This window comes from Nematostella vectensis, chromosome 15, assembly GCF_932526225.1.
Source record: "Nematostella vectensis chromosome 15, jaNemVect1.1, whole genome shotgun sequence".
NCBI lineage: Eukaryota > Metazoa > Cnidaria > Anthozoa > Actiniaria > Edwardsiidae > Nematostella > Nematostella vectensis.
In genome coordinates this window covers 10,980,474-11,106,813 of record NC_064048.1, presented here as the reverse complement: position 1 = coordinate 11,106,813, position 126,340 = coordinate 10,980,474, and the positions used below count along the sequence as shown (strand labels likewise).

Below are 126,340 nucleotides of genomic sequence, written 5' to 3'. Positions count from 1 at the left end.
AAAGGTGCAGCGTCATGGCACTGCGCATGTCTGGAGTCAGTGTTTCTTGTAGGCTTTCAATTGTCTACACACAGTTGAACTTTAATAGTTGTCAATGCTTTGTTAAAATAATATTCGATATTTTACTGAATGTTTATTGACAGTTTGTGGGCATTTCCTTTGAATTTAAGTCTTCCACATGGACCAAAGGCTCTTAGGTCAACATTAGAATTTGACTGAAATTCATTGTGTCCTGGCCGGAGAGCTATTGCAAAGCTCTTCATCACACTGCACTTTTAAGCATATTCTATGTATGCTTCTTTGTACAAAATGTACCCCTCCTAATAAAACATTAAAGATCACATAACTTGTTTACTTCCTCGACTCTTTGCTTTTTATTTTTGTTCTCTTACTAGGAAAATATCGAATACAAATAATCAGTAAAGCTAGCAAGCTCATTTTGCTAGCTGTATATAATGCATATCAAGCCTGTATCTTTAGTATCCTGGATCAGGTAGACGAACCTATGTCACACCACTTTTTTGATGAGTATTATAAAAAAATACTAAAAAACGTTATCTTGAACTGTGTAAAAAAAAAAAAAAAAAAAAAAAAAAAAAAAAAAAAAAACATAGAGAAAAAAAAAGGCCATTGGCCTGGGATCGAACCCGGCCTAAAGAACAAAACGGAAACCATACATACGGATTACCCAATCGGTATGGCAGCACAAGGCTTTTACGGAAGGCTGTAAAGAACCCGAAGGCCCCAAGCACCGATATTTCCGGCGAATATGCTGTACAACACTCTTGCAAGGTATTCCAACCCGCGCATTAATGGGGAGGACAATAACCAGGATCCCAGGCCTGTAATACGGTTACGCCACGCACAGCTCGCTGAGATATAGGATGAAAAAAAATACAGGTCTATGTGGGCGTTTTGGGTCCCTTGGGGGCTCGCTATGTCGGCGTGGCATCGTAACGCACGCGGGCGCATTGTCTTTTATTGTGTACAGAATGTCTCTGTCGTTTTTTGCTTTACTTTTAGTTTTGCTTTATTTTTATTATTATTTTTTTTAGTCTTTTTATTTGCAGTTCTATGTACAGTATTTGACCATAGCTATGATAACAATTTTTCAAAATTATTGTAACCAACTATTGTAACCAATTATCGTAAACCAACTTGACTGCAAAACACTATTAGACATTTCTTTCATGTGACTGCGAAGTTGACATGTCAACATCTAGAGGGGCTTCACCCAACAAGGAATCATGGGGGACCATGAAAGCACGGTGTCGCGGAAAATTTTCCTGCCCCATTTATCAGGAACATCTGTGCAGCCGATGCCCTTAGTTGGATGGGGTGCACAGGTGCTTTGGGTATGGCCCTGTAGATGGCACAGTGACCACAAGATGTATCTGAATGAAACTGTATACTTATTTAAAATTTTAAAAACATGTGAGTGTTACTTACTTAGTTACAGTAGTTCTTTTGAATATTATTATTTACGTGTATAATTTAGATGAGTAATAAATACTTCTCATTTGTCTCGTAGAGCTCGTATCGTTCCTCCTAAATAACAAACAAAATAATGTGTGTTATTATCTTGGTGCAAAGGAATCTACAGTAGTTTTGTAATCAAATAATTGTTTTACTATTAACACGCTTGTTCTTTCAACCAGTTTGTTGGTCTCACAAATAGACTTTTAATAAACTTGTATCCCTCCCCTCTCCACTCATTAAAGGTGCAGCGTCATGGCACTGCGCATGTCTGGAGTCAGTGTTTCTTGTAGGCTTTCAATTGTCTACACACAGTTGAACTTTAATAGTTGTCAATGCTTTGTTAAAATAATATTCGATATTTTACTGAATGTTTATTGACAGTTTGTGGGCATTTCCTTTGAATTTAAGTCTTCCACATGGACCAAAGGCTCTTAGGTCAACATTAGAATTTGACTGAAATTCATTGTGTCCTGGCCGGAGAGCTATTGCAAAGCTCTTCATCACACTGCACTTTTAAGCATATTCTATGTATGCTTCTTTGTACAAAATGTACCCCTCCTAATAAAACATTAAAGATCACATAACTTGTTTACTTCCTCGACTCTTTGCTTTTTATTTTTGTTCTCTTACTAGGAAAATATCGAATACAAATAATCAGTAAAGCTAGCAAGCTCATTTTGCTAGCTGTATATAATGCATATCAAGCCTGTATCTTTAGTATCCTGGATCAGGTAGACGAACCTATGTCACACCACTTTTTTGATGAGTATTATAAAAAAATACTAAAAAACGTTATCTTGAACTGTGTAAAAAAAAAAAAAAAAAAAAAAAAAAAAAAAAAAAAAAACATAGAGAAAAAAAAAGGCCATTGGCCTGGGATCGAACCCGGCCTAAAGAACAAAACGGAAACCATACATACGGATTACCCAATCGGTATGGCAGCACAAGGCTTTTACGGAAGGCTGTAAAGAACCCGAAGGCCCCAAGCACCGATATTTCCGGCGAATATGCTGTACAACACTCTTGCAAGGTATTCCAACCCGCGCATTAATGGGGAGGACAATAACCAGGATCCCAGGCCTGTAATACGGTTACGCCACGCACAGCTCGCTGAGATATAGGATGAAAAAAAATACAGGTCTATGTGGGCGTTTTGGGTCCCTTGGGGGCTCGCTATGTCGGCGTGGCATCGTAACGCACGCGGGCGCATTGTCTTTTATTGTGTACAGAATGTCTCTGTCGTTTTTTGCTTTACTTTTAGTTTTGCTTTATTTTTATTATTATTTTTTTTAGTCTTTTTATTTGCAGTTCTATGTACAGTATTTGACCATAGCTATGATAACAATTTTTCAAAATTATTGTAACCAACTATTGTAACCAATTATCGTAAACCAACTTGACTGCAAAACACTATTAGACATTTCTTTCATGTGACTGCGAAGTTGACATGTCAACATCTAGAGGGGCTTCACCCAACAAGGAATCATGGGGGACCATGAAAGCACGGTGTCGCGGAAAATTTTCCTGCCCCATTTATCAGGAACATCTGTGCAGCCGATGCCCTTAGTTGGATGGGGTGCACAGGTGCTTTGGGTATGGCCCTGTAGATGGCACAGTGACCACAAGATGTATCTGAATGAAACTGTATACTTATTTAAAATTTTAAAAACATGTGAGTGTTACTTACTTAGTTACAGTAGTTCTTTTGAATATTATTATTTACGTGTATAATTTAGATGAGTAATAAATACTTCTCATTTGTCTCGTAGAGCTCGTATCGTTCCTCCTAAATAACAAACAAAATAATGTGTGTTATTATCTTGGTGCAAAGGAATCTACAGTAGTTTTGTAATCAAATAATTGTTTTACTATTAACACGCTTGTTCTTTCAACCAGTTTGTTGGTCTCACAAATAGACTTTTAATAAACTTGTATCCCTCCCCTCTCCACTCATTAAAGGTGCAGCGTCATGGCACTGCGCATGTCTGGAGTCAGTGTTTCTTGTAGGCTTTCAATTGTCTACACACAGTTGAACTTTAATAGTTGTCAATGCTTTGTTAAAATAATATTCGATATTTTACTGAATGTTTATTGACAGTTTGTGGGCATTTCCTTTGAATTTAAGTCTTCCACATGGACCAAAGGCTCTTAGGTCAACATTAGAATTTGACTGAAATTCATTGTGTCCTGGCCGGAGAGCTATTGCAAAGCTCTTCATCACACTGCACTTTTAAGCATATTCTATGTATGCTTCTTTGTACAAAATGTACCCCTCCTAATAAAACATTAAAGATCACATAACTTGTTTACTTCCTCGACTCTTTGCTTTTTATTTTTGTTCTCTTACTAGGAAAATATCGAATACAAATAATCAGTAAAGCTAGCAAGCTCATTTTGCTAGCTGTATATAATGCATATCAAGCCTGTATCTTTAGTATCCTGGATCAGGTAGACGAACCTATGTCACACCACTTTTTTGATGAGTATTATAAAAAAATACTAAAAAACGTTATCTTGAACTGTGTAAAAAAAAAAAAAAAAAAAAAAAAAAAAAAAAAAAAAAACATAGAGAAAAAAAAAGGCCATTGGCCTGGGATCGAACCCGGCCTAAAGAACAAAACGGAAACCATACATACGGATTACCCAATCGGTATGGCAGCACAAGGCTTTTACGGAAGGCTGTAAAGAACCCGAAGGCCCCAAGCACCGATATTTCCGGCGAATATGCTGTACAACACTCTTGCAAGGTATTCCAACCCGCGCATTAATGGGGAGGACAATAACCAGGATCCCAGGCCTGTAATACGGTTACGCCACGCACAGCTCGCTGAGATATAGGATGAAAAAAAATACAGGTCTATGTGGGCGTTTTGGGTCCCTTGGGGGCTCGCTATGTCGGCGTGGCATCGTAACGCACGCGGGCGCATTGTCTTTTATTGTGTACAGAATGTCTCTGTCGTTTTTTGCTTTACTTTTAGTTTTGCTTTATTTTTATTATTATTTTTTTTAGTCTTTTTATTTGCAGTTCTATGTACAGTATTTGACCATAGCTATGATAACAATTTTTCAAAATTATTGTAACCAACTATTGTAACCAATTATCGTAAACCAACTTGACTGCAAAACACTATTAGACATTTCTTTCATGTGACTGCGAAGTTGACATGTCAACATCTAGAGGGGCTTCACCCAACAAGGAATCATGGGGGACCATGAAAGCACGGTGTCGCGGAAAATTTTCCTGCCCCATTTATCAGGAACATCTGTGCAGCCGATGCCCTTAGTTGGATGGGGTGCACAGGTGCTTTGGGTATGGCCCTGTAGATGGCACAGTGACCACAAGATGTATCTGAATGAAACTGTATACTTATTTAAAATTTTAAAAACATGTGAGTGTTACTTACTTAGTTACAGTAGTTCTTTTGAATATTATTATTTACGTGTATAATTTAGATGAGTAATAAATACTTCTCATTTGTCTCGTAGAGCTCGTATCGTTCCTCCTAAATAACAAACAAAATAATGTGTGTTATTATCTTGGTGCAAAGGAATCTACAGTAGTTTTGTAATCAAATAATTGTTTTACTATTAACACGCTTGTTCTTTCAACCAGTTTGTTGGTCTCACAAATAGACTTTTAATAAACTTGTATCCCTCCCCTCTCCACTCATTAAAGGTGCAGCGTCATGGCACTGCGCATGTCTGGAGTCAGTGTTTCTTGTAGGCTTTCAATTGTCTACACACAGTTGAACTTTAATAGTTGTCAATGCTTTGTTAAAATAATATTCGATATTTTACTGAATGTTTATTGACAGTTTGTGGGCATTTCCTTTGAATTTAAGTCTTCCACATGGACCAAAGGCTCTTAGGTCAACATTAGAATTTGACTGAAATTCATTGTGTCCTGGCCGGAGAGCTATTGCAAAGCTCTTCATCACACTGCACTTTTAAGCATATTCTATGTATGCTTCTTTGTACAAAATGTACCCCTCCTAATAAAACATTAAAGATCACATAACTTGTTTACTTCCTCGACTCTTTGCTTTTTATTTTTGTTCTCTTACTAGGAAAATATCGAATACAAATAATCAGTAAAGCTAGCAAGCTCATTTTGCTAGCTGTATATAATGCATATCAAGCCTGTATCTTTAGTATCCTGGATCAGGTAGACGAACCTATGTCACACCACTTTTTTGATGAGTATTATAAAAAAATACTAAAAAACGTTATCTTGAACTGTGTAAAAAAAAAAAAAAAAAAAAAAAAAAAAAAAAAAAAAAACATAGAGAAAAAAAAAGGCCATTGGCCTGGGATCGAACCCGGCCTAAAGAACAAAACGGAAACCATACATACGGATTACCCAATCGGTATGGCAGCACAAGGCTTTTACGGAAGGCTGTAAAGAACCCGAAGGCCCCAAGCACCGATATTTCCGGCGAATATGCTGTACAACACTCTTGCAAGGTATTCCAACCCGCGCATTAATGGGGAGGACAATAACCAGGATCCCAGGCCTGTAATACGGTTACGCCACGCACAGCTCGCTGAGATATAGGATGAAAAAAAATACAGGTCTATGTGGGCGTTTTGGGTCCCTTGGGGGCTCGCTATGTCGGCGTGGCATCGTAACGCACGCGGGCGCATTGTCTTTTATTGTGTACAGAATGTCTCTGTCGTTTTTTGCTTTACTTTTAGTTTTGCTTTATTTTTATTATTATTTTTTTTAGTCTTTTTATTTGCAGTTCTATGTACAGTATTTGACCATAGCTATGATAACAATTTTTCAAAATTATTGTAACCAACTATTGTAACCAATTATCGTAAACCAACTTGACTGCAAAACACTATTAGACATTTCTTTCATGTGACTGCGAAGTTGACATGTCAACATCTAGAGGGGCTTCACCCAACAAGGAATCATGGGGGACCATGAAAGCACGGTGTCGCGGAAAATTTTCCTGCCCCATTTATCAGGAACATCTGTGCAGCCGATGCCCTTAGTTGGATGGGGTGCACAGGTGCTTTGGGTATGGCCCTGTAGATGGCACAGTGACCACAAGATGTATCTGAATGAAACTGTATACTTATTTAAAATTTTAAAAACATGTGAGTGTTACTTACTTAGTTACAGTAGTTCTTTTGAATATTATTATTTACGTGTATAATTTAGATGAGTAATAAATACTTCTCATTTGTCTCGTAGAGCTCGTATCGTTCCTCCTAAATAACAAACAAAATAATGTGTGTTATTATCTTGGTGCAAAGGAATCTACAGTAGTTTTGTAATCAAATAATTGTTTTACTATTAACACGCTTGTTCTTTCAACCAGTTTGTTGGTCTCACAAATAGACTTTTAATAAACTTGTATCCCTCCCCTCTCCACTCATTAAAGGTGCAGCGTCATGGCACTGCGCATGTCTGGAGTCAGTGTTTCTTGTAGGCTTTCAATTGTCTACACACAGTTGAACTTTAATAGTTGTCAATGCTTTGTTAAAATAATATTCGATATTTTACTGAATGTTTATTGACAGTTTGTGGGCATTTCCTTTGAATTTAAGTCTTCCACATGGACCAAAGGCTCTTAGGTCAACATTAGAATTTGACTGAAATTCATTGTGTCCTGGCCGGAGAGCTATTGCAAAGCTCTTCATCACACTGCACTTTTAAGCATATTCTATGTATGCTTCTTTGTACAAAATGTACCCCTCCTAATAAAACATTAAAGATCACATAACTTGTTTACTTCCTCGACTCTTTGCTTTTTATTTTTGTTCTCTTACTAGGAAAATATCGAATACAAATAATCAGTAAAGCTAGCAAGCTCATTTTGCTAGCTGTATATAATGCATATCAAGCCTGTATCTTTAGTATCCTGGATCAGGTAGACGAACCTATGTCACACCACTTTTTTGATGAGTATTATAAAAAAATACTAAAAAACGTTATCTTGAACTGTGTAAAAAAAAAAAAAAAAAAAAAAAAAAAAAAAAAAAAAAACATAGAGAAAAAAAAAGGCCATTGGCCTGGGATCGAACCCGGCCTAAAGAACAAAACGGAAACCATACATACGGATTACCCAATCGGTATGGCAGCACAAGGCTTTTACGGAAGGCTGTAAAGAACCCGAAGGCCCCAAGCACCGATATTTCCGGCGAATATGCTGTACAACACTCTTGCAAGGTATTCCAACCCGCGCATTAATGGGGAGGACAATAACCAGGATCCCAGGCCTGTAATACGGTTACGCCACGCACAGCTCGCTGAGATATAGGATGAAAAAAAATACAGGTCTATGTGGGCGTTTTGGGTCCCTTGGGGGCTCGCTATGTCGGCGTGGCATCGTAACGCACGCGGGCGCATTGTCTTTTATTGTGTACAGAATGTCTCTGTCGTTTTTTGCTTTACTTTTAGTTTTGCTTTATTTTTATTATTATTTTTTTTAGTCTTTTTATTTGCAGTTCTATGTACAGTATTTGACCATAGCTATGATAACAATTTTTCAAAATTATTGTAACCAACTATTGTAACCAATTATCGTAAACCAACTTGACTGCAAAACACTATTAGACATTTCTTTCATGTGACTGCGAAGTTGACATGTCAACATCTAGAGGGGCTTCACCCAACAAGGAATCATGGGGGACCATGAAAGCACGGTGTCGCGGAAAATTTTCCTGCCCCATTTATCAGGAACATCTGTGCAGCCGATGCCCTTAGTTGGATGGGGTGCACAGGTGCTTTGGGTATGGCCCTGTAGATGGCACAGTGACCACAAGATGTATCTGAATGAAACTGTATACTTATTTAAAATTTTAAAAACATGTGAGTGTTACTTACTTAGTTACAGTAGTTCTTTTGAATATTATTATTTACGTGTATAATTTAGATGAGTAATAAATACTTCTCATTTGTCTCGTAGAGCTCGTATCGTTCCTCCTAAATAACAAACAAAATAATGTGTGTTATTATCTTGGTGCAAAGGAATCTACAGTAGTTTTGTAATCAAATAATTGTTTTACTATTAACACGCTTGTTCTTTCAACCAGTTTGTTGGTCTCACAAATAGACTTTTAATAAACTTGTATCCCTCCCCTCTCCACTCATTAAAGGTGCAGCGTCATGGCACTGCGCATGTCTGGAGTCAGTGTTTCTTGTAGGCTTTCAATTGTCTACACACAGTTGAACTTTAATAGTTGTCAATGCTTTGTTAAAATAATATTCGATATTTTACTGAATGTTTATTGACAGTTTGTGGGCATTTCCTTTGAATTTAAGTCTTCCACATGGACCAAAGGCTCTTAGGTCAACATTAGAATTTGACTGAAATTCATTGTGTCCTGGCCGGAGAGCTATTGCAAAGCTCTTCATCACACTGCACTTTTAAGCATATTCTATGTATGCTTCTTTGTACAAAATGTACCCCTCCTAATAAAACATTAAAGATCACATAACTTGTTTACTTCCTCGACTCTTTGCTTTTTATTTTTGTTCTCTTACTAGGAAAATATCGAATACAAATAATCAGTAAAGCTAGCAAGCTCATTTTGCTAGCTGTATATAATGCATATCAAGCCTGTATCTTTAGTATCCTGGATCAGGTAGACGAACCTATGTCACACCACTTTTTTGATGAGTATTATAAAAAAATACTAAAAAACGTTATCTTGAACTGTGTAAAAAAAAAAAAAAAAAAAAAAAAAAAAAAAAAAAAAAAACATAGAGAAAAAAAAAGGCCATTGGCCTGGGATCGAACCCGGCCTAAAGAACAAAACGGAAACCATACATACGGATTACCCAATCGGTATGGCAGCACAAGGCTTTTACGGAAGGCTGTAAAGAACCCGAAGGCCCCAAGCACCGATATTTCCGGCGAATATGCTGTACAACACTCTTGCAAGGTATTCCAACCCGCGCATTAATGGGGAGGACAATAACCAGGATCCCAGGCCTGTAATACGGTTACGCCACGCACAGCTCGCTGAGATATAGGATGAAAAAAAATACAGGTCTATGTGGGCGTTTTGGGTCCCTTGGGGGCTCGCTATGTCGGCGTGGCATCGTAACGCACGCGGGCGCATTGTCTTTTATTGTGTACAGAATGTCTCTGTCGTTTTTTGCTTTACTTTTAGTTTTGCTTTATTTTTATTATTATTTTTTTTAGTCTTTTTATTTGCAGTTCTATGTACAGTATTTGACCATAGCTATGATAACAATTTTTCAAAATTATTGTAACCAACTATTGTAACCAATTATCGTAAACCAACTTGACTGCAAAACACTATTAGACATTTCTTTCATGTGACTGCGAAGTTGACATGTCAACATCTAGAGGGGCTTCACCCAACAAGGAATCATGGGGGACCATGAAAGCACGGTGTCGCGGAAAATTTTCCTGCCCCATTTATCAGGAACATCTGTGCAGCCGATGCCCTTAGTTGGATGGGGTGCACAGGTGCTTTGGGTATGGCCCTGTAGATGGCACAGTGACCACAAGATGTATCTGAATGAAACTGTATACTTATTTAAAATTTTAAAAACATGTGAGTGTTACTTACTTAGTTACAGTAGTTCTTTTGAATATTATTATTTACGTGTATAATTTAGATGAGTAATAAATACTTCTCATTTGTCTCGTAGAGCTCGTATCGTTCCTCCTAAATAACAAACAAAATAATGTGTGTTATTATCTTGGTGCAAAGGAATCTACAGTAGTTTTGTAATCAAATAATTGTTTTACTATTAACACGCTTGTTCTTTCAACCAGTTTGTTGGTCTCACAAATAGACTTTTAATAAACTTGTATCCCTCCCCTCTCCACTCATTAAAGGTGCAGCGTCATGGCACTGCGCATGTCTGGAGTCAGTGTTTCTTGTAGGCTTTCAATTGTCTACACACAGTTGAACTTTAATAGTTGTCAATGCTTTGTTAAAATAATATTCGATATTTTACTGAATGTTTATTGACAGTTTGTGGGCATTTCCTTTGAATTTAAGTCTTCCACATGGACCAAAGGCTCTTAGGTCAACATTAGAATTTGACTGAAATTCATTGTGTCCTGGCCGGAGAGCTATTGCAAAGCTCTTCATCACACTGCACTTTTATGCAAACAGTTGAACTTTAATAGTTGTCGATTTCACATTTCGCGATTCTTAATAAGCAATCGAAGAGAAAAGCGTGTTTGAAGAGGATGTTATTTCCCGAAGTTATAAGGTTTATGTTACTTTTTTTTCATTATAAAAAAATGTACGTCAATCTAAAGACATTATGTCCCCTTTGCATGCCTGCATTGCATCATGGGAGTCTTAGAAACACTTTGACAGAAATACTCCTACCCCATTTTCATAACAGTTTTTTTAAAGTCTTTTTGCCCTGAAGCCAAACGAAACATTTCCAGGTCCAAGGAACCCTGAATAAGCCTCAAAACTTTTGTGAAGAAGGTTGGTGGCAAAAATGGTCCACATTGGAGAGTATGAGATCATTCACTAGTAGAAAATTCCTTTTTCACTCGGTGAATCCCTAACGAGGAATTCTTCCATTGAATGAACCTCAGCGTGCAAACATCCATAAGCACAGCATTAATTATGCCCCAATAAACTTAATGATGTCCTAGGGCACTCTCCTGATGTGAAAAAGCTGTAATTTTAAGCAAATTACAAGCAAAACTGTTGTCAGCAACTGGTCGCCACAGCGCTCGAAAAGACACCGCTTCGCTTGGCATTGTTGGAAACTTTTTGGGTCAGCGGTAGCTGAATAATAATAATAATAATAATAATAATAATAATAATAATAATAATAGTAATAATAATAATAATAATAATAATAATAATAATAATAATAATAATAATAATAATAATAATAATAATAATAATAATAATAATAATAATAATAATAATAATAATAATAATAATAATAATAATAATAATAATAATAATATAGTCTCTATACCTCTGTCAAAAGGCAAAATATTCTAACTTTGTTAGTGTGTATTTTTTTCTTCTTTTCAATTTTCTTTTCGTTTTTTTTTTTCACATTTTGACAGTCCGGTTTTCCACGTTCCGCATTACTGGTTACAAGCGACCTTTGTACCGTCGCGTGTTCCTCTTGCGATCGAAGTCGCAACGCACCACAACAAACAGTGATAACCACGCTACAAAACCATCATGGCTGAAGCCAGGCTCGCGGTGGCCTTACAGTTCCAAGTCACAGATGAAGGAATTGTATTACACTTTGATAGCAGTGCTTTTAAGTTTGTTTTTCGAGCGATCACTAAGACCGTCAAGCGAAAGCTGAAAGAGTTCAAGACGGCCATTTTGAAGCGATCTTACCCGGCGACCCCGGTTTCATGGATGGTTTTGGTCGCTGCTTTGAGCGCTGCGAGGTATTCAGAGCATGAAACAACGTTAGGAGTCCTTGAAAACCTTGGACGTCGGATTCCAGGGTAGGTTATATGTTAGAAGGTGTGGTAAATTGACTAAACTGGTGCTTTGATTATTTGTGTGCAGTCGAATGAAACGTTGTGTTATTGTTTTTGCTGTGGACTCTCGAATGTTTGTGACACTAGTGCCTCGATGAAGATTGAGTTTCAGGATTTCTTATTCCTCAAATAGATAATCGTTCCATCGACTAAAATACAAATCGATACGCTCTTTGTATGAAGCTGTTGTTAGTATAGAGGCATTTGCTTGTTGAATGCAGCGTATGTTGTTGTTAGTATAGAGGCATTTGCTTGTTGAATGCAGCGTATGTTGTGTTGTTTATCCTTCTTTATTTGAATAGATTCAAGGGACGATAAAAGACTTTTTATTTGTGCGGCTTATCTAAAAAAATGGACCGTTAAAATACTTAACAAGTGCGGGAAGGCAGTATTTGTAGTAATACTGTGTATTTTTCAAGACACTCCCCCACGAACACCTACGAAATTCAGAGCACGTGGTTATCGTAAAAAGACGCAAAATGAAGCTTTCATTGCCCCTAGCAGCATCGCCTGTTTCAAGTTCCCGTATTTTCTTCTGCAAATAACAACCCTTCAGAACAGGAAAATAATATCAAAATCTCCACCAGTCAAAATTCAAAGTAGCTTGCTTGTGATTGGCTGGTGGTATTGTGACAAGTCTTAGCAGAAGAACTATTTTTGAATGGGAGATGTAAGACTGTTTTAGACCTTCCAGAGGTTTCATTAAGTTTCAGAGAAGGCGGTGGATATTGATAAGTAGGGGGTGGAAGCTCCTTTATTTTATTAGTTCAAATTGAACTTTAAATCAATTTCTTTAAAATAGTAGCTGGTGACACAAAAAAGTAACCGGTAGCTCCCGCTTTCCCACATGGAACACAAAATCTCCTGCTTTTTAGCAATTTTTATAGAGCTTCAGAAAAATCCTTCTATAGAAAGTCAACATTTTGCCTATTTTCTATTAGTAATGAAAATGATCTATATTGTGCATGGTTGCTTTCTGATTGGTAAAGGTGTGCTGATTGGCTCACTGATAATGATAGCAGGATAGCCACCTAGCCGCTTTAGGTTTCGGACCACCTGTGAGGGTATACCCAACCCTCCCCCCAAAAAATATATATACCCCACCCCTCCCCAAAAGACATCTAGCTTTGAGATTTTCGTGGGTTGACAGGTATGATAATTTTTTTTTTTTTTAAGATGGGCAGGAGAGTGTTTTTCAGAAGCAAATAAGGGTCACCATCCTAGAGACCTTATGCCAAAAAAAATCAGAAAAATACAGTCTTACTCTCACAGGAGCTAGTATCACTGGAAGATGTACAAAACAAAACAAAGTCAATATAAAATATTATATTGTACCAAGGAGATTATATATTTTGTTCACAGAGCACAAAGAATGAGCCCGTCAACAGTAATTGCAGTTGTTGTGTTGGCTGTAGCGACGGTGTTGTGGCTGCTGATGGGGCACATACTGCAATTCACCCTGCGGCAACTGCTGAAATATAGGCGTTTCCTGTATGAGCCAAGGGGGTAAGCCATGCAGAGAAAGTGTTAAGAAAATGATCCTTATGGCAACTGCTGAAATAGGTATTTTATGTATGAGCCATTTTTTACAGCAAATGCAGTAATATAAATAACCAACAATACAATAGCCTAGTTACATTATCACCTAAGCTTCTAACTAATGGCCCCAAAAAATTTACTGCCAAAAGACTATGAAGGCTAACTATCAGAACTTGGCTCTTATAGCAACTTTAAAAAGAAAGCAATACCATAAAAAATGACATATTTAGAGTCAATGTTTTACCATTCTAGTAACAATAGCTTGGCGTTGTAGAGACACTCAAAGGGCTACATAGTAACAGGGTTAGGGGTATACATATTATTTTGCAAGTTGGATTTGAAGGGTACGCTTGAGGTACCCTAATTAACCTAATTCTGCTGGCTCATGAGAGTAAAGCCTTTGCCTAAATCACTGTAGAATACACATTCTGATGCATTTGTCTTGATCTGTTGATAGGAAAATATCCCTCACCACCAAGTGCTGGTGGGTAAGTACAATATAACTTGCCTTTTATTGAGACAAAGCACCAAAAACTGGAATTTGACTCTGCATAATTTTCGTCTTGCCTTTTATTGAGGTATTGTACAATATAACTTGCCTTTTATTGAGGAATAAGTACAATATAACTTGCCTTTTATTGAGGAATAAGTACAATATAACTTGCCTTTTATTGAGGAATAAGTACAATATAACTTGCCTTTTATTGAGGAATAAGTACAATATAACTTGCCTTTTATTGAGGAATAAGTACAATATAACTTGCCTTTTATTGAGGAATAAGTACAATATAACTTGCCTTTTATTGAGGAATAAGTACAATATAACTTGCCTTTTATTGAGGAATAAGTACAATATAACTTGCCTTTTATTGAGGTATAAGTACAATATAACTTGCCTTTTATTGAGGAATAAGTACAATATAACTTGCCTTTTATTGAGGAATAAGTACAATATAACTTGCCTTTTATTGAGGAATAAGTACAATATAACTTGCCTTTTATTGAGGAATAAGTACAATATAACTTGCCTTTTATTGAGGAATAAGTACAATATAACTTGCCTTTTATTGAGGAATAAGTACAATATAACTTGCCTTTTATTGAGGAATAAGTACAATATAACTTGCCTTTTATTGAGGAATAAGTACAATATAACTTGCCTTTTATTGAGGAATAAGTACAATATAACTTGCCTTTTATTGAGGAATAAGTACAATATAACTTGCCTTTTATTGAGGAATAAGTACAATATAACTTGCCTTTTATTGAGGAATAAGTACAATATAACTTGACTTTTATTGAGGAATAAGTAGAATATAACTTGCCTTTTATTGAGGAATAAGTACAATATAACTTGACTTTTATTGAGGAATAAGTACAATATAACTTGCCTTTTATTGAGGAATAAGTACAATATAACTTGCCTTTTATTGAGGAATAAGTACAATATAACTTGCCTTTTATTGAGGAATAAGTACAATATAACTTGCCTTTTATTGAGGAATAAGTACAATATAACTTGCCTTTTATTGAGGAATAAGTACAATATAACTTGCCTTTTACCAGCATTTTTGAGGGCTGATCTAGGAGCAGGTGACGCTGCCCCCTCTCTCCATTTTTTAAAGAAATAAAATAATAATAATTAATAAAATTAATAAATATAGGGGTACAGTAGATGCATCAAGGATCTTTATTGTTCTTCAATGGTTTAGCAACTCGGAAAATAGAGGGGAGGGGACTCCCTTTGCCAGTTCACCTTTTCCTTTTTGCAAAATTGTTTCTCAATTTTCTTTCTCTTCCTACCCCTTCATCTACCCCCTATATTTATTTATTTTATTAATTATTTTAAAAAAACACATCCTGCTTTAGCCTTTTTTATCATTCTCTCAATATTCATTACTTGTATGTAAAATCCAGAAAGACAATGGTATATGTATATGCATTTTATTTCTTTACTATGGTATTTGTAAACTTCAGTTTAAAAATACCTATTGTGTAATCATAGACGATGGTGCGGTTGTTCGGGGGACGCACACCACTGTTGTACAGCTACCAGAACTCCATCCCTTATATGCCGGTTCCTAACCTGGACAGCACAATCGCAAAGGTATTCCACTATCAATCTCATTTGAACCAACAGCGAACAAAAACATAAAAAAAAGAAGAAAAATCAAAGCAAAAACATGTATGCTCATATGATTGATATCTTGTAGTATCTGGAGTCTGTGGAACCAGTCATGGACAAAGATCAGCTTTCAAGAATGAAGACACTTGCTGCTGAGTTCAAGGTATGGCACTGTGCGATTTTAATTAAAAGAATGAAAAAAAGGTATAGGTGTAGGCAGGATTTGGTGAGGGGGTCACAGACCTTGTTAGAAATCTAACAATTCTCTGTATAACTAGACAGGGCTTCTGGAATTACGCGCTTGTGCAGAAGCGTGTAATTTGGCTTTCTCTGCATAATCCGCGTGATCCACAAATTTCTGCGTAATCCCTCGTAATTTGGCAAAATTTTGAAAGAAAAAACATTTAAGTGCACAGCTGATGTGTTCTTTTAGGGTTCTTACCTCTATTTCTCGTAAAAAAAGGAGAGATATTCTTCGTAGGAGTGTGAAATTTCGAACTGAATTTCGGGCTGGTGGCAAAGAGCCAATGAAAACTCACCTAAGATATTTTCGCGCAAAAAATTAACCTTTTCAAGTTATTTCGTGCTTTCCTTCAGTACATAATGTAGTTTGGACGTAACAGTTGATATTCCGTGTAATTTAGTGCATGATTCAGTAAAGAATCACACAAAATTTTGATTTAAAAAAATTGTATTGCAAAATTCTGCGTAATTTAGTGCATAATGATTTATTTTTTTTCTACCCATGTGGAGTGTGCCTCGCCCAGCTCCCATCGGTGGGTGCTGCTGTCTATATACATGCCCATAGCCATGGAGTGAATGGGTGGTGGGTGGGGGGAAAAGGAAGGGAAGGAAAATTGAGAAACAAATGTGTTAAAAAAGATAAAGGCTAGTAGCTGTATTGAATGGCCAAAGGAGCCCCCCCCCAAAAAAAAAAAAAATCCTGCGCCTTTGCATGTCTGTGTTGAGGATTTTTCAAGCTGCTGTCAAACCGTGGACACCTAAAATCTGTGTGGAATGTTTATTGTCTTCTGACGAATCAGACTCGAGAATTCTGACACTGAGACTTGTTGAGACATGTGTCTAGTCGACTATTTATATCTCGCGAGTAAATGGTCAGAAAAAAAAACATTCCATACACATTTCCGGTGTTCACGGTTTTACTGGTCGCGCTGTAAGTGTGTGATGCTTCTATTTACATGTGATGTAATAAACCTGTTTGTTCTTTTCAGGCCACAATTGGAGAGAAGCTTCAGCGTTACCTTGTGCTTAAATCATGGTGGTCTTCAAACTGGGTATGTCTGGGCTGAACATTACTTGACATCAAACTCAAGGTTGAAAAATAAGTAGCTTGACCATGTTGCATGTCCTCTATATTTACGCAAATTCTGGCATGTTTCCTAGAATTTGATAACGTATTACCATTCATTACCATTGATTGTCTAAGCAAAAGGAGATTTGCCCGAAATCCTATAAAAAAAGTCTCAAAATCTTGAGACTACTGCTATTTATCTAATGTTAAGGCCTGCCTTTGAATATACTGATGGTCCCTTATTCCACAGGTGTCAGACTGGTGGGAGCAGTATGTGTACCTCAGTTCCAGGGCTCCTCTGCTTATCAACAGCAACTATTATGGTGTGGTAAGTGAAATGTGAATAATATACAATTTCTGTCTTCAGGATAGTATCAATAACACAAAACATGTTAATAATATACAATTTTTGTCTTCAGGATAGTATTAATCACCCTACTAAGCTCCAGAGTGCTAGAGCAGCCAACATGATCTTCGCCCTGATCTATTACCGTAAGCAGATTATGAAAGAGCGCCTTGAACCGGTAAGTATTAACTTGTCAAGAAGAAGTGGAAGGATTATTTATGACCGCAAGTTAACTTGTCAGGGAGGGGGGGGGGGGGGGTATTTATTACTGCAAGTAGATTATTTAGCAGTGTATTTACTGCAAGTAGATTATTTAGCAGTGTATTTAGCAGATTATGGAATAGCGCCTTGGACCTGTATGTTGATTTGTTGAAAGAGGTGTATGAAAAGATGGGACAGGAAGAAAGTAGTGAGAAAACAGCCCAGATATGAGATGTACCTTTTGCAAGCATTTATTGAATTGATCTAAATTGAATTGAATTGTATCAAATATTGATATTTTATTTATAGCAATTTGCCATGGGCATTGTTCCCTTGTGCTCTGAGCAATTTAGAAGAACATTCAACACGACACGTATCCCTGGCAAAGAACAAGGTATTCAGTTGAATAAGGCTCATTTAATATAGGTAATCATACTACTTCAAGTTCAATTTGGAATTAATTGTATAAGTTAGTTTCAAAAATTATCATAATTGCGCTGTATTTCCTATTTTTTGCACTGTATTTCCTATAAATTGCACTGCTCTTAGCCAATCAGAAAGGATAACTTTTTTCATGTATACTATTTGTGGAGAAATATTGCACCCTATAAAAGGGCCCTGCTAGAGTCACTGTGTGTAACTCTTAATTAAAAGTCATTTTTGCCTTTCTTAGACAAAATTGAGCACCATAGGAGCTCATCCCATGTGGCGATATATCACCGCGGGAGATTCTACAAATTGGAATTGTATTTCAGAGGGACTTTGCTCAAGCCAGCAGATCTTGAATGGTATTTTTATGATGACAAATAAACTATGTCCTGATGGGGGTTCTCCCCTACAGTCACTATATGGGGGCATGCTGCTCGTAGGGGCTTATGTTATTTCAGATAACATGGTTACAGACTTTTGGCGACACCCCCTTAAACAGACCAGTAGCTACCCCCCCCCCCCCTACATGGGCATAAATAACTCAAACATGCTGCATGGGCCATATGTAACTTTTTCTTTGTTTAATGGACGAAGATCAGAGATATTTCTTATAAACAACGTTTTGAAGAGAAATCATAGCAAAGTTCTTTTTTTTTCTATGAGAGCACACATCGCATTGAGTGTTGTAATAGATGGCCCTAGTATTTCTAATATTTTTTGCCATATTTCTTCACTTTGGTCTTATAACCTTTATGTTAGTGTACAGTATAAGAGCCCATCAAAATTCAATACAGATCTTCTTTCATTTCCACCAACGATAAATTGATGATTTTAATCTGTGCATTTATGACCAGGGGCACTTGAAACATTGTCACTACAAAGCTTTGGCATTATATTGTCTTTACATTTGTTCCCCATTGTTTTCCTCAGTCAAATTGAGAAGATTCTTGAGGACAAATCGGAGCCTGTCCAGGGAGAAGAGCTTTTGCCGGCATTAACTACTGCAAACAGGTAAAAACAATCACCAACCATGTTAATGTTAATGCGACCATTCCTTAAGCAAAATTAACTACTTCAGCCAATAGGGGCCAGCTTCCAAGAATACATGTTCATACATGTAGGTGTATGCTTATGATATTATTCCATTTTACACTTGTTTGGCTGATTTACTATGTTTCCAAAGTTTCCCTGACAATAGACATAAAATATAATGTAGTACACCTTTTGCTTTTCATTACCGAGAAATACGCATTCATTTTAGTCAAAATTACAAAGATTTACGCCGATGTACTGTCATTTAAGCAAAAGTAAAATCATTCGAACTAAAAGAAATACATTTAATGAACTTTACATAATTGAGTGCACACAATTGCATTTTCTTCACATTCATTTACACTATTCGACAACCAGGAATAAAAAATCTATTTTCATTTCCGTGTTGATACATAACAATAACACAAACAAAATATCAATAATACAAGACCTCGCAATCAATACAGTAAACGAAATATTCATTAACATTTTTATTACAGCTAGTGCAAACAATAGTATTTTGTGAAAGTCATTTGCATGCTTCTTACAAACGTTAGTGCCTCCGTACAAACAATAAGCCCTTTATGACAAACAATATCCTAAAATAATTATTTAATTAATTATCGTCTATTTGTGCCCTAATAATGCACATACATGCAAAATAAATGATACTAGTTCTCAAAAATCACCCTTCGATCATTTCGCCGTTGAGGCAGCGTGGTAGATAGGTTTGCATGAACCTATACCATTCGGCACATTTTGGCAGTGTGATGGTGTTGATGTTTTGTTGAAGCGCTTCCAGGGTTAAGAAACGGACTGTAGGGCGGCAACATTTTTTTTTCTGTATTTGGGCCCGGGTTAAAACGGCGAAATGATCGAATATTAATTTTTTAGCGTTAGTATCATTTATTTTGACTGTATGTGCATCATAAGGGCACAAAAAAACGAGAAGTAAATTGAATAATTATTTTAGGATATTGTTTGTCATAAAGGGCTTATTCTTTGTATGGAGGCGCTAACGTTTATAAGAAGCATGCAAATGACTTTCACAAAATACTATTGTTTGCACCCGATGTAATAAAAATGTTAATGAATATTTCTTTCACTGTATTGATTGCGAGTTCTCGTATTATTGATATTTTATTTGTGCTATTGTTATGTACCAACGCGCAAATGAAAATGGATTTTTCATTCCTGGTTGTCGAATAGTGTAAATGAATGTTAAGAAAATGCAATTGTGTGCACTCAATTATGTAAAGTTCGTTAATGTATTTCCTTTTAGTTCGAATGATTTTACTTTCGCTTAAATGAAAATTGGCTGGTATATGCCTTTCCTTTGAGGGGTTTATCTCTGGGTTGTCTGGTTTTCCTCCATCCACAAAAAACACTTCTTGATTGAAGTTGTGTTCGGTAATCAGACATTAATCGTATATCAGCTGGCTGAGGCGCCTTGCTACAGTGTGCCCTTGACTCAACCTAATTGTATCTTTGCTCTCGTAATTCAGCATTCCAGCTAAACTGAGAGTCATTGGATTCACAAATTCATTGTAGCTACTTCTTTTGGAACAGTACAATTATACCAGCAGTTAGTACAAACTTCTTTTAGCATCTTTTCATTTCCCGTCACCGGCTACATGGTTAAAGTCATTATAAAATCATTATCTCAACTAAAATCCTACCAACAGATCTCTTTCAAAGTTACACAATGTAGACTTGTGACCCATCTAGCTATCTTATAAAAATAATGCCTGGTTGTGCAGGACAACGTGGGCTGATACCCGCAGCAAATACTTTGGACAAGGTGTCAACAAAGCCTCCCTTGAAGCTATAGAGAGGGTATGTGACTACCCAAATGATGTTGCTACTGTTTATTTAAAGCCTGTTTTTTGGTTATCTCATCCGAATATTTTTTTGCAGGCTGCATTTTTTATGTGTCTGGATGAAAAAGAGATGGATTACCAAGGGGTAAGTTGTTTACTCTCAGTCGGACATTGAAGATACATTGAAAAATATCAATCAATTAAGCATAGCTAACACACAGATATACACAGCAGGACAAGAAGCTATTATTTTTATTTTTGCATGTTCACATATTTTTTCCGACCTTGATGGTTTTTATCTAAAAAAGTCTTTTTTTTTATAGGAATCTTCAAAAAATATTGACATATTTGGCAAGGCGGCTTTGACTGGAAATGGTCATAACGTCTGGTTTGACAAGTCATTCTGTATAACCATCTACAAAAATGGCCGGGTAAGAAAGGAAGACCTTTATTATTCCACTCACAATGCACAGTATAGCTTGCTTTTACACATGTAAACGTTCTTCAAACAGAGATGAGAGATGATGACAGCTTGAACTCCCATTACAGTTTGACTTTGTGCTCTCATCAACTTTGAACATGTTCAAATTCAGTATGAAAATTGATGACAAGAGTTGTCACTGTCTGGTCATGTAATTGTGAGTTGATAAAAAGTGTTCGAAAATTATTTGAAGAAGTTTGAGCAGCCCTTGTTTACTCTGTGAGAGTAATCAACTCTCATCCCTCTTTGATATAAGCTTAGTGTCTCTATTTTTTTGTAGGTTGGTTACAATGCTGAACACACCTGGTGAGTGCCTTTACTCCACGTGCGATTATTCCACAGGCAGATTCAATGGGGGAGGGATATCCAATCCACTTTTAACAGAGATCAACTCTAAACTGGAAAAAAAAAACCATCTTAGGGTCCTGGCCCCGTACGCAGTTCTGCTCAAGGTTAAACCCACAGCTATCGAGCTATGATTTGGGGTTTGCACGGCGCAGATCTGCGCGGTTTGAGCCAATCAGACGTTAAAGATCTCGGTGACATCAAGGAGGTGTTGACATACAATAACCAGACTACTCTGTCTTTCAGAGGTTTTGTTTAACCTTTTGTTTGAGAATTAACAATGGCTTTGACCTCTGTAATAACCAGATATTTATGTCATACAGAGTAGTCTGGTTATTGTATGTCAACACCTCCTTGATGTCACCGAGATCTATAACCTCTGATTGGCTCAAACCGCGCAAATCTGCGCCGTGCAAACCGCAAATCATACAGTAGCTTGATAGCTGATTGGTTTAACCTTGAGCAGAACTGCGTACGGGGCCAAGACCCTAAGATGTTTCCACTTAATATTTTTTTTTCCAGTTTAGAGTTGATCTCTGTTTTTTGTGCATACTCTGAATTCTGCAATACCATCCCCTCTAGTTGTGTGGGTGGGCACCTGGTCAGGCCCATAGCCAGGATTTTGAACGGGGGGGGGGGGGGGGTTACCCATTTAGCAGACCATTTTCTCTTAGGTAGCTCGTCCTAGCTTGTAGTAGTACTCAACTTTCCTTCATCGGGACAGACCATCCAGTCGAGTGGGGTGGTTCATCCGAAAACCCCCCCCCCCCTTGCTACGGGCCTGCTGGTTTTTATTATTTTTATTATTGCCTGTCTTTTTGTTAATTTCTAAACAAACCACACCTGAACTGGACTCTGGCGAGCAATCGGATTTTGTAATTTATTCATCCTAAAATAGGAGCAATTTATTGTTACAATATTTTCGGTTTTGAAATCTCTAAATCTGAGGAATTCCCCAAAACATTGTTAGTATAATCTGTACAACATCTTTTTTTAAACACTTCTTCAAATTACTCTCCCCATCCAATACTCCCTAGGCACACATGAAGGCACCGATTCTAACCATCATTGCTATCCTGACTTTGATTTCCTGATAAGTGATGGTTTGTAGTAAACATTCCTGCTAATTTGACAGGCGTTTCAATATTCATCTTGTCTCGACAGGGCGGATGCACCAATCATGTCGCATCTTGGAGAATGGGTTACAAGCGATGATGCCAAATATCTTGGGTAGGTACAAAAGGTGGTATTTTATTGGAACTAGTGAAATATACCCCCCAATCCCCAATAAAAATATCTGTCTTTTATTGAAGTAAGGGTCACAAAATGACCTATCGTCTGTAGATATTTTACTGTTAGTTATTGATCTGACTGCTTCTCTCTGTAGATATCTCACTGTTATTGATCTCACCGCTTCCCCCTATAGATATCTCTCTGTTATTCATCTGACTGCTATTCTCATAGATATCTCACTGTTATGATCTCACCGCTTCTCCCTATAGATATCTCTCTGTTATTGATCTCACCGCTTCTCCCTATAGATATCTCTCTGTTATTGATCTAACTGCTATTCTCATAAATATCTCTCTGTTATTGACCTCACTGCTTCTCTCTGTAGAGATCTCTCTGTTATTGATCTGACTGCTTCTCTCTGTAGATATCTCTCTGTTATTGATCTCACTGCTTCTCTCTGTAGAGATCTCTCTGTTATTGATCTGACTGCTTCTCTCTGTAGAGATCTCTCTGTTATTGATCTGACTGCTTCACTCTGTAGAGATCTCTCTGTTATTGATCTCACTGCTTCTCTCTGTAGATATCTCTCTGTTATTGATCTCACATCTCCCTATAGATAACTCTCTGTTATTGATCTGACTGCTTCTCTCTGTAGAGATCTCTCTGTTATTGATCTGACTGCTTCTCTCTGTAGAGATCTCTCTGTTATTGATCTGACTGCTTCTCTCTGTAGATATCTCACTGTTATTGATCTGACTGCTTCTCCCTATAGATATCTCTCTGTTATTGATCTCACTGCTTCCCCCTATAGATATCTCTCTGTTATTGACCTCACTGCTTCTCTCTGTAGAGATCTCTCTGTTATTGATCTGACTGCTTCACTCTGTAGAGATCTCTCTGTTATTGATCTCACTGCTTCTCTCTGTAGATATCTCTCTGTTATTGATCTCACATCTCCCTATAGATATCTCTCTGTTATTGATCTGACTGCTTCTCTCTGTAGAGATGTCTCTGTTATTGATCTCACTGCTTCTCCCTATAGATATCTCTCTGTTATTGATCTGACTGCTTCTCTCTGTAGAGATCTCTCTGTTATTGATCTGACTGCTTCTCTCTGTAGATATCTCTCTGTTATTGATCTGACTGCTTCTCTCTGTAGATATCTCTCTGTTATTGATCTCACTGCTTCTCTCTGTAGATATCTCTCTGTTATTGATCTCACTGCTTCTCTCTGTAGATATCTCTCTGTTATTGATCTCACTGCTTCTCTCTGTAGAGATCTCTTTGTTATTGATCTCACTGCTTCTCTCTGTAGAGATCTCTCTGTTATTGATCTCACTGCTTCTCTCTGTAGATATCGAGAAGATGGCCACTGCAAGGGTGAACTCCAGTTTGAGGTCTTACCACAGCCTACCCGACTGGAATGGGACATTCCAGCACCTGTGAGTATCCACCATTTAATGCTTCTATCTGTGCATGATTGTCATCCTCTTGACCGCTATACAATCATTGCTTTTTTTAACAGATTAATACAAATGTCCTTTCATATATTACAAAAGACACGTCAGGGATATATTTTTACAACTAGGTTTTGTAGTTAGGAAAGAAGATGTCATACAGTACCGCTCTCTAACATGTGGACATATGTTCGCGAGATTGTTTGCGAAATTCGCGAACACCGTTCGCGAACAGACCGGGACAAACCGTTTAACAAACGGGAACTCGTAACGTGTAACCGAAGACCTACTGATACTCACTTAAAATACATACAGGAGTTCTGCAAGCGATTCAAATAAATTGTTCGTTTAAAAGTCAGCTGAGAGCTATGGTTATCGTTAAAATTAGAAGCAACAAATTCAGTTATAGTCTGATATGCCTCGAGTTCAAAAATTTGTAGACGATCAAGACAAGACACTTTCAAGTTTGAGAAATAAAGACGATAAAGATGGCGGGTGAAAGCCAAAGCATGCGAAGGATTCGATCGTGGATTTACGAGGGCAGACGCAGGCACAAAAGTTAGTTTATTCTCAAAAGCTTGCCCCTAAGAGGGAAGGAACGTCGATCGCTTGATATTCTTCGAAGATTGTCGAATGTGTGGCAACTGCTAGCGGATACATTTTAACAGCGGGAAGCCATTTATTTAACAAATACTTGTATTACACACGGGAGAATTAATTTGGGGAAGGAATGCCGATCGCTTGATATTCTTCGATGATTTTTGAATGTGTGAAAACTGCTAGCGAATAATTTTGAACCGCGGGAAGCCATTTATTTGACAAAGCAAAGACTTGTACTAAACACGGGAGAATAAGTTTGAGGAGGGAATGCCGATCGCTTGATATTCTTCGAAGATTGTCGATTGTGTGAAAACTGCTAGCGAATGCTTTTAAACACTGGGAAGCCATTTTTTTGACAAGGAACTTGTATTAGACACGGGAGAATTAGTTTGGGAAAGGGATGCCGATCGCTTGATATTCTTCGAAGATTTTCGAATGTGTGAAAATTGCTAGCAAAGACTTGAACAGCGGGGAGCCATTATTTGACAAAGACATGAACTAAACACGGGAGAATTAGTTTGAGAAAGAAATGCCGATCGCTTGATATTATTCGAGGATTTTGGAATGTGTGTTAACTGCTAGCGGGAAGACAGCGGGGAGCTGGGAAATATAATATTTCGATCTCTTATTCACCGTAGTTTTTATTTGAGCGATGGAATGCATATCGCTTTTTTATTCAAGTTAACGACTTTGGGGATTTTAAAACAGACACTTATGCATGATCATTGACTTATAACTTTTTTGGGGGTTCTTAAAAGAACCGTCTTGGGGTGTTTCTTGTGGTGGTTCATATTGTTATATTAAAATAATTTTGATACAAATGTCTCTGCCGCGATATTTTCACTCAACGTCACACATTCTGGGTTTATATCCCCTATCTAAGTGAACAGGGTGCTTTGCGAATTGCGTTCCGTCGTTTATTATTATTTAAAAAAAGTTTAAATGGCGAAAATGTAAGACTCCAAAACCAAACTCACTCGAACATGGAGTGATATGTGATGTCTGTCGTTAGATGTTATTTATTTTGCTTTGGCTGGTAAACTAGCGCGAGCGGAACTTTATGACGAGTCATAAGCAGTCTGTAGAGCATGTTGTCGCTGACTCATGTATTCGAACACAAACGACTACTACTAACAGTTTTCACACATTCGAAAATCTTCGAAGAATATCAAGCGATCGGCATTCCTTCGTCAAACTAATTCTCCCGTGTCTAATACAAGTTTTTGTCAAATAAATGGCTTCCCAGTGTTCAAAAGTATTCGCTGGCAGTTAACGCACATTCCAAAATCTTCGAATAATATCAAGCGAGCGGCATTCCTTCCTCAAACTAATTCTCCTGTGTTTATTGCATGTCTTTGTCAAACGATGGCTTCCCGTTGTTATTAAGTCTACGCTAGCAGTTTTCACACATTTCGAAAATCTTCGAAGAATATCAAGCGATCGGCATTCCCTCCTCAAACTAATTCTCCCGTGTTTAGTACAAGTCTTTGCTTTGTCAAATAAATGGCTTCCCGCTTTTCAAAGTATTCGCTAGCAGTTAACACACATTCGACAATCTTCGAAGAATATCAAGCGATCGGCATTCCCTCCTCAAACTAATTCTCCCGTGTTTAGTACAAGTCTTTGCTTTGTCAAATAAATGGCTTCCCGCTGTTTAAAAGTATTCGCTAGCAGTTAACACACATTCGAAAATCTTCAAGGAATATCAAGTGATCGGCATTCATTCCCCAAACTAATTCTCTGTCTATTACAAGTCTTTGTCAAATAAATGGCTTCTCGCTTTTCTAGCTGTTATTAAGCCCCACGTTACCGTTCGTCAAACCGTTTATTTTGCATCTGTTCGCGAACAGCGTGTCTATATGTTCGCGAAAGTTTCGCGAACAGTGTCCCTATGTTCGTGAGCGGTACTGTATATTGTTTACACTAAAATTACATTATATAAAATAAGAACGGAATATTATACTTCTTATATTTTGTACAGATTGGTGAAGGCGTCTTTTTACGTATTACAAAAGTTCTACTTATACATAGCTGTACATTGTTGGTTTGCGGGAGACGCACATGAGGGATTTGTAAGCAATTAAAATAAATTTCAAATACTATACCCAACGATGCGCTTACTACTTTTATAGCAAACTATAACCACGCTAACCCCTCAAAACTTTGCATCAGAGTCGATGTCGCTGTTCTTACAGATTAAAGGTCCTCTAGTACATTAAACTATCATTAAAATCCGCATAACATCTCATACTAACGCTTCGTATTGCTAACAGCGCCCTGACTACCACTATATAATCATTTTAATTACATTGACATCAACTATGCTTGCAACCTAACTGCCACTAACCTTATAATCTCATTTTTAATATTCATACTATTGGCTACTACCCCACAATACCTATACATATGATGTATTTGGTGTGGAGGGGAACCCATTAAGTTGGGATTCCTATATCAACAGCAGTGAAGTTGCCACAAGAACTTGCTAGCCGAAATCTACTGAGATGGTTATGCCACAATACAAATGTGCATGATTGTCATTCTCTTTACAAAATATACTTGAAGCCCACTGAGCAACTGGTCATTTCCTTATAATAATATTTGAAAAAAAGTAATGGGGGGGGGGGTACATGCCTAAAGTGCCCCACCGCGCCATGGCCCTGTCTCCTAAGCAACCAGGGTGTCCATTACGTGTAAGACAAGAGTGGAATGTACCTCATTTCTTATAGGCTATTCTATTAGAGTCACCACCATCTTGTCTTTTATATCCAGTGTGTGGAGATCATTGAAACCTGTCAATCAAAAGCAGAAGAATTAATCAATGACCTGGACTTACACATTTTTGTCAACAACAAGTTTGGTAAGCTCTCTGGTTTCTGTGGGTCATGGGTAGCGTTGATTGCAGGGGCGTAGCTAGGGCGTGTTCCCAAGTATGTACAATGGCCACTCTTTAAGATAAAACTCCTCTCTTAAAAACATGAAAAATGTCAAGGATTGTTGGCTGAATTGTGCTCTGCACTACTGGGGCTTCCAGAACATTTGTTTTTTTCTAATCGACTATGATTCAGACAGTATACCTGAGCCCTCGAGTCCTTCACCCAAAAACTATACTAAATTTCTAAGTACATGTGCATATTGGCCTATCAGAAGCCAAACCCCTGGATAGCCAAGACTTTGAAATGTATAGGGAATAAGATACTGTATAGATATCTTAGATTACTTTTACAAGTTGTATCGGAGTATCTGCAATGACATCATGATTTACCCTTATCATTGCAGGTAAAGGAATTATGAAAAAATGCAAGACCAGGTACAGTCATTATCTCTTATCTATCTAAAGAGCCCTTGACAGCCACACTTATGTTAATCTTTCAAAACGGATTATTTTGAGAAGTTTTCTAAATAACGTTATTTACAATTTTGCATAGAAATAATCGCAATAGCTTTCCATTTTATTGGTGAATGTCAATCCGTCCTACAAACAGCTGGAAAAGCATTATCTTGAAAAAAGAGTTTTGAATATTCTAAACAAAAACAAAACAGCTTATTCACGAATAGCAGAGGATTTGGTTGGTTCTTCAAATGCTGCATTTTCAATGCTCTTTACTCTTCATCTCTTCCAGTCCTGATGCCTTCATTCAAATGGCTCTACAACTGGCATACTACAAGGTAACTCTTTAAAGTTGATCTTTTTTTTTTCTAATATTTGGTATCTATTTAAAACTCAGCTATTTGTGGGATGTGTACATCAATATTTGAAAAGGAAAAAAGGAAATGCTTTGAATTATAAAAAAAGTAAACTAAACAATGGAGAACTTATAAAGAAAATATTAATATGTGAATGAAAATAAACAAGTTCACTAGAATTTCCATGTTTACATCACATGCAAAACTAAAAGAAAACTCAAGAAAACCATAGAATTGTATTAAAAGTACCCAAAGGCCCTTCGTATTTGCAGTACACAAAGACTTAAGTAACCTGTCTTTCATTTTTGTCGTGACCAGGACCAAGGCCGTGTGGATCTTACTTACGAATCGTCCATGACCAGGCTCTTCAGGTATGGCATATTTCTGGCGCGTTCCCAGGAGTGGCCGAGGGTGGTGGTGGGGGGGGGGGGGGGGGGGGAGGGGGGTGCAGTCATAGGTATTATACTATCAATTTATTATTTACATAGGGGAGGGGTCCAAGAAAGCACAATTACCAACCCGCAAAATGCTTCACGCTTTATTTTATACATCTACTACCACCAACATATTTTCTTCTTCATGTTGTTTTTAGGGAAGGGCGTACTGAGACTGTACGGCCCTGCACTAACGAGTCGACGCGGTTCGTCTATGGCATGGTCAATCCAGAGCTATCAGTGAGTATTATGCACTCTGTTATCTCGCCCAATACACAGAGAGCTTGCCCATTACACAGAGAGTTCGCCCATTACACAGAGAGTTCGCTCATTACACAGAGAGTTCGCCCATTACAAAGAGAGCTTGCCCATTACACAGAGAGTTCGCCCATTACACAGAGAGCTCGCTCATTACACAGAGAGTTCGCCCATTACAAAGAGAGGTCGCCCATTACACATAGAGTTCGCCCATTACACAGAGAGTTCGCCCATTACACAGAGTTCGCCCATTACACAGAGAGTTCGCCCATTACACAGAGAGTTCGCCCATTACACAGAGAGTTCGCCCATTACACAGAGAGTTTGCCCATTACACAGAGAGTTTGCCCATTACACAGAGAGCTCGCCCATTACACAGAGAGTTCGCCCATTACACAGAGAGTTCGCCCATTATACATAGAGTTCGCCCATTACACAGAGAGTTCGCTCATTACACAGAGAGTTTGCCTATTACACAGAGAGTTCGCCTATTACACAGAGAGTTCGCCCATTACACAGAGAGTTCGCCCATTACACAGAGAGTTCGCCCATTACACAGAGAGTTCGCCCATTACACAGAGAGTTCGCCCATTACACAGAGAGTTCGCCCATTACACAGAGAGTTCGCCCATTACACAGAGAGTTCGCCCATTACACAGAGAGTTCGCCCATTACACAGAGAGTTCGCCCATTACACAGAGAGTTCGCCCATTACACAGAGAGTTCGCCCATTACACAGAGAGTTCGCCCTATTACAAGCTATTTCTGTGAAGGAGCGTTCGTCCGCAATGCGCTGCATCAACTGAAAATAAAGTCGGTAAATAAGTTTCTTTGTGTTGTTACAGAAAAAACAGCGGAGAGAGCTTTTCCAGAAGGCGGTACAACGCCATGTTGATGGGTTTAGACAGTGCATGGCAGGACAAGGTGAGCAACTGGAAACTTCCCTCATCTACAGTGGAACCTGGATTTTACGATGTGCCTCGGGAGAAAGAAAATGTATCGTAAAATCGAGGTATCGTTAGAAAGAGGTCCTCGATTTTATGATATAGAGGAAAATCTATTAAAAATATCGTTGTAGCGAGGTAACTTTGTAGCGAGGTAACGTTGAAGCGAGGTAACTTTGTAGCGAGGTAACGTTGTAGCGAGGTAACTTTGTAGCGAGGTAACGTTGTAGCGAGATAACGTTGTAGCGAGGTAACTTTGTAGCGAGGTAACGCAGCGAGGTAACGTTGTAGCGAGGTAACTTTGTAGCGAGGTAACGCAGCGAGGTAACGTTGTAGCGAGGTAACGTTGTAGCGAGGTAACTTTGTAGCGAGGTAACGCAGCGAGGTAACGCAGCGAGGTAACGTTGTAGCGAGGTAACGTTGTAGCGAGGTAACTTTGTAGCGAGGTGACTTTGTAGCGAGGTGACTTTGTAGCGAGGTGACTTTGTAGCAAGGTAATGTTGTAGCGAGGTAACGTTGTAGCGAGGTAACTTTGTAGCGAGGTAACGTTGTAGCGAGGTAACGTTGTAGCAGGTAGCTTTGTAGCGAGGTAGCTTTGTAGCGAGGTAACTTTGTAGCGAGGTAACTTTGTAGCGAGGTAACGTTGTAGCGAGGTAACGTTGTAGCGAGGTATCGTTGTAGCGAGGTAACATTGTAGCGAGGTAACGTTGTAGCGAGGTAACGTTGAAGCGAGGTAACTTTGTAGCGAGGTAACGTTGTAGCGAGGTAACTTTGTAGCGAGGTAACGTTGTAGCGAGGTAACGTTGTAGCGAGGTAACGTTGTAGCGAGGTAACTTTGTAGCGAGGTAACGTTGTAGCGAGGTAACGTTGTAGCGAGGTAACGTTGTAGCGAGGTAACGTTGTAGCGAGGTAACTTTGTAGCGAGGTAACGCAGCGAGGTAACGCAGCGAGGTAACGTTGTAGCGAGGTAACGTTGTAGCGAGGTGACTTTGTAGCGAGGTGACTTTGTAGCGAGGTGACTTTGTAGCAAGGTAATGTTGTAGCGAGGTAACTTTGTAGCGAGGTAACTTTGTAGCGAGGTAACTTTGTAGCGAGGTAACGTTGTAGCGAGGTGACGTTGTAGCGAGGTAACGTTGTAGCGAGGTAATGTTGTATCCTTGTGCTTGTATTAAGATCCTTGTGCTTGTATTAAGATCGTTGTGCTTGTTTTAGGATCCTTGTGCTTGTATTAGGATCCTTGTGCTTGTATTAAGATCCTTGTGCTTGTATTAGGATTCTTGTGCTTGTATTAAGATCCTTGTGCTTGTATTAAGATCCTTGTGCTTGTATTAGGATCCTTGTGCTTGTATTAGGATCCTTGTGCTTGTATTAAGATCCTTGTGCTTGTATTAAGATCCTTGTGCTTGTATTAAGATCCTTGTGCTTGTTTTTCCCCAGGGATTGACCGTCACCTCTTCTGCTTGTATGTCGTCACTCGTTATCTAGAGGTGGATTCTCCCTTTTTAAAAGAGGTAATATATTTTTATACTTGTCAATCACGATTCTGCATACAGCCAACCGCACGACGTTTGAAATATTGAGACTTATGTCATCATCATTCATATTACTGCCCCTTTGTTAGTGCAGTGTTACATGTTGTTTATCATGAAATCTTGTTTGTCAGGCTCTCAGCTCTCCTTGGAGACTATCCACAAGTCAGGTAATGACACAAACCACCGTAAACACTATAACCCCTACTCCCTAAACCCCATGCTAACCCTCATCCCCGCCCTATACCTTGACCTCAACCATAACCCCACCTAACCCCTTATACCATCCTTGACCTCAACCATAACCCCACCTAACCCCTTATACCATCCTTGACCCAACCTGACCCTACCTAACCCCTTATACCATCCTTGACCCCACCTAACCCTACCTAACCCCTTATACCATCCTTGACCCCACCTAACCCCACCTAACCCCTTATCCCATCCTTGACCCCACCTAACCCCTTATACCATCCTTGACCCCACCTAACCCCTTATACCATCCTTGACCCCACCTAACCCCACCTAACCCCTTATCCCATCCTTGACCCCACCTAACCCCTTATACCATCCTTGACCCCACCTAACCCCTTATACCATCCTTGACCCCACCTAACCCCTTATACCATCCTTGACCCCACCTAACCCCTTATACCATCCTTGACCCCACCTAACCCCATCTAACCCCTTATACCATCCTTGACCCCACCTAACCCCACCTAACCCCTTATACCATCCTTGACCCCACCTAACCCCACCTAACCCCTTATACCATCCTTGACCCCACCTAACCCCTTATACCATCCTTGACCCCACCTAACCCCACCTAACCCCTTATACCATCCTTGACCCCACCTAACCCCACCTAACCTCTTATACCATCCTTGACTCCACCTAACCCCTTATACCATCCTTGACCCCACTTAACCCCTTATACCATCCTTGACCCCACCTAACCCCTTATACCATCCTTGACCCCACATAACCCCTTATACCATCCTTGACCCCACCTAACCCCTTATACCATCCTTGACCCCACCTAACCCCACCTAACCCCTTATACCATCCTTGACCCCACCTAACCCCTTATACCATCCTTGACCCCACCTAACCCCTTATACCATCATTGACCCCACCTAACCCTTATACCATCCTTGACCCCACCTAACCCCACCTAACCCCTTATTCCATCATTGACCCCACCTAACCCTTATACCATCCTTGACCCCACCTAACCGCTTATACCATCCTTGACCCCACCTAACCCCTTATACCATCCTTGACCCCACCTAACCTCTTATACCATCCTTGACCCCACCTAACCCCTTATACCATCCTTGACCCCACCTAACCCCTTATACTATCCTTGACCCCACCTAACCCCTTATACCATCCTTGACCCCACCTAACCCCTTATACCATCCTTGACCCCACCTAACCCCTTATACCATCCTTGACCCCACCTAACCCCACCTAACCCCATATCCCATCCTTGACCCCACCTAACCCCTTATACCATCCTTGACCCAACTAACCCCTCATACCACCCTTACCCCTTGACCCAACACTTCCGAAATCCCATCCTATTCTTTCAACCCCTAGCCAACCCCCTCATACCATCCTTACCCCTTAACCCCACCCAGACCCCTTAACCCCACCCAGACCCCTTAACCCCACCCATACCCCTTAACCCCACCCATACCCCTTAACCCCACCCATACCCCTTAACTCCACCCATACCCCTTAACCCCACCCTGACCCCTTAACCCCACCCAGACCCCTTAACCCCACCCATACCCCTTAACCCCACCCAGACCCCTTAACCCAACCCAGACCCCTTAACCCCACCCAGACCCGTTAACCCCACCCAGACCCCTTTACCCCACCAACACCCCTTTACCCCACCCAGACCCCTTTACCCCACCCAGACCCCTTAACCCCACCCAGTTGTGTAATATTGCCAACAGCCACACCCGCCACAATTGCAAATAAATCTGCTTTGATACCTAGTCCTTTATGGGAGATTGTAGCTCTGACTTAAAAGTCTATAAGCGGTTTCTCCTTTCTATAAGAGACTATAGGTTCATTAAAGATTCTAGCCGTATGAGGCTGAGATCTGTGATAAGTTGCCAGTTTTTTATAAGAATCTTTAAAAGATTCTGTTTAGCCGGGTGGAACCTCATGACAAAATGTTTAGATTCGTTTATCAGATGCCATGTTTGCCTCAAAACGCATTTTGCCTGTCCGTGAATTCAACACTCGCCGTTATGTATGTTGTGAAATCGCGTAACCGTATCTAGAATAAGTTGCGAATTTCGGCTTAGAAGGTGGCAAGTGAGGAATTTGTTCTTAACGGACGTAGGCCATCTCCCTAGACACAAACCCTTCTTATAACTAAGAGGGTGGCAAGAGGAGAGAATGCGTGTACTAAAAAGTTTCAGTAAGCTATGGACATCAAGGATATTTAAATCAATGAATCTTTCGCCCTTTTATAGACTTCTGATGAAGTAAATAAAGTGCGTAGTGTCTTTGAGATTACACTTTTGCTTAAGCGTTATATGCCGCAGAAATGGATCTACGGAGGACGATATACGCTAGACGTGGTTTATGAGGTGACAAAAACCTTAGGTGACATATTATATGTCTTTGTGGTGGAATTTGTCGTTCTTTAATGTTTCACGTCTATAGGAGCGTTGCTCGACCTGACATAAGCGCTTTCTTTGTGCATGTTAAGTTTCTTAGAGTTATTTAGGACATATCTGCAGTACAGCTCACTCCTGTTTTAATAGATTTCTTAAAATCAAACAGGAAGATTTGAGGCTGCCGAGAATCGCCACTGTAACTCGTAGAATTCAAAGTGCACTTTGGCTAAAACTGGCTTTTTCTGAGAGAGGGCTCGCTCATCTCGTCTAAGGTGCCTTCCGATGTCATCGTTTGATGAAAAATCGGCGGGCGGTTATAGCGTTTACAAGACCGGTTTCGGACTCTTAATGAAGAGACCTTCGTCAGTTGTTTTTCGCTAGGTTGCTAATGAGGACTTCATAAAGTATGCTCGATTAGCGGATTGAGACATGATGTCACGGGCCCGTTTATATATCAGAGGTCGGACGAATCTTTAATTGAAGTGACTAGTCGGTGATTGGCTATCTAGCGTTTTACACCATTTCGATCCGCGTCATTTTAAGCTAGGCTATGTTTCGAAAACAAAAGGCCTATTGTCGGTGACACGGTCGCGTGGTAGCGCTATTGTTAAACCATAGGAAGCAAAAATAGACAGATATTTGTATCAGGAAGATTTTTGCATTCCCTCGACTTGTCTGCAAATTTATATTGGTATGTGGACTGGTACAAAAAAGTCCGGCTACCTAGATCAATTGTGGGTGAATCCTCGAAAGGCTTTCGCGTTACGGGGGCCGTGGAGTTTAAGACCGTAGTCTTTACCCCACCCAGAACCCTTAACCCCACCCAGACCCCTTAACCCCACCCAGACCCCTTAACCCCACCCATACCCCTTAACCCCACCCAGACCCCTTAACCCCACCCAGACCCCTTAACCCCACCCATACCCCTTAACCCCACCCAGACTCTTTAACCCAACCCAGACCCCTTAACCCCACCCAGACCCCTTAACCCAACCCAGACCCCTTAACCCCACCCAGACCCCTTAACCCCACCCAGACTCTTTAACCCAACCCAGACCCCTTAACCCAACCCAGACCCCTTAACCCCACCCAGACCCGTTAACCCCACCCAGACCCCTTTACCCCACCAACACCCCTTTACCCCACCCAGACCCCTTTACCCCACCCAGACCCCTTAACCCCACCCAGACCCCTTAACCCCACCCAGACCCCTTAACCCCACACAGACCCCTTAACCCCACCCATACCCCTTAACCCCACCCATACCCCTTAACCCCACCCATACCCCTTAACCCCACCCATACCCCTTAACCGCACCCAGACCCCTTTACCCCACCCAGACCCGTTAACCCCACCCAGACCCCTTTACCCCACCAACACCCCTTTACCCCACCCAGACCCCTTTACCCCACCCAGACCCCTTAACCCCACCCAGACCCCTTAACCCCACCCAGACCCCTTAACCCCACACAGACCCCTTAACCCCACCCAGCCCCTTAACCCCACCCATACCCCTTAACCCCACCCATACCCCTTAACCCCACCCATACCCCTTAACCCCACCCATACCCCTTAACCCCACCCATACCCCTTAACCCCACCCATACCCCTTAACCGCACCCAGACCCCTTAACCCCACCCAGACCCCTTAACCCCACCCAGACCCTTTAACCCCACCCAGACCCTTTAACCCCACCCATACCCCTTAACCCCACCCATACCCCTTAACCCCACCCATACCCCTTAACCGCACCCAGACTCTTTAACCCCACCCAGACCCCTGAACCCCACCCAGACCCCTTAACCCCACCCAGACCCTTTAACCCCACCCAGACCCCTTAACCCCACCCAGACCCCTTAACCCAACCCAGACCCCTTAACCCCACCCAGACCTGTTAACCCCACCCAGACCCCTTTACCCCACCAACACCCCTTTACCCCACCCAGACCCCTTTACCCCACCCAGACCCCTTAACCCCACCCAGACCCCTTAACCCCACCCAGACCCCTTAACCCCACCCAGACTCTTTAACCCAACCCAGACCCCTTAACCCCACCCATACCCCTTAACCCCACCCAGACCCCTTAACCCCACCCAGACCCCATAACCCCACCCAGACCCCTTTACCCCACCCAGACCCCTTAACCCCACCCAGACCCCATAACCCCACCCAGACCCTTTAACCCCACCCAGACCCCTTAACCCCACCCAGACCCCTGAACCCCACCCAGACCCCTTAACCCCACCCAGACCCCTTAACCCCACCCAGACCCCTTTACCCCACCCAGACCCTTTAACCCCACCCAGACCCCTTTACCCCACCCAGACCCCTTAACCCCACCCAGACCCTTTAACCCCACCCAGACCCCTTAACCCCCTTATCCTCCAACCCGGATCTAAGCCCTCATGCCATCCTTACCCCTTAACCCCACCCAGACCCTTTAACCCCACCTAGACCCCTTAACCCCACCCAGACCCCTTAACCCCACCCAGACCCCTTAACCCCACCCAGACTCTTTAACCCAACCCAGACCCCTTAACCCCACCCAGACCCCATAACCCCACCCAGACCCTTTAACCCCACCCAGACCCCATAACCCCACCCAGACCCCTTTACCCCACCCAGACCCCTTAACCCCACCCAGACCCCATAACCCCACCCAGACCCTTTAACCCCACCCAGACCCCTTAACCCCACCCAGACCCCTGAACCCCACCCAGACCCCTTAACCCCACCCAGACCCCTTAACCCCACCCAGACCCCTTTACCCCACCCAGACCCTTTAACCCCACCCAGACCCCTTTACCCCACCCAGACCCCTTAACCTCACCCAGACCCTTTATCCCCACCCAGACCCCTTAACCCCCTTATCCTCCAACCCGGATCTAAGCCCTCATGCCATCCTTACCCCTTAACCCCACCCAGACCCTTTAACCCCACCTAGACCCCTTAACCCCACCCAGACCCCTTAACCCCCTTATCCTCCAACCCGGATCTAAGCCCTCGTGCCACTCGTACACCTTGACCACACAACCCTACCCTAAACCCCTAATTCCCCTTGATTGCCGTTTTCCAGACGTCCATTCAGCAGACCAAGAAGTTGGACTTGACCAAAAATCCAGAGCTGATTACTGCTGGTGGAGGCTTCGGACCGGTGCGTGACATACAAGTGTGACATACAAGCCCTCTAGCGTGACTGGGGAAGCATTACTAACCTCACTAGGGTGGCGTGACTAACTTGACCACATGAGTTAATGTTACCAGATTAACGTTACTGACGTTACTAGGATAGCGTGACTAGCGTTACTAGGGCCACGTGACTTCGTATCGACATCTTTGCATTATTGCAGCAACGTGTCAATGTCGTGTATTCGTGAAAAGACAACCCCATTGACCGTAGTAGGCTAACGGATTACTGTGACGTCATAATATTTAGTGTTCCATGATGTCATGAACTATTGTGTTATGTCATGATATATATTGTGTTGCGAGACGTCATGATCTATTGTGTTGCGTGACGTCATGATCTAGTGTGTTGCGTGGTGTCATGTTATATTGTGTTGCGTCACGTCATGTTCTATTGTGTTGCGTAACGTCATGATCTGTTGTGTTGCGTGACGTAATGAACTATTGTGTTGCGTGACGCCATTATATATTGTGTTGTTTGATGTCTATCTTGTTTCATGACGTCATGATCTATTGTGCTGCTTGATGTCTATCTTATTTCGTGATGTCATGATATATTGTGTTGCATTACCTCATTATCTATTGTGTCTTGTGACACTATATTCTGATCTATTGTACTACGTGATTTAATGCATGCTAATGTGTAAAGTCATAACCATTGTTACAGGTCGCTGATGATGGCTATGGTGTCTCGTATATCATCGCGGGCGAGGATCAGCTTTTCTTCCACATTACGTGCAAGCACGCAGCGCCCAACACGGTAAGCCAAGCACTCCTGTCCTTAACAACACGGTAAGCCAAGCACTCTCCTGGCCTTAACAACACGGTAAGCCAGGCACTCTCCTGTCCTTAACAACACGGTAAGCCAAGCACTCTCCTGGCCTTAACAACACGGTAAGCCAGGCACTCTCCTGGCCTTAACAACACGGTAAGCCAAGCACTCTCCTGGCCTACACAACACGGTAAGCCAAGCACTCTCCTGGCCTTAACAACACGGTAAGCCAAGCACTCTCCTGACCCACACAACACGATAAGCCAAGCACTCTCCTGGCCCACACAACTCAGTAAGCCAAGCACTCTTCTGACCCACACAACTCAGTAAGCCAATCACTCTCCTGGCCTTAAAAACAGGTAAGCCAAGCTCTCTCCTGGCCTTAACAACACGATAAGCCAAGCTCTCTCCTGGCCTTAACAACACGATAAGCCAAGCACTTTACTGGCCTTAACAACACGGTAAGCCAAGCACTCTCTTGACCCACACAACTCAGTAAGCCAAGCACTCTCCTGGCCTTAACAACAGGTAAGCCAAGCACTCCCCTGGCCTTAACAACACGGTAAGCCAAGCACTCTCCTGGCCTACACAACACGGTAAGCCAAGCACTCTCTTGACCCACACAACACGGTAAGCCAAGCTCTCTCCTTGCCTTAACAACAGGTAAGCCAAGCACTCTTCTGGCCTACACAACACGGTAAGCCAAGCACTCTCCTGACCTACACAACACGGTAAGCCAAGCACTCTCCTGGCCCACACAACTCAGTAAGCCAAGCACTCTTCTGACTCACACAACTCAGTAAGCCAATCACTCTCCTGGCCTTAAAAACAGGTAAGCCAAGCTCTCTCCTGGCCTTAACAACACGATAAGCCAAGCTCTCTCCTGGCCTTAACAACACGATAAGCCAAGCACTTTACTGGCCTTAACAACACGGTAAGCCAAGCACTCTCTTGACCCACACAACTCAGTAAGCCAAGCACTCCCCTGGCCTTAACAACACGGTAAGCCAAGCACTCTCCTGGCCTACACAACACGGTAAGCCAAGCACTCTCTTGACCCACACAACACGGTAAGCCAAGCTCTCTCCTTGCCTTAACAACAGGTAAGCCAAGCACTCTTCTGGCCTACACAACACGGTAAGCCAAGCACTCTCCTGACCTACACAACACGGTAAGCCAAGCACTCTCTTGACCCACACAACTCAGTAAGCCAAGCACTCTCCTGGCCCACACAACTCAGTAAGCCAAGCACTCTTCTGACCCACACAACACGGTAAGCCAAGCTCTCTCTTGACCCACACAACTCAGTAAGCCAAGCACTCTTCTGACCTACACAACACGGTAAGCCAAGCACTCTCTTGACCCACACAACACGGTAAGCCAAGCTCTCTCCTGGCCTTAACAACACGGTAAGCCAAGCACTCTCTTGACCCACACAACACGGTAAGCCAAGCACTCTCTTGACCCACACAACACGGTAAGCCAAGCACTCTCTTGACCCACACAACACGGTAAGCCAAGCACTCTCCTGACCTACACAACACGGTAAGCCAAGCACTCTCCTGGCCTTAACAACACGGTAAGCCAGGCACTCTCCTGGCCTTAACAACACGGTAAGCCAAGCACTCTCCTGACCTACACAACACGGTAAGCCAAGCACTCTCCTGACCCACACAACACGATAAGCCAGGCACTCTCCTGACCCACACAACACGGTAAGCCAGGCACTCTCCTGACCCACACAACACGGTAAGCCAAGCACTCTTCTGACCCACACAACACGATAAGCCAAGCACTCTTCTGACCCACACAACACGATAAGCCAGGCACTCTCCTGACCCACACAACACGGTAAGCCAAGCACTCTTCTGACCCACACAACACGATAAGCCAAGCACTCTTCTGACCCACACAACACGGTAAGCCAGGCACTCTCCTGGCCTTAACAACACGGTAAGCCAAGCACTCTTCTGACCCACACAACACGGTAAGCCAAGCACTCTCTTGGCCCACACAACTCAGTAAGCCAAGCACTCTCTTGACCCACACAACTCAGTAAGCCAAGCATTCTCCTGGCCTTAACAACACGGTAAGCCAATCACTCTCCTGGCCTTAACAACAGGTAAGCCAAGCACTCTTCTGGCCTTAACAACACGGTAAGCCAAGCACTCTCCTGGCCTTAACAACACGGTAAGCCAAGCTCTCTCCTGGCCTTAACAACACGGTAAGCCAAGCACTCTCCTGTCCTTAACAACACGGTAAGCCAAGCACTCTTCTGACCCACACAACTCAGTAAGCCAAGTTCTCTCTTGACCCACACAACTCAGTAAGCCAAGCACTCTCCTGGCCTTAACAACAGGTAAGCCAAGCACTCTCCTGACCTACACAACACGATAAGCCAGGCACTCTCCTGACCCACACAACACGGTAAGCCAAGCACTCTTCTGACCCACACAACACGATAAGCCAAGCACTCTTCTGACCCACACAACACGGTAAGCCAGGCACTCTCCTGGCCTTAACAACAGGTAAGCCAAGCACTCTTCTGACCCACACAACACGATAAGCCAGGCACTCTCCTGACCCACACAACACGGTAAGCCAAGCACTCTTCTGACCCACACAACACGATAAGCCAAGCACTCTTCTGACCCACACAACACGGTAAGCCAGGCACTCTCCTGGCCTTAACAACACGGTAAGCCAAGCACTCTTCTGACCCACACAACACGGTAAGCCAAGCACTCTCTTGGCCCACACAACTCAGTAAGCCAAGCACTCTCTTGACCCACACAACTCAGTAAGCCAAGCATTCTCCTGGCCTTAACAACACGGTAAGCCAATCACTCTCCTGGCCTTAACAACAGGTAAGCCAAGCACTCTCCTGGCCTTAACAACAGGTAAGCCAAGCACTCTCCTGGCCTTAACAACAGGTAAGCCAAGCTCTCTCCTGGCCTTAACAACACGGTAAGCCAAGCACTCTCCTGTCCTTAACAACACGGTAAGCCAAGCACTCTTCTGACCCACACAACTCAGTAAGCCAAGTTCTCTCTTGACCCACACAACTCAGTAAGCCAAGCTCTCTCCTGACCTACACAACACGGTAAGCCAAGCACTCTCCTGACCTACACAACACGGTAAGCCAAGCACTCTCCTGACCTTAACAACACGGTAAGCCAAGCACTCTCCTGGCCTTAACAACACGGTAAGCCAAGCACTCTCCTGGCCTTAACAACACGGTAAGCCAAGCACTCTCCTGGCCTTAACAACAGGTAAGCCAAGCACTCTCCTGGCCTTAACAACAGGTAAGCCAAGCACTCTCCTGGCCTTAACAACAGGTAAGCCAAGCACTCTCCTGGCCTACACAACACGGTAAGCCAAGCACTCTTCTGACCCACACAACACGATAAGCCAAGCACTCTTCTGACCCACACAACACGGTAAGCCAGGCACTCTCCTGGCCTTAACAACACGGTAAGCCAAGCACTCTCCTGACCTTAACAACACGGTAAGCCAAGCACTCTCCTGGCCTTAACAACACGGTAAGCCAAGCACTCTCCTGGCCTTAACAACACGGTAAGCCAAGCACTCTCCTGGCCTTAACAACAGGTAAGCCAAGCACTCTCCTGGCCTTAACAACAGGTAAGCCAAGCACTCTCCTGGCCTTAACAACAGGTAAGCCAAGCACTCTCCTGGCCTACACAACACGGTAAGCCAAGCACTCTCCTGGCCCACACAACACGGTAAGCCAAGCACTCTCCTGGCCTTAACAACACGGTAAGCCAAGCACTCTTCTGACCCACACAACACGGTAAGCCAAGCACTCTCTTGGCCCACACAACTCAGTAAGCCAAGCACTCTCTTGACCCACACAACTCAGTAAGCCAAGCATTCTCCTGGCCTTAACAACACGGTAAGCCAAGCACTCTTCTGACCCACACAACACGATAAGCCAAGCACTCTTCTGACCCACACAACACGGTAAGCCAGGCACTCTCCTGGCCTTAACAACACGGTAAGCCAAGCACTCTTCTGACCCACACAACACGGTAAGCCAAGCACTCTCTTGGCCCACACAACTCAGTAAGCCAAGCACTCTCTTGACCCACACAACTCAGTAAGCCAAGCATTCTCCTGGCCTTAACAACACGGTAAGCCAATCACTCTCCTGGCCTTAACAACAGGTAAGCCAAGCACTCTTCTGGCCTTAACAACACGGTAAGCCAAGCACTCTCCTGGCCTTAACAACACGGTAAGCCAAGCTCTCTCCTGGCCTTAACAACACGGTAAGCCAAGCACTCTCCTGTCCTTAACAACACGGTAAGCCAAGCACTCTTCTGACCCACACAACACGATAAGCCAAGCACTCTTCTGACCCACACAACACGGTAAGCCAGGCACTCTCCTGGCCTTAACAACACGGTAAGCCAAGCACTCTTCTGACCCACACAACACGGTAAGCCAAGCACTCTCTTGGCCCACACAACTCAGTAAGCCAAGCACTCTCTTGACCCACACAACTCAGTAAGCCAAGCATTCTCCTGGCCTTAACAACACGGTAAGCCAATCACTCTCCTGGCCTTAACAACAGGTAAGCCAAGCACTCTCCTGGCCTTAACAACAGGTAAGCCAAGCACTCTCCTGGCCTTAACAACAGGTAAGCCAAGCTCTCTCCTGGCCTTAACAACACGGTAAGCCAAGCACTCTCCTGTCCTTAACAACACGGTAAGCCAAGCACTCTTCTGACCCACACAACTCAGTAAGCCAAGTTCTCTCTTGACCCACACAACTCAGTAAGCCAAGCTCTCTCCTGACCTACACAACACGGTAAGCCAAGCACTCTCCTGACCTACACAACACGGTAAGCCAAGCACTCTCCTGACCTTAACAACACGGTAAGCCAAGCACTCTCCTGGCCTTAACAACACGGTAAGCCAAGCACTCTCCTGGCCTTAACAACACGGTAAGCCAAGCACTCTCCTGGCCTTAACAACAGGTAAGCCAAGCACTCTCCTGGCCTTAACAACAGGTAAGCCAAGCACTCTCCTGGCCTTAACAACAGGTAAGCCAAGCACTCTCCTGGCCTACACAACACGGTAAGCCAAGCACTCTCCTGGCCCACACAACACGGTAAGCCAAGCACTCTCCTGGCCTTAACAACAGGTAAGCCAAGCACTCTTCTGACCCACACAACACGGTAAGCCAAGCACTCTTCTGGCCTTAACAACAGGTAAGCCAAGCACTCTCCTGACCTACACAACACGGTAAGCCAAGCACTCTTCTGACCCACACAACTCAGTAAGCCAAGTTCTCTCTTGACCCACACAACTCAGTAAGCCAAGCACTCTCCTGGCCTACACAACACGGTAAGCCAAGCACTCTCTTGACCCACACAACACGGTAAGCCAAGCTCTCTCCTTGCCTTAACAACAGGTAAGCCAAGCACTCTTCTGGCCTACACAACACGGTAAGCCAAGCACTCTCCTGACCTACACAACACGGTAAGCCAAGCACTCTCCTGGCCCACACAACTCAGTAAGCCAAGCACTCTTCTGACTCACACAACTCAGTAAGCCAATCACTCTCCTGGCCTTAAAAACAGGTAAGCCAAGCTCTCTCCTGGCCTTAACAACACGATAAGCCAAGCTCTCTCCTGGCCTTAACAACACGATAAGCCAAGCACTTTACTGGCCTTAACAACACGGTAAGCCAAGCACTCTCTTGACCCACACAACTCAGTAAGCCAAGCACTCTCCTGGCCTTAACAACAGGTAAGCCAAGCACTCCCCTGGCCTTAACAACACGGTAAGCCAAGCACTCTCCTGGCCTACACAACACGGTAAGCCAAGCACTCTCTTGACCCACACAACACGGTAAGCCAAGCTCTCTCCTTGCCTTAACAACAGGTAAGCCAAGCACTCTTCTGGCCTACACAACACGGTAAGCCAAGCACTCTCCTGACCTACACAACACGGTAAGCCAAGCACTCTCTTGACCCACACAACTCAGTAAGCCAAGCACTCTCCTGGCCCACACAACTCAGTAAGCCAAGCACTCTTCTGACCCACACAACACGGTAAGCCAAGCTCTCTCTTGACCCACACAACTCAGTAAGCCAAGCACTCTTCTGACCTACACAACACGGTAAGCCAAGCACTCTCTTGACCCACACAACACGGTAAGCCAAGCTCTCTCCTGGCCTTAACAACACGGTAAGCCAAGCACTCTCTTGACCCACACAACACGGTAAGCCAAGCACTCTCTTGACCCACACAACACGGTAAGCCAAGCACTCTCTTGACCCACACAACACGGTAAGCCAAGCACTCTCCTGACCTACACAACACGGTAAGCCAAGCACTCTCCTGGCCTTAACAACACGGTAAGCCAGGCACTCTCCTGGCCTTAACAACACGGTAAGCCAAGCACTCTCCTGACCTACACAACACGGTAAGCCAAGCACTCTCCTGACCCACACAACACGATAAGCCAGGCACTCTCCTGACCCACACAACACGGTAAGCCAGGCACTCTCCTGACCCACACAACACGGTAAGCCAAGCACTCTTCTGACCCACACAACACGATAAGCCAAGCACTCTTCTGACCCACACAACACGATAAGCCAGGCACTCTTCTGACCCACACAACACGGTAAGCCAAGCACTCTTCTGACCCACACAACACGATAAGCCAAGCACTCTTCTGACCCACACAACACGGTAAGCCAGGCACTCTCCTGGCCTTAACAACACGGTAAGCCAAGCACTCTTCTGACCCACACAACACGGTAAGCCAAGCACTCTCTTGGCCCACACAACTCAGTAAGCCAAGCACTCTCTTGACCCACACAACTCAGTAAGCCAAGCATTCTCCTGGCCTTAACAACACGGTAAGCCAATCACTCTCCTGGCCTTAACAACAGGTAAGCCAAGCACTCTTCTGGCCTTAACAACACGGTAAGCCAAGCACTCTCCTGGCCTTAACAACACGGTAAGCCAAGCTCTCTCCTGGCCTTAACAACACGGTAAGCCAAGCACTCTCCTGTCCTTAACAACACGGTAAGCCAAGCACTCTTCTGACCCACACAACTCAGTAAGCCAAGTTCTCTCTTGACCCACACAACTCAGTAAGCCAAGCACTCTCCTGGCCTTAACAACAGGTAAGCCAAGCACTCTCCTGACCTACACAACACGATAAGCCAGGCACTCTCCTGACCCACACAACACGGTAAGCCAAGCACTCTTCTGACCCACACAACACGATAAGCCAAGCACTCTTCTGACCCACACAACACGGTAAGCCAGGCACTCTCCTGGCCTTAACAACAGGTAAGCCAAGCACTCTTCTGACCCACACAACACGATAAGCCAGGCACTCTCCTGACCCACACAACACGGTAAGCCAAGCACTCTTCTGACCCACACAACACGATAAGCCAAGCACTCTTCTGACCCACACAACACGGTAAGCCAGGCACTCTCCTGGCCTTAACAACACGGTAAGCCAAGCACTCTTCTGACCCACACAACACGGTAAGCCAAGCACTCTCTTGGCCCACACAACTCAGTAAGCCAAGCACTCTCTTGACCCACACAACTCAGTAAGCCAAGCATTCTCCTGGCCTTAACAACACGGTAAGCCAATCACTCTCCTGGCCTTAACAACAGGTAAGCCAAGCACTCTCCTGGCCTTAACAACAGGTAAGCCAAGCACTCTCCTGGCCTTAACAACAGGTAAGCCAAGCTCTCTCCTGGCCTTAAGAACACGGTAAGCCAAGCACTCTCCTGTCCTTAACAACACGGTAAGCCAAGCACTCTTCTGACCCACACAACTCAGTAAGCCAAGTTCTCTCTTGACCCACACAACTCAGTAAGCCAAGCTCTCTCCTGACCTACACAACACGGTAAGCCAAGCACTCTCCTGACCTACACAACACGGTAAGCCAAGCACTCTCCTGACCTTAACAACACGGTAAGCCAAGCACTCTCCTGGCCTTAACAACACGGTAAGCCAAGCACTCTCCTGGCCTTAACAACACGGTAAGCCAAGCACTCTCCTGGCCTTAACAACAGGTAAGCCAAGCACTCTCCTGGCCTTAACAACAGGTAAGCCAAGCACTCTCCTGGCCTTAACAACAGGTAAGCCAAGCACTCTCCTGGCCTACACAACACGGTAAGCCAAGCACTCTCCTGGCCCACACAACACGGTAAGCCAAGCACTCTCCTGGCCTTAACAACAGGTAAGCCAAGCACTCTTCTGACCCACACAACACGGTAAGCCAAGCACTCTTCTGGCCTTAACAACAGGTAAGCCAAGCACTCTCCTGACCTACACAACACGGTAAGCCAAGCACTCTTCTGACCCACACAACTCAGTAAGCCAAGTTCTCTCTTGACCCACACAACTCAGTAAGCCAAGCACTCTCCTGGCCTACACAACACGGTAAGCCAAGCACTCTCCTGACCTACACAACACGGTAAGCCAAGCACTCTCCTGACCTACACAACACGGTAAGCCAAGCACTCTCCTGACCTTAACAACACGGTAAGCCAAGCACTCTCCTGGCCTTAACAACACGGTAAGCCAAGCACTCTCCTGGCCTTAACAACACGGTAAGCCAAGCACTCTCCTGGCCTTAACAACAGGTAAGCCAAGCACTCTCCTGGCCTTAGCAACACGGTAAGCCAAGCACTCTACTGGCATTTCACCTGTTTATGCTTGCTTACACTAGCAGCTTTTTCCGCAAGCTCGTATTACCTTGTGACGCGCGCTACCGTGGCCACCTTGTATTAGGGACCTTAAGCAAGGACGACGCCGACGGTAGGACAACGAGACCAAAAGAGATACGTTTGACAGTCAATTGCAATAAAATTAGCAAAACAATATAGTCAGATACAGATAAAAACAAACTAAGGACGTCATTTCTACAGTTACAAGCGTACTTTAGGAGGAGTTTACAGGAGTTTACGTATTTAGTAGAAGAGTTTACAGTGCAAACATCCACGTTCTTAATTGACCGTGAAATTGGGACTTTTCACGTCGTGGTGATGTGGAAAACTGCTACAATTTATCAGACAGAACGCATTTTTACGTGCTGCTATTGAATACTGAATCAAATCCCATTGTTTTCTGCCGTCGTTATCGTTGCTGCTTAAGGTCCCTACTGATTACCTTACGACGCGCGCTACCTAGGCCACCCTTTATTGTTATGATGCGCGCTACCGTGGCCACCAAGTATAATCTTTCGACACTCGCTACTAAATACGCGTATGGTGGTACATTTGGACATTGTTCTAATTGGAGAGTCATTTACGCCACCATATTTCAATGCGGAAATGAAATCACAGGGGACTCATTGTATTAGTAGGTCCTCGCCACTGCTGCAAGAGGACCTCGTTAGTACTAATCAATGATCTAGTGTGCTCTTGTCACGAATAACCTTGCGCATGTGTATTGCTGATTCGCAGGACGCGAAGCGGTTCGGTAGATGCATCGACGAGAGCTTGGACGACATCCGGGACCTTTTTGAATAATCAGGTGACCCAAGTGCAGCAACAATGTGACCCAAGTGCAGCAACAATGTGACCCAAGTGCAGCAACAATGTGACCCAAGTGGAGCTGCAATGCTTCAACTCTCGAACCTCAACCCTGTTGTCTGCTTAGCGGCCGTGTCTTTTTTTCAACCCGGAGCGGCCACTAAGCAGCTATCGGGGTTTTAAAACGACGTCGGACTGGGAGTGGTGAAAGGCGATGCAACTGTATATTCATTTGCACGATCGATTTTTTTTTTTTATGTTTTAGCCTCACGCTTTAATTTTCGGAACAGAGTTCTTAACAAAATCTCACGTTATGACACCTAGAATGTATTTACGGACTCGTATCATGAGATATCACGGCCGGGTTTCCTAGAAAGCAGGTTAACGCTAATCCAGAGATAAATAAAGTTGTTATCCAATCAAATGTCTCGATAACCATATTTCTCCGTGGATAAGCGCTAACCTGCTTTCGAGGAACCGGGCCCAGGTATCCTTTTCGGAACACTTTTTGTAACAAACATTGTAACACCCAAAATGTCTTATTTGGGTTTAACGTGGCCTGCCGAAGCTTATCTTTCAAAGTAGGCGAAAATAAATGAAATTCCCAATTGGCATAGACCAAGCTCTGGTCTTAGAGTAATTGGGTATTTCAGACCAATGATCGTAAAAGAGTTGATGTTAATATTATTCCAGGAACTAAGGGCCTCTGTCTGCCGCCATTAGTGTGAGGGAGCTGCCATTTCCATCGGCTGATTTGGCGATGCTATTGCGATATTTGCAAGCGAAATTAAAACATAAAAAAACTCTGTTTTTGGAATGTTCAGGGGCGTAGCCAGAAGGTGGCCAAAAATACAGTAAATGTGTGAGACATTATCTAAAATACAGTAGAAATGCATTGATATTCCCCTCCTGTTAATAATCCTGGCTACGCCGCTGTTGTTATTTCGTAATTCCTTCAAATAATGTGCCTTCCAGTTTAAAATGAGAGCAATAACAAAGGTTTGGCTGACAAAGACTCCTAAAGTGCCACGGTGGGTTGCCGCAGAATGACACGATGACATAATTATTTTAATGGTATTTTAGTATTTCATCCTCTTTTTAAATTTTTTTTACAAAAAAAATGCTACCTAAGCTTTGTACTAGATATCTGCCAACGGATATCACCCTAAAACTAGACAGCAGTTGACAAAGTATTGTCGGGAATAACCTCGTCTCCAGGCTATTATCGGTCAGCTCATTCGTATTCAAAATGGCAGAACCTCTTTGAGCTGCTGGCTACCTCTTCCCCAGGGTCTCCCGGGTAAATTACCCAGAAGACCCTGGGGACGGGTTTTCAAAAGTTGACGTCATTTTAAGTGGTCGCGCAGCCGAGGCGCCTGGGGACGAGGCTACTGGTGATACTCGGCTAAGGCTTGATGCAGCATGCAGAACTGGACAACTCAACCAAAATCTTATCGCCAGAAGACAAAACATATTTTTAAGTCCACAAGTATTTTTTACGTGGGCTAGGGTGTAAAGAGAGCCAGAGTGAGTGTCGGGTAACTCACGTGACCTTACGCTTTCCTTGAAACCGATACAACCGTGTTTTTAATAGTATTGTTGGGTCTAGATTGACTGAGTAGGATGCGCAGTCATGTATCATACGATATAAAAAAGAATAGTATTTGAAGATCCGGCCCTTAGTTTCGTGCCCGCAACCCTACACCATTTAACTTAAAGCCTGGTGGTTTCTTTTAGTGTGACAATTGTATAGTGTAATTACAATTCGGTAATAAATTTTTTTTGGTTTATATTGCTGTTATGATTCATTGAGCAGTATTCAAATTTTCTGTCCTTTACATCACGTGTGTTTTCTATTTTCGTGTTATTCCAATTGGATCATTTAATCTTTTATCCCATCTTCGCAGCAAAATCTTTTACTACCTAAAGAACTCTCAAATTGCTCTCTCACGAAAAGGTCTCATGAGACTATCGCTTAAGTTACAGTCGAGGAGTGTTGAATTTTTAACGAAAATCGACTTCCAATGCTCTAGGGAAAAACAATACTCGACTCTGCCATGCTGTTCTCCAAAATTCGCTAAATATTCACTCTTCACGACGCATTTTAGGAGAGACAGGTTATCCTGTCCCTTTCATTTCAAAAGAGAAGCATACGTCCTGTTAAAACAAATTTATTCAGAGTCAAAATTACAATTTCATAACAAGTTACTTGCTGGAAAACAAAAGGTTCTTAGAAGAGTCCGACCACGTGGGCTGAAAATAGTCCAGGTCAGGGTCGATGTTTACACCCAATTCATACTGTACTAGGTTGCACTCGGAATCCAAGTGTCGTAACCGGAAGTACATCAATAGGGACAGAATAAATAAGGAACACCTGTTACCCAGGAGCCACTGCAAGTTACGACAAATGGATTCTCCAATGCACCTTATTTAAAATATGTGTCTGAGACCATCACACAGAAATGAGTAAAGACTTATATGGAGCAAAAATCAGATAAAAGAGTTGTTTCCAGGAAATGAGGTTTAGATTTTTGATAAGGTTTATCCTGTTCTGAAGAAAGCTTCATCATAGTGTGCATTGATGACATGGTTAAGGGGATTTAATGTGTGATCAATAAAATGTAACAAAGTATTAAAAATTAATTCTCAATTTCTGTTCACTTTGTTGGTCAATGTATATCAAAAAGATTGCAGTGACATCGACTTGGCAACATTTAAGGAAAAAGCTTTTCGGCCCATCAAGATCATTCGGCTGATCATACCTTGCGAGTCATACTCGCGATAAAACATATTTCCTGGCAATTCCTGGTACATACACTACCTTGCCATTTCAGGTAAACTAGGATTTCCTGGAATCCATGCCTTTATACATTATCAGAAATATGCCCTTTAATAAAGATCTCAATTTAAAAAAAAGTCCTAAAAAGTGTCAATTATGCTCTGGCAGCATTAAAGCCTTGGCGACATCTGGGCACAGGAAAGTTGCAGGGTTTGATGGTGTCTCGCCCATACGAGACGTGTACCCCTGTTTGTGGAGGCTGGGCTTGGGTAGGATAGGCGTGGCCACACTGGAGAACTCCTGGACATTGGCCATGGGGGACCCAAATACTGCTTGAGTACAAGGAGGAGTCTGCAAAACAGTGGTGTGATGGTTTGCTGCAGGTGTCTGAAACCTGGTAGTAGATGGCTGGATAGTGGTAGTATGTGTCTGCAGCCTGCTGGTTGGTATCTGCAGCCTTGAAGTGTGGTTGACGGAGGGGTGGCTGTTGATGAGGCTGTTCACGAAGCTGACAGGGAGTGCCATTGTAGAAATGGGTAGAGGGGATCCATTAGCCCCCCTTGGAGGCAGCCTCAAGACAAGACCCCCTGGATGTGCGGCTTGGGACTGCCTGGATGACTGCTGGGTCAGACCGCTCCATATAGACTGTGGTAGTTTAGCAATGGGTAGCACCACCCTATTCTGATGGCTTGCCGTCTTCACTGTTCCTTGGTTGCATGTTGCATGGTTGAGTTGATTGACGTTGGCGTGTGTGACCTGATTGGCGAATGTCACATGGTTTGCGTGCGTGACCTGACCGGCGAGTGTCACGTGGTTGGTGTGCGTGACCTGATTAGCGAGTGTCACGTGGTTGACGTGCGTGAGTTGATTGGCTAGTGCCACGTGGTTGGAATGCGTGACCTGATTGGCGACCTGGTAAGGCAGAGCGACTTGACTGGCGAGTGTCACGTGGCTCGCATGCGTGACCTTGTTGGTATCTGTGACATGACTAGTGGGTGTCGCGCAGTTTTCTTGCGTGACTTGACCCAGAGGTCGCACGTGACACGCGTTTGTGGCAAGATTGGTAAGTGTCACGCTGTTTGTGAGTGCTGATTGGCTCTCGCATCCTTGACTGACAGGTGTGGTCGTCGTTAAAGGTGCCACGCCCATACTCTGCAGTATGACGGGCGAGGGCGTGGCGCTGCGGGAGGCGAGGGGTTCCTGAGTCTGCGCCTGACCCCAGTCTGACAACATCTTCACGTAGTAATTACTAAGAGGCTTCAGCGGGCTGACGTCCTCGATCAGACTAGCCTGTATGCCTACGGAAGACTGGTCACTCATGTCCTGTTGTGGAACAGGGGAGGAGAGGGAGGGGACAGTCTGGGAGAACGCCTTGTCCAGTTCCTGCTCCATACGTTTCCATCGCTCGTCCTGTAAGCTAAAATCCTTCTGCTCCTCTAGTAGCCGCTGCTGCTTCTGTCGCTCTTGAAGCACCTTCTGCTCAGGCGAGGCTTGCTCAGCGGGAACCGACCTCTTCGCGTTTCTCGGACTTGTGTTTGGGCCTCTGCCCATCTCTTCCTCTGCAGGGATCGGCTTGAAAGGGGACGTGGCGGAGTGGACGAACGTCTTGAGCGCCTCAGCGGCGATTGGTTTTGATTTCTTGGCCGCTGGTTCGTCGTCGCTTTTCGGTTGGCCCGTGAAGAGCGTGCGGCGACTTTTCTTGGGATCAGTGTGATCAGGGAGGGTGAACCCTTGTCGACAAGCGGAAAGCAGTTGGGACATTCGTAAGCAAAGTTAAGGTGCAAAAACATCAAGTGATAGACACATATACCTTTTTTAAATAACGTTGTCAGCGCAAACGGCAAATGGCGATTGTCAAATGGCACTTCTATCAAAAAATACCATGGAGCTCGTCAAATTTCTACTGAATGAAGGAAAATGTGGATAATTTATGTGATTATATTACTTATCCTCTTTATTTTTTACAAATAATTATACCTATAATGCAGTGATTGGTTTCAGAACTGCCATTTGCCAATTGCCATTTGCACTGACGTTTATTGAAATAGGTGTATATAAAAGATAAAATATACAAGTTATGTATTACAAGAACGCTGTACCAATTTAAATATTTGCAATAGCTTTGCAAATCTATGGTAAATATTTAGCAAACAGTAATACCATGTCATATTATGACCGCGACAGGATTCACCCTTATTCTTGGCCTGGAACCGGGATTTCAGTTACCGGAAACAGGATTTTAGCTTGCACCGGAAGCATCGGGAAGACGGTTGACGTGACCAACCGTGCGCCGAGGAATGTAGTAAAATAGATGTAAGTAAATTATGGAGGCTTTTTCACATGGGAACAATTCAAAGCTGGAAAGGATATGATCAGGGTACTGCTCTTGGAGTTTCTTCAGCTCCGACTGGAACTTGACGGCCGTTGGACTAGAGGCGACATCACTTTCTGCTGAAAAGACGAGAAAAAGGGTGATTAACATTACTTCTGAGGCTACATAAGATTTTAGCTTGCTATATATTCAACTTATCCTTTACTTTTTCGGGGGTGGGGGGTTGTTGAGCAGGATTTGTCATGTACTGAGGCTTTTTTACGAAACAAAGGCCCCCATTATTGATGGGCCGAGTGTCAGGCCTCAGGCCTTTTATCGTTCCCTTGAAAAACAAAAATTTGAAAGATAAAATCGCCTGATACTCGGGCTACATCATTGATGAATAAAAGGCATCCCCTCTGATGACTTCTTGCGAGCTTCACCTGCGTCTGCATCTGCAAGTTCTTGTATAGAGTACCCGTCCTCGCTATTCGCCTTCTCTTTATCGGAGGAGAGCGCACGTTTCTTAGAGGCGTGCCTGCAGTCTGACCATGACCGCGGTAGCTTGCTCTTGCTTGAGTCGTGCCTGGGCCTCTGGATCTGCTGCTGACTCGGACGTCTACTAATCAGTCTCCCGAACAAGCCTGGTTAGGGGGGAAACATCAGATACATTGACTTGGTTAGTAACCCGACAATTGAACTTTTTGGTGCATTTTCAATGCTGAGTTTCATAAGCAAGAGGAAAAACTGGAATCGCTGAAGGTCATTATAATTTGAATCATTGGAGAAACATTAGAAAGCATAAGTTTGTGCTATAAATACACTGCGGGTAGGGGAGGAATCGGAAAGGAACAAGTAACAATACAACTTTTTAGCCTTGTAAAGTCTGACTTACTCTCTTCTTTGTCTTCGATCTCCGCCAGGAGGGACTGGTGACTCTTGGGAGTTAGCTTCTCTGTCTTGACCGCAGGGACTGGATCTTGGCCTGAGAAAATAAAGATGGACAGGCTTTGTCAAATATGAGCACATTTACAGCAAACTGATATTCTGTTGGGCAATACGTTGCATGATGAGGGCATTACTTACACTCGGGTTACAAGCAGTCTTACATGGCAGAGTAATATGAGGGGAGTGTTGGAATTTCTTGAGGGGTGTTTACTGACACTTACGTCTTTTGTCATCCAGCGTGTCCAAGTCCATCCCTATCCAGCGGAACCCAGGCTTTCTGCCATGCTGTATGTTGTGAATGTGTACTTTTTGGATCAACTGTAGACTGGATAGGATATTGGCGATGTCGTACAGCCGCCTAACTTTTGCTATAGATGGAAAAATACCACACATAAATATCTCAACAGAGGCATTCCCAAATAAAACCTTTGCTGAAATTGTTATCATGTTTCTAAAATCTAGGGGGAAAAAATTTAGCCATTTCAAATTCTCCATCTTTTTAGGGCCTAGTCATTAAGACACTTATAGGAACCATGCAATAAATATTTTATTAGGTGACGGTCTCAGATTAGGGTTCTTTCTTACTCTTGTACTTGGCCTGTCCTTCTTCACTGCTGTCTATAAGTACATTTGCAGCATCATCAAGCGTGACTTGTCTTGTCTGGAAAAAATATAGGCACCACATTATTATATATTTTTAATCAAGTCTAGGCCATATATGGGGACCTTAGTATGCTATCATCCCATATATGGGCATCCTAGGATGCTATCATCCTAGTATGCTCTCATCCCATATATGGGCATCCTAGTATGCTCTCATCCCATATATGGGCATCCTAGTATGCTATCATCCCATATATGGGCATCCTAGTATGCTATCATCCCATATATGGGCATCCTAGTATGCTAGAGTATTATCCATATTCTGTACCCCTGCCCTGTAACTTGTTAAATGACTCAGTCACCAAGGATAGAAATGCCTAGACGATTTGCTATTCCTAATTACATACTGTGAAATTCATGCATTTCAGTATTTTTGCAATCACTACTGTGACAGACAGGCATTCGTGCGATTTGCAAAACAATCACCGCACATTAAAACCTGATTTTATTAAGTAATTTTCCAACCTAGCAGCTTGACTGCTAAGGCATACCTCTGAGACTAAGAACATCATAAGAAACTTCTGGCTCAGCACTCCCAGGGATTTGTCCTTCCTGCAGTAATCGGCTTCTATACATGAAAGCAAGAAAGTTAGAAAAAAAAAAACGCTTAAGAAATGCCAGTTGAATGAGCACTTAGCATGGCCGGTCCTTGTGGTGGCTTGTTTATAGGCTCTTTCTCATTGTTAAGGTATCATGCCCTCCCGTTGAATAAAGTGTAAGATAACTAGATATTGTAGGCTAATCGCACAGTATCTCACCTCTTTGCTTTTTTGCCCACGCAAGCTCCTCCTCATCCAAGTCGAAGCATTTGATCTCATTTTGAGGGATGTTGTTATTCTTGGGTAGCAGACGGGGATATTTAACACTGTTATTAGAGGTCTAGAAGAAATAAACAGGCATTATTTTCCCAAAGTATTTGTTCAAGATAGGTTATGGTTACCAACAGACTAAAAAGAATAATGCTTTACATCATTACGATTCAAGGAGTAGAAATCACAGTGTTTCTTATCTTCAAAAATGTGTACAGTCATTGGAAATTATGTGTAATTGGAAATTATTGTAAAGATTAAGTGATTATTAGGCCTACATATTGCGTAAACATTCAAATGACTGGAAACGAATACTTGCAAATGATTGGAAATGAGTACTAGGCCTCACACATGCCTTGTAAGCTTGTAAATGATTGGGATTATTTACAATGTTTTGCGCATACCGAGTGAGCTTGCGAGTGATTAGAGGTGTTCACAAGGTTTTTTTGCAAACCATGCGAGCTTGCAAATGATTGGAAGGTGTTTACTAGGCATTGTTCATATTGTGTGAGCTTGCAAGTGATAACAAGTGTTTAAGGTTTTTTGCATACCGTGTGAGCTTGCAAATGATTGGAAGTGTTTACTAGGCATTGTTCATATTGTGTGAGCTTGCAAGTGATAACAAGTGTTTAAGGTTTTTTGCATACCGTGTGAGCTTGCAAATGATTGGAAGTGTTTACTAGGCATTGTTCATATTGTGTGAGCTTGCAAGTGATTACAAGTGTTTAAGGTTTTTTGCGTACCGTGTGAGCTTGCAATTGAGTTGAGCTAGGGTTTTCCTTGCCAGAGTTTGATAAAGTAATCCCTTGAGATAAAGCCAGCCTCTGTAATATGCAATGCATAATAAACCACATATTCTATACCAATATCTACCAATATCTTATTTTATCGCATGCTACAGTTAAATTACAATATAACGATATGGCACGGAGCCAAAAACTATATTGTTTTAAGAAGAGTATTTCATGGTATGGCTATACGGACAGTTGCTAGTAAGGTTCACTGTGTAGGTTTGTGCTAACCTTGAGTCTTTGAAGTGTTTGCACAAGTTTTGTCTTCCCGTGCCACATATAGCGATTCTTGGCAAATCTACTAATCACTTCTACACTTTCTAATACGTTCACAATATCGTAAATTCTTCTGCGTTCAACACCTAGGAATACAAGCAGATAAACTTAGCAAAGAAGCAACATTTAGTGTCTAAATTTGAATAACAGTACCAGTTTCTGTCTGGACAAAAACATATCGCTTCTCACCCAAATCCTTCGCTACTTCATCTAGGCTAATTTCTATGGATTCGTCACTTGTAGGATAATCTGGATACTTTGCTAAAAATCTGTAAAATATAGAATGCCTAATAAGAAATGCAGTATAATGTCTTTTGTATAATCCCTCCCCCAACAAGCTTCAAAGGTGACCAGTCCCAAAGTGAGATGTTACCATTTGCAACAGAAACAGCAAAAATAAGCTATATAATCGGCGCCTATAAATTCACTTATCCTTGAGTTTTCTTGTTGACACGAGGGAGGATTAATTTAGGGGTGGAATTTCGCGCGAAAAAATTAGACGCGGTTACACATGGGTGATTGTGAAATCAGTGCGACCAACAAAATTATCCATCCATAGGGAAACCGCCGATGATCCCTAAATTAAACACAGTCCTCGCGTGGGCAAAAGATAAACACTGAAAAACTCAAACGATGAGAGTTTACTGGAACCATGTATCTTGTAAGCGCAATCGAAACTCTAGTAGTAAAGTCATTACAAATTCAAACAAAGCCAATAACTTATCGTGAAAATGGCGCTAATTTCACAGCTCGAATAATCCCACACAAACAGCAGTGAAAAACCTACCTTTGACAGAGAAGACCCAGTGACTTGTCTTTTCTACTGATTGCTATTTTTTCAGATCCATTTTCCATCTCGACGCGAGTGAACGATCCATTTCTGATCACAACTTTGGAGTCAAAAACCGGTAGCGCGAACGATGGTACAACCGCCGGACTTCCCGGCGAATCCGTGAATAATTCCCGCTTTTTAATCTCCCGATCCCTAATAGCCGGGCTAGCAGCACTAACTAGCATCTTGAGGTTTGCTGTGGGTGTTAGAGGTTCGTCTGTAGAGTGTTTCGAGGGAGTCCTACTTTCTGGTTGTTGTTTTGTCGGGGTCGAGGGGACGCGGGATTTCAGCTGCATTTTAGTTCCGCTCGGTTGGTTACTGCGAACCGCCACGTCTAACACAGAATCCAGCTCTAAACTAACCGATTTCTGTAAATCTCCTTCATCTACAGATAGTTGAGACTTTGCTAGTGGGCTAGTTTTGCAATTATTAGATATTGTAGTGATTTCAGCTAGCGAAGAGTGTCTTGCGAGGGGAACTGGTTGTGAGTTATTACATTCGCTCTCTTCAGAATCGCTACTCTCTGTCGCCTTTTCCCAACCGACCGGAGCGATCGAGCAAGATAATCCATCCTTTTGACTTTCGAAGTCCATCTTAATACTTTCCCTGTAACGTAAAACATTTGTGGGTTACATTCAAGCCATTGAAATGCCATTGTAATGTAATCTATTACAATGTCCTCCCCCAAAAATTATCAAAGATTTTGGCGCGGGATAGACTACTGGACTTTGCCTCTAATTTACGATTCTTGCTAAAATAAGGCAACACAAAACAAATCCAGTTTTCATAAGCCCTAACATGATTTGAGAGGTTACAGGGAAACATAGTTATGGAACTATTCAAGAAAAATAAGCCAGAAATATGAATTATAATGGCGTGTTGTCTTTCTTACGTGGCGGTGTGTAACACTTCTCGCTCACCACAAAACTCACCTTATTTCACACGCTCTATCAATAAATTTCCCCAAAGACCACAATTAAACTATCTCTCAATAGCTGTACCTAATGATTTTCGCATTGGGGTTAGTAAAAACGCATTCCAGCTGAAAACGTCACCTCCGCATTATCGAGAAACTCCCAAGTGTAGACCTCGAAGCGGTTGTGGATTTTTTGGCGCGTTGAATTTACGCGGGGATTCTAGACAGTCACACTCATCAACTATCAGCCAATCAGCGCATGTATTCAGACCACATGACCAAGGAAGACGTTACTCTCCCCAGGTTTCTTGATCATTCGAGGGTCACATGCCTTTTAATTGGATCCAGGCTCTTTCAAAGGTCTGGCTGGCGCGGATGCTAAGTAGGCCATGCCTTGGCGCCGAAACACAAAATGGCGGAAGGTGACAGAGGTAAACGAATAGAACTTTGCAGAATATTAACCGATTAACTATAATAAGCTCTAGACTATAGCAGCCCTTTTTTTGAATTTTTGACACTAATTTGCTTATCTGGTTGTGACTTTTAGGGATTTGGAAACCATATAAAGAGTTGTTAGCGATTGTGGAGAGAGCCGTCACTCGAAAAAGTCCGGAATGCCACCACGATTTGGAAGTAGCACTGAAGAAATTCAAGCCTGATTTCATCGCATTGCTGAAAAATCCTGTGAGTTATGAAGAAATTTGATCTCTTATACCTTCCAGCTCTATTGGTCAAGATTACCGATCAATCCCATCTATAAATGTTAACAACCTTAAAAAACTACAAATTGAAATACACTATTGCTATTAGAACAATGAGTCAATGATTGATAGACCTTTAGTGTTTGGTATGAGAATTGCATGAGTTCAAGTTATTATTGCTACATTGACACAAACACTTTCACCAAGGGTCTCCAAATGTGTTGACTTTAAAGCAATAAACTTTCTCCATAACTTACTGACATTCCCACACTAAATGCGTTAGGCTGATGAGCATAGAAAGAAAACATAGAAAGAAAGAAAATACTTAATTAAGCACACCTTCTATGTTGACACCAAATCACAATCACTCACATAATTTATGTCTTCCCCAGGCCAAAAACCCAAACTACAGACAACAAATAAAGAATGCACATCAAGAAGGCATCATTTTCAGTGGACGCCAAGAGAAGCAAAAGCTTCCGGAACAATTCATCCAAGAAGCACTGATCATCAGTGACATACTAGACTTGAATGAGCTAGCCAGTGTTGAGCTTCTATTGGCTGGTGAACAACAGCAACCAAATTTTCCAGGCTTGACGAGAGGCCTAGTTGCGGTGTTATTGTACCATGATGGGAGGCGCTGCCTGGTCAGTGCATTGAAAACTTTGATCCAAGCGAGGGAAGGAATAACCTGGACACTAGGACTCACTGATGATCTCTGTCAGTTAATCACTAAATTCACAAACGAGCTGAGAGAGGAAGGTAGGAATTTGGTGTCTAATATACATTATCACAGGTGTGAGTTTATGGGACTTTTTCTGTTATACATGTTAAACAGGCAGTTTCCATATGCACAACATCAACATAAATTCTGACCTTAGTTGTTTTACATGTTTGTTTTTTTAAGGATGACAACATCCATTGGGACATCCGTGCAACCAAGTCCTGCAGCCAGCAGGAGAGGGGGGTTGTTTGGCCATTAAGGTTAACTTTTTATGCACAGATTTTAAAAGAAATGGTACAACTAGCTTCGTTCTTGGGGTGTTTGCATGGACTTGATTGTTTATTGAGCAGTGGCAGGGGAAAATTGGAATACACCCAAAAAGAGTCCGCCAAACCACTTTGGTTATAGGCTTGCTACTCCCAAATATTATGTTGACATATTATTTATGCCTCAGGTTTAACAGCAACAATTCTGAACCAGCTAGAGCAGATTGACCTTAAGGTTGAGCTTGAGAAACTTCAAAAAGGCCAGGCTATCGGCGATGAGCACCACAAGCGACAACTGATAGACTTCATCACAGACCAGCGGCAGCTTCTTGCCGAATGTCTCTATGGGCTGGCCTGTCAATCACCTCTGCCAAGGAACGACTGTCTTCAGTTGCTGGGTTACCTGAAGAAGTGTCAATCACTTGAAGTTGATGGACGGCTTGATAGTGTGACACTGATGGTGTTGATGGCGATGTTGTATTGTTTGAATGTTGATCCACTAGATGATGCTAATGAGTTACAGACTTTCATCAATGGTAGGTTTTAATAGTGTGACGCATGTAGCATGGATGACAATCTAATCTGGTCATCTTTTCACAGAAGGTTCCCTTCCACTGCTATCTGACCCATCATTCATACCAGACCTACATCGTGAGCTTGCAACATCAACCTGGTTAAACAGTGGTCTCTTAGCAACCATCCAGTTTGCCTGGTCACTTGTCCTACGCTCATGCAGTCAGTGGTCCAGCTTAGCCGCGTCAGCTGCAGATATCTTGGAGGAAGACGAGGCCGTGCTGGATATGGCTGTAGAGGGGAGAGTGTTTGCTTTCCTCAGGTCGTCTATGGTTCAAGCTAGTATTTTTCACCATGAGGTTAGTACAAAGATAATTTTAGAGGATTACTGATTGATTCAGTACAAAAAGTCACCAATTCACTATACAGGGAAGGGCACACGTTTCACAAAATTTCTTCAAAATCTTACTATCTTCTATATGTTCTGCCTGCATGTTTAGTTAAAAAAGTATGTGGGAAAGCTAATGGGACTTTGCCTAGTTCTTGCATGGATGATTAATTAATATATGGAAGAAGTAAATGTACATATCATATAGGTTTTAACACTAATTTGATGGTTTTATTACTAGAATGAAACTAATTTTATTAGCTTATCAACAAACATAGAAATATGTTTAATGTGTTCTGCAGGATTATTTTGTGAGAAGACTGCATTCTCTTATAACGGGATTCATAGTAAAGATGCCACTGAAGGTGAGCACATTGATCAGCATACTACAAGCTTATTGCCAACCTTTAACTTAGAGGTATTCAAGTAGGCTGACAGAAGACAGACAGACAGTCAAACAGACAGTCGGACAGACAGTCAGACAGACAACTAAAGCTACTATCATACATGTACAAGCCTGGGTAGCAAACGTTCCCAGGTTTTCAAGTACACACAAAATGTGTGAGTACAAAAAATGGGATGATGATGATGATGATAAACTTTATTAAAGTGTCGGAGACCGTCTAGCTCAGGAAACGAAGTCCGGAGTAATATGGGGACACAACCAAAACATCGAAATGAGAGGAAAAATATATATATATCTGTAAATACTAAAATTAAGAGCTGTATATACTGATACTTTATATTGATACTACTACTACTTTATAACTAATTTTATTAATATAAGATAGAATAAAAAAAATAATAAAAAATAATAATAATAAATAAAAGAAATAAAAAATCGTATAAATGTAGAATTTTAAAATAGTTATTAATTTTTGCACAAAGAGCAGCATTTTGTCCCATCATCAATTAGGAGGGAAATATCAATTTCTCTTATTTTGCCTTTAAAAGTATTTAAACCAAAGCTTTGGCCCAAGGTACCTTAAAGAGTGCTTTCCATAAGTAGTGGTGTTGTACCTTGGAAGGGAGAAATCTGCTTGCCTTAGATTATAGTTGGCACTGTGTCTGTTAAAAATGCCGCAGATATTAGGAGGGCACAAGCTATTGTGCACCTTGTACATTAGTATAGCAATGTCCTGCAGCCGTCTGTTTAAGAGGGTAGGTAGCTTAGCCCGTTCGAGGAGGTTACCGTTACTAGAGCTTTTGTCTTTGAAAACAGCCCTGAGTCCTCTTTCTTGTACCCTTTCGAGCTTGCGCTTGTCACTTGATCGGCAAAAGTGCCACACAAGGTGACAGTAGGTGAGGTGAGGCAGAACTGCCGATTTAAATAGTTGTAGTTTGGCGTTAGTGGGGATAAGATTTCTGAGGCGCATTAGAACACCAGCTCTTTGACTGGCTCTTTTACAGATTTTATTGATATGGGTGCTAAAATTTAACTGGTCATCAATCGTGACACCTATTAGTTTGAGTTCATTAGTGTCATTTATTATTTCACCATGCACATAAAGAGCTGTGTTAGCGTCAGCGTTTTTTCGGCGATTACCAGTAAGATGTAAAACCTGATACTTTTTTAGATTGCCGGCTAGGAGGTTTGAATCATACCACTGAGTAGCATGGTCTGCACTCACTCTGAGATCTGAAATCACGGTGCTAAGATCGCTTCCAGTGTGATAAATCTGATGATCATCAGCATACATGGATAAACTTCCATCAATGTGATAGCATAGGTCGTTCTGACCTATGCTATCCTATGCTGACCTATGCTAACCATGTGGACATCCCCGATTGATATTCTTGTATGAGCTGACATGGCGGCCTAGGCCCACCCGGTTATTCCTTACAGAATGGTAGCTACCCAGTAGTGCTATCAAGTTCTCTTGGAAGCCGTAAGCTTAAAGCTTACTCAGACGCAGTGGTGGATGAAGTGAATCAAAGGCTTTAGACATATCTGTTGAAAGGATGCTAACTGATAGTTTATTATCCCTTGCTTTTTTCCAGCCTTCTATTAGATTGATTAGGGTCGTCTCACAGCTGTGTGATTTTCTGTATGCCGAGGATTTAGTGAAAAAGTGTCTTTCAAAACCCTCTGCAATTTGTGAGCATATAAGCTTTTCAAAGACCTTATCTACACAAGGCAAAACAGTCATGGGTCTATACTTCTTCTTTGAATATTTCTGGTCTTTCTTAAATACCGGGGTCCAATCACCGAGCTTCCATGAGCCAGGCCACACCTTTGACTTGATGCATGAATTAAAAAGAGAAGTAAGAGGTTTAGCAAGCTCCGTTTAACCTATTTTTAGAAGTTTAGGGGAAATGGCATCACACCCAGCCGCTTTTCCAGGTTTAAGGGAGTGAAGTTCCTTCAAAACCTGGCCTTCCGTGACAAGTCGCAGCTCAGGGCAAGGAGTGGTGTTGAAACACACATCCAAGATGCATATTGTGCTGGGATGATCCATGAAATCGTCAGGTGAAGACAATTTAGGCTTGCCGGCACCGATGCCGTCTGCAATGGTGGAAAAGTAATCTACCAGTATCTCAGCTACGCGACTTTGGTCTTTAACAAGTGTTCCATCGACATTGTTAAGATGAATTTCATTGTCTCGAGTTGTATTTTTAGAGCTGAGAAAAGGTTTGAACGTTTTGAAAAACTCCCTAGGTTTCTCTTTAAGATGCTCACATTGTTTCCTCTAGTAGTGCTTTATGGCTATTCTTCTTTGTCGAGTGGCCTCATTGCGGGCTGTTTTTTTGTTTTCCCAGTTCTCAGGGGTTTTGTTTTTTAAGAATTTAGATGTTGCCTTGCGTTTGGCTCGAATGGGCTGCTTCCATTCGGACGTCATGAAACTTTCGTTCGCTCCATTGGAGGAGCCTCTCCTGTGATGCGTTGGAAGAGGGAACTCAAAAAATAGACCTTGTCCTCAACATCGTCAAAGATATCGCCAACGTGCCAGGGCGCAACATTCAACTGCATTTTAAAGTCATCACAGTCAAAGAATTTATAACTTCTGAAAGAGATAACTTTAGGTTTGTTAGGGTTAACTCGGTCATTCAAAATCCCATAAACAAGCGCGTGGTCACTGAGCGATGGATAGTAGTTACCACTGTGTTTTATTGTCTCTGGCTTGTTGACAAGGAGTACTTCAATCAAAGACAGTGTAAGTTTGGCACGCATTTCAATTCTTGTTGGCTTTGTAATAGTGCAAAAAAAAACCTTGCTCGGTTTCTAGATCGGAAGCAATTTCCCCTCCGGTTTGTCTGGTCTGAGTCTATTAAGGTTGAGGTCACCTACTAGGATGACATTGTTGCTTTGTAAGCTAGCCCAGTTACAAATATCACTTAGTTCATTTTCTAAAAGGATTTGATAGTTACCAGTGAGGGGCTTCGGAGGGGGATAGGGGCAAAGCATTGTTACTGTCTCCGATTTTATTTTCGTCCGTATGGCTATAGGTTCGATAGTTTTATATTTTTTCGTAATATTAAGCGGCTTGTATGTCAGACAAGCTGAGACAATTGCTATCACCCCTCCTCCGCCCTTCTTTCGGTCATTACGGTGGATAGAATAACCGGGAAGTGCAAAACAGTTGTTCGTATAGGAAGAATCTATCTTTGTTACACTTACGAACATTATATGCACATTCAGTTTTTTTATTAATCTGGATAGCTCCTCGAATTTGTTTTGAATGCTGTTAATAATTATGTGGCACGAAAGTATGTCTTTTGTGTTACACTTTCTTAGAGTCTTAAGATGTTTGTTCTCTTCGATAACATCAGGAATTGATAGGCTATCAGCCAGCACATAGGGAGGTAGGTTAGCAAGCTCAGAGGTAAGGCTGTTGTTGACCGTAGGAGTGACATCGGCGCAACATGGTGCATCAAATGAACCATCGGCAGTGATTTCTGTCATATCATAGCTATCGAGTTGGGGGCACCCATGGAAAGGCAACTCCGTGGGCAGGGCCATTCCTTAGGTGTGGCAGCCTTGATCAGTTTGACGTCAAATATTCTAGCACACTTTGCGTGCGTGAAAGCTACACATGTTGTGCATATACACCGTTTGTGATTTTTAGCAACTGGTTTTTCACACTCATCACAGCGCGGGGCCGGAGTGCGCTTTTTTCTTCCAATCGGCTCAGGATTCAGCTCGATGTCACCACAGAGCAAAACACAGAAAGTAGATGTGCTATTATTATAGTAAGATATCCGGCCATAGGACCACTTCCGAGCTTTGCCACTGCCCACTCCTCTGCATAAATTTATATTGGGAGATGCTTGTGAAAGAGGAGCAGTGAAAGAGTGTACCTTTCTATCACCAGGAAGGTTAGTTTGACAGTTCTCATTTGAAAGTTGTACAAAAAAAGTGGCAAGTACGAAAAAGAAGCAAACTGAAAAACTTGTGACCTATTAGATATCAATGAGTGTTGCGGGTATTGAATTGAATTGATTATTTTTATTTATTTATTTATTCCCTTTTACAGCCCCTTTATTTATTCCCTGTTTATATTTCACTTTGTTATACCTTTTTTTAAATAAGATAAAATATATATATATGTAAAAAACTATATTATAGAAATTAGGTATATGTGTTTTCCTTTCGGTATTTAAATGAGATGTGGAAACTCAAGGTTAGCGGTCGACTGAGCACAATAACAGGAATATTTAATGTATAAGCAAAAAAATGAAAGGAGACTAAAACATAAAATAACCAGGGCAGTAAGGCCAAATAAAACAACTCAGATCAAGCAATCCTTTGCTAATATGTCTTAATCAAAATGGAGAAGAGTACCATATAGATTTGCCAGTGAATGATCCAACCAAACCTCAGGAAGGATTTGGCGGGAAATTAGAAAGAGTCAATCTTACGGAACGGCACAATAACAAGAATATTTAATGTATGAGCAAAAATAAAAAAAAGCAAGGAGACTAAGACATAAAGTAACCAGGGCAATAAGGCCAAGCAAAACAACTCAAGCAATCCCTTACAAATGTGTCTGAATCAAAACAGAGAAAAGTACCAACCAAACCTCAGGAAGGATTTGGAGGCAAGCAAAGTGAACCAAAGTGAAATCAGAGAGATAAGTAATTAAGTACAGTTCTAGTTCAAGCAAAACAAGTTCAAGAGACTACAAGAATGAGAATTACCAGTGTCCAATCTCCTTTCTTGTCTGAAAGCCGCCGTTAACCTGAAAGCCGCAGGCTTGTTACTACCACGTCTGACTTGCACAAATGCACTCAAAACTTGCACAAATGCACTAATGGATGGGGAAGAGGGGAAATACTTGCCGACCTCTTGTCAGTGACAGGTGATTACTCACGCCTATAGGATCAAGACAAATAGAGATTGCTTGTTTGTGATATAAATATTAAAGTTAATTGCACAATACATGCAATTTCATTTTTGCATGGTTGGACTCTTCACTTGGTCTTTTGGCTGAAACTCACAGAAGCAGTTGATAGGCTGCACAGGCTACTAACAAACTATTATAAGACAGGTAGATTGTAACAAGATCGGCACATCACTTCATTTGCTGGGGTTTCATTAGGCCCCGGTGGCCGGCGGAAGCGCCAGCTATTTTCCACCGAGCACCAGCTACTTTTTTTTTTAAAGTCGACTTAAGTTTTATTTGAACTAAAAAGATAAAATAACTTCCACCCCCTACCTCCACTGCCTACTCTGAAAGTTAATAAAAGTCATGATTGGCCTCATCAGTAAATCAAATGGATGTCACAGACTTTTTAGACAGACAGATAGACACATACCGACCCCTGTCAAAGTTTAAAACAACATGTAGTTCCAGACTAGCCGGCGAGACTTTGTATACAGTGACAAGACGTTTCACTTGGCACGTTTGTTTGTTATCGTAAAACTTGCACACACAAAAATTAGCACATCTCGAAAATTAGAAGAAGATACTTTGAAGGTACTTTGTTTGACTGGGAAGCTTATAAAAAACCGAGTGAAAGTAATCTTTTTGTAGACGTAAAAATGCAAGGGATTTCATAGGGCGATTCAGTAGGGCGCCAACAATAGTCCGACATGGGATTCGAATCTATTTTGTTGTTTTACAACAATTCACAGTAAGAGACCGTAACCGGCACGCGTTGGGCAGGCGAATTTAACACAACTTTTGCATTTTATTACTTTATTAAATAAAGAACCCCTCTCCTATGTAACTGACGTCAAATTGATTAGTGAAATGTATAGACTAAGAATTTCGTAGTTATTCCTGTTCGATACTCAATAAACAACATACATTTTATTTCTTCAATACAATGCGAAACTCTTAGTAACTTATACCACAAAAAAGACTAAAGATTTTGAAGCGATTTTAGAAGCGCGGCTCAACACAGTTAGAGTAATAGGCTTCTGTATTTTTTTTGTAGTTTGAACATACATAAAAACACGAGTTCCACATACAAACTTTGCACTTTTCCTTCTTATCAATACAAAAACGCTTTTTATTTTTAAGTTCGCTTGCTATAACTAAGCCCAAATTAAAATTAAACTTTGAATCAATTATTAATTTGGCAATATAAGTAAAACAAAAGTTGTATCCGGCATCAATTCACATATTATACATGGTTCCAACTTATCAAACGTTTTTTTCTTAGTATAATCTAAACGTTGAGTGAGGCATAGCAATGAAGTGTAGCTCCTAATATTTTAAAGGGATTTTGTAGAAGTTAATGAGGCAAACAGGTGCATGGAGTTTGAGTGCATGAATCTAATTACACTTAAACTACACGCAAAAACGTGCAAAAATTGTGCACAAAATATTAGGTTTCCTGCAGGCTGTACTGTTGACAAGAATGTAAAACCTCTTGTAGTAAATTATTGCTATTTCCTTAACTTAGTTTTCATTATCGTTGGTTATTGATCTATAATTGCTTGTCATCTTATAGGTGAAGGAGCTACGTAACCATGGTGACGAGGCCGCCCGTATCCTGCTGGTACACCTGCAGGAGGGCCTGGAGCCTCCCGAAGACCTGCCAACACATTTTGAAGACCTGTTACTTTTGGTGAGTACCAGCTAATTATTGAGCTACATGTGGTTACACCGCCAGAGGCTGATATGCTTTAGACAAGGACCCGCGCTATAACCTGGACCAGGTCAGTAAACTGCTACGGTGTGCGGAGCTCCAGAGTTTAGTCACGTGCGTCTTGTTTGCCCACTAGAAGTGAAACCCAACCTCAACTTTTGAAGCTTTTATTCTCATTTGCTGGGTTTGTTTTTTCTTGGCTACTAACAATTAATAACCCCCAAAAGAGCAGAAATGTGCAGTAAAAATAAGTTAAAATTATTAACAATAACATGACTAAAAAGTCTCACTACTGACACAATGTTATGCCGTGTTGTTATCTTGATGTTTTAATTTTATTCAGTCAAAAGGGGGTGGAGCTAAGCCCTTTTATAGTGCAGGTCCTTGTCTAAGATATATAGTGTTGTATTGAAAATGCTTTCGTGACTTTAGAGTATCATCTCAGCCATTTTGAATCCCTGTTATCCTATTTTTGAATCTTACTATTATGAGTATCAAAAGCAAAAGTACTTGTTGGTAACATGCCAACCTCTCGCTTTATGCCGTTTCTTTTTCTTTATTTGTTAAAAAGTAAAACACAGTGGGTGACTTGGACAGCACAGACAGTGATCTTTTTTCTTGGAAAGACATGGGGATACTAAACATATTTTGCCATTAATTCAACATCAGATTGGGGACGTTTACAGCAAAGATCCAAGTGGACTAGAACTAGCCACAGACTACTGGTGCGTCCCAGACCCTGTGACCACACCCTTCTCGCCTTACGCCCGGGCAGTCTCGCCAGCCTATCGTCAGCGCCTCTCCTCCAAGCAAGTCAGTCTGAACAAGTTTGTCCACCTGGCTGGGGACCTGTTGCCTTTGCCGTTGTTTGTGCCATATATGGATATGCTGGTTGGCCTGTGTACAAGTCCACAGGGTGCCCACCATTGCTTCAATATGTTAAAGACGACAGCTAATAGCACAGTGTCGTGGGATCACTTCTTCACGGCAATTAAACAATACTATATGGACTTGCGACAAAACGGTAGCCAGGCAGGTCAGTCTAATCACAAAGTGTTTAGTACTTTATATGATATGAAGCGATATAACAATTTTGGCACAGTGAAGTGTGGATAATGAATTGCCTTGTACAGTACAGACTGAAAGTATTTTGATATTTTCCAGAGTGGATTCTGAGTGGGGTCCACACACCTTTAATGTGTGGAAAACCAGTAAGTGGAGTCGACTTACTGTTGTGTAGTTTATTGTGTGGGTAGTAATCAAAGTGTACAGTGGTGAGACCACATCGCAGAATAATGAACTCAACACAACGCTTGATTTCTCATATGAATAACAGCCCGCTGACACCAAAGTCAAGATTTCATCGATTTTTACAGAAACCTTCAGAAAACTAGCATTAACTAAAGCTTGAAAAAGAACAAGAATAGAGATCCAAACAAATGCTATTTTTCCCTTCACTTAGAATTAAAGATCTCCTTGCTCGTTGCCCATTAGAGCAGATATTATCAAAATGTTGAAACAATGCGCGGAATGTTAAAAAACATTCAGTCTGTACATGTAGAGTCTGCATGGAGTATGGTGTTTGTATCTGTACATGTAGAGTCTGCATGGAGTATGGTGTTTGTATCTGTACATGTAGTCTGCATGGAGTATGGTGTTTGTATCTGTACATGTAGTGTGCATGGAGTATGGTGTTTGTATCTGTACATGTAGAGTCTGCGTGGAGTATGGTGTTTGTATCTGTACATGTAGAGTCTGCATGGAGTATGGTGTTTGTATCTGTACATGTAGTCTGCATGGAGTATGGTGTTTGTATCTGTACATGTAGTCTGCATGGAGTATGGTGTTTGTATCTGTACATGTAGAGTCTGCATGGAGTATGGTGTTTGTATCTGTACATGTAGAGTCTGCATGGAGTATGGTGTTTGTATCTGTACATGTAGTCTGCATGGAGTATGGTGTTTGTATCTTTACATGTAGTCTGCATATAGTATGGTGTTTGTATCTGTACATGTAGTCTGCATGGAGTATGGTGTTTGTATCTTTACATGTAGTCTGCATATAGTATGGTGTTTGTATCTGTACATGTAGTCTGCATGGAGTATGGTGTTTGTATCTGTACATGTAGTCTGCATGGAGTATGGTGTTTGTATCTTTACATGTAGTCTGCATATAGTATGGTGTTTGTATCTGTACATGTAGTCTGCATGGAGTATGGTGTTTGTATCTTTACATGTAGTCTGCATATAGTATGGTGTTTGTATCTGTACATGTAGTCTGCATGGAGTATGGTGTTTGTATCTGTACATGTAGAGTCTGCATGGAGTGTGGTGTTTGTATCTGTACATGCAGAGTCTGCATGGAGTATGGTGTTTGTATCTACTGATGGGTTGTCACTCATGGAGTATGGTGTTTGTATCTGTACATGTAGAGTCTGCATGGAGTATGGTGTTTGTATCTACTGATGGGTTGTCACTCATGGAGTATGGTGTTTGTATCTGTACATGTAGAGTCTGCATGGAGTATGGTGTTTGTATCTGTACATGTAGAGTCTGCATGGAGTATGGTGTTTATATATGTACATGTAGTCTGCATGGAGTATGGTGTTTGTATCTACTGATGGGTTGTCACTTGCATGGAGTATGGTGTTTGTATCTGTACATGTAGAGTCTGCATGGAGTATGGTGTTTGTATCTGTACATGTATAGTCTGCATGGAGTATGGTGTTTATATATGTACATGTAGTCTGCATGGAGTATGGTGTTTGTATCTACTGATGGGTTGTCACTTTCATGGAGTATGGTGTTTGTATCTTTACATGTAGTCTGCATGGAGTATGGTGTTTGTATCTTTACATGTAGTCTGCATGGAGTATGGTGTTTGTATCTTTACATGTAGAGTCTGCATGGAGTATGGTGTTTGTATCTGTACATGTAGTCTGCATGGAGTATGGTGTTTGTATCTGTACATGTAGTCTGCATATAGTATGGTGTTTGTATCTGTACATGTATTCTGCATATAGTATGGTGTTTGTATCTGTACATGTAGTCTGCATGGAGTATGGTGTTTGTATCTGTACATGTATTCTGCATATAGTATGGTGTTTGTATCTTTACATGTAGTCTGCATGGAGTATGGTGTTTGTATCTGTACATGTAGTCTGCATGGAGTATGGTGTTTGTATCTGTACATGTATTCTGCATATAGTATGGTGTTTGTATCTGTACATGTAGTCTGCATGGAGTATGGTGTTTGTATCTGTACATGTAGTCTGCATGGAGTATGGTGTTTGTATCTGTACATGTAGAGTCTGCATGGAGTATGGTGTTTGTATCTGTACATGTAGAGTCTGCATGGAGTATGGTGTTTGTATCTTTACATGTAGTCTGCATGGAGTATGGTGTTTGTATCTTTACATGTAGTCTGCATATAGTATGGTGTTTGTATCTGTACATGTAGTCTGCATGGAGTATGGTGTTTGTATCTGTACATGTAGTCTGCATGGAGTATGGTGTTTGTATCTGTACATGTAGTCTGCATGGAGTATGGTGTTTGTATCTGTACATGTAGTCTGCATATAGTATGGTGTTTGTATCTGTACATGTAGTCTGCATGGAGTATGGTGTTTGTATCTGTACATGTAGTCTGCATATAGTATGGTGTTTGTATCTGTACATGTAGTCTGCATGGAGTATGGTGTTTGTATCTGTACATGTAGAGTCTGCATGGAGTATGGTGTTTGTATCTGTACATGTAGTCTGCATGGAGTATGGTGTTTGTATCTGTACATGTAGTCTGCATGGAGTATGGTGTTTGTATCTGTACATGTAGAGTCTGCATGGAGTATGGTGTTTGTATCTGTACATGTAGAGTCTGCATGGAGTATGGTGTTTGTATCTTTACATGTAGTCTGCATGGAGTATGGTGTTTGTATCTGTACATGTAGTCTGCATGGAGTATGGTGTTTGTATCTGTACATGTAGTCTGCATGGAGTATGGTGTTTGTATCTGTACATGTAGTCTGCATGGAGTATGGTGTTTGTATCTGTACATGTAGTCTGCATGGAGTATGGTGTTTGTATCTGTACATGTAGTCTGCATGGAGTATGGTGTTTGTATCTACTTATGGGTTGTCACTTGCATGGAGTATGGTGTTTGTATCTGTACATGTAGTCTGCATGGAGTATGGTGTTTGTATCTGTACATGTAGTCTGCATGGAGTATGGTGTTTGTATCTGTACATGTAGTCTGCATGGAGTATGGTGTTTGTATCTGTACATGTAGTCTGCATGGAGTATGGTGTTTGTATCTGTACATGCAGTCTGCATGGAGTATGGTGTTTGTATCTGTACATGTAGTCTGCATGGAGTATGGTGTTTGTATCTGTACATGTAGAGTCTGCATGGAGTATGGTGTTTGTATCTGTACATGTAGAGTCTGCGTGGATTATGGTGTTTGTATCAACTGATGGGTTGTCTCTTGCATGGAGTATGGTGTTTGTATCTGTACATGTAGTCTGCATGGAGTATGGTGTTTGTATCTGTACATGTAGAGTCTGCATGGAGTATGGTGTTTGTATCTGTACATGTAGAGTCTGCGTGGATTATGGTGTTTGTATCTACTGATGGGTTGTCCCTTGCATGGAGTATGGTGTTTGTATCTGTACATGTAGTCTGCATGGAGTATGGTGTTTGTATCTGTACATGTAGAGTCTGCGTGGAGTATGGTGTTTGTATCTACTGATGGGTTGTCACTTGCATGTGAAGCACAAAATATTCCTTCAAAGATACTTGCCCTATAGAAAAGCAACACTTGCCACTCAAGTCTGATCTAAGTCTATCACTTGTTGCCCGCAGGAGGGGAAATCCACCGGGCCCATTCTCCAAACTGCAGTGTGTCTCAGACGGAGCTGGAGGGACTGGAGGCTGTGCTGAGGGTCACTGAAAGAGTTGCTGATCAGGTAGGCACACATTCATGAGCTATGTAGTTAAAGAAGTCCAATCACGCCGCCATTTTATGCTCCCACTCAACGCCAAGTGACTCAATGAATCCATTTCCATCGGCCAATTCAAGCGTGTAACCAAGATATTTGTCAATAAAAAAATATTGTCAACAACGTCAGATTTATTCGTAGATTGTTATTTTGAGGTAACCTCGCAAATAAACTGCTGTATTTTCAACAATAAACGATAACAAAGGCGCAGGTGATTCACATTCTTTAAAAAGGCCAAACCTTTGTTAGTGCTTTCTTTCATGAAGATAAAATATTGTATAATGCCCAAACTTTTGTTTTTGTTTTCAAACAATACAAAGAAGGCACATTATGGAAAGAGATAACCATTTGGAAATAAAGTATTGTTCTATCTTACGAAATGTAATACACAATACCACAAAAGCCCCCCAAAACCAGCTGATGAAAATGGACGCTTTTTCAAACCTCCTTTCCTAGGATGAAGTTGCTCGTATCGCCCTGTGTGAGAGTCAAGTTTGGTTACCAGTTGCCTCTTTGTTTGGTTTGCTTGGATGCTCAATCCCTATTAGTCTTAAGGCCTGCATACTCAACACCCTGGCGGCGTTTGCCAAGTCACCAGAGATAGCAGCCTCTATGTGGCATACCTTGGAATTGGCACAGGTACTGGATAGATTTAGCAAATAATTGCCCACAGTACATAGAGAGCTTGTATTGAACTGTACTATAAAAATTACCAAAGTTATTGTTATTTTGATAATACAAGCAATATCCAATACACAGATGTAGCTCTTTTAATTTGCTCTGAGTGTACTGAGTGAATCAGACAAGTTTTGCAGACTAGTTGTGAAAATGAAAGTATTGAGGAGTACTTCAAGGTATATGATTATGATGTTGATCAAAACTTAATTCAACTGAGCCTTACTAGTATTTACATCATATTATTTATGAACCTTTTTTTCATTTTTATAGGTTCTACAGACAGTTGAACAACCAGGGCAGACAGCACAAGGCACTAGTGGTATTCAGGTAAAGTGCTGTTAGGTAAACCTCAGGCAGAAGGCTTAGCCAGGTACAAAAACTCAAAACCCCCATTACTTTAAGACCTCACTCATATAAGGGAAAGACATTGACTGGCTGTCAGGTATCTTTACCCTCTCTGTACAGTTTTGCTGACATCAGACTTGAAAGGTTTAACACAAATGGAATGCCTGAAACATTGATGAAGCTGTTCTATTTTCACAGGGCATGTAAAACCTTGTCTACCAGGCCTACAGTATTATACACACCACTTACACACACCAGTCATTCTGCAGCCTATCCCTAGTCTTTTTAGTCATATACTCATTCTCTATCTGTCCCCTCCGGGCCGAGTTGAATGATGGGGTTAAGGCATCCTGTTCCTACCAGGCCTATAATACACAAAGGCATTCTACTTATACTCTATCTGTCCCCTCCAGGCCGAGTTGAATGAGTTGGAATCCCGTAGCGAGGTTTATCCTGAGACCCGTGCCTTTCTCAAGCTGATGGCTGCCCTGACAGACATCCCTGTCCCTACCGCACTGGGCGTCGGCTATCGCGTACCAGGGTTTGAGCCGTATCTAGTGTTCCTTAGAGACCAGGTGCTCCTCAAATTCAGCACAAGAGCATATAAAGACCCAACAGAAAAGGTGAAATTGCTTTTTAATGTTTACTACGTGCATTTTAGATCAAATAGTCCTTGTACAGTAGCAGTTGTCTCTGTGTGGTGTGTTGGATGTCTAACCAGCTTTTCCTGTAATTCTCCCAAGCTTAGACAGAGCTCATGATTCATATGCTTGACAGCATACGTGTATTTTACAGCAAAATCAGAAGAAGATTGTTGAGGCACTTTCCCAAGGAACTGGCTGTTATTGAAACTAGTTATCATCTTAAACCTGTTTTCCCTGTAGTGGCCTGTTAAACCAGTTATCTTAACCTGTTTTCCTGTAGTGGCAAGTGGCTTGTGGTGTGCTGGAGATCCTGTTCAAACTCTTGGATGCATACTCCCCTCAGCCAGGAGACTTTGTGGATCAGTTCATGGAGGGGAGGGGTGGGGAAAGGCATCTTGTCCCCAAACCAGCAGGATTCTCAATTATGGTACACATGATGAACGACACCCAGATGCTACAAATGGTAGGTGCTGAGGGTGTGACTGATGGTAGGTGGCAAGGGTGTGATGGGATAGTGACATTAAGTAAGAGCTCCCTTTTTTATTGCACTTCATTAACCTATATTAGGGGACCTAAAAATCAAGGCAAGCCCTTGATTGAGATATATTTAAAACTACCTTAGCAACATACCTCCAAATAAATCATGTGAGAACACAGTCTTGATTTACACAAACTGTGTAGCCAGGGAAATTCTGTTGGGCTCTGTTGAGCATTTCGTTGCCCCTCTGGTTCAGTGGAGCTCATGATGATGAGATAATGTTTCTTGCATCCTTATTGATTTTGGTTGGTTTACTTTACAAATCAGGGATTTACCCCGGTGTAAGAACCATCCCCACACGACACCTTTGTTTTCAGCTCTGCTTTTATTGTGATTCATTCTACCATTTGTTCTACCAAACAGAAGATGTTTGGGACTAAACTCACAGATTCTTACACCGGGAAAGAGCCCAAATCAGTTATCCATGCTAGTGCTTGTGGCACTGTAGGAAACACATACTGTTTAGTTGGAAACAAGCCTACTTGACACACATGGGGCTCCTTTTACGGGTAATTTTCAACTAAAATCAAAATTACACAATTGTTTCCCACCTTTTTCAATTTCACAATTATAAGGCTTTTACTGACTGATTGAATTTTACAAATGAATGAAGCCAAAGTTTACCATATATATATTTTTCAAATCTTCATACTCAGCAACTCATTCTGTGTTTTCCTCAGGTTCTTTCCATTATTGACCAAGCCTCAACAGCGTTAGACATGTTGACAGCAACATCAGGTAAGACAACAACAGCTGTTGATGACAACATCCGGTGAGTTGACAACACCATTACACATGTTGACAACAGCATCAGGTGAGAAAACAATGCCATTACACATGTTGGCAGCAACATTCGGTGGCTTACAGCACCATTAGACATGTTGACAACGACATAAGGAGAGACGAGAACATTGAGTTGACAGTAGCATTCGACATGTTGACAGCAACATTAGGCGAGACGAGAACATCAGAGATGACAATAGCATTTGACATGTTGACCGCAACATTAGGCGAGACGAGAACATCATAGATGACAATAGCATTTGACTGGTTGACCGCAACATTAGGCGAGACTAGAACATCAGAGATGACAGCACCATTAGACATGTTGATGGCACTATCATGTGATTTGATTTCACGTCTGGCTGTTTGAATGTCTTCACATTTTGCTGTTGCCATTTAAGTTTCATTTAGCTCATACTCTCTATTGTATTTTCAGAAGGAAAGGACGAACTTGAAAGAGCCACCTTGCTTTGCTTACGGGTGGTTGAGGTGACACTTGAGAGACAGGAGACCTTCATGGACATGCTACGAAGTGTGGTTCATGGCTCTGCCGTAATGGTGACACCACTGCAACACTTATTGATGACGGTCAACCCTGCCACTCAGAAGGCAGACTACCTGCTCAAAGTAACTAAGTGAGTTTCCTGACATTCCTGGAAAACAAGTGAAATTCAAATAAATTTCTAAAATGCTGTCAAAAAATGTCACAAAAGGCTATGTTCATTCCTTGAATACAACAATATCAGGAATAAAGCAAAAAGGTTATTTGAATTTCTGGGATTCAGTAAATAGAAAGTTGCACAAAATCCTTGAATTCCAAAATGTACAGAAAAAGTCACAAATTCCTGAAATACAGCAAAAGTATCATGAGTTTCTAAAATGAAGTAAAAAAAGGTCACGTTAATTTGTAAAATGCAGCAAAAAGATTACATGAATTAACGTGATTCAGGAAAACAATCACATGAACTCCAGAAATATAAGCCAAAGAGTTCTTGGAATAACACAAAAACGTGGCATAAATTCCTGGAATACATCAAAAAAATATGAATTCTTGGAATACCACAAAAATGTAACATGAATTCCTGCAATACAGCAAAAACGTTACATGAATTCCTGGAATACAGCAAAAAAGTTACGTGAATTCCTGGGATTGTTTGTTCTAGATACCTGACCCTGTCTCACATCAGCCCAGAGCTCAGTCTCTCTGCCATCAAGATCCTTTGCCAGGTCGGCCAGTCGCAGCCTGTGCAGTCACACCTGGTCGGGATCCTCACAGCAGACAAGGTACGTTTCTGAGAACCCTCCCTCCACAGAGGATCACAGCTTTGATTGATAGTAACTTCATAACTAGCTGGTGGTTGGTTTAGTGAAGTTCTCTTTGGTTAGTGAAGTTCTTGTTGGTTAGTGAAGTTCTTGTTGGTTAGTGAAGTTCTTGTTGGTTAGTGAAGTTCTTGTTGGTTAGTGAAGTTCTTGTTGGTTAGTGAAGTTCATATTGGTTAGTGAAGTCCAAGTTCATTGAATTGGTTTACTTTACAAAACTGTGGGCAGGTTGGTACTATATATTGCCCAAAGATGACTGTTGTTTTCACACTCTTTTAGAAAATTAGTTGGTTATGACACAAGGGATTACATGACTGATTATTTATTATATTTCAGGCAATGTCTCAGAAGATTCTCATAGGATTTGTTGATCACCTTGATATTGACGAGCCAGAGGAACAGCATACACGAGATATGCTAGAGATAGGGGAAGGTATGTTCATAGATTGGGGAAGGTATGTTCATAGATTGGGGAAGGTATGTTTCATAGATTGGGGAAGGTATGTTTCATAGATTGGGGAAGGTATGTTTCATAGATTGGGGAAGGTATGTTTCATAGATTGGGGAAGGTATGTTTCATAGATTGGGGGAGGGATGTTTAATAGTTTGGGGGAGGGATGTTCATAGATTGGGGGAGGGATGTTTAATAGTTTGGGGGAGGGATGTTCATAGATTGGGGAAGGGATGTTCATAGATTGGGGAAGGTATGTTTCATAGATTGGAGGAGGGATGTTCATAGATTGGGGAAGGTATGTTTCATAGATTGGGGAAGGTATGTTTCATAGATTGGAGGAGGGATGTTCATAGATTGGGGAAGGTATGTTCATAGATTGGGGAAGGTATGTTTCCTAGATTGGGGAAGGTATGTTCATAGATTGGGGAAGGTATGTTCATAAATTGGGGAAGGTATGTTTATAGATTGAGGAAGATATGTTCATATATTGGGAAAGGTATGTCCATAGATTGGGGAAGGTTTGTTCATAGATTGAGGAAGGTATGTTCATAGATTGGGAAAGGTATGTTCATAGATTGGGAAAGGTATGTTCATAGATTGGGGAAGGTATGTCCATAGATTGGGGAAAGTATGTTCATACATTGAGGAAGGTATGTTCATAGATTGGGGAAGGTATGTCCATAGATTGGGGAAAGTATGTTCATACATTGAGGAAGGTATGTTCATAGATTGGGGAAGGTATGTTCATAGATTGGGGAAGGTATGTTTCATAGATTGGGGGAGGGATGTTTCATAGATTGGGGGAGGGATGTTCATAGATTGAGGAAGATATGTTCATAGATTGGGAAAGGTATGTCCTTAGATTGGGGGAGGGATATTTAATAGATTGGGGGAGGGATGTTCATAGATTGGGTAAGGTATGTTTCATAGATTGTGGAAGGTATGTTTCATAGATTGGGGGAGGGATGTTCATAGATTGGGGAAGGTATGTTTCATAGATTGGAGGAGGGATGTTCATAGATTGGGGAAGGTATGTTCATAGATTGGGGAAGGTATGTTTCCTAGATTGGGGAAGGTATGTTCATAGATTGGGGAAGGTATGTTCATAGATTGGGGAAGGTATGTTCATAGATTGAGGAAGATATGTTCATAGATTGGGAAAGGTATGTCCATAGATTGGGGAAGGTATGTTTATAGATTGAGGAAGGTATGTTCATAGATTGGGAAAGGTATGTTCATAGATTGGGGAAGGTATGTTCATAGATTGGGAAAGGTATGTCCATAGATTGGGGAAGGTATGTCCATAGATTGGGGAAGGTATGTTCATAGATTGGGGAAGGTATGTTTCATAGATTGGGGAAGGTATGTTCATAGATTGGGGAAGGTATGTTTCATAGATTGGGAAAGGTATGTTCATAGATTGGGGAAGGTATGTTCATAGATTGGTGAAGGTGTGTTCATAGATTGAGGAAGGTATGCTGATAGATTGAGGAAGGTTTGTTCATAGATTCTGGTCTTATTCTATAAAGAGTACCTAGATGAGAAGTCCTACGATCCAACTCAGTTGCACAATGCTACGAGGCAGAACATTCTACAGCTCCTCTTATACTCCCTGGCCTTCCCGGCCCCAAACCTGGCGCACTTCCTTCTTGGCTTTGAGCTACGCAGGCCAGTGTCCAAGACAAATATCCAGTTGCCAGGTAATGACTACTACCTTTGACCTATTTACCAGATAAATCCTGAAAACTTTCCTTAATAACAATTACAAGATAATAAAAGTGTGTTTTCAGGATCCAATTTTACCAGGTAATAAAAGTACTGACAAGAATACCAATTACCTGTTATTGGGTAATAAAAGCACAGTCTATAATACAAGTGTTGGATTACCAGGTAGCAATTTTACCATGTAATAAAAGTATTGTAATAAAAAAAATGATTTCAGTGGTGAAAATTTAAGTTTTAAAAGATACTGTACTATTAAATGAAAAAGATCTATGGCAGATCTCATTTGTTACGATTCTGCATTCTGCCAGATCTCAGATTCATTTCCTTGCAATAGCAAGCATTCATTTAATCAGACACAGACCTATCCACCATCAACACGAAATGCTTGCAAGTATATGGGGATCTGAAAACGTCAGAGAAGCAGTCAAATGATTTCAAGACAATATTCAATGGGACAAACACAACCCACAATACAAAAAAGAGGAGAAAAAAGTAAAACACTCGCAAGAGCAATAAAAGAAAGGAAATGCGCCTAAGAAAAAATGTAGAAAGGGTGTATGACATCTGTGGGGAAGACTTGCCTAATTTTCTTTCATTTCCACCGAAGATTCAAAACAACTATAGTAGACATTGAAGGATTTCACAGATGACCGTTCAAAATGCGCCTAGTGTTGTTACAAACTTTTGCGCTAGGCAATGGATCTGCCAGCAGGATTGTCAACAATCTAAGAGCGCGCGTTCAAGACAAAGTATACCAAATCCTGTACCCGCAGGAGTAAACCAAAAACGAAAGTGCGGGAAAAGATGGCAAGAATAGCGATGAGGATGGCGAGGATAGAAGCGACGAGGATAGCGATGAGGATAGGAAGTGAAGGTAGTGAGGATGGGGATGAGGATGGCAAGTGGAGGCAAATGAGGATGGCAATGATAGCGATTAGGATGGCGAGGACGGCGATAGAGAGCTCATGAGGACCCCAGTAAAGAGTATTCTGTTTGAGTTGAGACAGTGCACATAGACTGACAAATGTTTTAAACTTTATTTTTGGTGACCCCCCCCTAATTTCGACCAGCCCCCCCTCCCTGATAAAAATGAACGGTCCCCTAATATTTTGTAAATGTTGGGAGTAAAGTGAGGGTCCTCCAAACAAGGTGTTAAAATAATTATCAAATGTACAGATAATAAAAGTTGTGTTTACTGTATCAAAGACTATATTTTATCATTCAAATGTCTCCTTACTGTATGATTTTCAGGTGTGCTTGGTGCCCCGAAGACTTGCCTTCATGCAATCGTGGACATACTAAACAGGGGTGTCGACAGCCATCATGGACCAACCAGTATCATCGATGCACCCCGCTTCTCCGCCCTAGCCTACAAACTCATCTACTGCCTTTGTGCCAACAAAGACACCTTCATGCCCACATTGCGGTTCTTAAGAACAAGTCATGACTTCCTGTACCAGCACCTACAACACCTGCCATTTAAACAAGTAGTTGCCATGGAGTCCAGCACTGACCTGGTCCCGCCCCTTTGTATAGCCAATCAGCAGTCATGGCTTTTGAGGATTGCTGCCATTGAGCTGAAAGTGACAGCTCAAAGCCGTCAGCGCTCTCACACACAGAGATTGCTTGGTAGGTTGGGGGGGGTTGTGTATCCTTTCAGTGGACTAGAATCAGCAGGTCCTCCAGTTAAGTAGACCGTCTCTCTGGTTCCTCCTACCTAACTTGGCTGTGGGTCTTGATTAAAGATATCTTAATCTTTTGTCTTCCTTTGGATGCCTTTGTCCCCAAGAGAGGGGGAAAGTGGTGTATATGACTTACATCAGGCCCCTACCCAGGGGGATGCAGGGGGTGCGAACACACCTCCCCACACACACACACACAATGGCTGAAGGTCGGCTTTCAGTTCTTAATAGATGTGCTATTTGTAGACAATATGAAACATAAGCTAGACCACTCTGGTATGTAGCCAAATCCGACAATAAACGTCCCGTGGAGATACTGCAAAGGCATAAAAAATCCTTTTTTCTCTAGGGTGGCCAGATTTTTATCAGAGTAGACTTGAGACGCCTCTATTCAACTGTTTGATGAGATTGGTTGAATTAGACATTCCATACATTTTCATTGTTCACAGACTTACTTAGCCCCCCTTGCAGGCGTTTTTAGGTAGGCGTTGCTTGCTAGGCTAAGTCTTACTAGTTGCATTGTAAAGTTATAATATTGTTAAGCTGCAAGGTATGTAAGGTATGTGTTAAGTTATAATCCTGTGGTGATCATGCGACAAGAGTAAGTAAAATTTATGGAATGTCTATTCCATACTTCATATTCCATATTTCAACCAATCACATCAAACAGTTGAATAGAAAGTCTATATGTGTCAGGCAAGTCATCTGCTGTGAGTCATGTGGTTATGAGAGTTTTGTTAAAAATACTGATGTTTGGTACATAAACCAAGCCTTAGTTTTAATGTAGTGGTGATCATGTTTCAAAGGACTGCTGTTGAATGAGCCCTCGACGCTTGGCTTACTGAATGCCTCCCAGATGACTGACATTGTCCCACACCCAGACGATGACCTATCGGCAACGAACATAAGTCTTTATCAGACGGCACTGTATGCTGAGCCAACACCAAACCAGCAGCCAGGCCGGCGAAAAATCCTGAGCATCCTAGACTCTGTTGATTTCTCTCAAGACTTCCCTCCACAGCTACAGGTGTGTTTTGGAATACCAGGTATCTACGTAAACATGGAGAGCTCGTTGCAAACAAGGGACAATTCGACCAAATCAGAGAGGAGTTTCGTTGTTTGTCATTTCTAAATCAATATACCAAAAAACCTCTGTTCCCAACGCCCTTGTTTTTACAGACAATTTGCAATCATTTTACATAGCTTTACAAAATACAGCCATTAACATATGTTTTCTATTTCTTCTGATTTGACAGACAATTTACAATCATTGCTCAAACTTTTTATAGTTTCACAAGACAGTTCATTGTGATTTTACAGACAAATCTATAGTCACTCACAGTCCACATTAATTTTACAACATTTCATAACTTTACAGACAATTCCCAGTGATTTTACAAACATTTTACTATATCACAGAAAAGTTAAAACCATTTTACAGACATTTTACAATATCGTGATTGTGATAACCCATTTGACAAACTCTCTGTGTTGTTGTAGCTGAACTATTTCGACCCTGGGGTGATGGAGCGAGTGATTGCATCATGTGAGCTCAAGTCAGAAGAGACTGGGGTCCAGTATTGCAACATTCGGGAACTCAACAGACTCTTACGCAACGAGATTAGCAATGCCCAGGGCCCCAATGCCGCCGGACAGAAGAACTTCCTATTTCAGGTTAGAGAGAAAGCATTTGAAATTGCTTTTTTAATAACTAATTTGGAATAGCTGTACAATCAAAACTTTTCTTTATTGTTACTTTATTATTACTTTATTGGTATTTCAATTGATGGCATGAATTAACATTAAAGCATTTTGATATTTAGGTGTGATATTTTCATGTTGATGAGTATGAAAACTATTTGAAGGCAAATTGGAAAGTGACAGCAGGAAACAATGGAATTTGATCCATAATTCAATAGCAGCTCATAAGGATGCGTTGTCGTGGTCTGGTTTTCCACCAGACCACAACATGAAAACTCCAATTTTCATTTTCAGTTTAGGACGTATATGCTTTTAGCTTTGTCCTAGCTGTCGTTGTCATCCCTGCTTAAGGACCCTATTGATGCGTCTTCAACACACAGTGCATGACAAGAGAATCAATTCTTCTGAATTATGCATTGATTGGTTTTCCCACAGGAGGTTAAGGACATCCTTAGCAATGTTGTACAGCGAAACATGGTACGCGAGAGCCTGCAGGCGAAAAAGGATGCCTTTGAGTCATGGCGCCAGGTGATTGAGGTGGCATTAGCGACATGCCCAGGGGATATCCTGCTGCAAGATGTCAAGCAAGCTGTGATTCTAGAAACTCTACAAGACTTGCTAATGAAGGTAACTTTCTCAAAAGCAAAAAAAAAAAAAACATTAAGTAATAAAGTGGGTACTCCTTGAACGATATGCAAAGCTTTAAATTTGTAATTATTAAAAAATCCACACATATTTTAGGTGTCATTTTTTACTGGTTGCTCTGTTGCAGTTAGCACTAATTTTGATGTTCTAAATGGGTGGGAATTTTTGTGCGATTGAATTGCAGAGAAAGCTGCTGAATTTGTGTTGTTAAAAGCGGCTGGATTGAAACGAAATGAATTCAAGTGTGATTAAATTTGAAGTTTGTCCTCCCATTTACCCAGCAAAAATGCTGCTAATTTCATGCTTACTATACTACTGATCTGAGACCACTACTACTGTACGGAATAAAGATGCCAAGGCACCCTGCTAACCTATCTTATCTTTTCCTTTTGCTTAGATAGCACAAGAGGATGCCCTACAAGAACTGACGTCACCCGTCTCTGGCGTCATCATGATGCTGATGACACATCTTCGACACTGCACTAACCGCGGCAACATGACCACACCCACAAGCACCTTACACACCTCTACTCAAGACAGGTCCTTTGCCGTCAGCCGAGGTAATGTCCCCTCAGGGCCCCTGTTCGCTGTCCTGAGGGGCATTATTGAGGTGGTGCTGAGGTCTGGTGGGGGTCTTCAGCGCGTGAGGGCTAACCTTTACACTGCCCTGCTGTATTTCATGCAGATTGTCCAAAAACCTGACGACCCAAAGGATACAGGTACAATCTCATTCTTATTGCCTAGATGTGAATCTATTTCTGAAAGGTTCACATAGATCCCCTGACTCCCTTCAATAGAGACCTTAAAGAAGACAAGCAGCTATTTACATTAGCTAGTTCTACAAATTTGTAATCAAATATTTTTAATAAAAAGTATCTTGGCCGACATTTGTTAACATGCGTGGTGTTATTTGTAGGTGTTCTTGAGGGCGTACTGTCTCAGCCTGGTCAATCATGGGATCTAGGGACACTCTCTGTTCTGTCGAGTTATGGGGAGCCCTTCATGGAGATGCTTTGTCGGGATGCTTGCGATGGACATGATATCGGACGGGTAATGTGATAGACACAATATAGGACGGGTAATGTGGTGGATATTAAATCGGGTAGTAAGGTCATAGACATTATATCGGATGGGTAAGGTGATAGACACTATATGTGTCGGGTAATTTGATGGACATTATATCGGACGGGTAATGTGATAGACATTATATCAGACAGGTAAGTTGATAGACATGATATTAAACGGGTACAGTGTTAGAAAATATATCGGACAGTTATGGTGATGGACATGATATCAGAAGCAAAACTTGCATTTACTGATTGTAACAAGATGGACTCGATATGGCTGAGCAAGGTTCCATCAAAATAATACACGTTATATTTTTTCTCAGATGCTGGCATTTTCTCTTCTCAATGCTATCGTCAACGTCGACTGGCAGAAGCGATGGCTGACATACTTCTCCATGAAGGGCTTCCTGGCCACGATAGTCGAGGGGCTCTCCCAAGAGGATGAGGCCCTGCAGACCATGCTATACCCCTCCCCAGGGTCCCTCAAGGCTCTGTATGTGTACGAGTCCAAGATGTCCCTGTTGACGTGTATTGCTCAGTCCCAGGAGGGGGCCCAGGCCCTGATGCATGCTGGACTACTAGCTAGGCTTGCTGAGTGCAGCTTTCTTGATCAGGTAAACAGGGTTGTTGATCAGATAAATAGTGTGTTGATCAGATAAACATGGTTGTTGATCATGTAAACAGGGTTGACAATCAGATAAAAAGTATTGATTAGGTGAACAGTGTTGTTGATCAGGTAAACAGGGTTGTTGATCAAGCAAACATGTTTGTTGATAAGGTTAAACATGGTTGTTGATTATGTAAACAGGGTTGGCAATCAGATAAAAAGTGTTGGTTAGGTGAACAGTATTGTTGATCTGGTTAACAATGTGATTATCAGGTAAACAGTGTTGATGATCAGGTGAACAGTATTGTTGATCAGGGAAACAGATTGTTGATCAGGGAAACAGATTGTTGATCAGGGAAACAGATTGTTGATCAGGGAAACAGATTGTTGATCAGGGAAACAGTGTTCTAAGTCTGGTTAACAGTGTTGTAAACAGTGTTGTTGATCAGGTAAACAGGGTTGGCAATCAGATAAAAAGTGTTGATTAGGTGAACAGTATTTTTGATCTGGTAAACAATGTGATTATCGGGTAAACAGTGTTGATGATCAGGTAAACAGTGTTTTAAATCTGGCAAACATTGTTGATTGGGTAAACAGTGCTTTTGATCTAGTAAACAGTGTTTTGACCACGAAAACAGGGTTGTAAATCAGGTAAACAGTGTGTTGATCAGGTAAACAGGGTTGTCAATTTAGTAAACAACCAGTTAATCATGAAAACAAGGTTGGCTATCAGATAAACAGTGTTGTTAATTTGGTGAAAAATGTTGTTAATCAGGTAAACTATGTGTTGATCCGGTAAACAGTATTGTAAATCAGGAAACAGTGTTTTTATCAGGTGAACAGATTGTTGATAAGTTAAAAATTTGTGTTGGTCATGTAAACAACCGGTTGTCAATCATACAAACAATTTGAAACTGACTTTTATTTTCTCTCTCTACAGAGACCCGAGTACGAGTTTCATAGCAGCATGAATGGCTATGGTGACGAGGACTCGTTTGTGCCGTCCGTCATGGACCGGTATCGACAGCTGCTGTTACCAGCTCTTCAAGTCATTAGCACAATCCTGGCCTCACTTGGGCCACAACACAGGGAGGCATCCATGAAGGTAGGCATTGTATTAAAGATAATCAATCAGGCTACCCTGTATTTTTGTTAACGTTTACATTATTTACAAGTAATATTACAAAGTAGCCATTCAAATACATAACTTCGTCGTTGCCATATCAAATTTAAGAACGCCAAAGGGATTGCCGATAAGCCGATGCAAATCTAGAGCTGTGGGATGACCAAATGGCGGCCAATAGAGCCCCTTCTAAGAATGTAACCTACTCACACAGTACACACGTTATAACAGCAGAATTAAGCGCAGACTAAGATCATATATTAATCAAAATTAATACCCGAAACCATGCATTCTCCTTGTGGTTACGTTCATCTGTCTGTAATATTCTTTGGCTACTTAGTATGCTGTGAAGCCACGATCTTGTTTTCCCATCCTAGGTGCTGGGTGTGGTGGTGTCACACGCCGATGTGTTCACAAGCATCCTCCAGGACCGCACACCCGTACACACGCCCTCCTCCCTACAGGAGCTTGCTCTCATTACAGGGATCATTTGTAACGCTGCTCTCACAGAGACTAGGTAAGGACTGCTCTTATCAATGAAATCATCTTCAACACTACGGTAACAGAGACTCTAGGTAAGGGCTGTTCTTATCAATGAAATCATCTTCAACACTACGGTAACAGAGACTACTACGGTAACAGAGTAGAGTGTTGTCATCAATGGAATCATCTTCAACACTACGGTAACAGAGACTCTGGGTAAGGGCTGTTCTTATCAATGAAATCATCTTCAACACTACGGTAACACAGACTAGTTAAGGGCTGTTCTTATCAATGAAATCATCTTCAACACTACGGTAACAGAGACTACTACGGTAACAGAGTAGAGTGTTGTCATCAATGGAATCATCTTCAACACTACGGTAAGAGAGACTCTAGGTAAGGGCTGTTCTTATCAATGAAATCATCTTCAACACTACGGTAACAGAGACTAAGTAGAGTGTTGTCATCAATGGAATCATCTTCAACACTACGGTAACAGAGACTACTACGGTAACAGAGTAGAGTGTTCTCATCAATGGAATCATCTTCAACACTACGGTAACAGAGCCAAGGTAAGGAATGCTCTTATCAATGGAATCATCTTCAACACTAGGTAACAGAGACTAAGTAGAGTGTTGTCATCAATGGAATCATCTGCAACACTACGGTAACAGAGACAAGGTAAGGACTGCTCTTATCATTGGAATCATCTGCAACACTACGGTAACAGAGACAAGGTAAGGACTGCTCTTATCAATGGAATCATCTTCAACACTACGGTAACAGAGACTAAGTAGAGTGTTGTCATCAATGGAATCATCTGCAACACTACGGTAACAGAGACTAGGTAAGGAATGCTCTTATCAATGAAATCATCTTCAACACTACGGCAACAGAGACTACTACGGTAACAGAGTAGAGTGTTGTCATCAATGGAATCATCTTCAACACTACGGTAACAGAGACTAGGTAAGGACTGCTCTTATCAATGGAATCATCTTCAACACGAGGTAACAGAGACTAAGTAGAGTGTTGTCATCAATGGAATCATCTTCAACACTACGGTCACAGAGACAAGGTAAGGGCTGTTCTTTATCAATGAAATCATCTTCAACACTGCGCTCAGAAAGGAAACTTTACTGCCATTGAGCGTTACTGACGTTGTGTGACTGATAAATTGTCTGATTGTGCGACTAGTTGCGTGACTGATTGTGTCAGTGATTCCTTGAATTATTGCATGGCTGAACGTTTGATTGGTTGCATGACTAGCTGCATGATGATTGCTTGCGTAACAGTATTGTGTGACTGATTGTGTGACTATATGCGGCCTGCAGTGTTCTTGACGAGGATACAATCCTCGAAGATGAGATCAAGTTGCGTGGACCGCTGGCCAGGATTCAGAGGCTCATGCTGGCGCTACTTCCCAAATACTGCTCCAGCGAGAACTGGGACAAGGTGAGCATGGTCCCAGCGGCAAGTCTGCTGTATGGCATAAACTGCAGGCTCAGCCTTTTTTAAAGATACCCTTGCCACCTACACCCTTAGTCAGTGTTTTCATTCAAATTTGAAATAATTTGGAAGGCTTTTGCTGCTCGTTATTGCGTTTTCGGTTAATTTTTGTTTATTCCTGAGTATGTAGTCTAGGTAAGTTAATTGGAATTCATCGCCAAGTGCTAAAATGTTATTAGGGACCCACGAAGACGGCAGAAAACAATGAAATTTGATTCAAATTTGAATAGCAGCACGTGAACATGCGTTTTGTCTGATAAATTTCAGCCTTTGTCCACCAAACTACGACGTGAAAATTTCAAATTTCACGGTCAATTGAGGACGCGGACGTTTGTACAGTTAACTCCTTCAACTACGTTCGCTACAGTAGAAATGATGTCCTTAGTATATTATTATCTGTCTCTGGCTATATTGTTCTGCTAATTTTATTCCAATAAATTGAAATTGATGGTCAAACGCGAGCGCATCTCTTTCGATCCCAAATCTTGGACTTGAAACTTGGACCACTGATTGGTGAAGGCTCAAGTCTTTGATTCCCTCAAGAGTCTTAGATTTTGAGAAATCCTGTTTTTCCAGGTTATCAAAACGGTCGCCGCACAGAACTCCCCCCATCAAGGCCCAAGCAGCAAACTCAGTCCCGTAGCCATGGAAACAGCAGAGATGCTCCACCGGATCTGCTGCAATGTGATTGGCTACTGCAGAACAATAGTCAGCTCTTCAGGTTTGTTGAATGAGATGGCGTCAGTTGATCATTGTTCATATGGGGGTATTTAGGTAGCAAGCTTCTGTTATAGATACTGAACTTGTTCGCGAAGGGAGAAAGAACTCACGTGGAGTAGCGAAGAGATGACTTGAAAAAGGTTCAATTGATCAAGCAGCCATAAGATGAGCCTCTAGGTGGGGAGGGGGATATATATAATATATAACATTGCAGATGGAGATGCAGACACCCTCTCAACCTTTTGCTGATGTCAAAAGAAGTACTAAATACTGGGCTGATGTCAAAAGAAGTACTAAATACTAGGAAATTTTCGCCATGAAACGTATTTTGAATGTCCAAATCTGAGTAGAGAATCCATATAATATTCGGCTCTATGCTAAATTGTTAAATTGTCTTGTTAAAGGATTGTTGTATTATAGATTGTTGTATTCTGGATCATTGACAGTAAAGGATAACTATCTCGAACTTTACTTACAACAGGCTCGGCCAAGTGTAATATCCACGTGGTGTTTGGTCCAAGTATGGCCGATATCCTGACCAGGGACACACACCGGACAAGGACAGACAGTACGTATCTTATTAGATATCTCAAACATTTACGATCTGCGATTTTGATTTGATTTCAATATCAATGATTTACTGTACTATTCTTCATATTGTGATAGTCATCTTATTTTTTCTTGTTTGTATTTCAAAATACAATGTTTATTTATTTATTGATTTAAGTCTGTTATTGAGATAACATTATTTGATTAAAAAAATCCTAGTTTGAATAAAAGAAAAGAATGGATAAATGCCTTATGCTTCTTGGTAGTGCCGCTTGGTTCCCATTGAAACAGTGCTCATTTCCTGTTTGTGTTGGTTGCCAGGTTACCGTGCAGCCGCTGTGCATACGCACCGCCCTCCCAGCCTGGGTGTTCTAGTGACCGTCATCAAGGGGTGCGCTGACCAGATGGGCCGTGCCGTGGACGTGTACAAACAGACAAGCCTCAAGCAGCAGAACATGGCAGAACTCACCGGGGAAGAACTGCGAGAGGTACGCCAACATAATAATTTTCGCGATGGTTACGCAAGAACATGGCAATAAATAGCGTACTCAGTTCTCCAGTGGAACGTGGGTAGGGAACGGCACAGCCTGCCAGCCCTATCGCTCGGGTTGTACCGCTAGCCTCCCCTCCCTAAGCAAAGCTGTTTCAGCTGTTCCAGCTTGGCTTAGGCCGCTGGCAAAATATTATTCCCATGCCTTTCTCAAACTGACTATGAATGGGAGTGTCGTGACCCAAAATGTGCTGCTGCTATTGTGTGACCAAGTGTACGTTGCTTCTTACTTTTCAGCTGAGCCAGCTACAGGCGACTGCTGCACCCACTGACAAGATGTCCACGGGTCAACGGCAACAGCTTGCTTACAAATGCTTGACACAGATCGTGGACTTCAAACAACAGGAAATCTACACCCATCTTTGTATCCTTGTTGTCATGAAAACCCTTGCAGTCGACACACCCAACTTCGAGAAAGCATAAATTTCTATTGGCTGATTTGGGAAAGCTGTTTTCTATATTTACTATTGAAATTGGCAAATAACGAATAAAAGGTGTGTATCTAAACAAGGGGCAGGGAACTATTGGATGGCGCTTCAGACGATATTAAAACTATATTAAATATAGTAGCAGATGCCATAAATTGATAGGTTCCTTGACTGGAGCACAGATATCATCGAGAGCTCCCTCTTTATTTTATGGCGACACTTGGATTACTTTTATCTTCGGTGCATTCCGTCAGACGAAGAAAACACCCTACTAAACCAGGGGCAGGCGTCAACTCGGATGAGGCGACTACAAGGTAAACTACCCCCTCCCCCTCCTCCCAACCCCCATATGGAACACACCCTACTAAACCAGGGCCAGGCGTAAACCCGGATGAGACCGCTACAAGGTAAACTACCACTTCCCCTCCCCTCCCAACCCCCATATGGAACACACCCTATTAAGCCGGGGGCAGGCAGCGACCATGATGAGGCGGCTACTAGGTAAACAATCCCCTTCCCCTCCCAAACTTAACCAGGGCGAGTGTCAACTAGGATAAGGCGGCTACAAGTTAAACTGCCCCCTCTTCCTCTCAATGCCCAAACCCCTCATGAAACACACCAAACATAACCAGGGCGACCTGTACCAGGACGAGGAGGCTACAGGATAAGATATGCCCCGTCCCTCTCCTAATTTGAAGGCGAGAGCACAAAACAAGATTCCACCAAACTTATCTTATTAGCCGCCATTTTATCATCCTTGCGAAACACCAAGTGTGAAATTCCTTTAGATGATTTGTACCCAAATTTTGAATGAAAACGATAACAACACCTGAGTGGCGGGCGAGAGTTTTTAACGTGAGCGATGTGCTAGGGATGACATATGACACAATGAGCATGCATTCCTTACAAAAGAACCCTTCCTCCACCAAAACAACACTTCCACACGATGCCAAGTATATTTTTTCTGTCTTTACATTTTTAGAGTTTTCCGTAACAGACAACCAGTCACGCACACCGCAACACAAGCATGGCGTGACTGGGGATGGCGTGACAAGGGACGAGATTCAGACGGTAAGTACATCCAGAATCGCATAACGCAACGCAAGTATGGCGTGACCAGTGATAGCGTGGCCGCTAGTATAAAGCGGAAGTGACGTCATGATACGGATCCCCTTGTTTTGGTATCGAGGAGTTGAGCCTGTAGTCCTTTTATAAAAGCCATTTTTGTAGAAAAATCTTATTAGAACCTTTTATAAGAATTTTTTTTATCAAAACATTCAGACTCACGCATACTATATACTACTGTCTGACCTACACGTGTATGTACTATGCACACTATATACTACTGTCTGACCTACACGTGTATGTACTATGCACACTATGTACTACTGTCTGACCTACACGTGTATGTACTATGCACACTATGTACTACTGTCTGACCTACACGTGTATGTACTATGCACACTATGTACTACTGACTGACCTACACGTGTATGTACTATACACACTATATACTACTGACTGACCTACACGTGTATGTACTATACACACTATATACTACTGTCTGACCTACACGTGTATGTACTATACACACTATATACTACTGTCTGACCTACACGTGTATGTACTATACACGCTATATACTACTGTCTGACCAACACATGTATATACTATGCACACTATATACTACTGTCTGACCTACACGTGTATGTACTATACACACTATATACTACTGTCTGACCAACACATGTATATACTATGCACACTATATACTACTGACTGACCTACACGTGTATGTACTATACACGCTATACACTACTGTCTGACCTACACGTGTATATACTATACACACTATATACTACTGTCTGACCTACACGTGTATGTACTATGCACACTATATACTACTGTCTGACCTACACGTGTATGTACTATACACGCTATATACTACTGTCTGACCAACACATGTATATACTATGCACACTATATACTACTGACTGACCTACACGTGTATGTACTATGCACACTATATACTACGGACTGACCTACACGTGTATGTACTATGCACGCTATATACTACTGTCTGACCTACACGTGTATGTACTATGCACACTATATACTACTGTCTGACCAACACATGTATATACTATGCACACTATATACTACTGACTGACCTACACGTGTATGTACTATACACGCTATATACTACTGTCTGACCAACACGTGTATGTACTATGCACACTATATACTACTGTCTGACCTACACGTGTATGTACTATACACGCTATACACTACTGTCTGACCTACACGTGTATATACTATACACACTATATACTACTGACTGACCTACACGTGTATGTACTATGCACACTATATACTACTGTCTGACCTACACGTGTATGTACTATACACGCTATACACTACTGTCTGACCTACACGTGTATATACTATACACACTATATACTACTGACTGACCTACACGTGTATGTACTATACACGCTATATACTACTGACTGACCTACACGTGTATATACTATACACACTATATACTACTGTCTGACCTACACGTGTATGTACTATGCACACTATATACTACGGACTGACCTACACGTGTATGTACTATGCACACTATATACTACTGACTGACCTACACGTGTATTTACTATGCACGCTATATACTACTGTCTGACCTACACGTGTATGTACTGTGCACACTATATACTACTGTCTGACCTACACGTGTATGTACTATGCACACTATATACTACTGTCTGACCAACACGTGTATGTACTATGCACACTATATACTACTGTCTGACCAACACGTGTATGTACTATACACGCTATATACTACTGTCTGACCTACACGTGTATATACTATGCACACTATATACTACTGTCTGACCTACACGTGTATGTACTATGCACACTATATACTACTGTCTGACCTACACGTGTATGTACTATGCACACTATATACTACTGTCTGACCTACACGTGTATGTACTATACACACTATATACTACTGTCTGACCTACACGTGTATGTACTATACACGCTATATACTACTGTCTGACCTACACGTGTATGTACTATACACACTATATACTACTGTCTGACCTACACGTGTATGTACTATACACGCTATATACTACTGTCTGACCTACACGTGTATGTACTGTGCACACTATATACTACGGACTGACCTACACGTGTATGTACTATGCACACTATATACTACGGACTGACCTACACGTGTATGTACTATGCACACTATATACTACTGACTGACCTACACGTGTATTTACTATGCACGCTATATACTACTGACTGACCTACACGTGTATGTACTATGCACACTATATACTACTGTCTGACCTACACGTGTATGTACTATACACGCTATATACTACTGTCTGACCTACACGTGTATGTACTATACACGCTATATACTACTGACTGACCTACACGTGTATATACTATGCACACTATATACTACTGTCTGACCTACACGTGTATGTACTATGCACACTATATACTACTGTCTGACCTACACGTGTATGTACTATTCACGCTATGTACTACTGTCTGACCTACACGTGTATGTACTATACACGCTATATACTACTGACTGACCTACACGTGTATATACTATGCACACTATATACTACTGACTGACCTACACGTGTATGTACTATACACGCTATATACTACTGACTGACCTACACGTGTATGTACTGTGCATACTATATACTACTGTCTGACCTACACGTGTATGTACTATACACGCTATATACTACTGACTGACCTACACGTGTATGTACTATGCACACTATATACTACTGTCTGACCTACACGTGTATGTACTATTCACACTATATACTACTGTCTGACCTACACGTGTATGTACTATGCACACTATATACTACTGTCTGACCTACACGTGTATGTACTATACACACTATATACTACTGACTGACCTACACGTGTATACACTATGCACACTATATACTACTGTCTGACCAACACGTGTATGTACTATACACGCTATATACTACTGACTGACCTACACGTGTATTTACTATACACGCTATATACTACTGACTGACCTACACGTGTATATACTATGCACACTATATACTACTGTCTGACCTACACGTGTATGTACTATGCACACTATATACTACTGTCTGACCTACACGTGTATGTACTATTCACGCTATGTACTACTGTCTGACCTACACGTGTATGTACTATACACGCTATATACTACTGACTGACCTACACGTGTATGTACTATGCACACTATATACTACTGTCTGACCTACACGTGTATGTACTATTCACGCTATGTACTACTGTCTGACCTACACGTGTATGTACTATACACGCTATATACTACTGACTGACCTACACGTGTATATACTATGCACACTATATACTACTGACTGACCTACACGTGTATGTACTATACACGCTATATACTACTGACTGACCTACACGTGTATGTACTGTGCATACTATATACTACTGTCTGACCTACACGTGTATGTACTATACACGCTATATACTACTGACTGACCTACACGTGTATGTACTATGCACACTATATACTACTGTCTGACCTACACGTGTATGTACTATTCACACTATATACTACTGTCTGACCTACACGTGTATGTACTATGCACACTATATACTACTGTCTGACCTACACGTGTATGTACTATACACACTATATACTACTGACTGACCTACACGTGTATATACTATGCACACTATATACTACTGTCTGACCAACACGTGTATGTACTATACACGCTATATACTACTGACTGACCTACACGTGTATTTACTATACACGCTATATACTACTGTCTGACCTACACGTGTATGTACTATGCACACTATATACTACTGTCTGACCTACACGTGTTTTTGCCCTCAGCTCAAGCAGGAAGCGTCCAGTTGTGTGACGGATGTGCTACTGAAGAAACTCGTAGACCTAGAGCAGGTTAGTGCTAGGTGCCGACCCATTAGGAGTTATGAGCTATATGTTCTACTCTTGTTGTTGATGTAAGAATAGGGGACTTGCGCTAAGAGATCACGTGACTGTTTGGGTGGCAAACTAGTGCGCGCCCAGGCTAGCGGCAAAATAACCGCAAGATTTCGTTATTTTTAAGCGCTTACTAATAAAACCAGAAAGGTTTTTTTTTTCAGGTTTTTTTTTTCATTGAATATTTTTTTCCTCGTCCTTTGGCGGGACAAGCGCAGTAATTTCTGTGTTTATTTTGGCTTTAATTTGTCATCCAAAAGGTCACGTGATCTCTTAGTCCCCTGTTGTGTGTAGAGTCCATTACTTTTCACGTAAAGTGCGCTTGTCCCAACGAGAACGCGTTCGTGTCATTTGCTACTGTTTCCATACCCAACGAGAACGCGTTCGTGTCATTTGCTACTGTTTCCATACCCAACGAGAACGCGTTCGTGTCACAGTCTACTGTTTCCATACCCAAAGAGAACGCGTTCGTGTCACAGTCTACTGTTTTCATACCCAACGAGAACGCGTTCGTGTCACAGTCTACTGTTTCCATACCCAACGAGAACGCGTTCGTGTCATAGTCTACTGTCTCCATACCCAAGTTGTATATCAGCATTTCGTTTTGCTGTATCAAATTTTTTAAAACATCAGAAAAAAAAAACATCTCAATTTCTTCTCTTGAGGTATTAGGAAAACCTTCGGCGACTTCCCCTTCATGTATGTGTATTTGTTTACTTCGCACAGAATCACGGGAAGGCAAGGTCCCGGATGTCTTTCATCCAAGTCCTTGTTCGTCGCGTCAAACGCCTTCTTACCCTACATGGAATCCATTCCCTCGACGAGCTCGGCCCGGCGCGGAAATCAGCATGAGCCTTCAGTGCATGGTGTTTTGAATTTTCAGGATAGTACTTCATGTAGCCAGCAATAGTGTGTCAACCAAAACCCTAACCATAACCATATATCCATATTGCTGCTACATGAAGTACTAACTTCTTTTCATTGCGCACGGACACAAACGGGCACACGACGAGCACACAGTTTAACAATGGCTGGAGGGGTTGTGTGTGTGTGGGGGGGGGGGGGGAGTAGCCTTGCATAAAGTTAGAGAAATGACGCAAACGAAATACCAATCTACACGTTTGTAATCATCAATTAGAAAATTCTCTGATTTTGTAGAAATAAAAAAATTTATATTCCTAGACTTAGTGTGATTAACTTGAAGGTGGCGAAGCCTAGCTTGCTATACATTCCCCTAGTACAAAACTTACGGGCGAGCTGAAAAAAAAAACACCTTACTCGCTTTAACATCCCAGGCGAGCCACTTATTCGGGGTGGCGCTTATTTCAAGATCCTTTTTCAACAATGTGCAAGGAGTAAAATCCCTCCAGAACCATAACAAAACAAGCTTTCATTGATAAAATGTGGTGGCGTATGGTCAGTTTCGGGTTCCACTGTGCCTGCTGGTCATAGGTACAGAGGACGCATAAATACAGTGCAAGCCTCGGTTTCAATTGAATCGATTGCAAACATCAGCGAGATCATGAAGTATTCACAGTTTTTGCATTGTTTTATTCCAAGTTCGAGGTTTCTGGCTAATATGCGCATAAAATTTGCCTCAAGTCGAGACTGTATTTATGTGTCCTTAGTAAGTCCAGCGGTCACAGGTGAACTAGAAATTTGGCTGTTGCGGTAGGGCCTGTGTGGACGTCTCCTTTGCAGCGGTTCGTCCAGCTAGTTGATGCAGCAGGAGTGGTGTAATCAGGGTATAAATCAACACAGTTTTGAGGTAATCAGCTTTGGACCCTTGTGCATTCAGGGTTGCCGTGACTTTTCGAGCATAATGTCACGTAGTGACAAGGCGGCAGGACAAATATTATTTTTTTAATAAATCGGCTCCCCCTTGAGGGTGGCCTATGTATTAGGCTTCCTGTGTTAAAAATTGTGACGACACAAAAAACCATCTTTTGGAACTCGTTCCAGGCCTCATACTTCCTCACTTGTCATCTCTCAGTACAGGAAACCCGGTAAGAACGCTCTTTGGGACTAGGTTGAGAAAAGCTCTCTGTGAAATCTCTGCATGCTATATGAAATGTCTTCAAATATTCTGCTTGCCCGCCTAGAATGATTCTACACAGGGAGACCGGTGGCTGAAGTGATCATCACGTAATGTGGATGGCCCAAGAAGAAGCTCGTGATTGTCGTGACGTCACGCCCAACGCCATCCCTGTTGACTGTATGTAACATGTCCTGTCCGCTCGGCCAATCAGATTTATGGCCACCATCGTGATATCGAATCCAACAGACCAATCAGCAGGCTCTTGTTATGATGACGTCAGACCCAATTTTTTTTACGTCACGTGAACGCTTTCCATCCATTTTGGCTCACTGTTAGGTAGGAAGCAGCCATCAACAAAATAGAATAGAACTGCACCATTTCCCCTACGATTATAAAATAATGGCTGAATGCCATTTACGGCATGAGAAGTGGGTAGGGCACTAAGAAATCCCTCCTCAAAAACCACCGATATTTTCAATAATTGTATCTAAAAGGCGATGCTGTGCAATCGTCGGTGATGACTTCGCGGAATATTTAAAACTGCATTAGTATAATTGTAGTAAACCACAAAGATATTGCAACCTGGGAAATAGATTTTCACGCAATGCCCTGCCTACCCTCTTTACCATCCCCCTTTAGTGAGCTAATTCTCGGGACCACAGGCATCCAAGATTCCGTCTGAAGATTTTCTTGTTCTGGGACCAGTTCGTAGAAAGAAGCTTAGCGCAAACCCAGGGATAAAGACGGCTGTCTTGCCATTTGATTGGATAAAAAAAGCATTCATCCCTGGGAGAGCCTTAACATGCTTTCTAGGAACCCGGCCCTGACTGGTCAAGTAACTACCGATGTACAAGATAAAGACTAGAAATAAATAATAGATCGCAAGAAGTATTGACATGATGAAGGACTTTATTTTAAAAAAATTCTTTTCTTTAATACACAATTTACAATTCACAGTAGAACATGTTTTAGCTTTACGTTATCTGAGACTGTTGGCACCAATGCTCCACCCGCAATGCAAGCTGGTAGAAAGAGCCCTTGTCAGATCCACCTTTGTAATTCAATCGATATTTGAAGACGAATTATGAGAAAAAGTCTCAAAATAAACCATCTAAAAACAATACTTAATCTATATAATCTATATAGTCACTACCAGCTTTACCCCGGAAGAAAGCAACGGAATATTTTAAAATGGGGTAATTGATTGAATGTGTTCTAAAATTTTATTTAGGAAAGACATTTTAGCCATAAAATTCAAAGCTTTTGAATCTTGCACACGGGTCGTTATTTCACCAGTCACAACAGTAAAAACTAGCTGACGTCATTACACCTCACGTCACGTGATCTCTACATACGGTGTCTGATTGGCTCCCTGAGGAGCTCATAATTAGTAGACTTTTTACCCAGAATTCTCCTTGCTACAAAGGCTACAGCCGCTGTCCCTACGATCGCGGCCGCTACTCCACAGCCGATAGCCACGGCGAGGGCTGAGATGGATTCCGATTGTCTGGACGGCGGGAAGTCATGGATCTGTTGAGAAGACACCTCAGTAATAGTCAATTCCAGCTATAAGCATGCGCGCGCACTCACCATAGGAACCTACCTCAACTACCAGCATGCAGCGCGCGCTTCGTTTGATGTAAGCTTAAAAAAAGCTTGCGTTGCATTCTGGTAGTTGAGGTAGGTTTCTATGGTTATGCGCGCGCAAAGTTATAGTTGGAATGGCCTAATTAGATGTCCTTTTCTTTCCTGTATTTTTTAAATGGTCTAAATAAACCTGGAGCGAGCTTATTGGTAGGCCATCGCTGGTTACCTTGATGTCCTTTTCCACCTCTTGGTCCATGTTGGTAAACAGAACTTGTTCACCCGTCCGTGAGCTCACAATAGTAGCTATGGAATAACAAAAGAAGTTAGATTTATCACAGCACGGGTGCATCTTATCCTTTTTTACAACCCTCAGTGGTCTACCTGCTCTGGGCTAGTTACAGTAAAATGGCCCTCACCTACACAACACCCAACCCGACACAGGACACCCTCCCTACCTACACAACACCCAACCCGACACAGCACACCCTCCCTACCTACACAACACCCAACCCGACACAGGACACCCTCCCTACCTACATAACACCCAACCCGACACAGGACACCCTACCTACCTACATAACACCCAATCCGACACAGGACACCCTCCCTACCTACATAACACCCAACCCGACACAGGACACCCTCCCTACCTACATAACACCCAACCCGACACAGGACACCGTCCCTACCTACACAACACCCAACCCGACACAGGACACCCTCCCTACCTACACAACACCCAACCCGACACAGGACACCCTCCCTACCTACATAACACCCATCCCGACACAGGACACCCTCCCTACCTACATAACACCCAACCCGACACAGGACACCGTCCCTCCCTACACAACACCCAACCCGACACAGGACACCGTCCCTACCTACACAACACCCAACCCGACCCAGGACACCGTCCCTACCTACACAACACCCAACCCGACACAGGACACCCTCCCTACCTACATAACACTTAACCCGACACAGGACACCGTCCCTACCAACACAACACCCAACCCGACACAGGACACCCTCCCTACCTACACAACACCCAACCCGACACAGGACACCCTCCCTACCTACATAACACCCAACCCTACACAGGACACCGTCCCTACCTACATAACACCCAACACGACACAGGACACCGTCCCTACCTACACAACACCCAACCCGACACAGGACACCCTCCCTACCTACATAACACATAACCCGACACAGGACACCGTCCCTACCTACATAACACCCAACCCGACACAGGACACCGTCCCTACCTACACAACACCCAACCCGACACAGGACACCCTCCCTACCTACATAACACCCAACCCGACACAGGACACCCTCCCTACCTACATAACACCCAACCCGACACAGGACACCGTCCCTACCTACATAACACATAACCCGACACAGGACACCGTCCCTACCTACATAACACCCAACCCGACACAGGACACCCTCCCTCCCTACATAACACCCAACCCGACACAGGACACCGTCCCTACCTACATAACACCCATCCCGACACAGGACACCGTCCCTACCTACATAACACCCAACCCGACACAGGACACCGTCCCTCCCTACACAACACCCAACCCGACACAGGACACCGTCCCTACCTACACAACACCCAACCCGACCCAGGACACCGTCCCTACCTACACAACACCCAACCCGACACAGGACACCCTCCCTACCTACATAACACTTAACCCGACACAGGACACCGTCCCTCCAACACAACACCCAACCCGACACAGGACACCCTCCCTACCTACACAACACCCAACCCGACACAGGACACCCTCCCTACCTACATAACACCCAACCCGACACAGCACACCCTCCCTACCTACACAACACCCAACCCGACACAGGACACCCTCTCTACCTACATAACACCCAACCCGACACAGGACACCCTACCTACCTACCTACCTACATAACACCCAATCCGACACAGGACACCCTCCCTACCTACATAACACCCAACCCGACACAGGACACCGTCCCTACCTACACAACACCCAACCCGACACAGGACACCCTCCCTACCTACACAACACCCAACCCGACACAGGACACCCTCCCTACCTACATAACACCCATCCCGACACAGGACACCCTCCCTACCTACATAACACCCAACCCGACACAGGACACCGTCCCTCCCTACACAACACCCAACCCGACACAGGACACCGTCCCTACCTACACAACACCCAACCCGACCCAGGACACCGTCTCTACCTACACAACACCCAACCCGACACAGGACACCCTCCCTACCTACATAACACTTAACCCGACACAGGACACCGTCCCTACCAACACAACACCCAACCCGACACAGGACACCCTCCCTACCTACACAACACCCAACCCGACACAGGACACCCTCCCTACCTACATAACACCCAACCCGACACAGGACACCGTCCCTACCTACATAACACCCAACACGACACAGGACACCGTCCCTCCCTACACAACACCCAACCCGACACAGGACACCGTCCCTACCTACACAACACCCAACCCGACCCAGGACACCGTCCCTACCTACACAACACCCAACCCGACACAGGACACCCTCCCTCCCTACATAACACCCAACCCGACACAGGACACCGTCCCTACCTACATAACACCCATCCCGACACAGGACACCGTCCCTACCTACATAACACCCAACCCGACACAGGACACCGTCCCTCCCTACACAACACCCAACCCGACACAGGACACCGTCCCTACCTACACAACACCCAACCCGACCCAGGACACCGTCCCTACCTACACAACACCCAACCCGACACAGGACACCCTCCCTACCTACATAACACTTAACCCGACACAGGACACCGTCCCTACCAACACAACACCCAACCCGACACAGGACACCCTCCCTACCTACACAACACCCAACCCGACACAGGACACCCTCCCTACCTACATAACACCCAACCCGACACAGCACACCCTCCCTACCTACACAACACCCAACCCGACACAGGACACCCTCTCTACCTACATAACACCCAACCCGACACAGGACACCCTACCTACCTACCTACATAACACCCAATCCGACACAGGACACCCTCCCTACCTACATAACACCCAACCCGACACAGGACACCCTCCCTACCTACATAACACCCAACCCGACACAGGACACCGTCCCTACCTACACAACACCCAACCCGACACAGGACACCCTCCCTACCTACACAACACCCAACCCGACACAGGACACCCTCCCTACCTACATAACACCCATCCCGACACAGGACACCCTCCCTACCTACATAACACCCAACCCGACACAGGACACCGTCCCTCCCTACACAACACCCAACCCGACACAGGACACCGTCCCTACCTACACAACACCCAACCCGACCCAGGACACCGTCCCTACCTACACAACACCCAACCCGACACAGGACACCCTCCCTACCTACATAACACTTAACCCGACACAGGACACCGTCCCTACCAACACAACACCCAACCCGACACAGGACACCCTCCCTACCTACACAACACCCAACCCGACACAGGACACCCTCCCTACCTACATAACACCCAACCCGACACAGGACACCGTCCCTACCTACATAACACCCAACACGACACAGGACACCGTCCCTACCTACACAACACCCAACCCGACACAGGACACCCTCCCTACCTACATAACACATAACCCGACACAGGACACCGTCCCTACCTACATAACACCCAACCCGACACAGGACACCGTCCCTACCTACACAACACCCAACCCGACACAGGACACCCTCCCTACCTACATAACACCCAACCCGACACAGGACACCCTCCCTACCTACATAACACCCAACCCGACACAGGACACCGTCCCTACCTACATAACACATAACCCGACACAGGACACCGTCCCTACCTACATAACACCCAACCCGACACAGGACACCCTCCCTCCCTACATAACACCCAACCCGACACAGGACACCGTCCCTACCTACATAACACCCATCCCGACACAGGACACCGTCCCTACCTACATAACACCCAACCCGACACAGGACACCGTCCCTCCCTACACAACACCCAACCCGACACAGGACACCGTCCCTACCTACACAACACCCAACCCGACCCAGGACACCGTCCCTACCTACACAACACCCAACCCGACACAGGACACCCTCCCTACCTACATAACACTTAACCCGACAGAGGACACCGTCCCTACCAACACAACACCCAACCCGACACAGGACACCCTCCCTACCTACACAACACCCAACCCGACACAGGACACCCTCCCTACCTACATAACACCCAACCCGACACAGGACACCCTCCCTACCTACACAACACCCAACCCGACACAGGACACTGTCCCTACGTAATTGACGCCCCTCTCTTCCCTAATAATGTACCTTGGACAGTAGCCTACCTCCGTTAGATATATTACAGTAGGGCCTTCCAAAGCTACATACCCCACAGGACACCGTCCATCCGTAATTGACGCCCCTATCTTCCCTCATAATGTACCTTGGACAGTACCCTACCTCCGTTAGATATATTACAGTAGGGGCCTTCCAAAGCTACATACCCCACAGGACACCGTCCATCCGTAATTGACGCCCCTCTCTTCCCTCAAAATGTACCTTGGACAGTACCCTACCTCCGTTAGATATATTACAGTAGGGGCCTTCCAAAGCTACATACCCCACAGGACACCGTCCATCCGTAATTGACGCCCCTCTCTTCCCTCAAAATGTACCTTGGACAGTACCCTACCTCCGTTAGATATATTACAGTAGGGGCCTTCCAAAGCTACATACCCCACAGGACACCGTCCATCCGTAATTGACGCCCCTCTTTTCCCTCAAAATGTACCTTGGACAGTAGCCTACCTCCGTTAGATATATTACAGTAGGGCCTTCCAAAGCTACACACCCCACAGTACACCGTCCATCCGTAATTGACGCCCCTCTCTTCCCTCATAATGTACCTTGGACAGTAGCCTACCTCCGTTAGATATATTACAGTAGGGCCTTCCAAAGCTACACACCCCACAGGACACCGTCCATCCGTAATTGACTCCCCTCTCTTCCCTCATAATGTACCTTGGACAGTAGCCTACCTCCGTTTGATATATTACAGTAGGGCCTTCCAAAGCTACACACCCCACAGGACACCGTCCATCCGTAATTGACGCCCCTCTCTTCCCTCATAATGTACCTTGGACAGTAGCCTACCTCCGTTAGATATATTACAGTAGGGCCTTCCAAAGTTACATACCCCACAGGACACCGTCCATCCGTAATTGACGCCCCTCTCTTCCCTCATAATGTACCTTGGACAGTAGCCTACCTCCGTTAGATATATTAAAGTAGGACCTTCCAAAGCTACATACCCCACAGGACACCGTCCATCCGTAATTGACGCCCCTCTCTTCCCTCATAATGTGCCTTGGACAGTAGCCTACCTCCGTTAGATATATTACAGTAGGGCCTTCCAAAGCTACATACCCCACAGTACACCGTCCATCCGTAATTGACGCCTCTCTCTTCCCTCATAATGTACCTTGGACAGTAGCCTACCTCCGTTAGATATATTACAGTAGGGCCTTCCAAAGTTACACACCCCACAGGACACCGTCCATCCGTAATTGACGCCCCTCTCTTCCCTCATAATGTACCTTGGACAGTAGCCTACCTCCGTTAGATATATTACAGTAGGGCCTTCCAAAGCTACACACCCCACAGGACACCGTCCATCCGTAATTGACGCCCCTCTCTTCCCTCATAATGTACCTTGGACAGTAGCCTACCTCCGTTAGATATATTACAGTAGGGGCTTTCAAAGCTACATACCCCACATGACACCGTCCATCCGTAATTGACGCCCCTCTCTTCCCTCATAATGTACCTTGGACAGTAGCCTACCTCCGTTAGATATATTACAGTAGGGGCTTTCAAAGCTACATACCCCACAGGACACCGTGCATCCGTAATTGACGCCCCTCTCTTCCCTCATAATGTACCTTGGACAGTAGCCTACCTCCGTTAGATTTATTACAGTAGGGCCTTCCAAAGCTACACACCCCACAGGACACCGTCCATCCGTAATTGACGCCCCTCTCTTCCCTCATAATGTACCTTGGACAGTAGCCTACCTCCGTTAGATATATTACAGTAGGGCCTTCCAAAGCTACACACCCCACAGGACACCGTCCATCCGTAATTGACGCCCCTTTCTTCCCTCATAATGTACCTTGGACAGTAGCCTACCTCCGTTAGATATATTACAGTAGGGCCTTCCAAAGTTACACACCCCACAGGACACCGTCCATCCGTAATTGACGCCCCTCTCTTCCCTCATAATGTACCTTGGACAGTAGCCTACCTCCGTTAGATATATTACAGTAGGGCCTTCCAAAGCTACACACCCCACAGGACACCGTCCATCCGTAATTGACGCCCCTCTCTTCCCTCATAATGTACCTTGGACAGTAGCCTACCTCCGTTAGATATATTACAGTAGGGGCTTTCAAAGCTACATACCCCACATGACACCGTCCATCCGTAATTGACGCCCCTCTCTTCCCTCATAATGTACCTTGGACAGTAGCCTACCTCCGTTAGATATATTACAGTAGGGGCTTTCAAAGCTACATACCCCACAGGACACCGTGCATCCGTAATTGACGCCCCTCTCTTCCCTCATAATGTACCTTGGACAGTAGCCTACCTCCGTTAGATTTATTACAGTAGGGCCTTCCAAAGCTACACACCCCACAGGACACCGTCCATCCGTAATTGACGCCCCTCTCTTCCCTCATAATGTACCTTGGACAGTAGCCTACCTCCGTTAGATATATTACAGTAGGGGCTTTCAAAGCTACATACCCCACAGGACACCGTGCATCCGTAATTGACGCCCCTCTCTTCCCTCATAATGTACCTTGGACAGTAGCCTACCTCCGTTAGATATATTACAGTAGGGCCTTCCAAAGCTACACACCCCACAGGACACCGTCCATCCGTAATTGACGCCCCTCTCTTCCCTCATAATGTACCTTGGACAGTAGCCTACCTCCGTTAGATATATTACAGTAGGGGCTTTCAAAGCTACATACCCCACAGGACACCGTCCATCCGTAATTGACGCCCCTCTCTTCCCTCATAATGTACCTTGGACAGTAGCCTACCTCCGTTAGATATATTACAGTAGGGGCCCTCCCAGCCCACGTGACACTGACACTGGCGGTTCTCAGTCGAGTTGTTTACGCATGCGCCGTTGTGGCAAGGTGGATGACACGTCCCTGAAATAAACACATCCGATATGGAAGTAACTTGGTGTTATATGATGTGTTAAATGAACACATCCGATATGGAAGTAACTTGGTGTTATATGATGTGTTAAATGAACACATCCGATATGGAAGTAACTTGGTGTTATATGATGTGTTAAATGAACACATCCGATATGGAAGTAACTTGGTGTTATATGATGTGTTAAATGAACACATCCGATATGGAAGTAACTTGGTGTTATCCGAACATGGATGACTCGGAATTATTTGGAAGGCAATCGGTCTCCAGACAATAAATGGAAGAACAGAAAATATCACCGTCCTTCTGATCCAGTATTTATCGGAAGTGATTCGGGTATTGATGGGCAATGACTTGGTATTGATCGGGGGTTACTCGGTATTGATCGGGAGGCAGTCGTTATTGATCGTAATTGACTCGGTATTTATTGGGAAAAATTGTTTTTCTCGGGATAACTCAATCCTGTTCAGATAAGATATCGGGAGTGACAATATCTGAAAATCTTTGTATATGTAATTGGTATACGTACGTTTATATTTACATACGGGTCCGTAGTGACCAGGTGCGCATGCGCAGGTATCATTCCACAGGCATCGACCATGAACTCCACATCCGCTGAACCTACAAAAGCCTACAACATGACAAACATGGCGTCATCTCCGGGAGCGTCGCAGAATGATTACGTCAAAGTCAGTGCAAAATATAATGCTAATACAGTTCGTCATCGGTGATGCCATCGTTGCCATGGTACCTGTTTTTGTAGTGTTCTTGCAGTCGACACCCTCAAAGCCGCGGTCGCACATGCAGTTGTCATCACTCGTGCACATGCCGTGCACGCAGGGCGGGTCGCAGAAATCTGACACAAACCGAGAGATCATCACACACGAGGGCGATTTCTAAATACTCACAAGTAAGAGCTTAAATGCGTTCAGGATTTGTGTTCATTGCGTATTTACTAAATGAAGTCTAGAAACTAGTCGTGAAACCAGATTTGCACTCAAATCAATCAATCCTGTTTAGAAAACTGAAATTGATATGTGACGTCATCGGTGTACAGTGACGTCATGTGGTATTTACGTCGTCATTGCTCTGTGACGTCATGTGGCGTAATACACGTGATGCATCCTACCTTTATGTCTCTGCCGAGAGATGAATACTTACAAGTAAGAGCATCCTAAAGGCTTTCAGTATTTGTTTTTATTACGTATTTACTAAAGAGAAGCCTGGAAACCAGTGGGCTTGATAGTCGTGAAATCATATCAATAAATCTTGTTCCGAAAACTATCGTTCTCCTAGCTCGCTTCATCAATTCCTTATTTGTACTCATATCAATAAATCTTGTTCCGAAAACTATCGTTCTCCTAGCTCGCTTCATCAATTCCTTATTTGGACACCTAATACCAAATACTATATTTTGGTTCCAGGCTCTTTTATGCCGTTAAGAAAAAACACAGCGATAAATATGTAAGGTATATATACGTCATCAGTGCTTTGTGACGTCATGTGGCGTATTTACGTCATCAGTGCTCTGTGACGTCATGTGGCGTATTTACGTCATCAGTGCTCTGTGACGTCATGTGGCGTTATACACGTGATGCATCCTACCTTTATGTCTCAGCCTTTTCCCGTTTCTCTTGTTCATGTACACAACTGTGGGGTTAAAAGTCTTGCTTTTCTTGATAGGCACGCTCTGGCACAATTCGTCCGCATAACATTCCACCGAGTAACACGTGTCCTTTAAATAGAACGCCACATCACAGGTATCCCGGTCGCAGCATTTTTCCATGCATTCGTGGACGCTTTCTACTCGCCCCAGTTCCTCGACGTTCCCTGCACTTTTCCCGCCTTTCAGCGTGTAGTTGTACGCAATGCGACTCGGTACACACTGGTTTTTATCTTTTTGTACAGCTGGGGAAACAGATGCGGGAATAAGTGAAGGGAGGCTAGATTTAAAAACGAAGTGGCCGTGGGAGAAAGATTCGAGAAATGGGAGAAATGGAAGGTAAATATTCTCTGAAAAGGGGGGAGAAAGAAAAATGAGGAGAGAATAAAGAATTATAGTTAAATATGAAAATGAGTTTGTAAGAGCAAACGGGATGTGTGTTTCCCTGCTAGCAGAGGCCTCTTTTCTCTGTATTTCGCTGGGCTGGAGTTCGCGAGGAAAAGATACCTCTGCCATGGGTCGAAACTGTTTCTGTTGCGCATGCGTGAGCGTTAATAAGCGACCGACGTGCCAAAACCCGTACCATCGCGCGAAAGCTGTCAATATGCTTTGCATGGGTTTTGTCGGAAATCATGAATCAAACTCCGGTTAGTTCTCCTCGTCGAAAAAAGAAAACAACTGTTCAATTTCAGTCACCTAAAACGTCACTAAAAAGAGTGAACAACAAACGCAGCAAAGACGAGTTTTGTCTTGTTTGTGGGATTAATTTCAAGACATCTGGGCAGGCGAGTTTCTTCAATGTAAATATCGCACAGTTGGATTCGAAGAAAATGCTACAAAAATTTTTGGTAAACGTAGATCAGCTATTCCCAGAAGAATATGCAAAACCTGTAAACGGAAGATTGACTCGTTTGTCAAAAGAGAGAAAATTCTGAATGAAGATAAGGCATTGAATGGCTTCTTTTATAATTCGTCGCGTGATATTTCTACGGAGGACGCCGTTTCGAATGCGGGCTTATTATCCGGCAGCGGATATACGTTTCATGCATGCGCTAGTCATTGTGGGCTCAAATAGTGGCCAGTAATTAATGAACAGAGCATGCGCTCTGGATCTCGTCCACGATCGTGGACGGCGGTTTGATCAAACGAACTTGCGACCCATGGCAGAGGTATCTTTTCATCGCGAGCTCCAGCCCAGCGAAATACAGAGAAAAGAGGCCTCTGCTAGCAGGGAAGATGTGTGTTGAAACTTTTTGAAAAACTTTCTCTGCTTTGCACTTTTATTCTTTTTCAATCCATAGTAATTGATTCCATTTATTTTGTTGTTCGCTCAATACAGCTGATTATAAAAGTAAAAAGGATTGAAGACATAGGTACGAGAAAAAAGGAGTAAGCGAGAAACAGCAAAAGGAAGAAAAAAAAGAGCTAATTAAAAAAAAGAAAGCAAAGATACGATCAGAAAGAAAAAAGAAAAGGACTAGAGAAAAAAAAAACAAAAATGGAAAAGAAATGAAAAAAATGAAAGAAAAAAGAAAGAAGTGAAGCATAGCTTACCGTACTTGCCGATCCCTTGAGTCTTCTTAAAACTTTCCAAATCATCCCCATTCCCCCCTCCCCTCACAATATGTGATATCTGCACACTTCCGTTGGCCGCCAGGGAGGGGATGGCGGGGATGCTTTCGCAGGACTTGGTGGTAAAACACTTAACCGTGTAACACATTCTCCCCGGCATGAACGCCACGTCACACAACTGATCGTGACAGCAGGCGTCTACACATGTCTGCATATCACGCACGACACCAAGCTTAGTAAAGTTCCCGGCCTTGATGCCGTGACGGAGTGTCACGCCACTCCTGATGTCCAAGTGTGTGCATGTTGGGAGCTTGATGGTGTCCAGGACCTGCGCGTTCTGACCTTTGTTATCGACCAGGAAATACTGGAAAACTAATAGACAGTGTTAAATGGACCAAGAAATACTGGAAAACTAATAGACAGTGTTAAATGGACCAAGAAATACTGGAAAACTAATAGACAGTGTCTTATTGACCAGGAAAACTAAAGAAAGGTAACAATTAGACAGTATGTGATCGCAGAGGAGATACTAGAAAAATAGGACACAGTGACAAACATTGTTGCCAATAACGCGGAATGACTGGGAAGTCTTGATCAAAAAAGAATTAATAAATAAGAAGTCGGTTACCACAAGTGGTTTCGATAACAGATAATTTACCCTTAAGTTGAGGTTTGACCTAGGGGGGAGGGGGGAGGGGGGTTATGCTGGAAGCCTTTAATCCACTTTCCCTACGTGAGAGCTACTTACTTTGAGGGCTGACCGGGGGGGTGGTGATAATTAGTAGCCACCCTACCCCCAACAGGAGGGCCATGTCTGGCGGTATATCTTCCTGTTATCTGGCAGACGGAAATGCGAAGTATCAGTAAAGACAGAAAAATGACGAAGAGAATGTTAGCGAGTCTATGATATCATTACTTGGTTGTCACTGGGTGATTGATATATTAACACCCAAAACCTGCAAAGGGTTGGACAGATAGAACTTTGAGGGGAGAAAGGCAAATTAGGGAAACATTTCTACTACTCACGTTGGCAAATGCCCCTTCAACTGCTACAACCCTGTAGATCTTTATTTAGTATCAGTGGAATTTCCGTTGAACCACCGAATGAAATATCGATAATACGAACAGAAAATATTAAACTATTTAAATTCACTGGGTGTTAAAGGGGCAGTCGCACCGGTAGCGGTATTTTTTAAGAATGCTAACGTCACCAATCCAGCACAGAGAAAAACTACTGGACACTATCCAAAAGCTCTTTGGTTGTCTTCTTGTGCTTAAATTAAATTCGGCGCGATGCAAACGGTTTTCACATCTGCAAACTCTTTCAGCCGTCTAATTCGCTCTTAAGAAATGAGGATTCCTCGGTGTATTTTCACTTTAAAACGAACGTGCGACTGCCCCCTTTAATTTTACAACTTATCGGCAATGCAGATTCATCGGCGTAGCCAGGATTTTTAACAGGAGGGGGCCCATAAGGCCCTTTCAAGGCATTTTCTCCTGTATTTTAAATGATGTTTCATACATTTGCTGTATTTTTGGCTGCTAGAAGGGGCCCGGGCCCCCTTGGCCACCCCCTGGCTGCGCCCCTGGGACTGGACACTAGAGGGCGTCCAACAACGGGCAGCACGCTACCCTGGTTTCAGAGCCTCGAACGTCTCTCTTAGCCACTGAAATCAGGGTAACGGCACACTCTCCCCATGGTTAAATGACAAGTGTGTTGTAGTCAGCATTGCACGTTTTTCTATCAGCGGAAGTTGTGCGAAGTAACAAACATGGATTTGTGCCGAAACATGGGAATGACAGAACTCCGTATAGTACTATTTCAGGAAGCTTAACTAAGTGGTGTGAATAAACATCAATGAATTGTTTACGAGCTTTGTAGTGTCCTGTTAGTGCCATGACAGAAGCATTTGCAGTAAAAATACCCTGACTTAAGTCAACTACACAGCAAAGCTCAGAAACAAACGTGGTGTCTCTGTGATACTATATTATTATGTGGTTAGGGATGATGACAAAGTGACAAAGTTTTTGCTAAAAATCACGTCTTCCATAACACATAACACGTTACTCATAACACTTTTTGTTAGCGGAAATCTTCCCACACGGATAGCTTTTCAAGACCACATTTTGAGTTATCAACACTAGCAATCTTTTTGAACACTCGCGTTAACAGTCAATGCCGGACAAAGTTTTGGTTTCCGAAACTGCCAGCTTATACGAGATAATTGATTCAGTGGGTACAGTGTGAAACTACTTTTTGTATGCTTGTTCATTTGCTCCTTTGTTTCTTGAATCTTACCTTTGTCTTGGTTTAAAACTAAGGATAATCTCGCAGGATCATAGTTAATTCTCGCAGAAAATCCCTCTCGCTTGCAAAGACTTCAGTGAGAACCTTTTGAATTTCCCAATTACGTCAGCAACGTGTTTTGAAAGGTAACAACTAGAATAAATAATTCACCACGATTTCTCAAGTATACTTAGCAAGTTGGGCAAAATTGCCTATCTTTTTTTCTGTAAAAAAACTCTTCGATTTCCTATGCAAAACACATGTCTAGCGGAAGCTGAAAGTTTCAACTCGACACAAGCTGTTGTGATTTTACTGGTGGGTTCTTTGAAGGTAGAATACGAGACCTGTTGAAATAGTAGACCACCAGTTGGCTTCACGGAGTTTGCCGGTCTACACACAGCGAACGCTGGGTGATTTTCCGCTCAGTTACACTCCGTCACAGAACACGTCGCCACGGTAACCCCCTCTCTGTCTGGCTCTATTTGCCCACGCTTTTAAGGGTGCAACCGCTCTACTGATCTCTTTATTATTGTTAGAGTGGTTTTCGTAAACCCATGAAAAACAGAAAATGTAGCAGAAAGAAAGAGCAAGAGAGAGAACAAAGATTACAGTACACAAATTCTATAATACAGCGTATTTCACAGAATAGCTTTATGAAGCGCTTATCGGGGTTCAGCCATACAAAAATTGCATATGAAAAAATGTATAATATTTGAGGATATTTCAATAAAATGGCCCACATTTTGGCGGTCGTAGTCCACCCCCCTCCCCCTAGGGGCGGATCTGGCTTTTCGCTAAATGGGGGATTTTGCTCAGTGACAAAGGGGGGAGGGGGTATTTTTTTTGTTACATATAGCTTTCTGGCAGCACAACCTGAACCTGAATAGACCGGAGAGGAACGTGAGTGCTAATACCTGGTGGAGCTAATATCCGGTGTACACTTGCAAAGCAGTTTGGTACTCTTTTCTTCTGTGTAGATGTAGGCTACAAAATGTAATTTAACTCCTTTACTAATGTACCTATTCATTTTCATCACTAATGGGGTTAAGCAGGTTTACGTTTACAACAAATGGATAAAGATCTCTCTTCAGACATCTGTCTGAAGCTGTCCCTAATAACGAGGTGTTAAAGTGTTGAGTTTTGGTCGATATGTTTTGTTCTCTACAGTGATGCAAATAACAGCATAACAGCAATAACTCACTTTTAATGATACACACTTTGTAAGGACAGCAAGAGGGAAGGAGGAACAGAATTTGTTAGGCTGAATTGTGATAATAAAACCACAAAATTATCTCTAAGTTGACTGTAATATGCGGGTTCAGTGACATATCGTGTTCAGGAGAGTTTTTAGATCTGATCCCTTTAACTCACCGAGTTTACTTCAAACGCGGATTTAAAAAAAAAAAACAGGTCTTACTGTACTGTAGAGGTATGCATATATTATGACGAGGCGGACTGTGCGTTAGAAGGGAAGTAAAAAAAACTGAAAGTAGTGCCCTATATAACATTTTATTACTGAAAGCTTGCTTTGCTGTGAGGATCTGGGAGGCTATAAATTTCTTGCACGTTGTTAAAAGCACATTCTTATAAGGGTAGGAGTTTGAAATAAGCTTCGAGCGCTTTCCCCGATTACGCGCCTCTTCTGGGTGCTAACTCGAGCAATGACGGTACTCTGTTCGTTTTTACTGGTTTATTTATAACGTTCTGGTCTGCATTGCAGCTCCTTTTTACACATTTACATATTTGCGGATTGTCTACACAGGGTACCCGCGTGCCCTTAACTCTATATCTTTGCCTCCGCGCAAGTCGTATCCTTGCGGCTGTGTCTTTTTCAACTTTGTCTCGTTGTGCTACAACTTTTAGAAATACCAACTCTTGCAATGTGCAAGATGCTTTGCTTTAAATCATAATTACAAAAACTCTTATTTTTATTGTGTTTGATTGTTTTTGATACGTTCGGACATCGAAGTTACTCTAACGCAGTATCAGAAATAAAACTTTAACTAAAAGATAGAAGTAAGTGAGAAAGAGAGAGATTTCGACGATGTAAACCTAAAAAACAATAAAACTATAGCTTCCAAGTTGTTGTCTTCCCAACGTCCCTTGCGCGGAAAGTCCCCATCTTTGTTCTCCTCACGGTTCACTTCCCGACTCCGCTCTGAGGACTAGTCTGTCTTTAGCCAGTCAGATTCTAGCTTTTAAAGTTCTACAGTTTTTAGCTTTATTTTTAACTCTACGTTAGGGACTGAGCACTAGTCTGCTTTTAGCCAATCAGGCTCTAGCTTGCGGAGTTTTTGCTGTTGTCAATCAATCTCCTTGTCATCATAATGACACCTGCCACGCCCACACACACAGCGACGGTGCCACACCCAACAGCCACCACGAGGTCGATGATGTCGGATGAGCGCTTGGTGCGTTTGTATTTACCAGTCTGTTGACAAACGAATAAATAATTTAAAAAATGTATACCTATAAAATGTATTAACAAACAAACAAATAAAGAATATATAAACCGTAATGGCCGGGTTTTACGGATCGAATTAGAACCCTGCTATCATTTACCACCGCACAACATACTTTTTCCGCTATAGTGACCCATTCATGGACCCTAAGGATATACATATCAAGTGTATTCGACAACAATTCAACTGAGTAATGCTGAAATGTATGCGACTCCAAAAGACAAAACGTCGTAATAATAGTTACACGAGACAGATTTTCCTGCAACATGCAATGCTAATTTTTGTTGTAAAAGGCAAGAAAAGTAGAATTCCTTTTCCAGCGGTGTCTCTTTCACGACATTGAGAATGTCTTGCGTATCATATTTCGATTCTTTTACTCGCCATCGTTACATTGCAAGTTTCAGAAATATTGCTTTGTGTAACATGAGCCTTTTTTGAGCATGAGCAAAACATAGCTCACTAAAACTAATTGATCAGGTGACAAGTTCTAAATGGATGATTCTCGTCACTTGCCGGGTCACGTGACTTACCCCAAATGCGCTTATGGTAGTCAGTTCCTCTCCATCATTTACATACGGACTATTGCTGACCGCTAGATTCTCTTCTATGGCGGGCTCGGCACCAGAAGCCTTTTCTACTGCTGATAACGATTGATACAATAATTGATGATATCAGTACTGTCTCTTATAATATACATGGGAATAATACTCAGTAGAGGAAAAAGGCTATTATGTGCGGTATTACTGGATGCTGATTGGCTTAAAAATAGAACGATTGAAAACTCTAAGAGCAAGACATATCTGGTATACAGTATATCATCCGTTTCTCGCGGTTCAATTTGAAAATCGTGAGTATTTGTACTCACTGCAAATTGTTCCTTAATTGGACTCGAAACCGTATGATCACCGTATTGTTTTGCTAAAGTATTTTTTTTATCCCACATCCCCTTAGTACGAAATCTCGAAGATTTTTCGAATACCCGAACCTCGGACGAACTTTACCCGAACCTCGCCCGAACCTCAATCGAATACCAGAAATTCTTCCCAATATCAATCTGGTCTTGCAAACCTTGTTTGATCTTTGAGTCGCGCCTACCGGCGACAGAAAGAATTGTCTGTATTTCGGGTCTCACGGATTGGGTGACGTCACAAGACTCGGCGCTAAAGCACTGCACGAGGTAGCATGTGTCACGCACCATGAACGCTACGTCACACCTCTTCGCACCACAGCATTCCCGCAAGCATGCATCGATGTTGTGGACGTCGTTAATTTTGAAGTATTTTCCGGCTTTTCGGCCTTTCGCGAGTGTGACGTTGTAGTCGACGGCGCTGCGGCTGCAGAGGGCTGCGTCTGGACCCGGCTTAGTGGCGTCTGGATCCGGCTTAGTGGCGTCAATGCTTGCACCTTTAAAAATGTCGATCAATCACTTGATTTTTTCAATCAATTGAAAAAATTAACAACGGTTTATTCACAAGAAAACTTAAAAATAGCTATCCACGAATAAAGTCTGATACTTCATTAACGATTTTGTTACTCGCTTAAATTAGCCGATGGAAATGGATTTCATGAGTGACTCGATGTTGTACAGGGACGTCAAATATAGGCTGTGACTCGCCTTCTTTAAGGTGATACTCTCCTAATAGATCTACTACTTTGATTAAATTTTCAGGATTAAGATTTGATGTAGTCGGTTACCAGTATTTAAAGTATATACTTTAGTATTTGTTTAGAGATATCGCTGATTGATACAGTGTATTGAACATTTTATGCATTAAAACAATCGAAAGAGCGCGCAATTAAATACGCATATATTGGCGATATTTACCTGCGGAAAGGTGAATAAGTGTCAATGCCACCACGCACCCTGCAAGCCGATGATGCATTGTCTGTTGGCAACCACGTGTCGAGCATTAGACATCATATCATCACTATGACTACCATCACCATCACCATCACCATCATCATCATCACCATCACCATCATCACCATCATCATCATTATCACCATCACCAGCATCACTGTTCGAGTAATATTACTGCGCTTTATAATTACACTAGCAACTTCTTTATTGCAACCACATCTAAGTCACTAAAACATTATCACCATCATCATCATCATCATCATCATCGCCCATCCCCTTGGCTACGCCTACGAGATCAGGTCTCCTTGACCTGACGCCCTCACTTGTGTGTTTCAGAAGGGAATAAATCAACACAAGGTTGAAATGATATGATGTATGCATCTCTGAAAACAGCCATTCCTTTCGTACGTGTAAAACATACCATTCCATCCTTGTGTTGATTTAATTCTTCGATTCCATCACGCCTACGCAGACCCTTAGTTATTATATTGTCTTTTCAGTCCAACATTATTCGAAAAAAAAGTAACCGTAATTCGAGAAAGGAATAGTTTTAGAATAAGCCACTGAGTAATTCGGGAAAAAAGATTGTCGGTCGCTAAGACTGTTTGCAGATACCTGTGGTGCCCAAAGTAGCACTTGACGATTGCATCAGGTCATCTTAGAATTCCATTTTCTTGCTATTTTTTTTTTAGATTAGAAATTTAGGTTTCATGGGTGAATAATCTTCGTTAAACATACCACGCAGTGGGTTTATCTTTAACTTAACGGATCACTAAACTTTACGATATTTTATTTACAAAATAATCATCATCGTTCTTCCTCTTAAAATGAATTTTGAACAACATCGCATAAAATGGAAGCGATATTGAAAATAAATAATGTTATCTCTAGACATCCCATGATCCAGGTATCGTCGGTTTTATGATATTGTCTTGAGGGTTAGATTGCATATCTAACACACTAAATAATCCAAAACATGTGACAACCCAATAAAACACAATCTACAAATCACAAACCTTACCTTAAACCTCCAAAAAAAACCAATAACAAAAAAATGTTAAAGATCTTAGAATATTTGTGTCTTACTTACCAATTTACTCTTGGCGTTTGCGCCCAAAATACGAATGAAGTCACTGAACGACCATGGCAGATCTAGGTCGGTGCGTCACGCATGCGCAGTGACGTGTAGACAGCTTCGATAAGTCCACCTGCTGCGCGGGGACCCGTAAACCAAATTCGCGCCAAATGAAGTGAACCGCTGGACAATTACACGCAACACGACTTAAGCGCCAAATGAAGTGAACCGCTGGAAAAAAGGATCCGCAATACGATTGAAGCGCCAAATGAAGAAAACCGCTGGACAATGACCCGCAATACGATTTGAGCGCGGTATGAAGTGAACCGCTGGACAATGACGCGCAATACTATTTGAGCGCGGTATGAAGTAAACCGCTAAGCAAGTCAACACGATGTCATCAAAAACGCGCTCACGAATTGCTGAAAAACGGCGTTGACGTCCGTGACCGCGTGCGTAGAACGTAAAAATACGGAAAATGACGTTCGAGATTTCCTTGTCAACGCCGTTTTTCAGCAATTTGTTAGCGCGCGCCGTTTTTGATGCCGTTCGTGTTGAAATGAAACGCGGAAAGCGCTTTAATCCACCATTTTGTCATCCCAGCAAAATACCAAGTGTAAAAAATCATATATTTCCATCTATTAAGTTAATGGATCCGTTTCGACAGTTCCGATTGAATTTGATAAATAAAGCGGAAGATTTTATTATTTGGTGGTAATTTCGAGAATCCCTTGATAATTTCTCTTCAACAGGTTTTATATTTTCACTGTCATAGCAACTGTGTTTTAATGTAAAAACAGGTTTCTCGCATCCGTGATATTGCATCACCCAACGCCATGATTTCATGACCCCTTCTGTCTGAACATATTAATCTATTATGACAAATCAACAATAAATCATTTCTATATTTGATGAGATGTAAATACTACAATACTGCAATGAAACGCTACCTTATAATAATTTAATGTAAACCAAAGATGTCATGAATCCTTGCCCCCGACTGATCGAGTTGGTCTGGATGAAATGGTGAAAATTCAGGCGCTGAGTGCTTTTACAACCAAAATCTATGTTTATCACCTGATTACGCGTCCAGGACAAATCAGTTTCCAATATATGCGACCTGTATTGTTGATTTTTAAATTGCTTTCTTAGTGAAGCTTGACAATTTTCTAAAATACTTCTAGTATCTTCGCTTTCTAGGATGTCTGGTTTCTTAGAAAGTCTTTTGTTCTTTTTCTTAGAATGTCTTTCCACATGAGTCTTTCGCCCTTTTTTGAAAGCACTTTTTCCCTTGAAATATACTTTTTAATCGCTTTATTGCTTTCTACTGAAGGTTACCTATTTGTTTGAATGTCTTTTCAAATGAATACTTCAAGCTGTATATTCTCTTTAAATGTCTTGTGAAATGAGTACCTCCCTTTTGAAGGAAGATAATTTTCTTGAAATATATTTTGTTATTAGAATATTGTATTTTCAAGTTTCTCCTTTCTTATGAGGGCAGCTCATTTTCTTTGAATATCTTATGTTCTTTTCTTTAGAATTTCTTCTCAAATGAGTCCCTCGCCTTCTAGTTGCTTCTTCTCCACGCCTCTTGCCTTCATGAATCGGACGACATACACGAGGGTAGCGATGCAAATCCACCCCCCGGCCACGCCCAGGCCCACGCCTATCGTCAGCACGGAGTTATAGCGGTGCCGCAATGCACGACGGTCCTTGCGGCTGAGCACGTGATGTCGGCGATGACGTGGCCCTCGTCGCTGCGCGTGGATTCCTGGAATAGCCTGCTGCAATCATTTAAAGATTGACTAAGATTTGTTAGAAGTTTTGTGGTCTTCAATGGCAAGGTCGTTGTTCGGTGGCGATAGTTTTATTCCGTGAAAGAAGACTGGTCCCATTTCAAAAGAATATAAATCAAAGCATTAACCTAAATATATCAACGATTTTAAACAGGCCTCAAGTAAAAATGGCTTTATGCTAAAATATGCGACTGGCACTTTAAGGTAACATGCTTTTTTTAGTGGGACGAAACTCTACTTCAAAGTAATATGCTTTTTAGTGGGAAACTCCAAAAAAGCACAGAAATGGATGCGGCCGTTGCGTCATATAGCGACGACAAGGCACCCTCTTTGGGTATTTTTCAAAATAGTTCTTAAAGCAAGTCTATGAACAGCTTATCTAACTTATCATTACCATTACTTTGTAATACTAGTTTTAATCTTAATCTTGCGACCTTTTTGAAAATCACCTGTTTAAAAAAGCCTCGTAAGAATATTATTTTCTATTGTATCTTGTAGAACGCACTTTTACTCTCCGCAGCATTTCTTCAAATTATGAATAATAATTTTAAAAAATGTACGTGTGCTTAAAACTTTTTTTTTGCTGCCACCAAAAGCAGTACTTGTGACTTAACCAAAGGCAGTACGCCAAAAGCAGTACGTGTGACTTAACCAGAAGCAGTACGCCAAAAGCAGTACGTGTGACTTAACCAGAAGCAGTACGCCAAAAGCAGTACGTGTGACTTAACCAGAAGCAGTACGCCAAAAGCAGTACGTGTGACTTAACCAGAAGCAGTACGCCAAAAGCAGTACGTGTGACTTAACCAGAAGCAGTACGTGTGACTTAACCAGAAGCAGTACTTGTGACTTAACCAAAAGCAGTACTTGTGACTTAACCAAAGGTAGTACGTGTGACTTAACCAAAAGCAGTACGTGTGACTTAACCAAAAGCAGTACGTGTGACTTAACCAAAAGCAGTACGTATGACTTAACCAGAAGCAGTACGCCAAAAGCAGTACGTGAGACTTAACCAAAAGCAGTACTTGTGACTTAACAAAAAGCAGTACGTATGACATAACCAAAAGCAGTACTTGTGACTTAACCAAAAGCAGTACGTATGACTTAACCAGAAACAGTACGCCAAAAGCAGTACGTGTGACTTAACCAGAAGCAGTACGCCAAAAGCAGTACGTATGACTTAACCAGAAGCAGTAAGTATGACTTAACCAAAAGCAGTACGTATGACTTAACCAGAAGCAATACGCCAAAAGCAGTACGTGTGACTTAACCAGAAGCAGTACGCCAAAAGCAGTACGTTTGACTTAACCAAAAGCAGTACGTATGACTTAACCAGAAGCAGTACGCCAAAAGCAGACTTGTGGCTTAACCAAAAGCAGTACGAGTGACTTAACCAAAAGCAGTACGTATGACTTAACCAGAAGCAGTACGCCAAAAGCAGTACGTGTGACTTAACCAGAAGCAGTACGCCAAAAGCAGTACTTGTGTACGTGTGACTTAACCAAAAGCAGTAAGTATGACTTAACCAAAAGCAGTACGTGTGACTTAACCAAAAGCAGTACGCCAAAAGCAGTACGTGTGTACGTGTAACTTAACCAAAAGCAGTACGTTTGACTTAACCAGAAGCAGTACGCCAAAAGCAGTACGTATGACTTAACCAGAAGCAGTACGCCAAAAGCAGTACTTGTGACTTAACCAAAAGCAGTACTTGTGACTTAATCAAAGGCAGTACTTGTGAATTAACCAAAAGCAGTACGTTAGACCAAAAGCAGTACGCGTGACTCAAAAGGAGTCGATCAGACTCACCCTGACGGTCGCATTCTCCGCCCTGTCCTCATTGATGCCTTGCGGTCTCTTGTCCACATTATCAACACCTTCAAATAAGAAAGGGGTTGTTTTTCTTGATTTTACAGGGCTTTTCGCGGGAACATGTCCCCATTGTTATAAATTATAAGGAAATGACCAATGGGGCGTAATAGGCCCCTTGTTTTCAAAATCTGTATCGTCCACCCCCCCCCCCCCCCCCCCCAAAGGTCAGACCCTCGTATGTAAGGAAGTTTTGCGGTAGAAAAGGCGGGATAAAGGAAAAGGGGCTTACAAGGGAGGGGTAGTGCCTTACTTACTAGAGAGGGTGTAGGGACTTACTCACTAGGGAGGGGTAGGGCTTACCTTGACCACTGTGCATCATCAGCAGTACACCCACCAAGAGAACAATACACCACGTTAATCCACGCATGGCCTCACTCCTACATTCGACCTCCCTTCTGTAGAATAGAATAGCGTGTATTAGAGGTATATTTAAAACTCGGTGATGGAAAATGCTAAACTCTGACAAATCCCGAAAATGGCGACTACCATCTAGTCGGCGAAGCAAGCGCAGGACTGGGCAAGACAAACGACGCGCGAGATGGGGGTTACCCTTATAAGAAGCCTTACTCGGCAACACTTTCGCTATTGTTTTCAAAAGCTGAAGGCAGTTAATGTGATAAAATAGCGAAAAAAAAAACAATCTTAAAAAAAAAATAGATTTATGCTTCATTCACTCATTAAATCGAAGATACCAGGATACCGTGCGAAATAGAATTTGGAGTATCCATGATTTCCTAGGAAATCCTAATAGCTCCCAAATCTTGGGATATATGGGGGGGGGGGCACAGCCAATCTCCCACTGGTCATTTCATTAGAATTTTTGAAAATATTGGGGGGGGGACGTGCCCCCAATGGCCCCACCCCCTGGTCGCAATAGGTTTAGCAAATCCGCCGATGGAAAGTGATTATTATCGTACTTTGTATTTTGCTAGAGGGACAAAATGGCGCGCTCCTCAAACTCTTACACCCCACTACCCCCCTCCCCCAACCGTCATCACCGCCCTCCCCTCCCCTACACAGACAAACTTTGATCATAGAAGAAGTGGCGATCTTTTTACCACGCCTCAAAATTTCGCTGTGTTTTTAGATCTGTAGTCATGTGCGCTGATTAAAGATGATTTTCTGATCGCACGATGTCGATGATTTTACCGCTGCACGCCAAATAAGCATTTCTACGACGCTTGATTAAAACATCGCGCCGCTTTGTTGGACCGATTGTCGGCAAGAGCATCTACAAGATTTCCTGCCCGATCCTCTTCGCAAACCGATGCAAGAACCCAAATAATCTGGCAGAAATATGATGAAATCGGTCCGACACGAAAGAACGTACAGAAAATCGTACTGACAAATCGCAAAGTGTAAATCAGCCTTAATTAATTAAGCCACGTTAACAGCTATTTTAACTAAAAAGTTTAATTTCACCAACTTACACAGAGACATTGCGTCATGAGCTGGAATTAGTATCCGCTAGATGCGTTAATGGCGAGGTCGAATATCCGAAACGAATAACCACGAATCAAAACTCCTTTATCTTCCATCTAAAGAATATGCGATGTGAAATTAACGGATGTTTTTTTTCTTTGCATACGTAGGATAATGTGTGGCAAATGAAAGATTAGATGGCAGAAACATCCTACTGTATCTACTAAAATAGAAGGAACCAAAACTGCAATAGTGAATAGACTCATGATATAATACTCCATTATCTTAGCTCAATATTGCGGTTTAAGGTTAAGGTTTTAAAAAAATGCTTAAACGTAGTTTTCAATAATTTTGTCAAAAAATGGAATTAATTCATTACTCGATTGAATTGATCTTCCTTTTTCAAAAACTCGATAAGATCTTATTTGCTACATTTAAAATCGGATAATTTCCCACACAATTGGGAAAAAAAGTTTTAGAAACACAATTCTTTCATCATTATTATCTTTTTTATTATCTAGTTTCCAAAAATTAAAACTCGGAGAAAATTCAAACAAATGTAATCCTATGTATTCATCTTATAAGTAATTGCTTAAAAGCTTATATCTTAATTTTAGGTTAAAAATCCACAACAGAACTTTTTCTTACCTTTGCTTGATGAATGTGTTATCTATCCCGGAAAAATCGTCTTTTTATTTCTCGCTTCCTTTGAAACACGTGAAATTCCCTCTCGTTATCACCCATTCACCGCGAGTTTGTTTCTTTTCTGTGTGTGTTTGTTCTATACTTCAGTGTGACGTGCTTGAACGTGATTATTGTAAGTTTGGCCGGCGAATAGCAAGGAATCGTGTCAAAAACATTATCACGTGTGACCTGTTTGGCTTTGGCGCGTTGAATAAAAACATAACGGGTAGTAAGAGTTGAGCAAAGTAGGGCACAAAACCAGATACCGGGATACGACAAAGAAACTGGTAGCGTTACATTTCACAATCTTTGCATTTGTATCTCAGTCCAGATTTATTAGCAGTTGGCCCCTCACTACCGGCTTCTATATTGGCCATCATGGCATTTTCTATTTCTCAGTCCAGCTTTACAGCAATTGGCCTTTTACTACCGGTTTCTATATTCGCCATCTTGGCATTTTTATCTCCCAGTCCAGATTTACTAGTCATTGGTCTCTCACCAGTTTCCTATATCGGCCTCTCACCAGCTCACCAAGCCTCTATGTATCATTGTGAGATTATCTTTTTGAACGTGTGGTGTTAGGAGGGATGGGTGGAATAGGTCAACGGATCAGCGGATTCGGCCCCTAAATGCTCACGGATTATAGATTTTGATGATTATTTCAGCGGATTGGCGGATTTTGGAAATACGGCGTACCACGGATCTGTCGACAATTTGGGAGCGGATTTCGGATTTTGACTGTTTAACGGTCCAATTTCGGGTTTTAAATGAATTTCAATGGATGCTATTGTTTATCTGTCAAACAATGCGGATCTAAAAATATCTGCCGATCCACGGATTTGCTCCGAAAATGTAGCGGATCAGCGGATTGACGCACCCATATTCACCCCCTGTTAAAATTGTCATTTTTTTACAAGGTCACGAATATAGTTCTATTTGGGGGACTTTGTAATGTAAGGGTTTTGCTCCTCTTTTCCTCCCCCTGAGAGTGTCAGTCATTAGAGCTGTCCGCTTACGAGAGTGTCAGTCAGTAGAGCTGTCCGCTTACGAGTGTCAGTCAGTAGAGCTGTCCGCTTACGAGAGTGTCAGTCAGTAGAGCTGTCCGCTTACGAGCGTCAGTCAGTAGAGCTGTCCGCTTACGAGAGTGTCAGTCAGTAGAGCTGTCCGCTTACGAGTGTCAGTCAGTAGAGCTGTCCTCTTACGAGTGTCAGTCAGTAGAGCTGTCCGCTTACGAGTGTCAGTCAGTAGAGCTGTCCGCTTACGAGTGTCAGTCAGTAGAGCTGTCCGCTTACGAGTGTCAGTCAGTAGAGCTGTCCGCTTACGAGTGTCAGTCAGTAGAGCTGTCCGCTTACGAGTGTCAGTCAGTAGAGCTGTTCGCTTACGAGTGTCAGTCAGTAGAGCTGTTCGCTTACGAGAGTGTCAGTCAGTAGAGCTGTCCGCTTACGAGAGTGTCAGTCAGTAGAGCTGTTCGCTTACGAGAGTGTCAGTCAGTAGAGCTGTCCGCTTACGAGTGTCAGTCAGTAGAGCTGTCCGCTTACGAGTGTCAGTCAGTAGAGCTGTCCGCTTACTAGTGTCAGTCAGTAGAGCTGTCAGCTTACGAGTGTCAGTCAGTAGAGCTGTTCGCTTACGAGTGTCAGTCAGTAGAGCTGTTCGCTTACGAGTGTCAGTCAGCAGAGCTGTCCGCTTACGAGTGTCAGTCAGTAGAGCTGTCCACTTACGAGTGTCAGTCAGTAGAGCTGTTCGCTTACGAGAGTGTCAGTCAGTAGAGCTGTCTGCTTACGAGAGTGTCAGTCAGTAGAGCTGTTCGCTTACGAGTGTCAGTGAATAGAGCTGTCCGCTTACGAGAGTTTCACTCAGTAGAGCTGGCCGCTTACGAGAGTCAGTCAGTAGAGCTGTCCGCTTACGAGTGTCAGTCAGTAGAGCTGTCCGCTTACGAGAGTGTCACTCAGTAGAGCTGTCCGCTTACGAGAGTGTCACTCAGTAGAGCTGTCCGCTTACGAGAGTGTCAGTCAGTAGAGCTGTCCGCTAACGAGCGTCAGTCAGTAGAGCTGTCCGCTTACGAGCGTCAGTCAGTAGAGCTGTCAGCTTACGAGAGTGTCAGTCAGTAGAGCTTTCCGCTTACGAGTGTCAGTCAGTAGAGCTGTCCACTTACGAGTGTCAGTCAGTAGTGCTGTCCGTATACGAGTGTCAGTCAGTAGAGCTGTCCGCTTACGAGAGTGTCAGTCAGTAGAGCTGTCCGCTTACGAGAGTGTCACTCAGTAGAGCTGACCGCTTACGAGAGTGTCAGTCAGTAGAGCTGTCCGCTTACGAGAGTGTCAGTCAGTACAGCAGTCCGCTTACGAGTGTCAGTCAGTAGAGCTGTCCGCTTACGAGTGTCAGTCAGTAGAGCTGTCCGCTTGCGAGAGTGTCAGACAGTAGAGCAGTCCGCTAACGAGTGTCAGTCAGTAGAGCTGTCCGCTTACGAGTGTCAGTCAGTAGAGCTGTCCGCTTACGAGTGTCAGTCAGTAGAGCTGTCCACTTACGAGTGTCAGTCAGTAGTGCTGTCCGCTTACGAGTGTCAGTCAGTTGGACTGTCCGCTTACGAGCGTCAGTCTGTAGAGCTGTCCGCTTACGAGTGTCAGTCAGCAGAGCTGTCCGCTTACGAGAGTCAGTCAGTAGAGCTGTCCGCTTACGAGTGTCAGTCAGTAGAGCTGTCCGCTTACGAGTGTCAGTCAGCAGAGCTGTCCGCTTACGAGTGTCACTCAGTAGAGCTGTCCGCTTACGAGCGTCAGTCAGTAGAGCTGTCCGCTTACGAGTGTCAGTCAGTAGAGCTGTTCGCTTACGAGAGTGTCAGTCAGTAGAGCTGTCCGCTTACGAGAGTGTCAGTCAGTAGAGCTGTCCGCTTACGAGTGTCGGTCAGCAGAGCTGTCCGCTTACGAGTGTCGGTCAGCAGAGCTGTCCGCTTACGAGTGTCAGTCAGTACAGCCGTCCGCTTACGAGTGTCAGTCAGTAGAGCTGTCCGCTTACGAGTGTCAGTCAGTAGAGCTGTCCGCTTACGAGAGTGTCAGTCAGTAGAGCAGTCCGCTTACGAGTGTCAGTCAGTAGAGCTGTCCGCTTACGAGTGTCAGTCAGTAGAGCTGTCCGCTTACGAGTGTCAGTCAGTAGAGCTGTCCACTTACGAGTGTCAGTCAGTAGTGCTGTCCGCTTACGAGTGTCAGTCAGTAGAGCTGTCAGCTTACGAGAGTGTCAGTCAGTAGAGCTGTCCGCTTACGAGAGTGTCAGTCAG

At 42.5% G+C, this 126,340-nt stretch overlaps 6 protein-coding genes across 13 annotated transcripts; 2 read left to right on the top strand and 4 right to left on the bottom strand.

Annotated features, from left to right (window-relative positions):
• Window positions 1-11,562: 11,562 nt before the first annotated feature.
• LOC5499198 (carnitine O-palmitoyltransferase 1, liver isoform) lies at window positions 11,563-49,513 on the top strand. Of its 2 annotated transcripts, XM_048722526.1 has the most exons (29): window positions 11,563-11,918; window positions 13,317-13,460; window positions 13,951-13,981; window positions 15,499-15,600; window positions 15,707-15,781; window positions 16,851-16,913; window positions 17,181-17,258; window positions 17,350-17,454; window positions 17,787-17,871; window positions 18,151-18,265; window positions 18,837-18,917; window positions 20,699-20,774; window positions 20,856-20,903; window positions 21,082-21,189; window positions 21,520-21,545; window positions 22,749-22,814; window positions 24,172-24,259; window positions 27,647-27,734; window positions 28,154-28,184; window positions 28,498-28,543; window positions 28,880-28,932; window positions 29,154-29,235; window positions 30,099-30,177; window positions 31,635-31,708; window positions 31,861-31,896; window positions 37,447-37,524; window positions 38,224-38,316; window positions 47,799-47,868; window positions 47,913-49,513. In XM_048722526.1, the coding sequence occupies exons 1-28, from the start codon at window positions 11,641-11,643 to the stop codon at window positions 47,862-47,864; spliced, it is 2,295 nt and encodes a 764-aa protein (XP_048578483.1). In that variant the 5' UTR covers window positions 11,563-11,640; the 3' UTR covers window positions 47,865-47,868; window positions 47,913-49,513. The 2 variants fall into 2 exon arrangements, with proteins under 2 accessions (XP_048578483.1, XP_048578482.1); XM_048722525.1 differs by having other exon boundaries at window positions 47,799-49,513.
• Window positions 48,983-58,395, bottom strand: LOC5502345 (transcription factor E2F7). Of its 2 annotated transcripts, none has more exons than XM_032370623.2 (13): window positions 58,209-58,395; window positions 57,232-57,882; window positions 56,634-56,713; window positions 56,400-56,530; window positions 56,121-56,201; window positions 55,327-55,447; window positions 55,060-55,136; window positions 54,491-54,566; window positions 54,127-54,273; window positions 53,853-53,942; window positions 53,401-53,601; window positions 53,017-53,097; window positions 48,983-52,409 (listed from the first exon to the last, which is right to left on the bottom strand). In XM_032370623.2, exons 2-13 carry the CDS (start codon window positions 57,867-57,869, stop codon window positions 50,797-50,799), a joined length of 3,336 nt encoding a protein of 1,111 aa, XP_032226514.2. In that variant the 5' UTR covers window positions 57,870-57,882; window positions 58,209-58,395; the 3' UTR covers window positions 48,983-50,796. The 2 variants fall into 2 exon arrangements, with proteins under 2 accessions (XP_032226514.2, XP_032226516.2); XM_032370625.2 differs by having other exon boundaries at window positions 53,017-53,094.
• Window positions 58,396-58,521: 126 nt separating this feature from the next.
• On the top strand, window positions 58,522-96,600 carry LOC5502346 (nuclear pore complex protein Nup205). Of its 2 annotated transcripts, none has more exons than XM_048722662.1 (36): window positions 58,522-58,623; window positions 58,740-58,876; window positions 59,286-59,655; window positions 60,072-60,419; window positions 60,484-60,755; window positions 61,087-61,149; window positions 67,685-67,801; window positions 68,492-68,858; window positions 72,679-72,782; window positions 73,272-73,454; window positions 73,764-73,820; window positions 74,252-74,461; window positions 74,763-74,945; window positions 75,701-75,758; window positions 76,243-76,438; window positions 76,967-77,087; window positions 77,460-77,556; window positions 79,107-79,277; window positions 80,554-80,931; window positions 81,791-82,011; window positions 82,485-82,658; window positions 83,121-83,312; window positions 83,728-84,049; window positions 84,247-84,380; window positions 84,721-85,011; window positions 85,945-86,109; window positions 86,505-86,644; window positions 87,945-88,065; window positions 88,696-88,840; window positions 89,321-89,407; window positions 89,710-89,876; window positions 90,176-90,302; window positions 90,549-90,680; window positions 91,349-91,437; window positions 95,312-95,377; window positions 96,146-96,600. In XM_048722662.1, exons 1-36 carry the CDS (start codon window positions 58,605-58,607, stop codon window positions 96,269-96,271), a joined length of 6,150 nt encoding a protein of 2,049 aa, XP_048578619.1. In that variant the 5' UTR covers window positions 58,522-58,604; the 3' UTR covers window positions 96,272-96,600. The 2 variants fall into 2 exon arrangements, with proteins under 2 accessions (XP_048578619.1, XP_048578618.1); XM_048722661.1 differs by having other exon boundaries at window positions 76,240-76,438.
• A 1,152-nt stretch (window positions 96,601-97,752) lies between these two features.
• LOC5502347 (adhesive plaque matrix protein 2) lies at window positions 97,753-112,231 on the bottom strand. 3 transcript variants are annotated; one of them, XM_048722658.1, is made up of 10 exons: window positions 111,922-112,231; window positions 110,371-110,459; window positions 109,605-109,994; window positions 107,993-108,295; window positions 107,139-107,243; window positions 106,917-107,018; window positions 106,264-106,377; window positions 99,271-99,347; window positions 98,861-98,987; window positions 97,753-97,840 (listed from the first exon to the last, which is right to left on the bottom strand). In XM_048722658.1, the coding sequence occupies exons 2-10, from the start codon at window positions 110,432-110,434 to the stop codon at window positions 97,755-97,757; spliced, it is 1,368 nt and encodes a 455-aa protein (XP_048578615.1). In that variant the 5' UTR covers window positions 110,435-110,459; window positions 111,922-112,231; the 3' UTR covers window positions 97,753-97,754. The 3 variants fall into 3 exon arrangements, with proteins under 3 accessions (XP_048578615.1, XP_048578617.1, XP_048578616.1); XM_048722660.1 differs by having other exon boundaries at window positions 97,753-97,786; window positions 111,922-112,230; XM_048722659.1 differs by lacking the exon at window positions 97,753-97,840 and having other exon boundaries at window positions 98,349-98,987; window positions 111,922-112,229.
• Window positions 112,232-113,584: 1,353 nt separating this feature from the next.
• Window positions 113,585-117,437, bottom strand: LOC5502348. 2 transcript variants are annotated; one of them, XM_032370611.2, is made up of 5 exons: window positions 117,323-117,437; window positions 116,197-116,257; window positions 115,440-115,775; window positions 114,902-115,008; window positions 113,585-114,340 (listed from the first exon to the last, which is right to left on the bottom strand). In XM_032370611.2, exons 2-5 carry the CDS (start codon window positions 116,252-116,254, stop codon window positions 114,188-114,190), a joined length of 654 nt encoding a protein of 217 aa, XP_032226502.2. In that variant the 5' UTR covers window positions 116,255-116,257; window positions 117,323-117,437; the 3' UTR covers window positions 113,585-114,187. The 2 variants fall into 2 exon arrangements, with proteins under 2 accessions (XP_032226502.2, XP_032226501.2); XM_032370610.2 differs by having other exon boundaries at window positions 114,902-115,011; window positions 117,323-117,435.
• A 757-nt stretch (window positions 117,438-118,194) lies between these two features.
• LOC116609823 lies at window positions 118,195-124,055 on the bottom strand. 2 transcript variants are annotated; one of them, XM_032370614.2, is made up of 4 exons: window positions 123,040-124,055; window positions 121,270-121,364; window positions 120,907-120,974; window positions 118,195-119,088 (listed from the first exon to the last, which is right to left on the bottom strand). In XM_032370614.2, the coding sequence occupies exons 2-4, from the start codon at window positions 121,334-121,336 to the stop codon at window positions 118,855-118,857; spliced, it is 369 nt and encodes a 122-aa protein (XP_032226505.1). In that variant the 5' UTR covers window positions 121,337-121,364; window positions 123,040-124,055; the 3' UTR covers window positions 118,195-118,854. The 2 variants fall into 2 exon arrangements, with proteins under 2 accessions (XP_032226505.1, XP_032226503.1); XM_032370612.2 differs by having other exon boundaries at window positions 118,195-119,091; window positions 123,040-124,039.
• Window positions 124,056-126,340: the final 2,285 nt, after the last annotated feature.

What these genes read in the sequence shown, in the direction of transcription:
- LOC5502347 (XM_048722658.1), bottom strand. Translation starts at nt 110,434, where the DNA reads ATGGCCCTCCTGTTGGGGGTAGGGTGGCTACTAATTATCACCACCCCC. An exon ending in AGGTGGAAAAGGACATCAAG is followed by an intron (nt 98,988 to 99,270) that starts GTAACCAGCGAT and finishes TCTTCTCAACAG; the next exon opens with ATCCATGACTTCCCGCCGTC. An exon ending in TGTAGCAAGGAGAATTCTGG is followed by an intron (nt 97,841 to 98,860) that starts GTAAAAAGTCTA and finishes TTATAATCGTAG; the next exon opens with GGGAAATGGTGCAGTTCTAT.
- LOC5502346 (XM_048722661.1), top strand. An exon ending in TAGTAAAGATGCCACTGAAG is followed by an intron (nt 61,150 to 67,684) that starts GTGAGCACATTG and finishes GTCATCTTATAG; the next exon opens with GTGAAGGAGCTACGTAACCA. An exon ending in ATAAAGACCCAACAGAAAAG is followed by an intron (nt 74,462 to 74,762) that starts GTGAAATTGCTT and finishes GTTTTCCTGTAG; the next exon opens with TGGCAAGTGGCTTGTGGTGT.
- LOC5502345 (XM_032370623.2), bottom strand. Translation starts at nt 57,869, where the DNA reads ATGGACTTCGAAAGTCAAAAGGATGGATTATCTTGCTCGATCGCTCCG. An exon ending in CTCAATTGCAAGCTCACACG is followed by an intron (nt 55,448 to 56,120) that starts GTACGCAAAAAA and finishes TATTTCTTCTAG; the next exon opens with ACCTCTAATAACAGTGTTAA. An exon ending in GTGGGCAAAAAAGCAAAGAG is followed by an intron (nt 55,137 to 55,326) that starts GTGAGATACTGT and finishes TTTCATGTATAG; the next exon opens with AAGCCGATTACTGCAGGAAG.
- LOC5499198 (XM_048722526.1), top strand. Translation starts at nt 11,641, where the DNA reads ATGGCTGAAGCCAGGCTCGCGGTGGCCTTACAGTTCCAAGTCACAGAT. An exon ending in AAGAGATGGATTACCAAGGG is followed by an intron (nt 20,904 to 21,081) that starts GTAAGTTGTTTA and finishes TTTTTTTTATAG; the next exon opens with GAATCTTCAAAAAATATTGA. An exon ending in CCATCTACAAAAATGGCCGG is followed by an intron (nt 21,190 to 21,519) that starts GTAAGAAAGGAA and finishes ATTTTTTTGTAG; the next exon opens with GTTGGTTACAATGCTGAACA.
- LOC116609823 (XM_032370612.2), bottom strand. Translation starts at nt 121,336, where the DNA reads ATGCGTGGATTAACGTGGTGTATTGTTCTCTTGGTGGGTGTACTGCTG. An exon ending in GATGATGCACAGTGGTCAAG is followed by an intron (nt 120,975 to 121,269) that starts GTAAGCCCTACC and finishes TCTTATTTGAAG; the next exon opens with GTGTTGATAATGTGGACAAG. An exon ending in CGGAGAATGCGACCGTCAGG is followed by an intron (nt 119,092 to 120,906) that starts GTGAGTCTGATC and finishes AAATGATTGCAG; the next exon opens with CAGGCTATTCCAGGAATCCA.
- LOC5502348 (XM_032370610.2), bottom strand. Translation starts at nt 116,254, where the DNA reads ATGCATCATCGGCTTGCAGGGTGCGTGGTGGCATTGACACTTATTCAC. An exon ending in ACTTATTCACCTTTCCGCAG is followed by an intron (nt 115,776 to 116,196) that starts GTAAATATCGCC and finishes ACATTTTTAAAG; the next exon opens with GTGCAAGCATTGACGCCACT. An exon ending in CTACCATAAGCGCATTTGGG is followed by an intron (nt 114,341 to 114,901) that starts GTAAGTCACGTG and finishes GTTTGTCAACAG; the next exon opens with ACTGGTAAATACAAACGCAC.